The sequence below is a fragment of the Carcharhinus amblyrhynchos genome, chromosome 6 (genome assembly GCF_965287045.1).
Source record: "Carcharhinus amblyrhynchos chromosome 6, sCarAmb.v2.hapA, whole genome shotgun sequence".
NCBI classification, from domain to species: domain Eukaryota; kingdom Metazoa; phylum Chordata; class Chondrichthyes; order Carcharhiniformes; family Carcharhinidae; genus Carcharhinus; species Carcharhinus amblyrhynchos.
The window spans coordinates 46,086,498-46,230,676 of NC_137329.1; the positions used below are offsets into that span (position 1 = coordinate 46,086,498).

General features: G+C 41.5%; 5 protein-coding genes across 10 annotated transcripts in view; 1 reads left to right on the forward strand and 4 right to left on the reverse strand.

Moving 5' to 3' along the window:
* Positions 1–1,884: 1,884 nt before the first annotated feature.
* Positions 1,885–78,882, reverse strand: LOC145343882 (cleavage and polyadenylation specificity factor subunit 7-like). The gene is made up of 9 exons (XM_080190362.1): positions 78,646–78,882; positions 65,323–65,532; positions 54,310–54,413; positions 44,241–44,386; positions 23,439–23,973; positions 10,206–10,321; positions 7,419–7,572; positions 5,991–6,181; positions 1,885–4,226 (listed from the first exon to the last, which is right to left on the reverse strand). Exons 1-8 carry the CDS (start codon positions 78,880–78,882, stop codon positions 5,992–5,994), a joined length of 1,692 nt encoding a protein of 563 aa, XP_080046488.1. The 3' UTR covers positions 1,885–4,226; position 5,991.
* sdhaf2 (succinate dehydrogenase complex assembly factor 2) lies at positions 78,854–86,848 on the forward strand. Its single transcript, XM_080190368.1, has 4 exons — positions 78,854–78,968; positions 81,746–81,966; positions 85,566–85,675; positions 86,632–86,848. The coding sequence occupies exons 1-4, from the start codon at positions 78,951–78,953 to the stop codon at positions 86,760–86,762; spliced, it is 480 nt and encodes a 159-aa protein (XP_080046494.1). The 5' UTR covers positions 78,854–78,950; the 3' UTR covers positions 86,763–86,848.
* A 351-nt stretch (positions 86,849–87,199) lies between these two features.
* Positions 87,200–107,477, reverse strand: LOC145343883 (transmembrane protein 80-like). Of its 5 annotated transcripts, none has more exons than XM_080190365.1 (6): positions 107,412–107,477; positions 104,725–104,741; positions 102,248–102,341; positions 102,060–102,152; positions 93,992–94,193; positions 87,200–89,228 (listed from the first exon to the last, which is right to left on the reverse strand). In XM_080190365.1, exons 1-6 carry the CDS (start codon positions 107,425–107,427, stop codon positions 89,216–89,218), a joined length of 435 nt encoding a protein of 144 aa, XP_080046491.1. In that variant the 5' UTR covers positions 107,428–107,477; the 3' UTR covers positions 87,200–89,215. The 5 variants fall into 5 exon arrangements, with proteins under 5 accessions (XP_080046491.1, XP_080046493.1, XP_080046489.1 ...); XM_080190367.1 differs by having other exon boundaries at positions 107,346–107,412; XM_080190363.1 differs by lacking the exon at positions 107,412–107,477 and adding an exon at positions 106,766–107,252.
* Positions 107,478–114,075: 6,598 nt separating this feature from the next.
* On the reverse strand, positions 114,076–129,751 carry LOC145343886 (transmembrane protein 216-like). Its single transcript, XM_080190369.1, has 6 exons — positions 129,636–129,751; positions 129,012–129,028; positions 128,562–128,655; positions 124,588–124,680; positions 119,733–119,934; positions 114,076–115,415 (listed from the first exon to the last, which is right to left on the reverse strand). Exons 1-6 carry the CDS (start codon positions 129,643–129,645, stop codon positions 115,397–115,399), a joined length of 435 nt encoding a protein of 144 aa, XP_080046495.1. The 5' UTR covers positions 129,646–129,751; the 3' UTR covers positions 114,076–115,396.
* An 11,403-nt stretch (positions 129,752–141,154) lies between these two features.
* Positions 141,155–144,179, reverse strand: part of tmem138 (transmembrane protein 138) — a 21,161-nt gene continuing 18,136 nt past the window's right edge. For both annotated transcript variants that reach the window (XM_080190374.1, XM_080190375.1), the window contains one exon: positions 141,155–143,018. In XM_080190374.1, coding sequence (XP_080046500.1) covers positions 142,906–143,018 — 113 coding nt within the window. In that variant the 3' untranslated portion in view covers positions 141,155–142,905. The remainder of the gene's footprint in view (positions 143,019–144,179) is intronic.

Here is a 144,179-nt window from a genome sequence, read left to right on the forward strand (position 1 = left end):
ATACAAAAGTATACAAAAGTCTGTGATCATATACCAACAACTCAAGAACAGCTTCTTCCCTGCTGCTGTTAGACTCCTGAATGGACCTACCTTATATTAAATAAAAATAAATTACTGCAGATGCTGGAATCTGAAAGCAAAAGAGAAAATTCTGGAAAATCTCAACAGGTCTGGCAGCATCTGTAAGGAGAGAAAAGAGCTGATGTTTTGAGTCCAGATGACCCTTTGTGAAAGCTAAAAGGCTTAAAAAGTGGGAAGTATTTATACAGCAGGGTGAGGGAATGAAAGATGAGTCATAGCCACAAAACCAAGGGGAAAGCCTGCTGATGGCAGTCCATAGAGAGAATAAAAGGTGTGAATGGCCAAATGGCAGGGGAGCTGAAATCAGAGGGTAAGCTGTGACAGGTGAAGATGTGGGGGAGAGGTGGGAGGGATGAGATGTGGGGGAGAGAGATAAAATGGAGAAAAAGGAGAAACAAAGGGAAGGAAAGTGGGGATAAAATGGGGGGAAGAGTGGGGGCGAGGCAAAATAAAGATAATAAAGAAGTAAAAGATAGAGAACATTTAAAAGTGAAATGAAAACAAAAGGGTGGAGCTAATTATCTAAAGTTGTTGAATTTGATGTAAGGGGTGGAAGACTGCACTGTGCCTCGCTGGAAGATAAGGTGCTATTCATCCAGTTTGCATTGAGCTTCACTGGAACTTCTCTTTTGACACTTTATATTAAGCTGATCTTTCTCTTCGCCCTGTGACTGTAACACTACATTCTGCACGCTCTCCTCTATGAACTCTATAAATGGTATGCTTTGTCTGCATAGCATGCCAAGAAACAATACATTTCACTGTATACTAATACATGTGACAATAATAAATCAAACTAAGGGAGTGCAGAGGAGGTTTACTAGGCTGATACCGGAGTTGAGGGGGTTGAGCTATGAGGAGAGGCTGAATAAGCTAGGCTTGTACTCGCTAGAGTTTAGAAGAATGAGGGGAGATCTCATTGAGACGTATAAGATGATGAATGGGATGGATAGGATAGAGGTGGAGAGACTCTTCCCGCTCAAAAAAGACAGTAGGACTAGGGGGCACAGCCTCAAGATAAAGGGGAGGCGGTTTAGAACGGAGTTGAGGAGGAACTTCTTCACTCAAAGGGTGGTGAATCTCTGGAATTCTCTGCCCGTTGAAGTGGTGGAGGCTGCCTCGCTAAATATTTTTAAGAAGCGGGTTGATGGGTTTTTGATAAGAGAGGGGATTAAGGGTTATGGGGAGAGGGCGGGAAAGTGGAACTGAGCCGCAACAGATCAGCCATGATCTTATTGAATGGCGGGGCAGGCTCGAGGGGCTAGATGGCCTACTCCTGCTCCTATTTCTTATGTTCTTATGTAAGGTTAATTTGCATTTCTGCTTGAACAATCCAAATCATATGCAATCCATTTCCTGCAATTATGTTCAAAGTCCAGTCTTTTACTTGAATTTCCAAAACCTAAAAACTTCCCTCTCCCTCAACTCTCACATTAATTTTCCCTCCCTACCACCGATCATTAAATCGTAATGTCTTGGTTGAACAAATCTTGAACCTGGTTAGTCCATGCCAGGTCTCCATTACACACGGCTTTACAACCATTTTCATCTGTTCTTCTCTCAGCTGGGTATGAATCCAGGCTGAAAAATTTAAGTGTTTGCGATCCACTGGGCTATGAAAGTAGTAAAGATCAGATTTATTAGCACACTGTACAGTAAAACAGAGTGCATGGCACAGAAATGCAAGGCAATGTGTCAGTCTCATATCCACCTTCAATCCAGTACATTCGGTTCACGTTTGGCAAATGGGTCCCAACATTTCTCTATATAGCAAGTAGCGTTCTTAAAAAATACACCAAGGCATCAGGAATTTACATTTTAATGCATTGGAGCATATTTTGTCACTAAAATATACATAGTAACAAGCTACAAAGAAACACATTTTGTTTAAATTTCACAGTAAATGCACAAGCACAATACAAAGTCACAAACAAATCATCCTTTTTTCCTTAAATTGGTACGACTAAAAAAAATTACATTTTTCCATTTTTAAAAAACAGAAAACTGCCCCAAGTGAAGAAAGATTCAAATTCTGCATGGAATGCTGAAGCTTGTCCATCATTTTTCCTGTGTTTCCCCCAATTCCCCAATGGTGTTGGCACCAACTGCAGTAGCACCAAGCCAGCAGGTGCCAACATAGCTGCAAATCGCACAGTAGTTATGCTATTCCCGTTTCCAGCTATCCAAAATAAAAGACTTAAATCGAAAACTTGAAAGAGGGGTATGGCTTGCTTCAGGAACTGAAAGAAAGTTGAACCGCAGAGTTCACTGCCAAACTTAAGGAGTTTCTCCCCATTGGCTTTGCATGTGCAATACAATGTCATCAAGGTAGAGTTTGAAGTGAATCACTTGATCGGTCAGTAACATTTATGCAGAAATCAGTTAAGTCTCAATTGCTCTTCATAAATCCTTCATGGTCTGCGCTGCATAAGTGCCCATACAACAACTTCCATTCAAGTACCTAAAAACTAAGGTTCCAGTCAAAATGGCCATCACACACCACCCCCATTATGTCACCATTAAAGCCATTATTGCGTAATGTGCTATTCAATCTTATTGTACTTAGAGCTGCAAAAAGCGTGTCAGTCTAAAGCTGGACATATGCAGGTGACACTTGCAAACAACTCAACACAACCACTAGTCTGGGGACTAGAAGAGCCAGGAGCAAGCAAATGCGAATGCTGCATGCAGTATTCATTTCCCACCACCAGATGTTACCAACATTCACAATTTATATTCGGAATATAATAAGGACATCAGTCCGCAAAGTTGTTGCCACAGGTTCCCTGTAATTCTTAACAATTTATTCCCGCATTTCAGACCAGTTAAACTGATCATCGTAAACATGGCTCCTTACTGCTACTTATTTTTACAAATGTTACATCCAGTGAGATTTTCAGTAATGTAGTAGGGAATTTGGAGCAGCTGAGTAAATGTTCAGTGTACTCAGGCCACACTTTGAGGAAAACTGCCCAGCGAGACAGGATGTAAAGTACATTTCTATTACTCAAATAAATCTAAGATAGCTAACACACTTCAATCCTTTTTTTTAAAAAAAGCTCAACAAATGAGAGATTTTGCAGATGGCACCAAGTTGTCAGGGTCTCTCTTGCATTGTTTTGACTACAAAACATATTACCTCATAAAAGATATTAAAAAACTTCATTTTTCTATTTTAAATTTACAACCAAAATACTTTTGCAACTTTAGCATTACAAAGCAAAAAGCATTCTGCTGACTGGATGTGATCCAAGCTGACACTATGATGCACAAAGAATGATTTGGACAACATCAGCCACTGTTCTCACACATGAGAAAAAATGTCTTTGTCAGGTTCCTAAACATTTGCAAGTCATGGCATATAGATGCAAAAAAAAATGATTTCTTTCATCCAAATACAAAACAATTAAAAATGCGTTTACTCCATGTCGGAGTGATGATGGTCACTATCCACTTGTACATTTGCAGCATGGAAAGTGTAAAAACATTGAGTAGGAAGATATCCCATGGCTGTTATATCCAGTGAAATCAAAAATCAGTTTACTTAGAACCTAGGAACATGGAGTGACCGGAGGAAATATTCCAATGTTATCCACAGAAAACAAAACAAGTATCATTAGTTACAGGGTTTTATTCAAGATGATGCAACCAACTGATGACATTTACCCCCTATAAGTTTTATCAGTGATTTTCAACTGGTAATATATGTTAGGGCTCAGGCTGGTGTACTCAGTGGGCAATGAAAAGATTGGCACGGACAATTACTGCAACCAGTCAAACATACGGCCTCCTTCTGAAAACTGTCTCCAAGTCATCTGCAGCTCATAATAAAAAAGATCTTCCCAGCCAGCAACTTTTAAAGAAACTGTGGATGTAAAAAAATGTTTAATATATAATTGTTGAACAAAAACAAGTTGCTCGACATAATAGCAGGCTTATGTTCCAGAACGCCACTCCCAACTGGAGAAATTTTTCAAGTTGCAGCTCTGTGTGTATTAACACTTCACTTTTTACAGCCCATGGTGCACACACATCTCTCCCAAGAATTCAGCTCCTTTCTTCACTCATTTCAAAATGTCTTCCTGATTTATTGTTATTTAATTTTTCTCCTGATCCAGGATCTGTACAAAGGTGAAAATTGTTCTCTACAGATTGAGGGGTTAGAGAGGAAGAGAGAAAGAGAGAATAATGCATATTAATTTATCTGGATTAAGAGCTTTAGATATCAACGCCACAGCAGTGATTTCAACCATATTTATGCCCACACTTCCCCTACAGTCAGAATGATCTTTTATTTCCCTCTCTGCCAATCTCCTCTTATGAAGGCACTGACTTTTGTTGGACTGCAGTCTCACAGGCATCAGTACCTCTGGTATGTTACCCAAATGATCATATAACAAGTATAAGCCCAGACAGTTAATGTCAGGTGCTTTTTCCACTAGAGGAGGAAATCACGACTGAGTCTAAGCCTGATTTCATCTAATGTCCAGGGATTTGCACTTTCCCACAGCGGGTCATTGAATTGTGACCAGGAACAGGGAAAATGGGAGATTTTTCTACTCCCTGTTGTGGAGTTAAAGAGGTCAAATGTGGTGTCTATGTTGCTGTTCTGAATAGCAAACATAAACTGTCGTTTAATTTTGAAATGTTCTGACAGACTTCTACAAAGTTCTATTCCGCTACCTTCTATTGCTCTTGCCAGTTTAAGCTTGCCAGTTCATAGACTCATGTTTACCATGTGCAAACATAAAATTAATTTCCTGGCAATAGTCGAACTGGCATAAATGTTAAATAACTTCTTATAAACTCAGTACACAACTGGAAGGCTATCTCATTTTTATTCAAACAATTTGAGTTTACAATCCAGAATCACTTTCCATGGAGGATGCAGGGAGCATGGCAGAGGTATGTCCCTCAGAATTGACATTAGATCAAAGTTCAGTCCATTCCTAAGAATAGATGTTAATGATTCCGTAAATCTTTGAAGAAATCAGGAAATGACTAAACTTCCCCCCTCATTCAACACCATAGCATCACTGCTCTTTACTGGACACTACTGGATACAGCAGTTACTTTTTGTCCACAGAACAAGGGTAGATTTTCCCTGTGGGCTTCAGGATCTTACTACCTGGATTAAATGTGGGTCAGAAGCTGTACTTTATGATCCAGAATGGAGGACAGTGATTAATCTATGATTTATCCTAGATTTGGCCAATTATTAGCCATAAGATGGGCTAGCTGTTCATTAAAAGACAGTATGCCTGTTCTCAAAAATGGAAGACCAGCAGGAAGTCCTCTACCTTGGAAGCAGCAGCAAGACGCCATGCAGATAAGTGAGGGAGAGGGTGTTTCAAGATGGAAGTACACAGTCTCCAATTTATTAAAATTCAAACTAAAAAACAGATCAAGCAGCTGGGCCTTTGGTGTGTTATGGCGTGCGATGGAGGAGATCTAGCATAAGACAGCATGTGATTGCAGCTGAACCCAGACATAGATAGAGGGCTCCTTAGCCAGCTTGGTGTGCTGCTTCTCCCCCACCCACAGTCTGCCATGGGTGAGGTCCTGTCCAAGCAGCTACACAATGTCCTGCATATGGACCTGGAGACACTGGAAAATTCCAGCTGACCTCTGACAACTGGCATAAGTGACAATTAACATACCTGCTAGTCCCAGCTTCTGGGTAAATAGCCAGAAACGGGATTGAGTTGGGGAACTAGCACCCAGGTTAGTGGTACAATTTTTAGTGCCATTCCATCTCCCTGTCCACCCCAACAGAGCCTAAAAGTTTGGCCTCAAGAATCTCATACTGCTTGCAGAATTCATTGTGCAAATTGCTTGAAAACATTGAAATGTCATAAAGCAATTTTAATTAGGCAATTTTTGTAACGAGCTTTGTTTTCCAAGCATACCTTAGCGGTGCCTATACTCTCTCTCCCGATCTCTTTCCCTGTCACGGTCCCGGTCTCTATGCCGATCCCGTTCTCTGCTTCGCTCACGATAATTATCTTCATGTCGATCCTCACTGTGAGAGCGCTCCCTGTGCCGACGGCTTCTGTCGTGAGAACGGCTATACTCTCGGTCTCGTGATCGATCTCTCTTTCTGTAAATGGAATCAAACAAGCCAATAAGTTCTGCAGCTTCTATTCAGGATGCACGTTTGAATGTTCCTTCAGCAAAAGTGTGTTAATCACTTAAAGGAGAAATATTAACTGATTACTTTGCCTCAATATTTACCATGGAGAGCAACATGGTGAGCAAGACAGTAGAAGAACATAAAAGCACAAAAAGAGGAATGGCAGTAGGCTGTACGGCCCCTCAAGGATGCTCTGCCACTTTTAATGATCATGGCTGATGCTCAGCCTCAATTCCACTCTCCTGTCTGATTTCCATATTCCCCGATTCCCTTTGAGTCCAAAAATCGATTGATTATGCTCAGTAACTGAACATCCACAGCTCATTCTGTCAGCTCCCCCAAACAATAATAATTGGGCCGCACGGTAGCACAGTGATTAGTGCTGTTGGCTCACAGAGAGGCAACAGGGACCCAAGTTCGGTTCCCGGCCTGGGTCACTGTATGTGTGGAATCTGCACGTTCTCTCCGTGTTTGCGTGGGGTCCTCCAGGTGCTCCACTTTCCTCCCATAGTTCGTAAGATGTGCTGGTTAGGTGCATTGGCCATGCTAAATTCTCCCTCAGTGCACCCAAACAGGCGCCAGAGTGTGGCAACTAGGGGATTTTCACAGTAACTTAATTGCAGTGTTAATGTAAACACATTTATGATTAATAAATAAACTTATAAACACAATAACAGTGCCAATACGAGCTTGTGACACAATAAATTATTTGGGAACACAGGAACAGGTGTTGGCCATTTAGCCCCTGAGCCTGTTCATTAGTATGATCACAGCTAATCTGCGACTTAACTCTAAATGACAGATGCTCATCTTTCCCTATATCCCTTAATATCTTTGACTAACAAAAATCTTTCAATCTCAGTTTTAACGTTAATAATTGATCCAACATCAATTGCTATTTTCAGGAATGTATCCTGAACTTTGACCCCCCTTTGTGCGAAGAAGTGTTTCTTCATTTTGCTCATAAGATTTCTGGTTTTAATTTTTAGACTATTCCCCCCGTGTTCTAAACTGACAGAAATAATTCGTTTTGCCCGTAATATCTTAAAATTGTGAATCAAATTACCCTATAACTTTCTAAAGTGTTGAATGTTTTGCTGAGCAAGAATAGCAGCAATTTTCCTGCCCATATTAGTGGCATTGCATGGATAAGTGACAGCAGTTTCAACGAAGACAATTGAGCTGATGCTTATTATCTGCTTACCTGGATCCTGACCCATATGACTTGGATTCAATCCCGTGGAGGCAGTCCTGTAGAGAGCTGACCAGAACCTTGCAGCGGTCATCTGCTGCGACTTTTGACTGTCTAATCAGGGCAATGGCCGTTAGCAGTGTCTCAATTGCATTCCCATAGTCACCTACATAACACAAATATTGAGAAAATGATCCTACTTCAAAACTCTACACCGGTGCACAAATTAATGCATCTATAGTATTACCCTGCAGGAATCTAAATTGCAGGAATTGGGCCAGATGTGGCCACTGAGAGCTGGCAGTACAATCACAAGGCTCAGATAGTTCAGTCTTATTTTCGTTTAAGCATTATTTCCTGATCCAAAGGTGTGCAGATTAGGTAGATTGGCTACGTCAAATTGCCCCTTAGTGTCTAAAGGTGTGTAAATTAGGGGGATTAGCAGGTTATGGGGATAAGATGGGGGAGTGGGCCTGATTAAAATGCTCTGTAGGAGAGTTGGTGCAGATTCGATGGGCCGAATGGCTTCCTTCCGCACTGTAGGGATTCGATGATAATTTTCTATTTGAATGTTGCAATTCAGGAAGTTTGAAAGGACTATTCTTCATATTGTTGCCTCATTGTTGATTAAATTGTAAACTGGAATATTGAAGTCTGTTAGTAATCTGAAATATATGGGAATTAACTGGAACACAAACTGTCCTCATTCAAAGATTCTCCTCTACTATCCAGTTTGGTGGTATTGCCTTCACCTTGTTTCGCAGCTCATATGGTGGTTTCTCTTCTTGCCCTGGATGGTTGCCCATAGAGTTTCCCAACAACCCATCCTTAGCCACCTCCTCTTCCTCATCTCTTGGTGAAATTACCCATAGATAAGAAACAGCATGCACATATATGTGGGTGGCACGACGGTACAGCACCAGAGACCCAGGTTCAATTCTGGTCATCGGTAACCGCACAGAATTTGCACATTCTCTTCGTGCCTGCTTGGGATTTTTCCAGGTGCTCCGGTTTCCTCCCACAGTCCAAAAACATGTGCCGGTTAGATGGATTGGCCATGTTAAATTGTCCCTTAGTGTCTCTGATGTGTAGGTTAGGAGGATTAGCAGGGAAAATACATGGGGGTTGCAGGAAAAGAGCCTGGGCAGGATGCTTTGTCAGGGAATTAGTGCAGACTCAATGGGCTGAATGGTCTCCTTCTGCACTGTAGGCATTCTATGATATGCTGTTGCCAATTCTACCTCTCCACTACCTTTTCAAACCTTCCTTTACTGTTCAGTACTCGTCCAGAATGCAGTCTTGGGTAAACCGTAATTTTGTTCAGCTAAACATTGGGAAGATTCAAGCTGTAATTTTCAGCCCTCTTCTACTCTGTAATCTCACCAATTGCATTGCCCTTCTTAGCAACCATTTCAGGCAGACGTAGACTGCTCATAACCATAGCTTTCTGATAAAAGCTGACCTGAACATTCTACCTCATATCCTCTCCATCACTAAGACGGGCAACTTCCAGTTCCTATATCAACCCATCTGCTGCAACTCTCATGAAGGCTTTTGTCACCACCAGATTCAATTGCTCGGCTCCCTTTTTTCACTTTATATAAGCAGCCGATCTAAAACTCAACTGGAAATATGTTACCAACATTGCTCCTTTCCAACTGACTTACACTGGCTCCTGGTTTCGCTGCACCTCTAATTCAAAGTTTCCATCCTCATTATTAAATTCTTCCATGTCTCACCCACCCTATCTTTGTAATTTCCTCCAGCATTATAATAAGCACCCACCCATGGCTAAAGCTGTATGCACCCCTCTTTGCTACATCATTAGCCTTCAGTTGCCTGGACTAGCATACTCTCTCCAAACTTTTCTGACTCTTTTCCTTTAAGGCCCTCTTAAATAAACTGTCAAGTTTCTTTGTCAACTCTGCTCAATTTCTGCTTGTCTGGATCTGTGTCTATTTTTAAGTTATGTCATTGTGAAATAACTTGAGACACCATCCAATCATGAAATTGCTAAATAAATGTGCACTGGTGTGTACTCAAAGCTTTATGTGGTCCACTTTCGCTTTGTAGCCTTCTGGCTAAGATCAAGTGTCAGATCAAGCCCAAGATGGGGTACAGTGCCTTATCTTGTCAGCTCGGATCTTGTTTGTCCCTTTTATGGGGACCTTGAATTGGATTCAATTGGAGTTTGAATTTGGCTTTTGGAGCAAGCAAGGAATGGATGGGTTTGCCTGGTCCATTTTGAGCTTTGGTTCAGTAACTTTAAGGATGGAGTAAAAATTTAAAGATAGAGATTTGGACATCTCTATGTTGGCCAATCCATAATCTTTCAGAAGCTGCAACATTCTTGGTACTTTGTTGTTCTATCTGGGCTTATTCACAAACTGACAAAACATAACTATGCCCTCATTTACATTGCACATGGAACTCGCCTGCAGATTGGGTATATATAGGACCTCAGGAAGCATTGGAATGGCACTGGCACACAATGGGTAGCTTTGATAGATAATATTCAATAAAACTTTCCTTTTTTGTTCCTCCTAAGCTCAGATATATCATCATCTTCTCTCTACCTTGTCACTTTGTTGAAATGAAGGCTCATCACAATGTGCCCACTGAGTTCTGAAGATGCCCAACTCTACATGTATCACCACCTGAGGTGGGCAGGGTGAGAGCACAGGACAGTGAGCATTTTACTGATACTTCTGCTCTAAACTCCTCACAGATGAGTACAGTTTTGTAGCTTTTAGTGCACTGGAACTGGGTGGAAAAGCCTGCAGCAACTGAATCACCAACCTGTGCTGGCTCCAGCCACAGCTTTGGAGATGGCACTGCTAGATATCGCTCGGTTCTTGTTCATCATTTCTTCAAACTCTTCTTCACTCAGAGGAGGACTGCTGGGATCAGGATCTCTGCAAGAACAAGGCATCTCATTGTTGACATTTAAATCAAAATAAAACAGCAGTCACCTCAGCCATTATGCTACACAACCGTCACATCCAGGAAGTTTGACTGACACGTGGACAGAAAATGAGGACTTGGCCATTAACGACTCAGTGGCCTGGCTCTTCAGCTTATATTTAAAACATCACCCCGCTGGCTCAGTGCTCCACATGCATATCGGCCTCCATTCATAGCTTGTCTCACCAGCTGATATAGAGATGATCCCTCTCTTTCCTTGCCCTCCAGCAGAAGAAAGTGAGAAAACTCTATTATGAGGGAAGACTATCCCAGCTTCCACACTGCAGATGAAAGCATCCGATTAAAATATTTGATAGATCTATTGGTCTTGTTGTTTTAATCTCCAATCCCTGTAGAACATTTGGACTCCACAGTTGTATGACAATTGTTTAGAGAAATTGCAGGCTTGGGCCTGAGTCTATAATGCACCATAGAGCTGGTTGGGTCAAATAACCTATTTCCTTGCTGCAACATACCTTGATTTGTTGTTCAGTGTGCCTGTCAAGAAGAGCAACCTTATAAACATAGACACACACAGAAAGAAAGTTCATTATTCCCTGTTATTTTTTCTGAACGAGATAACCTTAACACTCAAACAACTGCCATGCGCAAGAAACACGAACAACATCATCAATTAGCCATTAATTAACCATAAGATGCTTATTTAGACCATTTTCCCCACAGTGACAGGGCAGGTTAGTTCAGAAACGTAAAAACTAGGAAGCAAGAGTAGGTAATTCAGCCTGCTCCGCCATTCAGTACAATCATGGCTGATCTTGTCTCAGCCTCAACTGCACTTTTCCTGCCCATTCTCTATAATCCTTCAACTCATTATTAAATAAAGATCTGTCTATTTCTTCCTTACATTTATCATAGAATCCCCACAGTGCAGAAAAAGGCAATTCGGCCAAGTCTGCAGCGACTCTCCAACAGAGCATCTTAATCAGGCTCTATCCCTTTAACCCCACACATTTACCCTTCTAATTCCCCTAACCTAGACATCTTGGGATATCAAGATGTAATTTAGCATGGCCAATCTACCTAATCTGCACTTCTTGGGACTGCGGGAAGAAACTGGAAGATCTGGTGGAAGCCTATGCAGGCACGAAGAGAATGTGCAAATTCCACATAGGCAGTCACCCTAGGCCAGAATTGAACCTGGGTCCCTGGCACTATGAGGCAGCAGTGCTAATCACCATGCTGGTGCCATTGTCCCAGCATCCACCATATTATGTGATTGTGAATTCCACAGATTCACGACCGTTTGAGAGAAGCAATTTCTCCTCATCTCTGTTTTAAATCTGCTACCCTTTATCCTAAAATGATGCCCTCTCATTGTAAATTGCCTCACAAGAGGAAATATTCTCTTGATGTCTATCCTTCAATCAACTTGAGCATTTCATGTACCTCAAAATATGTCTCCCCTCATTCTTCTAAACTCCAGAGAGCGTATAGGCCTAAACTGCTCAGCCTTTCTTCAAAGATAAGCCCCTCATAAGAACATAAGAAATAGGAGCAGGAGTAGGCCATCCAGCCCTTCGAGCCTGCCCCGCCATTCAATAAGATCATGGCTGATCTGTCGCTGCTCAGTTCCACATTCCCGCCCTCTCCCCATAACCCTTAATCCCCTCTCTTATCAAAAACCCATCAACCCGCGTCTTAAAAATATTTAGCGAGGCAGCCTCCACCACTTCAACGGGCAGAGAATTCCAGAGATTCACCACCCTTTGAGTGAAGAAGTTCCTCCTCAACTCCGTTCTAAACCGCCCCCCTTTTATCTTGAGGCTGTGCCCCCTAGTCCTATTGTCTTTTTTGAGCGGGAAGAGTCTTTCCACCTCTATCCTATCCATCCCATTCATCATCTTATACGTCTCAATGAGATCTCCTCTCATTCTTCTAAACTCTAACGAGTACAAGCCCAGTTTATTCAGCCTCTCCTCATAGCTCAACCCCCTCAACTCCGGTATCAGCCTAGTAAACCTCCTCTGCACTCCCTCCAAGGCCAAAATATCTTTGCACAGGTGCGGCGCCCAAAAATGCACACAGTACTCCAGCTGCGGCCTCACCAATGCCCTATACAGCTGCAGCAAGACCTCCCTACTTTTATATTCAATCCCCCTCGCTATGAAGGCCAGCATCCCATTCGCCTTCCTGACCACCTGCTGCACCTGCAATGAATCTTCCCTTCTTTTGCTTTCGCGGTTATTTTGCTTTTATTCCATCTTCCTTTTTTTCCTCTTTCTGTATCTAATTTGATTCTAATTTGCATTATTTCCTCTGTTGTTCATTCTGCTTTTCTCCCTGTCTTTAAATGTCATTGATTAATGTAATTGTATTCCACTAATTTCACTTGCTGTTATCAGTTTATACTCCCAGCAATTTGCAGTGCAGAAATATAGTTGGAGCTGAAGGGTGAAGATTGAACTCCCAGTGTACCCTACATGATGCCCCACCCCAACAAATATCGGAGTATTACACTGTTCATACTGGACTAACAGCTTTTATCATCCATCAAAGTAGTAACACCTCTGTTGTTACCTCTATATTGCATCTGTGGTATTCATGCTAAACACAGTAAAAAGTCTCACAACACCAGGTTAAAGTCCAACCAACCTATTTGATCGTAAATTGGTTGGACTTTAACTTGGTGTTGTGAGACCTTTCACTGTGCCTACCCCAGTCCAATGCCGGCATCTCCACATCATATTCATGCTATGCAGGGATCTTTAGGACAGCTGCCAAAACAATATTACACAGCGAGGGAGTCAATACTAGAAAAAGCCAGAACAACTCCCAGTTGAAGGAATCTAATAAACAACACCTATCAAAGGACAAAGAAAAGTACAGCACAGGAACAGGCCCTTCAGCCCTCCAAGTCTGTGCCAATCATGATGCCTACCTAAACTAAAACCGTACGCACTAAGGGAGTTCATACCCTTTTATTCCCATCCTATTCATGTATTCGTCTAGTTGCCCCTTAAATGCCACTTTCGTACCTGCTCCCACCACCTCCCCAGGCAGCACATTCTAGACATTCACCATCCTCTGTGTAAAAAAACTTGCCTCGCACATCTCCTCTGTGCTTGAGAAAGGCGAAACAAATCTTACTCAATTGATCATTGCTCTTTGCTCATCTGGTCTGCACTGCTCAAGCTCAGAAAATAAAGGTTCTACCCAGGAAAAGATCTTTCATGATTGCAACTTGAGACGGTGCCAATTGAATCTGCTATGAAACTGCTCCCTTGTGTCTAAGTGGTTAGCTTAATTTCACTTGTAATTGGGACATGGCATTTCTTCCCAGTACTTTCCCATGAACAGCTTAATTTCTTTAAAAAAAACAAATGCCATCACATAATTCCACCTAACGGGGAGAAACAATTGTAGTAATCCTCACACCATTGACACAGCAACATGTTTGTTAAGTAATAATAAAACAAAATGTGGTGGACACATTGACACTATCAAAATGCATAATGAACACCAACACGAATGATCCTCATAACAATATTTTTGGGCGAGTAGTTTGGGGCTAAACAGTATGAATTAGGCAGTGTGAAATGTGTGGTAAAATTGAAACAGGCTCATTCGTCACTCGTGTTACAATGTCCCTCTTCTCCCTTTTTCTCTGTCACCTCCCTGCAATTGATCTTCTTCCTCATTAGTTTTTGCCTTTCCAGTTGTTCCTGCTTCCAGCTTCGGGGATTTCAGTGAGTTGATAGACTTTACACCAACCCTTGTCTGCCCCCCACTTACTCCAACATCACAGCTGAACTATCTTACTGGGGAAACATTTTAAGTTTGTTGTCTCTGTAACGATTCAATGTTGGGAGAATATGGCCAACGTGATGAACGAAATACAGCAAGATTCACTCCAATGATGGTTATTCCAATACAGCACTGTGCCAAATTACATTACTTTAAATACAGCACATACTGGTTACTTTTATCAAATCCACATGGTGGCTCTGGTAAGATATGAAGCGGATTCACATTAACTCCTATTTACTACACTGCTGAGTTAGCTTTCGCGATCTATTCATTCAAACTTACCTCGGGAAAGTCTCCTTTGGCGAACACCATAAGGAGCGACGTCTTGCCACAGCCACCATCTCCCACGATCACAACTTTCAGCTCTTTCCTATCCGCGCCGCTGACATTGTGACCATTTGACATCTTAGTTACTGTCTGTTTTTTTTTAAAAATCTCGAGCATTAATCTAGTGAACCGTCTCTGAACTGTCTTCAATACAACTATATCCCTCCTCAAGTAAGAGAACCAAAACTGTGCACAATACTCCAGATGTGGTCTAATGCCTTGCACACAAATGTACAAATCCCAGATCATACGTGAACAATGTCAAAGGAAAATAGTTAGTCTATCTTCCTCTCTGGGTATCATATTAATAAAAGTTTAAAGTTTATTTATTAGTCTCACAAGTAGGCTTACATTAACTGCAATTGAAGTTACTGTGAAAATTCCTTAGTCGCCACACTCCGTCACCTGTTCAGGTACACTGAGGGAGAATTTAGCATTGCCAATGCACCTAACCAGCGTATCTTTCGCAGTGTGGGAGGAAACTGGAGCACCTAGAGGAAAGCCACACAGACACGGGGAAAACGAGCAGACTCCGCACAGTGATCCAAACCTCGAATTGAACCCAGGTCTCAGGCATTATGAGGAAACAGTGCTAGCCACTGTGCCACTCAAAGTACAAGAGAAAAATAAACTCCCCCAGTAACATTGACTTCAAGAAGTGTCGAAGAGCAAATGTAATCAAATCATGCAACTTTAAAGCGTCCAGCCAAATTATCTCTGGATCTTCCCGAATTAGAGAGCATTACATTAATGGGAAAAAATAATGTAAGCTCTGAAGTGCACAAGAAAAGCCACATAAAAAGTATTTCTTCATGTCACCATTGATTCCTTGTCAGTCGCTTTAGATCTCCATTTCTTGACCCTTTGCCAGAACACCTCCATCATCTTCTTTCAACCTTCTGTCCTCTAAGGAAAACCAGTATCTTCAATTTATCTTGGTACTTGAAATTCTTCAAACCTGGAACCATTTATGCAAATCTTTTCTGTACTATTTCGAAAGCCTTGACATCCTTCTTAAAATGCAATGCCTAAACTTGGACATAATACTTCAGCTGAGGTCAAACCGAAGTTTTATAAAGGTTCATATTAACTTCCTTGCTTTCATACTCTGTGCCTCTATTTATAAAATACAGGATCCCATTAGCCTCATTAACCGCTTTCTAAGCCTGCCTGGATATCTTCAGTGACTTGTGCACAGATACCCAAGGTCCCTCTGCTCCTTTAACTTTGCACTTGTAATAATTCCACCAAGGCCTTTATCAAAAGCCCTTTAAAGATAACACAAGAAAGAGCTGCACCGGCTGCTTACAGCATGCAAGTCAATACCTGAGAACCTACAGAATACTGATCTGGGTTGAAGCAATGGGCTTTAGCCACCCCCCACCCTCACCCCGCTACTCATTTTCCCATTGGGCAAGCCTTCGCTCACTCAAAAAGAGAGTTCCTACTCCACGAAGCCCACAGGGAGATCTATTGACGATCCCATGAGCCCTTTGTGGTCATCATAACATCCCTCTCCCTGTTAGATCCGTTTGTCCCCCTGGCATGAGAAGGTTCTTTCTGCTGCTTGGAGGTTGGTCCGAGGTCTGAAGGCGGGGTTGGGTCTGGCAGTGTGAATTGAATGGGGACCTTTGTTTTCCGAGAGAGCACTGTAATTTTTCTATCATGTCATGAAAGATTGTGGAGTCCACGCAATGTATCTCTAACTCCTTGGAGTGTGCTTCTATAATAATTAAAAACATGGAACCCATAAAGGGCCCAGCAAGGCCCACATTTTTGCATACCCATGGCCTACCAGCCTACTTCCATGGATGTAGGGAGGCTGAGGGAGGGAATTTTTGATTCTCTTGGCATAAGGCCCACCACTTCAAGTTGAGGCAGGGCCACTAGACGTAGCTCCATCTAGCATCTTCTTTTTTGACACTCCAGGGTGGCCATTACCTAACTCATTACTGATTCAAAAATGGCTTCTTCCCTTGCTGCCATCAGACTTTTATTAAACTGATCTTTCTATCATGTATTAAACTGATCTTTCTCTTCACCAATCAGTAACTGTAACACTACATCCTTTCCTTCTCCCCTATTTAGTCTATGAGCAGTATGTTTTGTCTGTATACCTCACAAGAAACAGTACTTATCACTGTATCCCAATATATGTGACAATAATAAATCATTTCAATCAGTTATCTAGGTCCATTAGTATCGGACGCCACCCTCAGTGAGGGATAACTACTTGGGAACCGCAAAGAACGATCCTGTCCTCAACACTGAGCTTGTCTTTCTTAGCCATTTCTTCTTAGGGTTATCTTGGAATCCACAACTCAGGATCAAATGTTTCATTTTAGACAAGATTGGGTCCTTTTTTGTTCAGGCCTTAGTTTGCCTTACGGACACCAGCAGAGTCTCCAAAGAATTTCGGATCATCACAACCTCTTCAAATGCTGGTGAAGGAGTCAGGCTTGTGCGCCATGGGAGGCAACTCAGCATGTCAGTGTTGGCTATTCAGGTTCCAGGGCAATGCTCCAGAAGGTATTCATAGCATGCAAATAAGAAGGCCCAATGCAGTTTCTGGGTGGAAGCATTAGTGGGAGATTGCCTTCTCTTCCTTGAAAAGCCCCAATAAGTGTTTGTGGTCAACTAACTAATACAAAACCTTTGCCATTGACATACTGATCGAAGCTTTTCACTCCAAATACAGCAACAAAACTCTCTCAATTTGAAACTTTGCCACCTACCTGATAGTCTAAATAGGTCACTTCAGTTGCTTGGAAGATTCATTTTTCCCTCTTCAAGCATACTCTGGCTCATGAGATTCACTGCAATGCCTTTTCCAAGTTTGTCAGGTGCTCTTGTTCCAAAGCCCCAGTGAGCAGGACATCATCCAAGTACACCACCATTCTGGGTAGCCCTGAGAGTATGTTCTACATAACTCATTGGAATATGGCACGCGCTGCCAAAACCCCAAAAGATAAGTGAGTATTATCTTGTAGTCCTTTTTGTGTGTTAATTGTCATATATTTTTGGGAAGACTCATTCAATTCAAGCTGAAGATGGACATGACTCATGTCCAGCGTGGAGAACATCAGGCTACCTGCAAACTTAACATACAGATCTTCAAGGTATGGAGTACCTATCAAGTTTGGAAATCTGAGTGACTGTTAGTTTATAGTCTCCAAAGAGACGGAATGACTTGTGTGGCTTAACAACAGAGACTACAGCGCAGCCGATTCTGCAAATTGCACAGGCCTTTCATCTAATCTTTCAAGATGCTCTATTTCAGTTCCCACCTTCTCCAACAGGGAGTATGGGACTGCTCTTCCTCTGAAATATTCAGGTGTGGCATCAGGATTGATGTAGATCTTGGCTTTGGCTGCTTTTACGGTGCAGAGGGACCTCGGGGTCCTTGTGCATGAGTCGCAAAAACCCAACTTGCAGGTGCAGCAGGTGGTCAGGAAGGCGAATGGGATGCTGGCCTTCATAGCGAGGGGGATTGAATATAAAAGTAGGGAGGTCTTGCTGCAGCTGTATAGGGCATTGGTGAGGCCGCAGCTGGAGTACTGTGTGCAGTTTTGGGCGCCGCACCTGCGCAAGGATATTTTAGCCCTGGAGGGAGTGCAGAGGAGGTTTACTAGGCTGATACCGGAGTTGAGGGGATTGAGCTATGAGGAGAGGCTGAATAAACTAGGCTTGTACTCGTTAGAGTTTAGAAGAATGAGGGGAGATCTCATTGAGACGTATAAGATGATGAATGGGATGGATAGGATAGAGGTGGAGAGACTCTTCCCGCTCAAAAAAGACAGTAGGACTAGGGGGCACAGCCTCAAGATAAAGGGGAGGCGGTTTAGAACGGAGTTGAGGAGGAACTTCTTCACTCAAAGGGTGGTGAATCTCTGGAATTCTCTGCCCGTTGAAGTGGTGGAGGCTGCCTCGCTAAATATTTTTAAGAAGCGGGTTGATGGGTTCTTGATAAGAGAGGGGATTAAGGGTTATGGGGAGAGGGCGGGAAAGTGAACTGAGCCACGACAGATCAGCCATGATCTTATTAAATGGCGGGGCAGGCTCGAAGGGCTAGATGGCCTACTCCTGCTCCTATTTCTTATGTTCTTATGTAACTTTGTACAGTCCCCCATACTTAACCTGAATATCTCCATTCTGTTCAGTCTGATCTGCTGGAGCCAATCTCTGCCCAGAAGGCTTGGTCCTTGCCCCCATACAACAATGAATGGTAGATGAGCTGATTTCTGCGTATAATTAAATGGAGCCATTATGATGGCTTTTATTTGTAAGGGTGGCTACTCTGGCCTCCATGCCTTCTAAGCTGTGTTGCTAAGCATAGTGGGCGGCACAGTGGTTAGCACTACTGCTTCACAGCTCCAGGAACCTGGTTCGATTCCCGGCTTAGGTCACTGTCTGTGTAGAGTTTGCACGTTTTCCATGTCTGTGTGGGTTTCCTCCGGGTGCTCCGGTTTCCTCCCACAGTCCAAATTTGTGCGGGTCAGGTAGATTGGCCATGAGGTAGATGGCCGATAGTGTTCTGGGATATGCAGTTTAGAGGGATTAGAGGGTAAATGTGTGGGGTCGTGGGGATAGAACTTGGGGTGGGATTGTTGTCAGTACAGACTCGATGAGCCGAATGGCCTCCTTCTGCATTGTAGAGTTTCTATGAAGCTCAGAAGTTCAATGCCAGTTTGGAGGTGCTTGTTCTCTGACAACAGAGACTCCAGCCTCTGTCTCCACCTTCATTTTTGAAAAATAATCATTCACTATTAGTTCCACTGTTGTAGGGGTGGCCTTTGTCATGACGGTGCAATTCAGTTGTGAGGTTCCTGTTCCTGGAAGTAGCTTTACCTGATGGTACAGTCAGGCACTGGCCTTGGCTTCTTCACTGAACAGCATGCATATTGCCTGTCCCTAAATTTTCACTTTGGCTGTGCCCTTTGGTATTGCTTACAATAGTCCACTGTCTGACATCTTTACCCCTCTGGAATATATTCCCTCACATTTTTGGGGCCATCACTGCCTTCCCTTGACTGCCTGGTGGTGTTATTAGAGTTCCAATCTTTCCAACATTTTATTTACAAACACACTCTCCATTAAGGGCTGATAACATGAAGCCACTCACCCTAACTGGAAGACATTGATGCCTGATACTCCCTGTAGCTCTTGAATCTCTTTCTGCATTTTCCAGCAATAGAATTATTTCAATGGCTTTTCTTAAAATCCAGGTTGGCTTCTGCCAATCGTTTCTTTTGGGTAGTCAGGTCATTTATGCTGATACCAATCTGTCTTGCAACATTTCGTTTAGCGGCAGTATGAATTCACAATGTTCTGCTAATTTTCATAACCTAGCCAGAAATTCGGTGACAGGTTCCCCAGGAATTCTCCTGCAGTGGTAAAGTGGTATCTCTGGAGTATAACTGAAGACTTCAGGTCATTGTGATTTTTCACCAAGTCTACCAGCTCATTAGAAGTTTTCGAGTCGGACTTCTGGGTAGGTCAGACTTTTTAATCATGTTGAATGTTAGGGTCCCACATTCCATCAACAAAATTTCTTTTTTTTTCTCTCCTTCGATGTTATAAGCATGAAAGAAATAATGCATGTGCTCTGTATATTGAGCCAGCTGGTATCATAGGGTTCAAGTTTCCTGGAGAGAGGCATAACTTATTTTTCTTACCAGAAAACAGTTGCTTGTTCTTGATTACTGAGGTTGTCCAGAGAGAAAAAAAAATTGTTTTTAACTCTTCATTGCCAACACAACAATCCCGCCAAGGCCAGCCTTCCATCACCAAAAATCCTCTAATAACACAAGAAAAAGTCGCACCACAGCTTACAGCAAGTCAATACCCAGGGGCCTACAGACTACTGGTCCAAGTTGAAGCAGTGGGTTACAAATTCCCCCCACCCACTGCTCATTTCACATTGGGCGAACCTCTCTTGCTCAATATGGGAGTTCGAACTCAACAAAGCCAACAGGGAGATCTATTGACAATTCCCCGTGCCTTTCATGGCCATCATAAAAGTACTCTTTATGTTACATTTTCTCACTGAACTTTTCCTATCAAAATGAATAACTTCACACTTGTTAGCATTAAATTCTCTTTGCCGTTTGTCCATCTAGTCCACCACCTTGTCTCCTCTTGAAGTTTATAATAAATTTCCTCACAGTTCAGAATATTTCCAAGTTTTTTCATCAGCATATTTTGAAATTGTATCCTATAGATCCCAGTCTAGATCATTAACATATTAAGAAAAGTAGCAATCCTCGTTCCAACCCATTGGGAACACCACTGTAAACCTCTCTCCAATACTAAAAACAACTGTTCACCATGACTCTCTCCTGTTGCTCAGCCAATTTTGTATTCATGCTGCCACTGTCCCTTTTATTCCATAGGTTTCAACTTTGCTGGCAAGTATGTTATATTGCACTTTATTAACCATCTTTTGGAAGAGCGTATACACCACATCAACCTCATTGCCCCCATCAACCATGTATTATTTCATCAAAAAAAACTTAATAAAGTCAATTAAACATAATCTGCCTTTAACAAATCTGTGCTGGTTTTCCTTAATTAATCTCCAATTGTCCAACTGGTCATTCATTTTGTCCCAAATCATCATTTCTAAAAGCTTTCTCATTGCTGAGGTTAAAGTGACCAACCTGTAGGTTTTGGGCTTATCCTTACATCCTGTTTTGAACAAAAGGTATAATATTCGTGTCTGACAAATTTATTGGAGTTCTATGAGGATGTGTCTAGGGCGGTGGATAGAGGAGAGCCGGTGGATGTGGTCTTTCTTGATTTTCAGAAGGCGTTTGACAAGGTACCTCACAAGAGGTTATTGCAGAAGGTAAGGGGGCATGAAGTTGGGGGTAGGGTGTTAGCGTGGATAGAGGATTGGTTGTCAAATAGGAGGCAGAGAGTGGGGGTTAAAGGGTGCTATTTGGATTGGCGGTTGGTGACTAGTGGAGTGCCCCAGGGGTCGGTGCTGGGGCCTCAGCTATTTACCATTTATGTAGATGATCTGGAGGAGGGAACCGAGTGTATGGTGTCAAAATTTGCTGATGACACCAAGATTGGTGGAACGGCAAATTGTGCGGAGGGTGTGGAGAGTCTGCAGAAGGATCTAGATAGGCTGGGCGAATGGGCCAGGAAATGGCAAATGGAATTTAATGTTGGCGAGTGTGAGGTGGTCCACTTTGGTAGGAATAATGGTAGGAAGGACTATTACTTACGTGGCAAAAAACTGCAGCAGGCGACAGTGCAGAGGGACCTCGGGGTCCTTGTGCATGAATCGCAAAAACCCAGCTTGCAGGTGCAGCAGGTGGTCAGGAAGGCTAATGGGATGCTGGCCTTCATAGCGAGGGGGATTGAATATAAAAGTAGGGAGGTCATGCTGCAGCTGTATAGGGCATTGGTGAGGCCGCAGCTGGAGTACTGTGTGCAGTTTTGGTCGCCGCACTTACGCAAGGATATTTTAGCCTTGGAGGGAGTGCAGAGGAGGTTTACGAGGCTGATACCGGAGTTGAGGGGGTTGAGCTATGAGGAGAGGCTGAATAAACTAGGCTTGTACTCGTTAGAGTTTAGAAGAATGAGGGGAGATCTCATTGAGACGTATAAGATGATGAATGGGATGGATAGGATAGAGGTGGAGAGACTCTTCCCGCTCAGAAAGGACAGTAGGACTAGGGGGCACAGCCTCAAGATAAAAGGGGGGCGGTTTAGAACGGAGTTGAGGAGGAACTTCTTCACTCAAAGGGTGGTGAATCTCTGGAATTCTCTGCCCGTTGAAGTGGTGGAGGCTGCCTCGCTAAATATTTTTAAGACGCGGGTTGATGGGTTTTTGATAAGCGAGGGGATTAAGGGTTATGGGAAGAGGGCAGGAATGTGGAACTGAGCCACGACAGATCAGCCATGATCTTACTGAATGGCGGGGCAGGCTCAAAGGGCTAGATGGCCTACTCCTGCTCCTATTTCTTGTGTTCTTATTAGCCATTCTTCAGTCCTCTGGGACTACTCCCGTATTTAGGGAGGATGGGCGGCCCAATGGCACAGAAACCTGGGTTCAATTCCAGCCTCGGATCACTGTCTGTGTGGAGTTTGCGCATTCTCTCCATGTCTGCATGGGTTTCCTCCAGGTGCTCCGGTTTCCCCCCCACTGCAGCCCAAAGATGTGCAGGTCAGGTTGAATTGTTAAATTGATCGTAGTGTCAGGAGGACTAACAGGGCAAATATGTGGGGTTACAGGAATAGGGCCTGGGTGGGATTGTGATTGGTGCAGACTCAAATTGCCTCCTTCAGCACTGTAGGGATTCTATGATTGGAACATTAGAAGCAATATCTCCACATTTTTCTCCCACTACCCTCAGTATCAATACAATGGGGCTTCCATAACCAGTACTCCTGGATATTAATTAAATTAATTCATTTTGGAGAAAATACTAAGTAATCCTTGGAGATTTTGCCCCTTTCACTCACTGTGTACAAACTGTAAACTGCAGCATGTAAAGAGAGAATGAAAAGCAGCATGCAGTTAGGCAGTGAAACTTGCAGTGGGAGAAACATGTACTTTTGAGACAAGAACTAATCTCCTGTGGTATTGGTCACATGAATTGGGAATCTGGCACACATTTATGGGGTTTAGAATATAACCCATCCTGTCCTTTGTCAGAAAACAAGGCCTGCTTTTTATATGCAAATCTCATCAACCCCCAAAATTAGTCTTGCAGCTCACGCCACAGCCAAGCCAATCTTACCCACACACTTATCCAAATGATCCAATAAGTGTCCCTGAACAGGAATCAGGGCACTTGCTTATCATTCCCTTCAATCGCAATTGTAATGATCAAATCAGTACAAAAGTGTGCAAACCTGGGTGGTTCTTTCACTGCCATCTCTGTTTACTAATTGAGCTAGAAAAATAGTTAAAATATAATGTAGCTTCGCTGAACAGAACTTAATAATGCTCAATCATACCTTCCACGTTTGAATTCCTCTCTGTTGTACTGAGATGGTGACGGTCTGCCATAGACATCCGTTGGTGGCATTGGGAGTCCTCTATTATCAACTGGAGGCGGCAAGCCGGCATTTGGAGGTATAAAGAAGGCTGGGTTAATGTGAGGCGCAGGTGGAACTGCACCAGGAGGTGGCACAACCAAGTGAGGAGGGAGTCCTGGTGGCAACGGAGGTACAATAGATCCTGGAGGGCCAGGTCGGGCTAAGAATGCACCTGGTGGGGGCAGCGGCCCTGGCTGCACCTGAAGTGGTGGTATGTATCCAGAGTTGAGAGCAAGTGACATTGGAGGAGGAAGAAGACCTGGAGGTGGAATTCCATGTGGAATTTCACCATATGGTGGCCGACCAGGCATCTGAAAGGAAGGTGGTAACTTATCCCTCCTGGGAGGTGCTACTGCATTTTCGGCTGGTGATGGCCCTCTCCGTGGCAATGGGGAATCTCGATGGTCTGGAGAATTCATCGAGTCATGTGATTGGCTTCGCTGAGGATTCTGTCCTGTGGAAACATTTACAGAGCAATGTTAGCAGTTAAATTATGAAGAAGTGCTCATTTGGTAAATATGCTCCCAAAAGTGAGGCTACTCGCACACTGGAAAATAAGAATATTCAACTTAAGTTGCAATGTCAATCTTTCGTTTTCAAAACAGCACTGCCTGCTGGCCCAATAACTGCTTTCCTTCATTGTTTGAGATTTGGTGCCAAAATTGAAGCAAATTGTACAGACTGTGAGGTATATTTCACTCTGTTAGCTCTTGGGATCGAGGTAAACATTCCCCGACACTCAAATTTTAACTTATCAGACTGTGGAAAGATCTATCACCTTAGTCTTGGCTAGGTGCAGACTCCAGTCACAGGATGAAAGAATAGAAATTAAGCCTCTGTCTCTATTTTCCCAACAAAACACCCTGAGTGAAATTTTTCATCAAGAATGGGGGAATGCTCTGTAATTAATGACCCACAAACAAAATGACCTCAATTCAAAGCCACATTTTCAACGCATTATTTTGTATTTTTTCATAAAGAAGAATTTCACACTACAAGTGTAGCTAAAGAGTTATATTTGTTTCTAGAAGTTTTGACTCCAGAATCCATTTGCACCAAGATTGAAAAAAATTCCAATACTAAAACAAAGTGCTGGAATGTGCAGTCATGGTTGGTCATCTTTATTTCCACTGCTAGAATTTATCCCATGTTCTACCAGTTAGACAAAAAAGAAACCTGCTTTCTACTTGTTTTATTAACTAATCAGCAAACCCACTGATTTTCAGTTTTCATGGAAAATTGGAAAATACACTTCACAAAAACACCGGCAAAACTGCAGTAAAACAAAATCTGACTTGCTTAGTTTTAAACCAGTGAAGCTGAGAATCAATAATTCATAGTACAGTAGATTAGTAACAACCTGTGACTGTACTATTACTTCAATATTAAACTGTAATGAGACACCGTCCAAAATGGAACGTGCTTTGTACGATTATGTATGAAGTACAATATGTAACAAAAATGGAGAGAATCTATAATGAAGGACAAAGTCGCTTTACACAAATAAATATCAGCTCTTTAGAGAAGGCCAACAGGGATTTGTAATGGTTGGTCAAGTTTAATGAACTTAATTGAATTTTTGAGTAAATAACTAAAGTAATATACAGGGGAATATGTATGGCTCTAGCTTAGATGGAATGCAGAGGCATTGGAAAAGGTTTCACTTATAAGACTTTTATCTCAAATTAAAACTCATGAAATTGAAAGCAAATTATCGACCTGGTTAATCGATTGGTTAGATGGTAGAAGATATAAGAAGGGATATGGCAAATGTATTGCAATTGGAAGGAAATGACTAGTGCTATTCCATAGAATCTGTGTCAGCTATTGACTAAAATTATTAATTTTAATTTTTAAAATTATTAATGATTTAGGTAATAGAGATCCACATATCCAGGTTTGCTGATGTAGGTGGCATTGTAAGCACTATAGACAAGAGTATAAAATTACAGAGATATTGACTTGACTTAGTGGGGGAAAATATGGCAGATGGATTTCAGTGGGGGTAATTGTGAGGTTATCCATTTTGGTTCAAAAGTAGACATATCAGAGTATTTTTGAAATGGTGAAAAGTTAGGAATAGTGGAGGGATCAAGGTGCATGAGTCACTAAAATGTAGTCAGAAACAAAAAAGGATGTAAAAGGCTAATGAAAAGTTAGTCTTTATATCTGGAAGACTAGAATATAAAGGGAAGGATGATTGAGTTTTTTGAAGGAGTAACCAAGAAGGTAGATGAGGGCAGTGCAGTTGATGCTGCCTACATGGACTTTAACAATGCCTTTGACAAGGTACCGCATGGTAGGTTGTTGCATAAGGTTAAATCTCATGGGATCAAGATGAGGTAGCTAAATGGATACAAAATTGGCTGGATGACAAAAGATGAAAGGTGGTTGTAGAGGGTGTTTTTCAAACTGGAAGCCAGTGACAGCCATGTGCCTCAAGGATCAGTGCTGAGTCCGTTGTTATTTGTCATTTATATTAATGATTTGGATGAGAATATAGAAGGCATGATTAGTAAGTTTGCAGATGACACCAAGATTGATGCATAGTGGACAGTGAAGAAGGTTATCTCGGATTGCAACAGGATCTTGATCAATTGGGCTAGTGGGCTGATGAATGCCAGATCGAGACTAATTTAGATAAATGTAGGTGTTGCATTTTGGTAGATTGAACCAGGGCAGGACTTACTCAGCTAATGGTAGGGCGTTGGGGAGAGTTACAGAACAAAGAGATCTAGGCGTACAGGTTCATAGCTCCTTGAAAGTGGAGTCACAGGTGGACACAGTGGTGAAGAAGGCATTCAGCATGCTTGGTTTCATTGGTCAGAACATTGAATACAGGAGTTGGGACATCTTGTTGAAGTTGTACAAGACATTGGTATGGCCGCACTTGGAATACTGCGTGCAATTCTGGTCACCGTCTTATATAAAGAATATTATTAAACCAGAAAGAGTGCAGAAAAGATTTACTAGGATGCTACCAGGACTTGATGTTTCAAGTTATAAGGAGAGGCTGGATAGACTGGGACTTTTTTCTCTGAAGCCTAGGAGGCTGAGGAGCGATCTTATAGAGGTCTATGAAATAATGAGGGTATAAATCAGCTAGATAGCCAATATCTTTTCCCAAAGGTAGGGGAGTCTAAAACTAGAGGGCATAGGTGTAAGGTGAGAGGGGAGAGATACAAAAGGATCCAGAGGGTAGTGAGTGTCTGGAACAAGCTGTCAAAGGTAGCAGTAGAGGCGGGTATAATTTTGTCTTTTAAAAAGCATTTAGACGGTTACATGGGTAAGATGGGCCAAATGCGGGCAATTAGGACTACCTTAGGGGTTTAAAAAAAAGGGCATCATGAACAAGTTGGGCCGAAGTAGCTGTTTCCATGCTGTAAACTTCTATGACTCTATATTTTGCTACACCTGTACAAAGGCACATCTGGAATACCTTGTACAGTTCTGCCAGTACTGCATCTTTGAAAGATTATACTAGCCTGTAGCACAGATTCATCAGAATATCATTAAGGTTTCAACTGTTAAATTATGAGATTACACAAATTAGGCTTGTACTGCCTGGAATATAGAAGTTTAAGAGATAGTTGATTGAAGTTTTTTGAAAGGAATTGATGGTGTTGACAGAAATGTTTGCCACTGGTAGATGAATCTAGGACAAGAGGACATGACTTTAAAATCGCAACATTCAAGAATTCATCACACTAAGTTAGTGTCTCACATAAAGAGTCATAAAAGTGTGGCATTCTTTCCCACAAAAAAAACAGAAGATGCAAACTCAATTAATCAATTCAAAACTGAGATTGATTTATTTTTGCCAGCCAAGGGTATTAAGGGATCATGCAGCCAAAGCATGTAGATGGGGTTAGGAAACAGTTCAGCCATGATCTCATGAAATGATGGAACAGACTTGAGGAATAAACAGTCTACTCCTTTTCTTATCTTTCTAAGGGTCCTTTCAAACTAAATTATTCTCAAAATTTTCTGTCTGGCAGGACAATCGACTTTGACACTTTCGCTCACAGTGCAGTATTCTGTTGAATACTGAACAATGTTAAAAAGAGTGGAAAAAGGTGAACAAAATCAGGAAGTAGTAACTGATGAAAGCTCAGGGTTTGAAACTTCAGACAATGATGAAGTGAAGAATGAGAGAGTTAAGCAGTGCCAGTTTTGAGGTGCTGGTCAAATAAGTTTAGGATAGGCTACTATTCAATAACTCAAGAGTTAAACGCTAAGTTGTTCCCACTCCTACTGCAACAGTAACTGCTGATCATTCTTTGACAAGTAGAACGGTTTCAGAAACTTTTAAACTCAACTATTAATAAGACAACTTAATGGGGGGGAGTGGAATGAACAGTCAATGTCCTTTCTCCTTCTTTCCCAATCTCCAAGGAAGTAGAGAGGTCAACCCTCATAACATATATTCAACTGGCTGACCAAGCATCACCAATATTTTGTCCCAGATGAGACACTACAGAGCAGCTTTGCTGGCCTCAAAGAAAAAACAGATTATCCAAGAAAGAATGCATCAATTTTTAAGTTAATACTGGTCAAGCATGCAGCTTGGGCTGCAAGGGTAGAAGTAAATTTATTTTTTGTACCTCATTACTGTTGACCTCTCAATGAGAGATCAGATGGAACAGTCAATCTCAGCCTCTTTATCAAACTGCTATTATTGTTTATAAAGCATTATCAGCATGTGTCCTTCTATTGGAGCAGAAGCCTTGGCTGATAAAAGGCTGAAATAGCTGCTGCATTGGGTGGAAAATTAACACTGCAAGAGCTGAAAAAATAAAGTATAGTTTTCATTGACATCATTTATACAAAGGAATCATTTTTGAATAAGTACATGAGGATAAAATTCTAGGGCCTTACTCTGGCATTATAGGGAGGGCATCACAGAAGGCTCAAATTTCATGTAATACAACAACATGCACTTATTTTGCACCTTTAAAGAAGATAATAAGTTCCATTGTGTCTTACAGCAGCATTATCAGATAAAATGTGACATCAACTCACAAAAGGAGCTATGAGACAGGTGATCAAAAGCTTGGTGAAAGAGGTAGGTTCTAAGAAGAGCTAGTAAAGGTAATGTCGCTATAGTCCCAGATGGCCATTGGTTGCTCTCCTCTTTGAGGGGGAGTGCTGACTGGTGATGATTTAACCTGAGGATCACCACACCTCCAGTGAACAGCAAGGCTGAGAAGGGGGGCTTTCATGAATAACCTCAGCCAGTATGGAAACTGAACCCGTATGTTGATGTTGTTCTGCATCATGAACCAGCCGTCTAACCAACAGAGCTAACCAACTCCTCCTAGTACGTGATATGAAAATTCTGGAGAAATTGAAACAATTAAAAGAGATTTGTTTGATCTATAAAAATGTTACTCTTTGTCACTGAAATTGAGCTGCTAGAGTTAAAATGTCTACTAGCTACCAATGTTCCATCTAATGTTTCTCTCAGCAACCTGTTTATGGTACTGCATAGTACATTGACAATTGCTGCATAGTTGTGCACTTACACAACTTAGATGGAAGAGTACAAATCACAGAGCAGCAACAAATAGAAAATTTCTTCCAGTTACTTAGCAGGAAAAGACAGTGAGACAGTATGCACCAGTTCCCATAAATGTATTTTATAATAGCTACTAAAATCATGATAAGTTATAAAACACTTTATAATGACTCTAAATAAATGTTAAAGGTTAGAAAATTTCCATGATAAAGGATAGAAGACATATAGAATAAACTTCCAAAGAAATTAATTCATGTCTAAATTCATATCTGCAGGGAAGCAGTTTTGAAGATTTTAGCAAATGGAAGAAAGTTATTGTTCCTTAATGTAGGGAATCAATAGTTGTGGTGGTAGAATAATCATATCAGGACATTAAAGGAGCCAATCTCGACGGGTTAAATATTCTTTTCTCATTCCAGATTTATATTCTAAGATCATAAACCTCAAAAAGTTCAATACAACAAAACTAGTAAAGTTTTGTAATATAAAGTTTTATATGAAAATATGATAGTGTTGAGACTGACAAAAGGTGTTTCTAAATTTAACTTCATCCAGCTAATCCCTCCAAGTCTTCATGTCGTAGTGAAGGATGCATACGCAGTCTAGTACCACTGATACCAGGAGTACCACTACTCTACCACTACTAGATAATACTCTCCACTGAGAATGGACACCCTCGAACATTATACTGTCAAAGTTATATGACTATGGGAGTATGTGGGAGTGAACTTGCTTGCTAATTGGGGTAAGCAGCGTCACATCAGTGCATAAAAAGTAGTTTCTATTAGACTTCTGCATTGTATATCGGTGCTCCACCTGGAGACTGATCCTCCTCCCACTGTTTGCTTTCAGATGCAGTCGTGAATGCTGTGTAATTGGTACAGAAAATATGAATGAGAAAGCACAGCGTTATAAAATATATAGGATGCTGGAAGGTGACGTGTGATCATGTATTGATGATGTTGCTAAAATTTCAGACCAGGAGAAGCAGCACAAGAATCAGACAAGAGGGAGAATGAGTTATATATTGTCTCATGTTGGACTGTTTATCTCCCCCATTTCTGATTACAGCCAAGCTACTTACACTGAGACTACATAATATAGTAATAGTAGTTAATAAAGCTGGGGTGATTGTAGGTTGAGACCATGTGATATGGAAATTACTATGACTGCACATTTACTGACACCAACGCAGATATGAGAGAAGACCAAAAGCTCAGTTAAAGATTTTTGGATTTTTCTGTTCATAAACATTTTCAAAAGTGGCAATAGAAGTAGCAGAAGAGGAAAACTGGAAAGGAGTTTAGAAAAATTCAAAAGTGAAGCACTTTGCCACCACTGGTGAAATACTCAAGGGTCAGAGGGATGAAGCGTAGAACCCTACAGTGCAGAAACAGGCCCTTCGGCCCATCGAGTCTGCACCGACTACAATCCCACCCAGGCCCTATCCCCACACATTTACCCGCTAATCCCTCTAATTTACACATCCCAGGACACTAAGGGGCAATTTTAGCATGGCCAATCAACCTAACCCACACATCTTTGGACTGTGGGAGGAAACCGGAGCACCCAGAGGAAACCAACGCAGACATGAGGAGAATGTGCAAACTCCACACAGACAGTGACCCGAGCTGGGAATCGTTTTTAGATTTTAAACATTGATGGAAAGCATACCATGAATTCTCCTTCCTCCCCCAATCCACCATCTAGTAATTATCAGGGTCAAATTTCTCAGTCAATCCATAGTTCAGTAAATTAAATTTAAAACTTACAAGGTGGAAAAAAACATTTAGTACAATTATCTACAATGCGCTAACATGTTACTATTTTGGCAATTTTATTATTTACTATCTTATTATTTTACCATCTTGTCCTTCGCGACAATTTAAAACTCTTCCCCCATACACAAAAGTGAAAGTATAATTATGGGGGTGGGTGGTCAAGGATTTTTTGTAAAACTATTGAACTTCTCAGTGAAACACTGTTTAATACAAGATAACCTTACTTAAGACATTGAATGTTATTACTAGGTTTAATGAACCGGTGAATCTTTCAGCCTTTGTAAAGCACCTGCTCAACATGGGTGTAATATATTCTTGTGCTGAGCCTAGCATAAAAACAGCAGCAATTTTTCCACGTTGTTCCTTCAATTCAGCCATTTCCTGCAGTTGAATGTTTTTTAGTGAGGGACGGATTAGTTACCACAATTGCAGGCTTAAAAGAAGTAGTACTCCCACTGCAATAGGTTTGTCACCTCAATTAACTGAACTCAAGTTCTACTATAAACTAAACCAAAGAAAACCAACTGGACAAATAAATGTTTTTTAAAAAATCCATGTGTAGTAAATATTACACCTTCGCCCTCCCACTTCACCCCAACCATCAAAATGAATGAAAAAAAGACAAGAGTAATCAGCTGTTTATTCTTCATCCCATCGCAACAGAACAGAATGAATCTCATTTGTTCTTAGTGGGAGAAAATACTATTCAAAATTGGTCAAAGTCATGTTGACCAAAAAGCCTCTTGCTCAATTCATGGTCTGCATTTAGTAAAGTTTAGCCAAGGCATATTTGCAGGCAATACAATTTGTGTTAGCACCATGGGATTAAAAAAGGTTCAGTGTGGCAGGGGCTGCACTCAGGAAAATCAGCCAGTATTTCTGCTACTGATTACTAACCTGTGACTCTATCTGGAAAGTGAGTAAGTATGTATTCATATCTGCATGAATATCCAATGAAAACAGGATCAGACCTCATAGTGGATGCTCACACAGTGGAGAAACCTGCTGGTACTCACCATAAAGATTCTCACAAGAGGAGGTACTTGAGGGCAGCCCCAAAGAGAGTCAGCACTTTCAGGATGGGCAGGTAAAGCTGACAAAACAAAGGACTCTGTTGTGAAGGTAGGTTGTTAAATTCAAAAGACTTTTTTAAAAAACAATCCATGTCTTCAATGAAACATTTCAATTTAATAACATGGGTTGATCCAGATTTGAATACTGAAAGGGTATAGTCACCTTTAGTATAACATTTAAAGTCACCGGGAAATACAGAGACTTAAAAATACCTAGGAGAGATGGGATTTAATCTGCAATATCCAGAAATTTATGGGTACAGAATCTGGTTTCAGTGTCTTCTTACTTCATTTCAATTTTTCTTTTTTCACAACATGATTCAACTTTTCCTCACCATAATTCCAAAAGAGGGTTTAACTAGTCTTCTGTTAATTTTTTTCGTCTTTTCTACTCTCAGATTTCTTTCCAATCTCATTTGCCTACCTTCTTTGCGATTCACAATGGAAGTTTTTTTTTGGCTTTCGAAACCCAAGGATGAGATTTTAGTTCACTCAAAACCCAACTTGCATACTTAAAATCAAAGCTCAAGTATTTAAGTAGAAAATGACAAGCCAGGAATTCTAGTTTTACTAGATGCAGACTTTACAAAACCACACTGATAATGGTATGAAGGTTCTCTAAACCTGGCTACATATCCCAAGTGACTGAGCTTTCTACAGGTTTAATTTCCTTCAGCAGCTCTCCCTTCCTTTGGTTACGAGCACAGGAATAACATATAATTCTAGTCTCTATAAGCTTGTACCAAACTCAGTGACTTCGTTGCACTTTATTAAATGAAATTGTATGGCCAGCTATCACATGCCTGCACAAAATTAAAACAAACATTAACTCACACTCCTGTAAGATAAATTAAGTTCTTGGAAGGGCTGTTCCCCTGCCTAATCTTGACTGCCATTTTGTAAGCAAATTTTCATCTCTCCTAACTACGCACTCCTCCAAGGTCTGACCAAGACTTTAAAACTGCTTCAATATCTGGCGAGCCTTCCAAAACATTTTTATACTCCTGAGCAAGTTACAAACTTCAAACATGACAGGAAATCCTTTACTCATCTCTAATCTGTTTTTCTTTATCTCATTGATAGTACTATAGCTATTACAGTTAGAATCATAAAATCCCTACAGTGCAGAAAGAGGCTATTTGGCCCTTTGAGTTGTCTGTCTTTGCCTTCTTTCTTGTAAACTACAAATACACAATTGCCTCCCTCCACTTCCTTTGTGTTGTAAAGATCATTTAATTGTACTGTATATTATTTTCATAGAATCCCTACAGTGCAGGTGGTCATTTGGCCCATTGAGTCTGCACCAACCACAATCCCACTCAGGCCCTATCCTCTTTACCCCATCTATTTACTCTGCTAGCGCCCCCCCCCCCACAACACTAAGGGGCAATTTAGCATGGCCAATCAACCTAAACTGCACGTTTTTGGAGTGTGGGAGGAAACCAAAATACCTGGAGGAAACCCATGCAGATACAGGGAGAACATGCAAACTCCACACAGACAGTCACCCGAGGCCAGAATTGGGTCCTTGGCGCTAAGGCAGCAGTGCTAACCACTCTGCCATCTGATTATTTTCTAGAACTTCAAAACTTATCTTGAGATAGGCTTCTCAAACCCAAACTTAGCAACCCATTTGGATTTGAACAAATTTGAAGAATTAGGAGATGGACAAGGGCTTAAGTTTTGAGGAAGCTACTGAAAATGGATTGAGATATAGCCCACCCTGAACACCGGTACCCCACAAGGCTGTGTTCTCAGCCCCCTACTATACTCCTTATACACCTATGAATGTGTGGCCAAATTCCCTTCCAATTCAGTTTTCAAGTTTGCTGACGATACCACCGTAGTGGGTCAGATCTCAGACAACCACGAGACAGAGTACAGGAATCTGGTGAACTGGTACAGCGACAATAATCTCTCCCTCAATGTCAACAAAACGAAGGAGATTGTCATCGACTTCAGGAAGCATCATGGAGAACAAGCCCCTCTCTACATCAACGGGGACGAAGTAGAAATAGTCACAAGCTTCACGTTTTTAGGTGTCCAGATTACCAACAGCCTGATATGGTTCCCCCCATACTGACACTATAGTTAAGAAAGCTCACCAAAGCCTCTAATTTCTCTGAACACGAAGGAAATTTAGCATGTCCACTACAGCTTTCACCAGCTTTTACAGATGCACCAAAGAAAGCAATCTCTCTGGTCATATCACAGCCTAGTATGGCTCCTGCTCTGTCCAAAATCACAAGAAACTACAAAAAGGCGTGAACGTAGCCCAATCCATCACACAAATCAGCCTCCCATCCATTGACTGCCTACACTTCCCACTGTCTCGGCAAAGTAGCCAGCATAATTAAAGACTCCATGCACCCTGGACATTCCCTCTTCCAACTTCTTCTGTCAGGAAAAAGATACAAAAGTCTAAGGTCACATACCAACCGACTCAAGAACAGCTTCTTCCCTGTTGCCATCAGACTTTTGAATGGATCTACCTTGCATTAAGTTGATCTTTTTCTACACCCTAGCTATGATTGTAACACTACATCCTGCACTCTCTTGTTTCCTTCTCCTATGAATGGTATGCTTTGTCTGTAAAGCATGCAAGAAACAATAATGTGCACTGTATACTAATACATGTGACAATAATAAATCAAATCAAAGATAAAGAGATTTAACAGGCATAAAAGGTCTGCCTTCATGCTGAAGATGCAAAGAAAGGATGTGCAAATGAGGACAAAGATTTTGTGAATGTACGAAAGAGGGGATAGAAATCACTTGGAGAAATTTGATAGATAAACAATGTAACGTATTTCCTAATACTGTATAAAATAGAATATGCGCAGCAAAACATGGATGTTAAAATTAGTCACAGGAAGCCAGCATGAGGGAAACCAAGCCTTGATGTAATGAAGACATTGGATGCACATTTCATAGCAGACAGAAGGTGGCGCTATGACATGGGTGAAACTAGTCACTCTTAATGCTGGACTGAATGAAGGGGTTTGAAGTTCAATTCAGAGGACACTGAAAAAATCCTCCATTAGATTCAACCTGAGAGAACATTGGGATGGGAGAAGTTGTTGAAGGCCTGGATCTAATGTTTCTGTTGGAAGACAAACAGGATGCTTACGCTCAAGGCAGCTTTGGTTTATTCATGGTATAATGTTGTCAGATTGCACAACAATCATGGAGGCATTGGTGCTGGCAAAGAGCTAAGACTGGGTATTGTTGGTGTTGGACTAGGAAACTGATTTGATGTTTAAGAGCAGGGAAGGTTTATACTCCTGTCATCTTCTATCTGATTTACCTCATCTCTAGCTCTACTTCGGACACCTGTACCATAACCCTTTGACATCACTGCTGAGACAATTCATCGCAGCCAAGGCAGCAACAAGGTTGTAATACTTCTGGGTTAGTGAGGGGATAATTGAGCCAGGGCACTACACCATGTTGCCAACTAGCGACTTTTGTTGGAAATGCATGCACAGCTGTCAGGACTGTTTCAAGATTCCAATATGACACTCATAATCAAATGGCTGGTATATGCGCAGGGCTTGTACTATCCAAAAGAACATAATTCATATATCAAAAACTGCCCATATCCTTGGAATTGGACCCTAGCATTAACGTGTGCCTTTATAAGGAGAGCAGGAAAAAAAAAAGCCATTTTGCATATATGACAGCACAGCCCAAAAATATCTTTTATGAGACAAAAATCTATGATTTAAAATTATAGTAATTACAAAATTAATGTTGGTTGGGAGGAAACAAAATCAGAGAAAGCCTTGAATTAAATGCTGATTGTTTCTGAAAGGATGGATTGTAAAAATTTCAATAGAAAAGTTAAAAGTATACAGATTTGCAAGCTGGATGACTTCCACCAAATGTGGCTATATCCGATATACTGATATCCATTTATCAAACTGACAAATTTCTGCTCTCCACCAAGTTCAGATTCATATGTTACAGGTTACTTTCATTCAAGTGCTAACATCCACTGAGCTTTATTTCTTCTGGTACCATGATGTTGGATTACTGATGAGGATAAAAGATAGGCATGTCTAGCATACAGCCATAATAACCTTTCTGCTCTCTGTTTATGGTTTATTCATTTTTTAAAAAACTCTTTATGGTCAACTGAGAATCAAGAGATTCTGAATAAAAAATGGTTGAAATAGATCATTTAATTCTATAAGGATAAACATACTGTGTGGTAGTGTGGAGAAAAGTTCCAGGTTCAATTCCAGATTTGGTCTTGGCTGTTTTATTGCAGCCATTGAAACAGCTGGAGAATTATAATATCTCTGCTCATCACAATCTAAGTGAGGCCTGTCACAAGTACAAATGTGAACATCGACTGAGGACATAATTGGGCTCGGTTGCAATGTTTACAGACACCCAATGTCTTGGATCCAATCTAGTTCTTAAGGTCATCAACCTTCTGTTCATACATAATCAGTTTCTGTACTTAAACAGGTGCAGTAGCATAGTGACTGTGTTAGTAGTCCACTAATCCAGTAGCTTGGACAAATGATCAAATTCCAGCAAGACAGCTGGGGGGAATTTGAATCCAGTTAAATAAATCTGAAATAAAAAGCTAGTATCAGAAATGGTGACCACAAAGTTATAACATTTCCATACTCAGCTGGTTCATGTATCTTTTTTTCAATGATAGAACTACTTTTCTCTGGGAAGCTGTCAGTATCACTGAATTTTTAGGCAATTACCCAATTTGTGGTGGTAAAGTCACTGCACTAGCAATCCAAACGTCCAGTCTAATGGTATGGGGATACAGGTTCAAGTACCATCAGAGCAGCTGATGGAAATTAATTCATAAAATAAATTTGGAATATGAAGCTAATCTCAATAATGGTAACAATGCCATTATTGATTGTTACAAAAGCTCATTTCGTTCACTGAAGCCTTTTAGGGAAGGAAATCTTTGATCCCTACCCAGTCTGTCCTCCATGTGATTCCAGACCTACAGCAATAGAGATGGACAACAAATGCTGGTTTTACAAATGATGTCCACATTCCATAAAATAATAAAAACAAGTTTTGAAAAGCTCAGGCTTAGGCTTATTGTTATATTGTAGGACTGTCACTTGGATGAGATATCAGAAGCTTACTGATGTCCATGGAACCTTCTGTCATTGTGAGCGAGTTCCTTCAGTTTAGGGCAGCAGCAGAACACAAAATACTTAAACTGACAAAAATCAATTTTCCAAGCAATAACCAACCGTCAGGATGATAGATTTTTAAAGAGCCCCTTTTAATTGTATAAATTTTGTGTTTATGTAGTTCAGAACATTTTTGAGTCACAGAAACTCTGTTCTTCCATATACTACAAATTTGCAAATATTTCCTTCCTCCTCCCCAACTTCTTAATTTAATTGTCATCACTTATTTTTCGACAAATTGGGTCTGGTTAGTTCATGATTTCAAACCAGGTAGTGTTATGATAACAGCTGTGCAATTCATTCAAGTCATAAAGACCAGAATTCATCAAACTCTGCCTGATCTAATGGGCTACAATTAGGATGCAGACATTTACAGTGCCCTGTTCTAAAGGCAAGTTCCCTGTGCTCAGGGCATTAACCCTAAAGACTCACGCAAAGAATGAACCAGTCTGTAGGTGGCTACAGGAACGCATCCCCAAAAAAATGGTAACTTCACAGAGGAGAAGTTCATATGAGAAGAATGGTGCAAGAAAGGGGAGGAGCCCCAGGGGGGGTGTGTCCCGAGGGGACTGGGGGGCACAGGGGGCCCAAGGGGTGGGTGGGGGGGCCAAGGGAAGTTGTGGGTCAGTGAGGGAAGAGGTCGAGGGCCCTGAGGGGAAGTGGTAGAGGACCAAGGGAGGAGCGGGGCTGACGAGAAAGGGGTGGGATGACAGGGCGGGGCAGGGCTGAGGCAGGACAAGGCTAAAGGGGCGTGGCTCCAGAAGGGTGTGGCTAAGGGAGAAGGGGTGTGGCTCCAGGAGAAGGGCGGAGCTAAGGAAGAAGGTGAGGGGAGGAGAAGACAAAAAGAGGGAGAAGCCGGAAAGGGGGAATACCAGTAGGTGGAAAATCCAGAACAGGAAAAGGTTACATTAGGAGGGCAAAGGTCAAACAGAGGGGGGGAAACGGAGGGGAAGGGGGGACAATGGAGGGGAGGGGGGAAAACGGAGGGGAAGGGGGGACAATGGAGGGGAGGGGGGAAAACGGAGGGGGGAGGGGGAAAACAGAGGGGAGGGGGGAAAACAGAGAGGGGAGGGGGGAACGGGGGGGAGGGGGAATGGAGGGGGGAGGGGGGAAAGGGGAATGGAGGAGGAGGAGGAGGGGGAGGGAGGAGGAGGGGGGGAGGGAGGAGGAGGAGGAGGGGGAGGGAGGAGGAGGAGGAGGGGGGGGAACGGACAGGGAGGGAGGGGGAGGGGGAACAGAGGGGGGGAGGGGGGAAGGAAATGGGGGGAAGGGGGCAACAGAGGGGGGGACGGGGGAACGGGGGGGGAGGAAATGGGGGGGAGAGGAAATGGGGGGAAGGGAGGAAATGGGGGGAGGGGGAATGGAGAGGGGAGAGGGGGGAATGGGGAGGGGAGAGGGGGGAATGGGGAGGGGAGAGGGGGGAATGGGGAGGGGAGAGGGGGGAACAGAGAGGGGAGGCGATGATGGAGGGGGAGGGGGGAGAGGGGCGAGGGGGGAACGGAGGGGGCGAGGGGGGAACGGAGGGGGCGAGGGGGGAACGGAGGGGGCGAGGGGGGAACGGAGGGGGCGAGGGGGGAACGGAGGGGGCGAGGGGGGAACGGAGGGGGCGAGGGGGGAACGGAGGGGGCGAGGGGGGAACGGAGGGGGCGAGGGGGGAACGGAGGGGGCGAGGGGGGAACGGAGGGGGCGAGGGGGGAACGGAGGGGGCGAGGGGGGAACGGAGGGGGCGAGGGGGGAACGGAGGGGGCGAGGGGGGAACGGAGGGGGCGAGGGGGGAACGGAGGGGGCGAGGGGGGAACGGAGGGGGCGAGGGGGGAACGGAGGGGGCGAGGGGGGAACGGAGGGGGCGAGGGGGGAACGGAGGGGGCGAGGGGGGAACGGAGGGGGCGAGGGGGGAACGGAGGGGGCGAGGGGGGAACGGAGGGGGCGAGGGGGGAACGGAGGGGGCGAGGGGGGAACGGAGGGGGCGAGGGGGGAACGGAGGGGGCGAGGGGGGAACGGAGGGGGCGAGGGGGGAACGGAGGGGGCGAGGGGGGAACGGAGGGGGCGAGGGGGGAACGGAGGGGGCGAGGGGGGAACGGAGGGGGCGAGGGGGGAACGGAGGGGGGGGAAACGGAGGGGTGGGTGGGAAGGGAGGGAGGGGGGTACGGAGGGAGGGGGTACGGGGGGGGGAACAGTAATAAGGTGAGGAGGGGATGGTAGAGCGAGTAGAAGGACAGTAGGGAGGGATAGAGGCCACAGTAAGGAGGGCGGGGGACAGTAGGGAGAGGGTGGTAAGAATGGGAGGACAGCCAAGAAGGGAGGAGGGGGTCGAGGAGGATGGGGACAGTTGGGAGACAGTGGAAGACTGGAGGGGAGGGAGAGTAGTGAGGCAAGACCATAAGACATGGGAACAAAAATACTCCGACATTCAATGAGATCTTGAATGATCTGATAGGAAAAGCCTCATGTCCACTTTTCCAACTTAACCCCATGGTCCCTGATATCCTGACTGATTAACACTCGGTCTATCTCCACCTTGAACACACTTAATGACCCAGCCTCTGCAGTAAAAAATTCCAGATTCACTAACCTCTGAGAAGAAATTCCTCCTCACGTCCATCTTAAATGGGTGATCCTTTACTCTGAGATTATGCTCTCTGTTCCTGACCTCCCGCAAAGGGAAACAACCTCTCAGCATCTACCCTGTCAAGCTCCGTGAGAATCCTTTAAATCTCAATAAGGCCACCTCTCATTTTTTTAAACATCTATAAGTAGAGGTCAAGCTATTCAATCTTTCCTCATGAGAAAATCTCAGGATCAACCTAGTGAACCTTTCCTGGACTGCCTTCAATGCCAGTATACCTTTCCTTGGATAAGGGGACCAAAACTGTTCACAGTATTTCAGGTGTGGTCTACACAAGGTGTGCCATGAATAGTTTTAGCAAGAATTCTCTATTTTTACATTCCATTCCCTTTGAAATAAAGGCCAACATTCTACTTGCCTTCTCTATTACCTGCTGAACTTACATGCTAGCTTTTTGTGATGTGTGCACGAGTACCCCCAAATTCCTATGCTGCAGCTTTCTGCACTCTTTCTGCATTTAAGTATTAATTTCCTTTATTCTTCCTCCCAAACTGCATAATTTCACATTTCCATTACATTTAAGCTATCTATATCCCTCTGTAGACTCTGTCATCCACACCACTTGCCTTCCCACCTATTTTTGTGTTATCCGCACTTTCCAATAGTACATTCACTTCCTTCATCCGTGTTATTAATATATGTTGTAAATAACAGTGGCCCCAGCACTGACACCTATGGCACTCCACAGTTGCAGATTGGCATCCTGCAAAAGCCCCTTATCCCAACTCTACATCTTCTATTCATTAGCCAATCCTTTATCCCTATACGACCCCCAACACATGGGCGCTTATCTTATTAAGTAACCTTTTGTGTGGTACCTTATCAAATGCTTTTTGGAAATCCAAATATATTACATTTACTGGTTTCTCTTTACCTATCCTGCTCGTTAAGCCTTAAAAATTCTAAGAAATTTGTCAGGCATGATAACCCCTTCACAATCTGACTTTGATTACATTATGTATTTCTAAATGTTCTGCTAATATATCCTTTATAATGGGGGTGGGGAAGAGAAGGAGGGGGGATATAGAGGGAAGAAGGAAAGGTGAAGTAGGAAAGGACAACATAGAAGGGGGTGAAGTAGGAGAGGAAGGAATGAGGTGGGGTGGGAGGGGAAGAAGAGAATTATATGAAAGATGAAATAGATAAGTAGGGGAAGTGGTTGAAGCAGGGAAAGGCAAGAGGCAGCAAGCACTCAGGAAAGCAGGGAGCAGGCACGCAGGAGAGGGGGGGGCAGGCACGCAGGCAGGCAGGAGAGGGGGGGCAGGCACGCAGGCAGGCAGGAGAGGGGGGAGCAGGCAGGAGGGGGGGGAAGCAGGTGGGCAGCAGAGGGGGAGCAGGCGGGCAGCAGAGGGGGAGCAGGCTGGAAAGGAGGCAACCAGAATGGGAGGAGGCAGCAGGAGGTGAAGAGGCAGGAGGCGTAAAGATATGGGTAAGTGGGTGGGTTGTAGAAGGTGGGGGGGGTGGGGTGGTGGTGGTGGAATAGGCTGTGAGGTGGGGAGCGGGTATGGGGTTAGGGGATACTGGGGCAGTGGGAGGGTTCCTCAACGGGGAAAGGGAGCAGGCAAGTGCAGAGGGGCAGGAGACAAACGGCATGTGTTGGTTGTGAGGGGGCGGGTTGTGGAGAGAAGAAATAGGATGGGGGATGCAGTGAAGTGAGTAGGACTCGAATAAAGGGATTTCTTGAAAGAACCAGGAAGAGCAAGATTGCTTGGAGTAGAGGGGAGATAGTCTTGGGATGGAAGTATGGTTGGTTTTGTTTGTGGGCACATTGGGTTTGAGAAAGGGAATATCTAGGGGTGGGGGACAGCATGCTGTGGGGCGCCTGGCAAGAGGCAGGAGGAGGGGCAGGTGGGTGGGGGGCGGCGGAGGGAAACAACCCTGGTGGGGCAGAAGGAATCCAGATCCAGACGGGGCAGTCGGCAGGGGCTGGGGTGGGAAGCATGTGGGGTCCCAGGCAGGGGCAGCAAGGGGGGAACCTGGGCTGGGCTGTCAGCAAGATGGAAGGTAAAAAGAAGGAAGCTGAAGCAGGACAAAAACCAGAAGGTTTAGGGGAAATAGAAAGTGGTAAACAAAGAAGAGAGGCTGTGAAGGAGTGGGGTTATAAGGTGAGGACATTAAATAAATGACTGACGGGTAAATCCATTGTTCAATTTCAATTACACACAGGCAGTGACAGATAAGAAAAGATCAGTACCACAAGCAGGCAGATAAGCAACATCCCAATCCAGATTATTTTCAGGAAGAGGACCAAAAGAATATCCAACCCCAGTAAAACGAATCCGAATGGATCCCACTCAGGTCACTTTCTGCTGGTTGGCACAATGAAAGCAAGCAAAACGTCCTCACAATGACAGGACATGTTAGGATCTCATTCCCAACAATAAAAATTAGAAACTTCTGCTGGTTTTGTCAGCTGATAATTTTGTCCTAAGCCCTTCTGATATTAAGTGACTGTGGTACATGATGCAGAATTTTGATAATATGAAATTTTCATTGATAATTTTTAACAGCTGTAGATGGTTTTTCAACTTACCAGAAATTCCTGAATCACAGAGGAAATTGCAAAGTAAAATCAAAGAGGGTGTCTTTATGACATTCGTGTATCATCAGGCCTCATTATAGATTGGTGTGATCAATGTGTTTTATTTTAAAGATACAATAGTTATCACACACGGGTACAAACACAGTCTAAAAGATAAGTACGATATTGGTGCTTGGGGGGGAAATACTAATATTTGTTCAGTACTCCAAAACTGACAGAGACTGAGCCTGACAGTGTGAGGGAGCTGAATTAACATAATGATAGATATCATCAGTACTTTCATCTGAAGTAACTTTGTAAAAGGTGACAGGGTGAAGCAAGGGGCTGCTGCAAACTGAACTTGTTAAAAAGTGTTCCATTGAGAAACTGGGCAAAGGTTTATGTTACTGGACAAAAGTTTGAAGAAAGTGGGAATCAGGAAATAGCAGTTAAATACCATTGAGTTTGGATTTTAAAAACCTGTAAATTTCTGACAAAAGACCGAAGGAGATGAGGAGTTCTGTGTTTTGGAAGTACCAAGAAAGAACAAGTTGGAACTGAAAACCATACAATAACCTTGAATTAGACACAGTAAAGATGCAGTGAGCGGTTATATACAGAATAGAAGGTGGCAGCTTAGTGGAGCAAAAGGGAAATTCAGAGAAGCACTGGTCTAGGTATCACTGACAATATAAAATTAACTGAATGCTAATTTAGTGTCCTCACACCGTTAGATCCAGTAACTGTAACCAATTTGTAAAATGTTAACAGCATTTGCCATTCAAAAGTATTACAAAAATTTACAGAAACTTAATAAAAGTGAGCAAGATTAATAAATAAGGGGGATCCAATTTGGATTCTGCCCCTTGAAGGGGTTATATTTACGAAGTGGCATTATCTTTTAAAGTGTGTTAAGAAAGACAGAGCTAACCCTGCAAGCATTAGGAATGTGGCAGACATTGAAGTGGAATAGACAAATAAAGCCATTGGACTGATATGCAGCTCTGGCATCTGTGGGTTGATTCACAGAAATGTAAAGTCAGCATGTTTTGTAGTGGTACAAAAGATGTTTCTATCCCATGGGTAAGAACATAACCCTAAACCCTTGAAGGGGTAAAGAGAAATTATGCACATTATGCAAGAAGTCACCCAATCAGTTTGAAGTCTCAACAATTGTCATAATGAGGTGCTTTGTTTCTCTTCCCCCTCAAATGCACAGCACAGGCAGATCTTATTGTGCAGTGAACTGCACAAATACAAGGTTTTATTGCAACATAACATGCAGGAGATTGTGGAGTCTGGGAACACTGATGGCAATGGGCAACATGGTCACATCACAACAAGAAATCTCTTGAAAAAATATATGATATTACGCACTGTTCCTTCCATCATATTTTCAATAAGATCCATTTAAAAACATATTTACAGTTCACAAATATGAAAATAGAAACATTTGTCATATTAAACCATAGGGGAGGAGGCAGGAAGGGAATAAAAAAGTTAACACTCCCAATCATATTCCCTCTGAACATAAACTGTTGCCCAGTTGTGTAATTTACCCCACAACTGAAGTACCTCGAACCCACCAGATAGCATTTGCACTTTGTATTCCACTGTTGCTATTTAGTGGAAACAAGTTTTCTCAAAAAATTTGGCCTTTTGCTTTCTCATTGGTTAATAGCTGCATCAGAATAATATGTTTTCCTGCCTCAGTAAAACTTAATATGACAAAGGCATGAAGCTGAATTTAGTATCCATTCAACTAGTTCAATTCGCCTAATGACAATACTTCCATTTAATTTTGCATTTGCTAGAATAACCAAATGGAAACATATTGTGCCACATAAAGCCAGTGTTAGTAACTGGCTTATTATCATGTGACCAGAGTAATTCCTGACATAACTGAACATGAAATAGTTTTCCACCATTCCACTTGACAGGTATTACTCTGGCTCATAAACATACAGGTCTGCAAAGAGGTTAATGAAGATCTAATGTAGTGTAGAATTTCCAAAGATTTACTTTTCTTGGATTGCGCTTCAAACTGGTTGAGGTTCTGTTTGTTGTAAGGCATGACCTCCAGTCTCTGTCCATGAACTTCTCTTTGTGGAAGTTGCTCCATGAGGCGCAGAATGGAACTTTTAGAGCCCACATATACTTCAGCAAACCTGGTCAATAAGTAGAGGGAAACAAAAAGATAAAGATCTCTATTATTCGTCACACTATACTGGTAAGCAGCAATTTCTAGTTTTCTCCCCATTTCTCTTAAAGGCCCTTGCTAGCCATTGTTCCATGGGTTCCAACATTTGTGTGTTATCTTGGCCCAATGTCCTTTTGTTCATGTATAAGTCCAGACAGTGGGTGAACCTTGGAGAGATGAATTTGATCCTTTTTTGACACAACATCTGCATTTATGCACTTTCTGGGTGAAGGTACTGGATAGTAATCAACAGTTGTGACCCACACTGATTTATCCTTCCCTAATCCCCTTCCCTTCCCAGTCAGTTCATCAAAAAAAAACAGATCAAAAACAAACCAGGGAGTGAATCTAGGACCCTTCAAGTCTGATTCTTTCAATTGTAGCATGTGCCATCTCTACCCACCAAACTCTTACAAAACCATCACTAACCTAAGGAGGATGATAAGGAGGGAAAATAAATAATTAGATAATGTTCCTGCTTCTGATTGCCATCTAATGAGGTGTTGGTGGAATATGTACAGAGACAGTATTCAAGCTTGCTATGGCATGCAACTATTTTTACCTTCCTAACAGCATTATAGGTGTACTTACACTGATGGCTGGCAGCAATTAAAGAAGACAACTCACGACCACCTTCTCAAGGGCAATTAGGGCCCAGTTCACTTCCACTGATTCTTATTTCTATTTACAGCAAGATGTCACAGATTCTAGGTAACTTAATTTTACATCTAATTCTGAACAAACATAACAACATAAGAAATAGTAGCAGAATAATTGTAGACCATACAGCCCATCAAACCTGCTCTGTCATTCAATATGATCATAGCTGTTCTTGAGCTTCTACTTCACTATTCTGCTAAGTCTCCACTTCCAAAATGTTTCAGTTAGTACAAGTTCCATGTCAACAAAGTGTTTACAAAAGTTTGCATCTTAAACTCATATAGAAAGAACAAAACATGCTGTACTCAATACATATTTCATTCTCACTTTTTGCTGTAGCACTCATTTTCACTCCTCGTGCTGGGCAACCTCTACATCCTCACCAAATTTTACAATTCTGCAGGCATCATAACCAAGTCCAATTCTGTCTTCTAGATTGCAGAACTGTCTTTATAGACCATAGAATCCCTACAGTGCGGAAACAGGCCATTCAGTCCATTGAGTATGCACCAACTCTCCAACGAAGCATCTCACCCAGGCCCTATCCCCATACCTCCATGTATTAACCCTGCTAATCCCCCAAACTACACATCTTGGGATACTAAGGGACACTTTAGCATGGCTAGTCCACCTAACCTGCACATCTTTGGACAACTGAAGCACCCAGAAGAAACACATACAGACACAGGGAGAACATGCAAATGCCACACAGCCAGTTACCCTGGCTGGCATCAAATCCGGGTCCTGGCACTGCGAGGCAGCAATGCTAATCACTGTGCCACCATGCTGCCCAAAGTCAACCAAGGCTGGAATTGAACCCGCATCCCTGGTGGTGTGAGGCAGCAGTGCTAACCACAGTGCCGCTGAGCCACTCTTCTATTGCCCTGGCACAGATTAGCTAACTGAGACACAGCAAGCTGGGCCTTCTGTTGTGCATGACTTTGTACTCCAACTGGTGGTCCAGTTATCAACTCAGTGACTTGGGGCTTCATTTTCTCCACTTTCCATCGTGGCAATGTCAACCCTTTGGTTTGCTTCACAGAATCTCTCTGGCCTGATGTGTCATCTGGCATTTTTTGCTTTTATTTTATAAAAACTTGGTTAATCTCATGGTACCATTCTCACAGGTTAAACATTAATTTATTTACTGCACTGTAATTCTCAGTTCAAAGTGTAATTGGCATCTTGCTCAGCAACATAATCACAGAGGCCTGGTTGTCTCATGTTAAAATTGATTCAGGCCTTTTTTTTTAAACTGACAAGAGTCTAGATCCTTTTTAAAACTCTTCTCATGCTATTTGGCACTTCATTAACTGAGCCAAGATTTGGTAAATGCCATTTCAAGTGGCAGACGTCCTGACTTTCAGAGAGATTAATACCCATGCCACACTGCTGCCTTTATTAAATTACAGATAAATAAGTAAAATACCTGCTAACATTGGGAATAAAAAATAAAACTGAAAATGCACAGCTGGAGTGCAGGTCCTAAAGCGTCTGGGTAGAGAAGAAAGGTTTATTTTCTGATAAACAAGTTCTATACAAAACATTAACTGTTCTTTTCTCTTTACAAAAGTTACTGAACCTGATATGAAATCCCAATTTTGTAATGCCTAGTAAACTAATTGCACTTCAATATCCCAATCATAAATGCCAATTTGGAGACCTATTTTATAAGAGCATGTAAGCTGTGGTAATGAGTTGACAGCTTTGCTTTTTTTAAACGATAATCTACAAACAGATTTGTGCAGAACTGAATACATGAGCTGCTAGTTTCTGACACAACATTCCATGTTAACACCATGTTAAGTTCACACAGAGCTGAACTGCATCTTCCCTTATAAGCACTAATGGTGTTTCCCATGGTAAACATGTGGGGGTTACTGGGTTAGGGAAGATGTTCTTTCAGGGAGTTGGTGCAGACTTGATGGGTGGAATGGCCTCCTTCTGCACTGTAGGGAATCTATGAAATTAGACAGTAATATGTTGGGCCTTATTTGTATTCATGCAATGAAAGAATGAACCATGTTAATTTAGAATCAAAGAATCCCTACAGTGCAGAAAGAGGCAATTCAGCCTATCAAGCTTGCACTGACAACAATCCCATCCAGATCCTATTCCCATAATCCTACATATTTATCCCATTACTCTCCCTGACATTAAGGGCAATTTAGCATGGTAATCAAACTAACCTGTACATCTTTGGACTATGGGAGGAAACCCACGGAGACGCGAAGAATGTGCAAACTCCACACAGTTAGTCACCCATGGCCGGAATTCAACCTGGGTCCCTGGCTCTGTGAGGTAATAGTGCTAGCCACTGTGCCACCATGCCACACACATCATATTAATAAGATGTAAAGCACAACAGAAATTCTGTGTTCCGATCCCCAATCAGCACAAAGAGGAAAAAAAAAACACAAGCTTAATTATTGCTTTGTTATAATAATATGACGCAACGCAAGGATGATTCAACTGAATGGCATTGTACTAAAAAGGTCAGAGTGTGCTCTGGCTCATTAAAATAATTGTACAAACTTTCTCAACCAAACAGTGCAATTCTTATGACAAATTATAAAGTAATATGCTATTTAAGTAATCTGTGGCTGATGTTGAATGGAATATTAATGAAAAAAGTCTCCATTTTCTTGCTGTGGTGTAATTCCACGAGTTCCTGCAGTCTGTTTTACGACATCTGTGACCATCTTTGTACGTGACTTCAGAGGGAGCAGATTTCTTGCTGTGGCACAGCAGACTATTCATTCACAATGCTCATCACAGCTAAATCTGATCCTGTCCTTATTTGATGTCCACAGATCTATTTTCAGGAGTACACACAGTTTAGCAATCAAAAATAGGAACGCCAGTCAATTTTTTTCTTTTTTCAGTTTAAAGGTATTTGAGAAAGTTACTAACTATTGACATGGTAATCTTGAGTGTTTGTTGGGCAAGTCACACTGGAAGTAACAGTGAACTAATTTTTCTTTTCCCATATAATCACTCTTGTTTGCTAGCTTCACAAGACTGTGCTTGTGATTTTGAGCCACAATGATTATTTTCACAAACCTCAAGCTCTACACAAAATGACTACCAGCCCTATCTATCCCACACAAAGATCATTTGAAAATGGGCTGCAGATTTACCTACCCCACACAGAGATAATCTCAAAATGGTCACCAGCCCCCAATCACACCAAACTGGAATTACCTGAATTTTCAAAACAAATCTGTATGACTACAGAATCAAATAGTCATCTAGAGTAATTAGAAATTTAAACGAGAGGCAATGTATTATTTAATAATCCATCAGGGCCACAACAAACTATTTCTGAAAGTCATTCTAACTATGAAAATACCATTAAAGTCACTTCCGAAAGAATATTAAAAACATAATCAGGCCAATGCTTCTACATTATTGCCCAATTGTCTTTTAATTAATGTTTCCTATTTTCTTTGATGAGAAAACATTGGGCAATTCTCATAACTGACTCTACAGGGGATTTTTTTTATTATGAATAAGGATTAAATTTGTTGTAATTTGTGAAGGGACGGCAACAACTACCAGAAAAAAATACACAGTAACACAGTGTGAGACACTCCATGTTTAATCATATTAATTCTTCCATCTAAAGTTAAGGACCAGCAATTACATAATAACATGGTAATGTTTCAGACAGAACCATCATTGATTCTTCTCCATTATGACTCTACAATTTCCTGAAATTCACATCAGTTTTCTTAATGTGGGTCTAGAACTTGTTGCAATATTCATGATTGGAATTATCCAGATCTTCTAAAAAACGTTTTCCACTATTATTCCCACCACAAATCTATTCCATTATCTGATAATTATTTTAAAAATTACCTAACTTTCCTATTTCCTTTTAATTCCAGGGCGTGTCCCTAGTCCTTAAACTTTATGCTAACAGAAAAACATTGCTCAATCTAATTTCTCCACATCAGGTCTTCACTAAGTCTCCCTTCAATCTCCTTTTCCTACAAGATAAGTCTGCAGTAGACATCATCTCTCTATTTGGGAATCAGTCCTGCAGTCCTCCCTAGGACTCCCTCCAATAATCTTGCACTTTTCCTGTAACATGGAAACCACAACTGAACACAACATCCCAACACAACATGTGTGTCATCCAGGCCTAAATTGGTAGAACCCTTGCCTCTGAATCACAAGGTTTCGGGTTCAAATCCCACTCCAAAGCAAAAAATCAAGATTGACATTCGGAGACCTGAGGAAATACTGCACTGCAGGAGGCGCCACTTTGAAACAAGATGTTAAACCAAGGTTCCTAATTGTCCCTTCAGGTGAATGTAAAAGCTCCATGACACTATTTCTATGAGGAGCAGGTAGTTAACAATCAACACTATAAAAACAATTTTATAGCTGCCATGCTTCCTACATTACAACAGTGGCTACACTTCAAATATACTCAGTTTGCTGAAAATCGCTGAGACATCTGGTGGTTGTGAAAAGCACAATATAAATTCAAATATTTTTCTCATATACCGCTTTGATTTACAAATCACACTCAAATATATCTAACATTTTATCTGCTTTCTTGATATTATATGAGCACAGGACAATAATTTTAATGATCTGTCCACCAAAGCCCCAATTTCTCTTCCGCTGTTATCTCAAGCACAATGGCATTTAAGCATAATTCATATGCTTGTTCCTTCTACCCAATTTTGTCTATATCAAAGTGACAGCATTTCAAAAGAAGTAATTAAGGACCAAGATGTGGTTTGGGTTATCCTGAGGATGCAAGTGATGCTCTGTAAATCACTTTGATATTTGTTGAATTTACCATTTCTCTGCCCACTGTTTTGGCTTATCCATATTCTTTTGGATTAGTTAACACACCTGTTACTATCATTGACCTCTGAACCCAATCTGGTGTAATATGCAAACTTAAACACAAAGACACCTACGTCAAACTATTGACTATAGCTCAACCTTTAACATCATTATTCCCACGAAACTCATTTCCAAACTCCATGGCCTGAGCCTCGGCACTTCCCTCTGCGATTGGTTCCTGAACTTCCTAACTCTCAGACTACAATCAGTAAGGACAGGCAACAACACCTCCTCCACGATCATCCTCAACGCTGGTGCCCCGAAAGGCTGTGTTCGCAGCCTTGTATACTCTTACACACCTATGACTGTGTGGCCAAATTCCCCTCCAATTCGATTTTCAAGTTTGCTGACAACACCATCGTAGTGGGTTGGATCTCAAACAATGACAAGGCAGAATAAAGGAAAGAGATAGGGAATCTGGTGAACTGGTGCGGCAACAATAATCTCTCCCTCAATGTTAGCAAAACGAAAGAGATTGTCACAGACTTCAGGAACATGCCCGTCTACATCAATGGGGACGAAGTAGAAAGGGTCGAGAGCTTCAAGTTTTTAAGTGTCCATAAGAACATAAGAAATAGGAGCAGGAGTAGGCCATCTGGCCCTTCGAGCCTGCCCCGCCATTCAATAAGATCATGGCTGATCTGTCGTGGCTCAGTTCCACTTTCCCGCCCTCTCCCCATAACCCTTAATCCCCTCTCTTATCAAAAACCCATCAACCCGCTTCTTAAAAATATTTAGCGAGGCAGCCTCCACCACTTCAACGGGCAGAGAATTCCAGAGATTCACCACCCTTTGAGTGAAGAAGTTCCTCCTCAACTCCGTTCTAAACCGCCCCCCCCTTTATCTTGAGGCTGTGCCCCCTAGTCCTACTGTCTTTTTTGAGCGGGAAGAGTCTCTCCACCTCTATCCTATCCATCCCATTCATCATCTTATACGTCTCAATGAGATCTCCCCTCATTCTTCTAAACTCTAACGAGTACAAGCCTAGTTTATTCAGCCTCTCCTCATAGCTCAACCCCCTCAACTCCGGTATCAGCCTAGTAAACCTCCTCTGCACTCCCTCCAAGGCCAAAACATCCTTGCGCAGGTGCGGCGCCCAAAACTGCACACAGTACTCCAGCTGCGGCCTCACCAATGCCCTATACAGCTGCAGCAAGACGTCCCTACTTTTATATTCAATCCCCCTCGCGATGAAGGCCAGCATCCCATTCGCCTTCCTGACCACCTGCTGCACCTGCAGGCTGGGTTTTTGCGACTCATGCACAAGGACCCCGAGGTCCCTCTGCACCGTCGCCTGCTGCAGTTTTTCGCCACGTAAGTAATAGTCCTTCCTACCATTCTTCCTACCAAAGTGGACCACCTCACACTTGCCAACATTAAATTCCATTTGCCATTTCCTGGCCCATTCGCCCAGCCTATCTAGATCCTTCTGCAGACTCTCCACACCCTCCGCACAATTTGCCTTTCCACCAATCTTGGTGTCATCAGCAAATTTCAACACCCTACACTCGGTTCCCTCCTCCAGATCATCTATATAAATGGTAAATAGCTAGATCGCCAACAACCTGTCCTGGTCTCCCCATGTCGATACTATAGTTAAGAAAGCCCACCAATGCCTCTTTCTCAGAGATGCCATTCTGGAGGTGGGGGTCTGTTTGAACGGACAAGAGTCATAGGGTCAGAGAGATTTACAACATGGAAACAGGCCCTTCAACCCAGCTTGTCCACGCCACCCTTTTTTTTTAAAACCCCTAAACTAATCCCAATTGCCTGCTATACCCATCGTACCCATGTAACTATCTAAATGCTTTTTAGAAGACAAAATTGTACCCGTCTCTACTACTATCTCTGGCAGCTTGTTCCAGACACTCACCAAGGGAATTTGGCATGTTACCTACAATTCTCATCAACTTTTACAGATGCACCACAGAAAGCATTCTTTCTGGTTGTATCACAGCTTGGTATGGCTCCTGCTCGGACTGCAAGGAACTACAAAAGGTCTTGAATGTAGCCTAACCCATCATACAAACCAGCTTCCCATCCATTAGCTCTGTCTACCGTTCCTGCTGCCTCGGTAAAGCAGCCAGCATAATTAAGGACCCCGTGCACCCTGGACATTCTCACTTCCACTGGGAAAAAGATACAAAAGTTTGAGGTCTCATATCAACCGATTCAAGAACAGCTTCTTCCCTGCTGCTGTCAGTCTTTTGAATGGACTTACCTTGCATTAAGTTGATCTTTCTCTACACCTATGTTAGGACTCCAATCTGTCTCTCTCCCCTAAAATCTGATTTCTCCTTGTTTAACATTAACACCGTAACACTACATTCTGCACCTTCTCGTTTCCTTCTCTATGAACGATATGTTTTGTCTGTGTAGCGCGCAAGAAATAATACTTTTCACTGTATGTTAATACATGTGACAATAATAAATCAAATCAATTAAATGGACAGTATTGTGCTCCAAGTGATTATAAGTGTTATATATACCTTTTGTGGTCGATTTAGCTCAGTTGGCTGGTTAGTGATACAGAGTGACGCCAACAGCATAGATTCAATTTCCATACTGGCTGAGGTTATTCATGAAGGCTCTGCCTTCTCAACCTTTTTCCTCGCCTGAGGTATGGTGATCCTCAGGTTAAATCACCACCAGTCTCAGCCTATGGTCATCTGGGACTATGGTGACTTTACCTTTATACATCTTCTGCTGCTGAAACTATGCTTCAAGGATCGAACATTATAATTGTACCAGCAGATGTTTTTGTAGTTTAACAAAACACAGGATGAAATTTTCCCACACACATCATTACAGTTGTCTGAGCTTTAGTATCAGCACCAAAGACTGTTATCCTTGTTTTTGCACATATCTTAAACAGAGTATGAATAAGAACTCTTAGTTGGGAGAAGATAGCAAGCCCAACAATAGTTGGAAACAATCATCATAAAGTTGAAAAGGATGGATTTTCAACCTGCTGATGGAAGGGAAATAAAAGTAATTTAGTCAGAAACCCAGGACTCCTGAGATACAGTACAATTAGTGGGATTTAATTTAACCTAGCTGCCTTCTGTCCAAGTTTTAGGGTTTTTTCAGCCAGCTTCCTATATCCCTAGCACCTGATTTAAATTGATCAGGAAGACTAAATTAAACAAAAGAATGTTAAACCATATTCCACGTCCATAGCCATCCTAACACAAAAGTAAATTTGTATTTCTTTGCCTGGTTTGAATAACTCAAAAGTGGTATATCTAGTGCTATACCTGGAGGACTCAGATGCTGATATGGTGCACGTGCCAGCCTTCCAAAGAACTGACTCAGGTTTGATTTCAAGCCATCATTCAGAAATATTTATTCTAGTATCACCTTGACTTAACAGTCAAAATTTCAGGAGTTCAGTACATAGATAACACTGATGTACACTGCAGCTGGCATTCAACCTCAATGTTGCTGCATTGCCCCAAGGTGCTGTCTGTTTGTGATTGCACTGTACTATTTAAGTTAGCAAGAGCAATTTGTGTACCCGGAGCAATGTCTCCCTTTTAAACAAGGCAAAATTAACTCCCTGTTTATTTTATCAGTCACGTGGAAAATTGCTGCTACATTAGTTTACATCATAACAGTCTTGTGTTTCAAATTTGGTTCGCTGTATTTGAAGCACTGAGCCATTCTGAGAAAAATAATTTGATTTTTATAATTCTTTCAAAGGATGTGGGTGTCGCTGACAAGGCTAGCATTTATTGCCCATCCCTAAGTGCCCTTGAACTGAGTGGCTAGACCATTTCAGAGGAGATTTTTAAGAATCAAGCACATTGCTGTGGGTCTGGAGTCACACGTAGGCAAGACCGAGTAAGGGTGAGAGATTTTCTTCCCTAAAGGACATTAATGAACCAGATGGGTTTTTATGATAATCAACAATGGTTTAATCGTCATCATGAGACTTTTAATTCTAGATATTTTATTGAATTCAGATTTCACCAGCTGCTGTGTTGGGATTCAAACCTGGATTTGTGGATTACTTGTGGATTTGCGGGTTAGGTGGATTGGCCATGCTAAATTGCACCTTAGTGTCCAAAGATGTGCACGTTAGATGGATTGGCCATGCTAAATTGCCCCTTAGTGTCAGGGGGACTAGCTGGGGTAAATGCATGGGGTTAAGAGGATAGGGTCTGGGTGGGATTGTGGTCAGTGCAGACTCGATGGGCCGAATGGCCGCCTCCTGCACTGTAGGAATTCTATGATAATCCAGTGACAATCCTACTTTGCCACTGCTATATAAATGAAAGGCTTTATTTTTAGCACCTCAAGGTGCAGTTAATATGGGAGCTAATTGTATTTCTTTAGCTCAATTGAATTTTCATATGTACTCACCCTTTAGACTGTCCATTGACTCTGTTTTCATAGAACTTGATTTCCAACAGGTCCTGCACACCAACTGAATGGACAGCATCAGCCACGTCCTGATCTGTTGTCCACTGAATGAAACAAATCAGAAGGGGTAAAAAGTCACTAGCAAATTTAGATCAGACTTTTAATTCCCCCACAATAGCTTTCAAAGCTAGAAGCGGTGCCATTTTTATTGACTATTTGAAATGCAAACTTTTGTATTTTTTGTATAAATTAGAATTGGAAGGGTGGCTCTTGTAGGCAATCCTAGGGGTCATCAATATCATCAGCAGATTTCAGTATTTGTTGGCTTACTAGCATATCATTATTGTTACGCTCACAATACATGTCTTAGCAGTATTCCATATGTTCATCAAGCTCTTGTATTGTTAGTAATAAACTTGCCTTTTATCGTCCTGCTGTGGAATCAGTAGAAAATGTAATGGCGCTATCCCTTGTTTAGCATTCTAATGTGTTCTCAAAAAGCTGTGGGCTAAACAAAATCATTCTAAACAGAAATCCCCTTCTCATAAGAAAGTATGTAAGAATGGTAGGTTGCATTCCTGACCGGTAATTTTTAGATTAAAAGGCTATTTTTATGTATTAATGTATTTATGCAGAATACTTGCTCACAATGCACAATTTTCAAAAAATGTTAAATAAGTGAAAATAATGCACCAACAATGCACAATCTTCCACAAAACAATGTTTCCATCTAGAGTTTTCATTGAATGTAGTATTAGCACTCTTCTTGACGCACGCATAGTAATGACTGACTAACATGTGCAGTAATAACTTACCAAAGCAGTCTTGACGCACGTGCTATAACTGCGCTAAAATGAAAATGGAGAATACGGCTGACATCACTATTTGGGAAGGTTCTTTATTTATAAAACGACTGAGATAAAAATGTGTTAATAGAACTAGCCCTAAATAGGGGATATTTGTATATTGATAATGATCCTGACCACACCCTTTAATTCTTGATTACATCTTGATCCTTTATTCCTCCAGTGTAAATGTTTCCAAGATTGTCATAATCCCATTGATTATTTTGGTTTCAGGCTGGAAAATGTGAAGTTAGGCATCTTGGTCGAAAGACTGGAAAGCAGAATATTTTTAAAAGCAGTTGGTACATGTTGGTATTGAGGGCATTTATGGGTTCTTAGACATGAATCACAGGAAGTTAACATGTGAAGCAAGAATTAGTAAGGATAATGTAGTGTAACCTTTATTGCAAGGGGGTTGGAGTAAAAGAGTAAGGAAGTCTTGCAGCGATTGATCAATATCACACCTGCAGTACCATGTAAAGTTTTGGTCTCCTTGCCCAAGGAAAGATTCACTTGTTTGAAAGGGTATACAACAAATTTCACTAGATTGATTTCTGGGGTCTCACCTGTCCTATAAAGAGACATTGACATTGAGCCTATATTCTTTGGAGTTTCAAAGGAGTAAAATTGATTCCACTGAAATATATAAAGGCCTCAAAAGAATAGTTGCTGATTTGTTACTCTGGAGAGTATAGACTCAGAATCCCCTCAATGCAGAAAGAGTCCATTTAGCCATTGAGTCTGCATTGATTCTCTGATAGAGTATGTCACTCAGGCCCACCACCTCACTGTATCTCATAGCCAATCCAACTAACCTGCATATCTTGGGAAACTAAGGGACAATTTAGCATGGCCAATCAATCTAACCTGCACTTCTTTGGATTGTGGGAGGAAACCAAGCACTGGAGAAAACCCATGTAGACACGAGGAGAACATGCAAACTCCACATAGTCAGTCACCCAAGGCCAGAATTGAACTTGGGTCCCTGGCACTGTGAGGCAGCAGTGCTAACCACTGTGCCATCATGCTGCCCATAACCACTGTGCCACCATGTTGCCTATAGATTAGGGACCACAGTCTCAGGATAAGGGGTTAGCCATTTAGGACTAAGATGAGACAAAGTTCCTTCACTCAGATGATTGTGAATCTTTGGAATTCTCTACCCCAACAGACTATGGATGCTCAGTCATTGAATATATTCAGGATTAAGATCAACAAATTGATGGGCACAAAAGGAATCAAAGGATATGGGAGAGAATGGGAAAAATAGAGCTGATATAAAATTTTAGCCATGACCTACTGACTGTCAGAGCAGACTCAAGGTGGCTTATTCCATGGCTTATTCCTGCTCTCACTACTTCTTTTAAAACCCTGGTGCAGAACAAGACACCCAAAGGGCAACACTAATTATGATTTCCCACATAGAGAGTAGTTAGAGGGAAAATTGGTCCTCTTAGGGACAAAAGTGGGGAATTATGTATTGAGTCAGAGGGAATGGGGGAACTCCTGAATGAATACTTTGCGTCGGTGTTCACGAAGGAGAGGGGTTCAGTGTCGTGCGGTGTCTTGGAGGGAGCTGTGGGTCAGTTGCAGGAAATATCTATTACGAGGGAGGAATTGCTAGGGCTTTTAGGTAGCGTAAGGACGGATAAAGCTCCGGGGCCTGATGGTATTTATCCCAGGCTGCTTAGGGAGGGGAAAGATGAAATTGACGGACCTCTGGCGCAAATCTTTGTCTCTTCTTTGGACACAGGTGAGGTCCCAGAAGACTGGAGGGTAGCAAATGTGGTACCGCTGTTTAAAAAAGGTAGTAGGGATAACCCTGGAAATTATAGGCCGGTGAGTTTGACATCGGTGGTAGGGAAATTAATGGAAAAAATACTTAGGGGTAGGATGTATGAGCATTTGGAGCGTTGCGATCTGATTAGGGATACGCAACATGGCTTTGTTAGGGGGAGGTCTTGCCTTACGAATCCGGTAGAATTCTTTGAGGAGGTGACAAAAACGGTTGACGATGGGAGAGCCGTTGATGTCATCTATATGGATTTCAGTAAGGCGTTTGACAAAGTCCCTCATGGTCGGCTGGTAGAAAAGGTTAAGGCGCATGGGATACGAGGTCAGGTAGCTAGATGGATTGAGAACTGGCTGGGCAATAGGAGACAGAGGGTAGTTGTTGAGGGGACCTTTTCGGGCTGGAGGCCAGTGACCAGTGGTGTGCCGCAGGGCTCAGTACTGGGACCTCTCCTCTTTGTAGTATACATAAACGACTTGGAAAAGAGCGTAAGTGGTGTGATCAGCAAGTTTGCGGATGACACCAAGATGGCAGGGTTGGCGGATACTGAAGTGGAATGTCAGGTGATACAACAGGATATAGATAGGTTGGTACATTGGGCAGATAGGTGGCAGATGGAATTTAATCCTGACAAATGTGAGGTGATGCATTTTGGAAGGAATAATGCAGAGAGGAGCTACGTGATAAAAGGTAGACCGATTAGGAGTATAGAAATACAGAGGGACCTGGGAGTGCAGGTTCACAAGTCCATGAAGGTTGCGACACAAGTGGAGAAGGTTGTGAGGAAAGCTTATGGAATGCTAGCTTTTATAGGAAGGGGTATAGAGTATAAGAGCTGCCGTCTAATGCTTCAGTTGTACAGAACGTTGGTTAGACCGCATTTGGAGTACTGCGTCCAGTTCTGGTCACCTTACTACCGGAAGGACGTGGAGACTCTGGAGAGGGTGCAGAGGAGGTTTACCAGAATGTTGCCTGGCATGGAGGGACTGGGTTACGAGGAAAGGTTGGAGAAACTGGGACTTTTCTCCTTGGAAAGACGGAGATTGAGGGGGGACAGGATAGAGGTATATAAGATACTGAAGGGAATACATAGAGTCAACAGTGAGAGACTGCTCCCTAGACTGAGTACAATTACGAGAGGTCATGATCTAAGGGTGAGGGGGGAGAGGTATAATTTGGATGTGAGAGGAAGGTTCTTCACGCAGAGGGTCGTGGGGGTATGGAACGCGCTACCGAGTAGGGTGGTGGAGGCAGGAACGTTGGACTCGTTTAAGGTTCACTTAGACAGACACATGAACGAAACGAGGATGGAGGGTTATAGTAGGGGGTATTAAATAAGGTCAGAGCCTCGGGAGACACCGGAAGTGCAGATTTGTATGTTAACGTTTTTGTCTTTTATTCCGCAGGTGGAGGTCCACCTTGTTGTCAAAGAAGGGGCATGCACACGGTGGGTCGTGCGTAGGCTGCTCTTGCAGGTTCCGGGAGTGGCCTAGTACTTTGTGTCGGTGTATGTGCTTGATCCTGGACCGGTAGACGGGCGCCGCAACAGCTCAGTGACTAGCATTGCTAGCTGTGCAGATACATGGATTTGGGCCTGTGTCTGTGGGAGTTTGCGCATTCTCTCTGTGGTTGTGTGGGTTTCCTCCGGGCGCTCTGGTTTCCTCCCACACCCCAAAGATGTGCTCTTAGGCTGATTGGTTTACCAAATTGACACTATTCTCCCCTGAATCTGGCTAAGTTAGGGGTTCCATTCATAGACACGCAGGGTAGAATAGGTGTAGGATGATGCGGCGGCGCAGGCTTGTTGGGCCGAAGGGCCTGTTTCCCGTGCTGGGTTGTTCTTTGTTCTATAAGTGTTCACCAGTCCATGAATTTTCTGTTCATTGAACAAATGAGGCCAATTGCACAAGGCGAAAATCCCAAAAATATCTTTTTACTCACTGGTTTTAATTTTGCCTTGATCACAATTCTTACAGCTTCATATAAAACATTTTCTTTTCGTTTTTCTTCCTCCCTCAGTTTCCAAAACTATTTTCCTGATATTCATGCGAGTTTTCCTTGTACACCAAGCCTCAGTGCACGTACCACCCACACAATCCCATTACCATTTAGGTATGCCACATTTATCTCAGTCAAAATCATGGTTTGGCCAGGACTACTTCCTCAAACACAGATTTTGAATGAGACATTAAACTGAAGCCCTCTCTGCTCTCTCAGATGGATATTTCCATTCCACTATTTGAGAACGTCCATGAGATTTCTCTTAGTTATCTGGCTAGTATTTATTCCTAAAGGAAAAGATTCACCAGTAATATGCCTCACTGCTGTTTGTAAAGCCTTGCTGTGTGAGAAATGACATCACCTCACAAACTGGAGTCAAAAAACAAAATGTAATCCAGGAGACACAAGTAAACAAGGCCATTTAAAAATGCAGCAGAGTCAGCTGGCAATCTCACCTAGGATGGGAGCACCCAGGGTAGAAAGACTTTCATTATATTCATTCATGAGCATCCTTCCCTAATTGTCCTTGAGAAAATGATGGTCAGCTGCCTCTTGAACCACTGCAGTCCATGTGGTGCAAATATATCCATAGTGCTACTAGGGAGGGAATTTCAGAACTGTGACATAGGAACAATGAAGCAACAGGGACAAAGTTCCATGTCAGGATGGTGTGTGACCTAGAGGGGAACTTGCAAGTGGTCATGTTCTAGTCCACCAGCTGCCCTTGATTCTCTAAATGGCACAGGTCAAGGTTTTGGAAAATGCTGTCAAAGGTACCTTGGCAAGTTACTGCCGTACATTTTGTAGATGATACACACTGCTGCCTAGGTGCAATGGTGATCAAAGGAGTGGCTACTTCAGATGGTAGGGATTGCTGAACGTGAAGGGAAGGTTGTTACATTGCCTTTTGTTGGAGATGGTTATTGCTGATACTCATGGCACAAATATTACCTATCATTTATCAGCCCAAGCCAGAATGTTTTCCAGGTCTTGCAGCATAAAATGTTGGAAAGTAGGGCATTCAGCCCATTGAATCTGCTCTACCATTTAATGAGATCATGATTGATCTAATAATCCTCAACTCCACTTCTGAATTTAGGACAGAGGGGAGGGCATTGGTGAAAAACACTGGGTCTGACAGCACCCTGTGGAACTTTTGTAGCAATGTCCTGGGACTAAAAGATTGGCCTCCATCAACAACAACCATCTTCATTTGTGCTAAATATAAGAATATAAAAAATAGGTGTAGGATGATCATAGCTGATCTTCTGCTTCAATTACATCGCCCCATGCTATCCCCATATCCGTAAACTCCCTTAGTACCCCAATATCTACCCATCTCAGTCTTAAATATACTTGGTGACTGAGCACCCACAGCTCTCTGAAGCTGGATAATTCCAAAGCTTCACAATCCATTCAGTGAAGAATCTTCTCCTCAATGCAGTCCTAAATGGCTGACCTCTCATTCTGAGACTTATACCTTGGTTTAAGATTCCCCAGCCAGAGGAAACATTTTGTCAACATTTACTTTGTTAAGCCCCTTAATAATAGTATGCGTTTCAATTGTATCATCTTTCAATCTTCTAAACTCCAGGAAATAGAGACCTAGTCTACATAATCTCTTCTCATCTCATGACACAGTCTAGTGAACCTTTGTTGCAATCCCTCTAGCATAAATATATCCTTCCTTTGATAAGGAGACCAAATTTGCAAAGACAGTACTTTATTCTTATACTCAAATCCATCTGTAACAAAAGCTAACATATAATTTACCTTCCTAATTGCTTGCTGTATCTGCATGTTAATTATGAGGTTTGTGTATAATGACACCCAAGTCCCTCTGAATGCAAACATCTCTCAGTCTTTTACTATTCAAAAAATACTTGCTTTTTACAATTTTTCTACTCACGTGGACACTTTATACTTCATCACATTGAATTCCATCTGCCATGTTCTTGCCCACACATCCAACACTCTACAGCCTTTGTGTGTCCTTTTCACGACTTCATTTCCCATCCAACTTAGTATTGTCAGCAAACGTAGTTCTTATTACTAATGTAATTACCAGTATTATTAATGTAATTACCAGTAATGTTTTTCTGTTTTCAATTTACCAGAGTGCCTTGATGCCACATGCATTCAAAAGCTGCCTAGATGTCAACGGCGGCTAATCACACCTCAGCTCTGGAATTAAGATCTATTGCCATGTTTGGAAATAGGTTGTAATGAGGTCCAAAACCAAGAGATCCTGGTGGAACCCAAACTAAGTATACTTAAGCATGTTACTGATGTGAGATGCTGGTGTTGGACTGGGATAGGCACAGTAAGAAATCTCACAACACCAAGTTAAAGCCTAACAGGTTTATTTGGTAGCTTGAGCTTTCGGAGCACTGCCCCTTCATTAACTGACTTCATCACTTGATGTAGGGGCAGCGCTCCAAAAGCTCATGCTATCAAATAAAAGTGTTGGACTTTAACCTGATGTTTTGTGACTTCTTACTGTGCATGTTATTGATGATCCTGTACCACTTGATAGCTCTACTGATTACACCTTCCATCACTTTGCAGATGATTGACAGTGGACTGATAGTAGATTAATTGGTTGGGTTGGATTAGTGCTACTTTTTATGGACTGGGCAATTTCTCACTTGGTCAGGTACTACCTGTATTGTAGTGGTACAGCATGGTTATAGGCACAGCTAATTTTGTAGCACAAGTCTTCAGCCCTACATCTAGAGTGCTATCAGAACTTAGTCATTGTTATATCCAGTGCACACAGCCATTTCTTGAAATCTTTTGGCGTGAATCAAAATGGCTGAAGACTGGTTGCAAACTCTACAATGGGAAGCACGTCCACTCATCTCATTGTTTTAAGAAAACAGTCTTTAAATGCAGCACCTTCATATTATAAGTATTATATAGTATCAAAATTTGGATGGGGTTCATGATGACTAATCCATTTGCAAAGGGGGTCCTTCGACCATGTTCAAGAACCACTGTGACAACATTTCAATTAGTACATTACTGGCCACTGAAATACTGAGACACTGAAACCCATGAAAGACACTTCATAAAATGTCTGAGATAAGGGAGATGGTGGCATAGTGGTATTGTCACTAGACTAATAATCCAGGGTTCCAGGATCCAGGTTCAAATCCCACCATGGAAAATGGTGAGATTTGAAGGAAATAAAAAAATTCTGGAATAAAAATCTAATGATTACCATGGAAACCCATCTAGTTCAGTAATGTCCCTTTAGGGAAGGAAATCTGCCATCCTTACCCAGTCATACATATGACTTTAGATAAGCAATGTGGTTGACTTTTAAATGTTCTCTGAAATGACCTCAGTTCAAGGGCAATTAGGGATGGACAATAAATGCTGGCCCAGACAACAATGCTGACATCCCATGAGTGAATTGAAAACAAATGCAAGTCCTTTTAAGAATATCAAAAATGGGACTTTATCATATCTCCTGACAAAATTACAGCACAACCTGAAATCAGACCTTCCAGTTCTTAATCCAAGGGTGTCTTCTGCAATAAGATATTACAGAATTTTTCTATGAGCATCTAGGCAGAGAAGGAACTTTAAGGGACCATCAGAAAGCAATATAATTTCAATTTAGTTGAAGTTGGGAACAAGTTACTAGATTGGTGGAAGTAGATAGCTTGTTTGGACACAGTATACATTGATTTTTTAGAAGATTTTGTTAAGATGCCACACAATAACCTACTAAAAATATTAATTCTCTGGAATAGTGATTAGATTAGAAAAGCTCAAACACTGGATGGATATTAGTAGGAAGAAAATTGCCATTAATAGCAGATTCTATAGGGCACTAGGGTTCAATTCCAGCCTTGGGTGACTGTGCGAAGTTTACACGTTCTTCCTGTGTCTGTGTGGGTGTCCTCCAGGTGCTCCAGTTTCCTCCCACTGTCCAAAAATGAGCAGGTTAGGTGGATTGGCCATGTTAAATTACCCCTTATTGGCTTGAGATATGTAGGTTACCTGGATTAACCATGGTAAAATGAGCGGGGCTACAAGGATAGGCAGGGGTTTGGGCCTGAGTAAGATGCTCTTTCAGAGAGTTGGGGCAGACTAAATGGACCAAATGGCCTCCCACTGCACTGTAGGGATTCAATGGCTGGTAAAATGTTTCAGAAATTGAGTTAGACCCACTCATTTTCATCTTACCATTGGTGTGGAAGGAAGTGCTGGTGGGTGGCATGGTAGCACAGTGGTTAGCACTGCTGCTTCACAGCTCCAGGGACCTGGGTTCGATTCCTGGCTTGGGTCACTGTCAGTATGGAGTTTGCACATTCTCCTCATGTCTGTGTGGGTTTCCTCCAGGTGCTCTGGTTTCCTCCCACAGTCCAAAGATGTGCAGGTTAGGTTGATTGGCCATGCAAAAATTGCCCCTTAGTGTCCTGAGATGCGTAGGTTAGAGGGGTTAGTGGATAAAATATGTAGGTAGGGCCTGAGTGGGATTCTAGTCAGTGCGGACTCGATGGGCTGAATGGCCTCTTTCTGTACTGTTGGGTTTCCACGATTCTATGATAAAGATCCACTTGTGATTCAATTGGCAATTTTGGTCTTAGGATCTTAGATGAGAAAAGCATACCTAGGTGTGATGAGGGCACAGACCCACAAATGTCAGATGCCATTAAGAATAAAAACATAGGAAGATACTTAGATAAATGTAGTTTTGTGCACATAGATAGGGGTAATGGCAAACAAGTGCAAACAATGTGAGGTTAAGAACTTAAGAGTGTTCAATCAGAAAAAGATCTAAGTGTTACAATATCTCTTAAGATTCATTATAGGTCTGGATGAATGTAGCTCCAGTAACAATATCCAAAGCAGCCCACCAGATTGGCATGTTATCCACTGCCTTTAACATCCATTCTCTCCACCACTGACACAGTGGTAGCAGTGTGTACTGTCTACAAGATCCAGTGCAGCAACTCAGCAAGGATCTTTTGACAGCACCTTCTAAGCCCACAATGTCTACAACCTCGAAGGACAAGGGCAGCAGATGTTTGGGAACACCACCACCCCCCAAGCTACATACCATCCTGACTTTGAACGATATTGCCACTCCTTCACTGTCGCTGGGTCAAAATCCTGGAACTCCGTAGCAGCACAGAGGGTGCATCTACACCACATGGATTGCACCAGTTCAAGAAGGTGGCTCACCACTATCTTCTCAAGGCAATTAGGAATAGGCAATAAATGCTAGCGTATCCGGCATGAAAGAATACATTTTCAAAAGGTAAAGTTATAGAAAAAAAAGATTGGATTACCAGGTTGTATTGTGAAGACAAATCCAATACCAAACAAAAAATAAAGCTTAATTTAGAATACTATGCCTGGTTTTGCTCCCTGTACATGTTCAGTGAATTAGATCTCGAAATGGATCACAGAATTTCTACAGTATAGAAGGAGACCATTCAGCCCATTGATCAGAGGAGGACCACTAGATTGGTTGAGTTTAGTTTCCTTCAATTACTAAGATAGGCTTAAAGAGCAGGCTATTTTTACTCTAAAGCACATACTTTGAGGAGATTGCTTAGGTTATTTTAAAGAGATGGAAGGATTAGATCTGGTCATTGTGGGTCTGCTATTTGAGTTAGGTAGGTTAAGGAGTACATGTGGATATTTGTATAAGTTGGACATCAGAAAGATTTTATTTGCAGAGTCACTGAACTTTGAAATGACTTGCCAACTCATGCCGTGTAAGCATTTACTGTGATTTCTTGGAAGGTGTTTGATTACCTTTGGGGTTGGAGTTTCTCTGGATTTCTTGCTCCAGGGTTATTTTCTGTGTTTCTTGCCTATCCAAGCAGATTACAATGGTGTTGGTGGAGAGTGGCAATAGGGATCATGGTGTTAAGTTGCACAATGATTCCTGATAGCGTTAATGAATCATTTGGTCTTTTCCTGTCCATTATCTTTGTTTGTTTATAAGCACTTGGCAGACTCAATTCTGTCAAAAGCAGAATTTACCTCGAGTTCTCAATAAGTGAATCTCTTGTAACGTGAGAATGAACGAGCAACTTCACTTGTAATTAGCACAAAACAGATACATAATCAATGGAGGCAATACTGGCCCAGTTCATTCCTCTCCAACAAGAAGGAGAACTGACAAACATACATTTCGACCATTTCCCAAAGAAGGCCAAACACACTGAAGTTGAATTGTCCAAGGCAGTTTAGCCAACATGCTCGGGAAAGGAGAGACCAAAGCAGAAAAATAATATGACAGGATGTCGCATTCAGGCCCCTTGGAAATTTGTCCAAATACAGTTGTCAGCCATTGGACTTAGGGCTTTGTGCATCAGAGTAACGCTAACCAGATATAAGTTCACTCACCCATGTCAGGTTTCCCACATATACTGCTTGCCTTTTGCCTCCATATGTGTAGACAATGGTTGGCCTGGCACTATTGTCAGTTTTCTGTGGCTCACCAGGAGTCCGTGGTAATATCTCATCAAAACTTTGATCTTCTTGGTTATTACCATCAGCAGCCGCTATTACATCATCATAAAGGTCAACTTGATCGTTTGGAGTGTAATCAGTCTCCTGAAAGAGAATCCACACATTTCATTTAGGACTATGAAAAATGGAATTGGTGGGTTAGCTGTTATTGTAATTATGATGCATTATAAAACTATATGCTATTGTAACCATATAATCCTCAGCACCTAGGACGTACTTTTGCAAAGCTTGCCATATCCCCACCATGCTGTTTTATCCTTTCTTGAAGGTGCCAGTTCATACTGAGGCACATTTCTAAGGGCACAGAGGGTCCTCTGAAGCCAAACCCAAGAAATCATTTTTGTGAGCACATCACAACTAACCACACTTGACGGTCACAGACAATGGATAGCAAAAAATAACTGATTCCCCACCTTCCCTCAGGCTACTGAATCTCTTTGTACTATTCTAATAGTCTCCCAAAGTGAAATCAGCTAATTGATCAAGGATTAAATCTAGAACTTTAAGAATTAGCAGGGAAGCAGAACCAACTACACTGCTCTTTGAATAGCTGGCACAGATTCAATGAGATGAATAGCTGCTTTCTGTACTGTTTATCAATTCCCTGACCGTATGGTGTATTTATCCACTAAAACAAAGGTGTTTCGCATGGATTTAGGAGGGAAAGCCCTACTCGACAATTACTGTCAATTTCTTTGAAGATATTATATATTTAAAAATTGTTCCTAGAGTTATAGTGTTAAAGCACAGAAGTCGTCATTCTGCAGATCATACCTTTGAATTCCCTAAAATGGATGTGATTTGAACTTTAATCGATCGATGAAGGCATTGCCACCAATAGTGCAGAAAAGTGAGGGAGTAAAGCCATGAAGCTATTTGAAAACAAGGGTGAGAATTTTAAATTCTGAAGTGGAAGGACCTCGAGCTAATGTCAGTTGGCAAGGGCAGGGTGATGGGTGAATGGTGAAAGACATGGGCAAGAGATTTTTGGATGAGCTGAAGTTTACAAGGATTGAGAAGGTGGCCAGGAGACCACTGGACCTCAGGAGGAAGAGATGGACTATCCACTCACCATTCCGGGTTGAAAATGGCTGTGATGTCTTTTGCATTCTTTGCTAGGCCCCACCATCATTGAGGATTGGAACATTCATGAAATCTCTTCTTTCTATTAGTTTTTAATCACCAATCATGACTGAAAGTGGCAGCTTTGTAGAGCTTTGATCTGATCAATTAGTTACAGGATCACTTAGTTCTGTATATATTAAGCTGCTTTCCTCTTTAGCATGCATGTAATCCTGCTGTAGCTTCACCAGGTGGGTGCCTCATTTTTAGGTATGCTTAGTGCTGCCCCTGGCATTCTTTCTACACTTCACTTTGAAACAGGAATTGATTCCCTGGCTTGATGATGTTTGATAAGAATGAGGAATATGGTAGGGCATGAAGTTCTTTATTGGCCAAGTGTAAATTCATTTTGGGTATATTGCTCATTCATTAAATTCAAAATGAATATAGCAATAAAAAGAAAAATACTGTATCTTCCCTGAATGGTTTGCTGAGGTCCACAAGGCCTCAAGCAGTTTAAAACGAACAAAGATTAGCTCATCAAACTCAGGAATATAACACTCCTCTTGTTGTATAAACAATCCAGCCAAGCCAATATAAAGGATAATTGCAAGATGTCTGCACCAACCAGCTCTGGGCAAAAGGCACTGGGATTCCTCATCTCTAACACTGTGATAATGATTCTATAATTACCTGCTCAAAACACAATGGATTTTAACAAGGGAGCTTCAGTAACTGAAAGACTCAACCTAAAACCATCCTGTCACATGACCAAGACTTGCGCTGTTTGAATTGCTTTAGTTATAGAGCTTTTAAATTCTGTCTTCAGTCATTGTTTCAACCTCAGAAGAGAATCAGGAATTCAGGTTAGCTGCCTGCTTCTGTCTGCCACCTTCCATCAAAAGCAGCAGCAGAGACAGAGCTCTCGCTAAGTTTAAATGGCCTGGCCCTCAACCACTGTTTTCTACTGAAACAACTGCACCCCAGTGCCTACTGAAAACTGCATTCATCTCTACATGCTCCTCCCATCATGGAAGACAGGGCTACTGGAAAGATGGATCACCCTGTACTAGTTTTAGCCAGCTAACCTCTCTGGAGGAATACATTATTGGACTCTGGACTCACATGAAACTATTTTGTCTACAGTCTTGGCAATAACCCCTTTCTTTCCCTTATCTCTCTTTTATTGCATGAATGCAAAGGCGGGGGATGTTACGATCCCACTTCCCACATTTTTGAGGGTATGTAAAATAAACACATCCTTTTTTTAACCTTATTTTGCTGTGGGATTATTAATTGAGAATTAGATCACTCCAAAACTGAAGGGCTGGAGAAAATACACCATCACTTATAATGATAGGAATTAAAAATCATAGAACCCCTACAGTGCAGAAGAAGCCAATCATTCCACCGAGTCTGCACTGACTCTCTAACAGATTATCTTACCCATGCCCTCTCCCCTACGCTATCCCTGTAACCCCACACATTTACCATGGCCAACCATTCTAACCTACACATCTTGGGACACTAAGGGGCAATTTAGCATAGGCAATCCACTTAACTTGCACATTTTTGGACTGTGGGAGCAATCGCAGGAAATCTACGAAGACTTTTGATTTATTAATATTGTCACATGTATACAGTGAGAAGTATTGTTTCTTGCATGCATGGGAGAATGTGCAAACTTCACACCGACAGCCACTTAAGGCCAGAATTGAACCCAAGTCCTGGAGCTGTGAGGTAGCAGTGCCAATCACTGTACCCTCAAAATTAAAAACACCTTTATATTTACAGACAGATAGTGAGTAGAGAAATCAGGGCTGTTCTAAATTAATGCCCCTCCTGTCATAACACTTGTGTTGTTCTCTCAACACCTGCCACAGACCCAATCTTGCAGACCTGTCCCTCAAAGCTCAATCGGGGTGATCCTACTGAGCTTCTTGGTGAGACATTGAAATACCCTATCCAGGCTTTATTCTATGCCTTCACTGCCACTTAAAAGTGATGTTCAACATGGAGAAGTATTGACTGGTCAGCTGAGGAAGGGCTGTAGGAGGAAATCAACAGGAGATTCCTTGTCTATGTTTGACCTGATACCACGAAACTTCATGGGATCTGGAATGCTACAAACTCCCAGGCCAATCACTCCCAAATGTATACCAGTGCTGCCACTTCAGGTGGATCAAATCTAGGAATGATGATAGAGGAACCTGGGACAATGACTGCAAGCTCTGATTTGGCAAGTGTGATTATACCAGCTATTTCTTGTCTAGGCTATGGGACAGCTCTTTCAAATTTGGCACATCTGCAAATGTTAGTGAGAGGTTTGCAGGGTCAATTGAGCTGGCTGCATAATTATCATACCTGGTGCATTCATTAATACCTGATGGTCAGGCCAGGGTTTAGGGGCAAATGGCAAAGCCCGACTGCAAAATGGGCCAAGGCAAAATGACACAAGAGAGAGGAAGAACACATAGGAGAGCAAGGGAATGGAACAATTGCTTATAGTCATGTCATGGTTCCCATGCCTGATAGAGATGATGAGGTAATTCCCTTGTTATTCGCACCTGGAGCTTATTGTGGGTGGCACAGTGGTTAGCACTGCTACCTCATAGTGCCAGGGACCCGGGTTTGATTCCTGGCTTCGATTCCCAACTCCTGTGTGGAGTCTGCATGCTTTCCCTGTGTCTGCGTGGGTTTCCTCCAGGTGCTTCAGTTACCTCCCAGTCTGAAAGGCGTGCTGGTTAGGTGCACTGGCTGTGCTAAATTCTCCCTCAGCATACCCAAACAGGTGCCAGAGTGTGGCGACTAGGGGATTTTCACAGTAACTTTGTTAATGCGTTAATGTAAGTGTACTTGTGACAGTAATAAAAAAGCTAGTTGTTTCATTTCTTTCATTTCATGGACACTCTTATTAGATAGATTCTGCTGAGTTAATACATGCTCTAGTGCACAATTTCCTCACTGAGAAATAAAGTTTGCTTGTTGTAAAATGCACTGTTTTCTGTGGTTTTAGAGTAACTCAAGTTCTGCCTCCAATGTATTGGTGGACAGTGCAGCTCATTAACGGATGATGGTTTTGACAGATGGTCTTGACATGATAATTCTGCAACTGAAGCATTTGCCTCCACAAGCAGCATGAATCCAGAAACCTCAGGGACTGCATATGAAGTTTAAATTCATGCTCTCAATAATTTACATATAGCCAAGATTACTGAAACTAACAGGCCTTAGTGTCTTTGTTTTGAATTTATTGATCAGAAAGGTCTCAACAAAGAATGGCCCATTCCAAACCTTCAGACTCAAAAAATTAAAGCAAACCCACAAATATGAGTTCCCAAAGTTCAGGGAACAAATTATGAGGATTTCGGGGCTACCACTAACTTCAGACTGCAATTGGCACTGATGATACAACGAAGGAAAATAAAGATCCAAAGGGCTAGAAAGAGTTAGTTTATTTCAAAAAAAGGATTGAAGTAAATTTGTGTTTCCTGGCTTACAAAGAGATACAAGCCCACATCAGCATGTGGATGTTTAACAACTGATATCATTAATGGTCATGAAATACATATTTTAAATTCTCTTGTTTCTGTTTAAAGAGGGGTGCCAGAGGGAGGCAGAATCCTTCTACTTCATGAGTTCAATTGTTCCTATTCTACCACTTCCTGAAATCTGAGAAATCATGACGGGATCCATGTCCAATTCTGTAAGCTAAAGTTTTAAAGTTTATTTATTACTGTCACAAGTAGGCTTACATTAACACTGAAATGAAGCTTCTGTGAAAATCCAAAAGAGAAAATGCTAGAAAGTCTCAGCAGGTCTGGCAGCATCTGTAAGGAGAGAAAAGAGCTGATGTTTCGCATCCAGATGATCCTTTGTCAAAGCCCTGTGAAAATCCCCTAGTCACCACATGCCGGCACCTGTTTGGATACATTGAGGAAGAATTTAGCACCGTCAGTGCATCTAACCAGCACATCTTTTGGACTGTGGAAGGAAACCGGAGCACCCAGAGGAAACCCACACAGACATGGGAAGAATGTGCAAACTCCACACAAACAATGACCCAAGCCGGCAGCAGTGCTAACCACTGTGCCATCGTGCTGCCCTAGATATAGTAAGATGGATTTCCGTTCAATACTATGCTATGTCACATTAGCAGTTACTGAAGATATAAAAACACTATTTTACAGAAAGTAAGGCCTAGCTTACTACAATGTTATGGTGCAAAGGTTCAGCCCAACAACACAAGAAGAACTGACTTACACTTATATGTCAGCTTTCACCACCTCAGGATGCCCCAAAACATTCTGACAATTAAGTACCTTCCAAGTGCTATTACTTTTGTACCCAGTAGACACACAACATTGCTGTTAGTGGGAGCTTATCATCTGTTTTAGTGATGTTGGTAGAGAGATAAATATTGGTTAGGGCATCAGGGACAACCTAGACATAGGTGCTCAAGTCTGGAGTGAAGTTTGAACCAATAACCTTCTGACTCAAGAGTGTTCTACCAAGGAGCTGACCAATGGGATTGTTACAGAAGGTTGTTGAACAAAGTACAAGTCTGATGCTCAATTCAACATGTCAGAGTAAAAATCCACCATCAGGGTTAACTTTTGGGTTGGGGGGGGGGGTGGTAGGGTGAAGAAGCAGAAATGAACAGACAACTTGTGGCTATGGAAACAATATATGGTTCTGAATTATTAGTTTCACAGAAAATGTAGCTAATGACACAAATAAAACCACAACCAAGAAATGATTTAAGCATTACAGACTGACTTGCCGCAAGATGGTTCAACCTGGCTGCAAATTTTAGCCACACTAACTAGTTTGGGTCTAACTTCACTGTTCACCTCTAAAGACTAGAAAAAGATACTCTGATGTACGTTGTGGTTATTTCATATATACCAACAATACACTTCTTGTCAGGAAAGGCAAGGTTTTCCCTTTCTTTATAACATTGTACAAAGAGGCTACCCAGTAAAGTCACAAAAATTAAGAACTTTAACACTCAGGTTCCCTCTTCAGTTTTGCATAGTCAAGTTGTTACTCCAGAGGGCAAAGATCCTTCAGCTTCACAGAATTTCCTTCTAAATAAAATAATCACTTCCCTATCTTATTTCATTTTTTTCTCCTGCTGTACACAACAAAATTTAAAGGCATCCTACAAACACTTAAATGGGCACAGGCCCAGAATGTTTTGGTTCTTGGTAGTATATCAGGTGGCACTTTTATCCTCTTGAGCCTTTCAGACAGCTAAAAATACATATTTGGAGTCTGTTAAATTTCAGTATACCTCACATTTCCATTCTGTCTGCAGGTGTTACCCTGGCCCCCTTTGGCTTGATGTGGGTATGCCGGCGTTGGACTGGCGTAAACACAGCAAAAAGTCTGACAACACCAGGTTTTAGTCCAACCGATTTATTTGATAATAGACTCACAAGCTTTTGAGGTTTCCCTCTTCGTCTCCATTCACCTGACGAAGAGGGAAACCTCGAAAGCTTGTGAGTCTATTATCAAATAAATCGGTTGGACTAAAACCTGGTGTTGTCAGACTTTTTACTGTGTTTACCCCCTTTGGCTTGCCATTTCAATTTCCACTCTGACACCTCAATCTTTAGTCTCCAACGTTCGAATGACGGTCAGTACAAGTTTCAGCACCTCACTCATCTGGGAACCTTTTACATCATTTAACAATTTACTATTCAGCAACTTGCAAATTCAGTCACTCATTCTGCATGTCAGTGTAACTTCTGATTCTCTCTTCTCATGTGCTTTCCAAACCTTAATAAAATGCTGTGGGGGAGGGAGTTCCAGAATTTAACCTACAGACAGTGAAGGAGTGGCAATATAGTTTCAAATCAGGATGGTGTGTGGCTTGGAGAGCAACAAGTTCCCACTCTCTGTGAATTGAGTTCAGGGAACTCAGCCTTCTTGTAGATTCAAAATAGCAGAATGGAATTGCCTTCATTCAGTATTAATTTGGAATTTCACTTTAAAAAACCATAGATAGTATGTGTTGGAAAATGGACAAATGTCACATTGGAGCAGTACAAGTTAGAATTTCAGCAGCGTAGAATGTCTTCTACTCTGCATGCAACTGGAAATGCTCCAAACTACTAGGTATGTTAACATCACTTATGAGCACAAAATCTGTGCGAAATACTTCATTTTTCATCAGCTGACTGCAACTTCCCCTAACCTTATTAACAAGGTTATTATATGAGTTTCCAACTTAAAGTAAAATATGGAATTTTGAGAGCAGGATGATTTTAGGTAAGCAAAATCATGTTACCTAACATTACCTAACATTACCTAATGTTAGGTAAAGACTCAGTGAAGGAGGGGAAAATTAATTCACATTAACACAACCAGTCTCAGAATATCAAAGTTTATATTACTCTGCTTACAATGCCAAACAAAAGCTGGCATTTCCCCCATCTCACCCAAGTGAAATTAGTAAATGCACATTCAAAATGTTCAATGCTGTCACCAAGTTAATTTAGTATACTCAAACTTCTATGCTAAAAAGGGTAAATAACTCTAAGCCAACAAACACTTTTTAGTGCTGCAAGTTGTGTGTCATATTTTTGACAATACTTCAAACTGCTCCCAACACCAATAATAAGCAAGGAGCCAACAGTATTTACACCCTAGCATTGCACAGCTCTTAAATCTCTCTGGAGGAATATTCAATTGTACTGGTGGGAATTTTAAATTCAAATTGATATAGCACAAAAGTTTCCGCAACAGATCATGTTACACTTTGCTGAAGACGTGGGAAACATAGGACTGTTCTGCTGTAGATCAGACTAGCTCCATTAACCCAGTTAGGTCAACGTGATTATTGAGGTCATGGAATTAAGCACCAAAGCACCATTAAGGCTGGGATGATGCAAAAGGAGAAACTGAGTTGCATAGAAAATGTAAACTCTTAAGTAAGGAACAATGCAGTTTCTGTCTCAGTATAATCTGTACACTTTTCACAATGATGGAAATTTCTTTTTCCTTTTAAAGGAAAGCTTTGTCCAAATATTTCTTGCATCTAAATTTCAGTGGTACATTAAGTCATCAGCAAGGCCAACGTGACAAAAGACAAATGGTGAATCTACAAGCACATGATCAAATGTACAATCTACACACCTGAAGTTGTATAACAGCAGACACTCTTGCCACATAACAGGGAAATCCCAAACAACATCAGATACAAAAATATAATCAAGAATCTTCGATATTAGCTAACACTGCTTCCTGTACAAACCACAAACAAATACTTACCTCAGCCACAGATTTTACAAAAACACTACTGAAAATGTAAAAATAAATCCAATAATTTCATCACATCTCTTTCGGGGCTCTCCCTAAAGCTCAGTGAGTAAATCCAATTACTGCATGATTATAAGAGAAAATCCTGGAAAATCTCAGCAGATCTGGCAGCATCTGTACGGAGAGAAAAGAGCTGACAGATGATCCTTTGTCAAAGCACATGATCACCCTCTGCTTTGACAAAGGGGTATCTGGACTCAAAACGTCAGCTCTTTTCTCTCCTTACAGATGCTGCCAGACCTGTTGGGATGTTTCGGCATTTTCTTTTTTGATTTCAGATTCCAGCATCCACAGTAATTTGCTTTTATATTGCATGATTATGATGTGAAGCCATATAAGAACATAAGAAATAGGAGCAGGAGTAGACCATCTAGCCCCTCGAGCCTGCCCCACCATTCAATAAGATCATGGCTGATCTGTCGTGTCTCAGTTCCACATTCCCGCCCTCTCCCCATAACCCTTAATCCCCTTGCCTATCAAAAACCCATCAACCCGCGTCTTAAACATATTTAGCGAGGCAGCCTCCACCACTTCAACGGGCAGAGAATTCCAGAGATTCACCACCCTTTGAGTGGAGAGGTTCCTCCTCAACTCTGTTCTAAACCGCCCCCCCCTTTATCATGAGGCTGTGCCCTCTAGTCCTACTGTCCTTTCTGAGCGAGAAGAGCCTCTCCACCTCTATCCTATCCATCCCATTCATCATCTTATACGTCTCAATGAGATCTCCCCTCATTCTTCTAAACTCTAACGAGTACAAGCCTAGTTTATTCAGCCTCTCCTCATAGTTCAACCCCCTCAACTCCGGTATCAGCCTAGTAAACCTCCTCTGCACTCCCTCCAGGGCCGAAATATCCTTGCGTAAGTGCGGCGACCAAAACTGCACACAGTACTCCAGCTGCGGCCTCACCAGTGCCCTATACAGTTGCAGCAAGACCTCCCTACTTTTACATTCAATCCCCCTCGCTATGAAGGCCAGCATCCCATTAGCCTTCCTGACCACCTGCTGCACCTGCAGGCTGGGTTTTTGCGACTCATGCACAAGGACCCCGAGGTCCCGCTGCACCGTCGCATGCTGCAGTTTTTCGCCATGTAAGTAATAGTCCTTCCTACCATTATTCCTACCAAAGTGGACAACCTCCATTTGCCAACATTAAATATATATATCTTGCATTCAACCTCTGTTCTACTACAGATTAAGCAACTGGCAGGCATAATTGGCCTCAGTCATTCTTGGGCTTGCGAAGGAAAATGAGCCAGAGTTCCCAAGCGGGACTGTTATCTAGTTACTCCTGCTAAAACGTGCAATGTCACCATGATGGGTCCAAGTCATGACCAAACTGCCCAAGGTTCTCAAGATCACTTAATAAATGGCAGAAATCATGTTTAACCATTAATTCACACGGGGAATCAGTATTCCTGCACCAGTACCAGATATCTAATTCTAGTCCACAATGCTTGCAAGGCCACTGCCCTAACTGGGTTATTCTGCATTTACTTCAAACTAAATACTCAAAAATAATTTCAGTTATTCAAGAATAACTTAAAATATTGATTATATAGTTCATAAAGTTCCAGGATTAAATAGTGGCATTAAAATTTAAGCATTTTGGAAGATAAAGCCAAATTATGTGGAATTTAAACCTATAACAGACAGCAAAGCACAACATATTATCAGACAGCAGTAATCAGAATGCTACAGTCCTTCCTCCAGCTATGTCATTCAAAAAAGAGGATATTCGAAAGATTTTCACAAAATGTAGTATGTATCTCCTGTAACATTGCCCAGATTTTACTATAACATCAACAGAGTGTGACTTTGTTAAATTATAAGAATAAGAGTTAAAAATACATCTGAAATTATTTTGCAAAATCTATTTAAAACTCATGAGTTAACTTATTTACCAGTTTTTACATTTTAAAATGACTTTCTAAACCAGTTTATAATAATCAGCAGATTAAGCTTAACACGGTCAGTTATAATACCTTATTTTCTGGTATAATACATAAATAAATAGCATAAGTACATTTAACAGCCAAGTATGCGAGGGAGAAAGGAATAGAAGAATGTATTAATGTAACTAGATGAAATAGGGAGAGATGAGCATGCATGCCAGTACAGGCCATTCAGCCAAATGGTCTATTTCGGTGCTTTAAATTGCATGCGATTTACCATGGAACACACGTACAGCTTTTACAGGAGGGTGTGCATCTAGCCTGTCGCTTTAAGGGCAAGGTCTAATTGCTGTAAATAGATCTACCTGATGACATAAACTAGAATTTAATTCCTATTAGTGAGGAACATTTGCGGATCTCCAGATGTCTGTAAATTTCCAGCTCAATCTGCAAACTCACTTCACCAACAGAAATGAACCTATAATGGACCCAGTCTGAAAAACCCTTTATTTTCCAACACTGATGTATGGCACATTCTTTACAGATGAAATTAATTGATGAAAGAGCTACCAAATTTAAAAAGGTCTTCACTTCAGCCTTCACTTGGGTTATTAAGCAGAGCTCACCACACACAGTAAAAGCACTTCACAAAGTCAATACAACTGCATACAAGTGATGTACAACCTGCAGCCACACCACTCCCCAACAAAGCTCAGTTAGACAAGTCCTACTTGTCATGATATTTATAATTTGGTTCATCCTGGTTGAATTTTGACAAGTTGGAAGACTGGAACATCCTGCTGCTAATTGGTGAACAAATCCTAAATCTGAACATCAAGATGTGTTTGAATCAACAACTTTAAGTATTTACAAATTAATTGCAACAGGAGTTCAAATTTGAAATGATTCCTGAGGCACCAAGATGTATCTTTATAGGCTGCAGAAAAATGTACATTAGGGTGGTCCTATTATGGGAACTGAAAGTATGTAATAAATGAGCTTCATCTTAAAATAAGTACGAAGATCTGTTCACATTCTCTAATCAGTTCACGACTCAAGTACCTACTGCATATCCAGATTTAGATTTCCAGCTGAGAAAACAGCAGAAGGACTATAGAAATATTTAAAGGAATGGGAAAATGGAGGTCCCAGATCATCTACTGTACTTAAGAATGTTCATATTTCAATTACTGCAAATCTTTGAAGCATAGGAATATATAGAACTGGAAAAAAAAACATTCTGGCCCATTTGGTTGATACCAAAGTTCAAATATTACCAATAATTATTCACTTTCATAACCTTCATTTTTTTCATTGTAGGGTCATGCAACTGCTGTACTCCCATTGTCTAAAAACAAAAATGATTTGATTTTTAAATAATCTTTATGAATGGAACCATTTTTTCATTCACTACTCCTTGTCACATTTTCCTATCACCCATTTGTTTCACTGACAATCTTACCTTCAAGTAATGCAATATACTTTAGTAACAATATAGCCTAAAAGGCAAAGATGAAAAGGAGTTTCTTCTCTCATTGGATTGTGAATCTATGTAATTCTTTCCCATGGAGGGCTGTAGAAGCTGGGTTGTTAAGTATAGTCCAGGCTGAGATAGACAGATTTTTAATCAATAAGGGAATCAAAGGCAAGGGGGTAAATTGGAAAAGTGGAGTTGAGAATTATCAAATCAATCATGATTTCACTGAACAGCAGAGCAGACTCAATGGGCCAAACAGCCTACTTCTGCTCCTATAAGTTATGGTCTAACCTCTCCATTGCCAAATGGCAGTCAATGTTGATATGGGTACAATGGGTCTTTGAGCAAAGAACAGAAAAGTCAGAGATAACAAAATGCATCAGAGGGTATAAAGGTTAATTAGCATACTTCAAACCTGCAAACAGGCAAAATGAATGTGAACGAGAGAATCTGGCATGGAAATATAGAAGTTGCTGAGAGGATATTCAGCATTGCAGACACGAGAGGAAATGTTCTTTGGCGTATACGTAAACTTTAATTGGAATAATGTCATTTGACTTTGTTTTGCATTCTGACAAAAGGTTTCCATCCAAATCAGTAACTTTCTTTTCTCTTCTCAATACTACTTGAATATGTAAATTTTTAATTTTGTTGCATTTTCTGACTGTTGTTAATTTGCAATTTTCACGTTTTCACCTTTTTAGCTCTAGATTTCCTCCCCCAAAACTACACGAAATGTTTGAATTCATTGCTCCGGGGCGATCGTTTGCTACACTGAAAACATGCTGCCAGAAACATGGGGAAACTAAGAAATTATATAAACACTCACGAAACACATCAGCAAATCAATCAGAACTGAAAGGTAAAATCCAAACTATGAACCTGCCTTGATCGATCCCAAGATGTCGGCGTACTAACTGTAGATGCCATCATTTCATGTTCAATTTCATTTTTCTGGTATGTCACTTTATTTTTAAATCGGCTTTCAGTAAGCTGCACTCATCAATATGTCATTTCGAACCTCAACTCAAGAGTTTTTATTTCACACAGATATAACCAGTATTTCTTTTATAAATATTTGAAAACTTCAACATAAAAAGAACCAGGCCAACGTACACTCATCAGTTTTAAGTTCTGTAAAAGTGTGTTTCGCGTATTTATTTCAACATGTGAAGATTTATTTCCCCCGCTGAGAGGTCCCAGGCCAGACTCGGGTAAGGGCTGATTTTAAGCTGCCGATTCTCCTGCAGCGGTTCGCTCAGCTCATGGGCCGGGGGAAGGGAAGTCACCCGGTTCCTCCAACTCGAGCCAAGACCCAAGGCCTGCCAGCAGATACCAGCCACTCTCTGCTTCCCAAGTCCTTAGCTCAGTCTCTCCACTCCTCCCCCCGCCAAACAACTCGGCACAACTCTTATACCCACAAACTCCCACTCACCCACCTGATTAAACTCTTCATCCGCGTAAATGTCGATCAGATCGGCTCCTTCGGCCATTCCTCCAGCCGCGCCGTGCGCACACGGACAATCAAACGCCCGGACACCTTTCAGGGACGGGCTAGGCCGAATCGGAGAGACGGACCCTCCAGTCGGCGGACACAGGCGCACTTCCGCCCCGCTGTTGACACAGAGCTGACTTCCGCCCCGCTCGCCGAACACAACAGCAACTGGCTGTAACATTGCAAAGGCAAGTGGGATACTTTCCAGTAAAACCAGAATACCGTCTGTTACCTTGAAGAAGGTGGAAGATGTCGATGGTGCGGAACGTGAGTAAAAGCGGCAGACAACCGGGGAGCTGGGTTTAATTTCCAGCAAAGATATGCAGACAGGCCTCGGAAAGGTGCTGCTCAGATTCACCAGAACCATAGTGGGGCTAAAAGGGTTAAAGTTAAAAATCACAGAATTGTTATTGCACAGGAGGAGGCCATTCGGTCCATCGCATTTGCACTGGCTCCCAAAATGAGCACCATCACTTGGTGCTATTCCCCTGCCTTTGGGCTCCTGTTCCTATACGTAATATGAAAGGGAAAAAACTGCAGTCCCGCTTTAATTGTGCCTTCAATAACATCGAAAATAGGGGCAGGAGTAGGCCCTTTGGACCTGCCCCACCATTCAATATAATCATAGCCTGATCCCACTTTCCCCTTGTATCCTTTGATCCCTTTTGCCCCAAGAACTTTACTTAATTCCTTCTTGAAAACATACAATTTTTTGGCCTCGATTACTTTTTGTGATGGAGAATTCCACAGGCTAAGCACTCTTCATTTTAGTCCTAAAATGTTTACCCCTTATCCCTTAGCCTATGTTCTCTGGTTCTGGATTTCCCCCACCATTAGGAACATCCTTTCTGCATCTACCTAGTCCTGTTAGAATTTTTTTACAGATTTTTATGAGGTCATTATCCCTGCAATGCAGAGGGAGACCACCTTGAGACTGCACCGACAACAATCACACCTAGGCCCTGTCCCACTAACCACATGTATTTACCCTGTTATTTCCCCTGACACTAAGGGACAATTTAGCATAGCCAACCATCCTAATGCCACATCATTGGAATGTGGGAGAAAATCCGAGCACCAGAGGAAACGCATGCAGACACTGGGAGAATGTGCAAACTCCAGTCAAATGAGGCCATAATTGAACCTGGTTCCCTGATGCTGAGAGGCAACAGTGCTAACTACTGTGCCACCGTGCTGCCTACATTCCCCTCGTTCTTCTGAACTCTAACCAATTCAATCTCTCCTCGTACATCATTCCCACCATCCCAGAATCAGTCTGGTAAACTTTTGCTGCATTCTCTCTATAGCAAGAATATTCTTTTTCAGATAGGGAGACGAAAACTGCACGCAATCTCACAATGACGAGACAAAGGACAGGAAAGATTGAAAATCTGGTGAAATGACAATAATCTCTCCCTCAATGTCAGTGAAATGAAAGAGGCGCACTGGAGAACATACCCCTACATCAATGGTGATGAAGTGGAAATGGTCAAGAGCTTCAAGTTTCTAGGTGTTCAGATCACCAAACTGTCTTGGTCCTTTCACATTGGCCTTACAGTTAAGAATGCCCACCAATGCCTCTACTTCCTCAGGAGGCTAAGGAAATTTGCATATGGACTACGACTCTCACCAGTATTACAGGTGCACCATTGAAAGCATCCTTTCTGGATGTATCATAGCTTGGTATGGCTCCTACTTTGACCAAGACCGCAAGAAACTATAAAGGATTGTGAACGTAGCCCAGTCCATCACACAAACCAGCCTCCCAGCCATTGACTCAGTGTACATTTCCTGCTGCCTCGGGAAACCAGCCAGCATAATCAAAGACCCCACACACCTGGGCATACTTTCTTCCATCAGGAAAAATATACAAAAGTCTGAGGCCATGTGTCAACCTTCTCAGGAACAGCTTCTTCTCTGCTGCCATCAGACTTTTGAATGGACCTATCTTATATTAAGTTGATCTTTCTCTGCATCCTAGCTATGACTGTAACATTATATTCTGCATCCTTTCCTTTCCTTCTCCCCTACGTATTCTATGAATGGTAAGTTTTGTCTATAGCATGCAAGAAACAATACTTTTCTCTGTATCCCAATATGTGTGACAATAAATCAAATCAAAATTCTAAGTGTAGCCTTACTAAGACATCTCTGCTGTATTTGAATCCTCTTGCTATGAAGGCCAACATACCATTTACCTACTTTACTGCCTGCTACATCTGCATGCTTAACTTCAGCGTCTAGTGTACAAGAATACCTAGGTCTCGTGGCACATTCCCCTCTCTCAACATGTGCAACTCTTGAGATTTTTCACCAGTATTTTGGGATTATATTCCACAATCTGGTTGATCTTCTGTGAAATCTGTAAGATGGTTGCCTTGAACTTATCACAGTATTAAGAAAATAATGAAAAATTGAAAAATAATAAATCTGAAATGAGAAAAAATGTTGGTAATGCACAATGCATCATTTATGAAAAGAATTTCAATTTTAATCAGAGCTCTGGATATTAAAAGTGGGTAATGATCGGAATGCATTGCCTGAAAGTTTAGTTAAAGCAGATTTAATAGAAACTTTTAAATGGGAATTGGATAATTAGCTATACGGGAGAAAATTGCAGGGCTAAGGAGAAAAAGTAGGTGAGTGGGTTTGATTAGATAATGCTTTCAAAGCATTCACACAGGCATAATAGACTGAATGGTCTCCTTCAGAAAAATTATATACTCTAAAGCTACATACTTGTCCAGCTTTGATCTACAATCTCCACTCTACGGATGGTGACAGAAACTTCAGCTGTCGTATCTTAGTACACTGTATCACCATTTGTAAATAACTAATTGAGCCCAGGTAATACAGTCAGTCAGACTATGCAGTGCCTCATTGTAATGTGTACAAAAATAATCATAATGAGGGAATCTTTGTAACTGATAATAGACCCCAGTTTGTGTATTTGACACTCAGTTGATAATCAAGAGATATTCAACTGCTCTGGAAGTGATTAATATGCTGAGGATTGACAGAATCTCTATCTTGTCCCTTTGCAGGTTCTGAGCCTGTCCAGACAAAGCATCATACGTTCTGTACTTGGTGCTTGCTCTGTCCGAGCGTATCGTGGAGATACTCCTGATGATGAAATGAGAGACATCTTTCAAATACTGCTGCCTCCATGGGAAGAGCGAACCCATGAGCCATTGGATACAAAGCGAGCACGTCTGCTGTATGAGAGCCGCAAGCGGGGAATGCTAGAAAACTGCATCCTACTGAGGTAAAAAAGTGGGCTTTGAATTTGAAGATCTGAATTATCATCTGCTTTGGTGTTTAACTAACTGGCAAAGGCATTGTTTCATGGTTGTACTGCTTTTTCCTGTTGTAATGTTTCTCGAGGTACTTTGCTGAATGCTATTTGAGACAATGTAGAAGAAGCTTTTTTCATTCTTCATAGGAATGAGGGCGTTGCTGGCTAGACCAGCATTTATTCTCAATCCCTAATTGCCAGTGAGAAGATGGTAGTGAGTTTCTTCCTTGAACCACTGCAATCCACATGATGTAGTACACCTACAGTGCAGTTAGGGAGTGAGTTCCAGGATGTTGACCAAGTGACACTGAAGGAACAGCAATTTCTATTCAGGTTAGGATGGTGTGTGTAGGTGGCGGTATTCTCATGTAGCTGCTACCCCTATCCTTTTAGATGGCAGCAGTCTTGAATTTGGAAGAAGCTAAGGAGGCATCTTGTGGACAGTTCACACTGTTGCCACTGTGCGTAGGTAGTGGAGGAAGTGAATATTTGTTGAGGGGATACCAATCAAACAGACTGCTCTGTCCTGGATGGGTGTTGAGCTTCGAGTATTTTTGAAGCTGCGCTCATCCAAGCAAGTGGACTGCATATCATGCAATTGACTTGTGCCCTGTAGACGATGGGCAGACTTTGAAGAGTCAGGAGGTGGAGTTACTCATCACAGGGTTCCTAGCCTGTAACCTGCTCTTTTAGCCACAGTATTCATATCGCAAAGCCAGTTCAATTTCCAGTCAATGGTAATCCCCCAGGATGTTGATAGTGTGCAATTTAGCAATGATAATGCTATTGATTGTCAAGTGGGTGATTGTGAGATTCTAGCTTGTTTGAGATGGCCATTGCCTAGCATTTGCATGGTGCAAATGTTACTTACCAATTGTCTGCCCGAGCCTGGATATGGTACTGGCTTTGCTGTATTAAGAGATGGGCTGCTTCAATATCTGAATCATCGTGAATGGGGTTGAACATTGTAAAATCATCAGCGAACATCCCCATTTCTGACCTTATGATGGAAGGAAGATCATTAATGAAGCAGCTGAAAATGGTTGAGCCTAAGGACACTATCCTGAGAAACTCCTACATTAATGTCCTGAGACTGAGATGATTGACTTCCAACATCCACAACCATTTTTCTTTGCACTGAGTATGACTCCAACCAACAGAGAAATTTCACTCTACAGTCATTGACTGTAGTCTTGCTAGGGCTCGTTGATGGCACACTCAGTCAAATGCTACCTTGATGTTAAGGACAGTCACTCTTGCCTTACCTCTGGAGTTCAGCTGTTTTATTCATAAGAAATAGGAGCAGGAGTAGGCCATCTAGCCCCTCGAGCCTGCCCCGCCATTCAATAAGATCATGGCTGATCTGTCGTGTCTCAGTTCCACATTCCCGCCCTCTCCCCATAACCCTTAATCCCCTTGCCTATCAAAAACCTATCAACCCGCGTCTCAAATATATTTAGCGAGACAGCCCTCCACCACTTCAACGGGCAGAGAATTCCAGAGATTCACCACCCTTTGAGTGAAGAAGTTCCTCCTCAACTCTGTTCTAAACCGCCCCCCCTTTATCTTGAGGCTGTGCCCTCCAGTCCTACTGTCCTTTCTGAGCGGGAAGAGCCTCTCCACCTCTATCCTATCCATCCCATTCATCATCTTATATGTCTCAATGAGATCTCCCCTCATTCTTCTAAACTCTAATGAGTACAAGCCTAGTTTATTCAGCCTCTCCTCATAGTTCAACCCCCTCAACTCCGGTATCAGCCTAGTAAACCTCCTCTGCACTCCCTCCAAGGCCAAAATATCCTTGCGTAAGTACAGCGACCAAAACTGCACACAGCATTGCAGCTGCGGCCTCACCAGTGCCCTGTACAGTTGCAGCAAGACCTCCCTACTTTTATATTTAATCCCCCTTGTTATGAAGGCCAGCATCCCATTTGCCTTCCTGACCACCTGCAGGCTGGGTTTTTGCGACTCATGCACAAGGACCCCGAGGTCCCTCTGCACCGTCGCATGCTGCAGTTTTTCGCCATGTAAGTAATAGTCCTTCCTACTATTATTCCTACCAAAGTGGACAACTTCACACTTGCCAACATTAAATTCCATTTGCCAGTTCCTGGCCCATTCGCCCAGCCTATCTAGATCCTTCTGCAGACTTTCCACACCCTCCGCACAATTTGCCGTTCCACCAATCTTGGCGTCATCAGCAAATTTCAACACCATACACTCGGTTCCCTCCTCCAGATCATCTACATAAATGGTAAATAGCTGAGGCCCCAGCACCGACCCCTGGGGCACTCCACTAGTCACCAACTGCCAATCCGAATAGCACCCATTGACCCCCACTCTCTGCCTCCTATTTGACAGCCAATCCCCTATCCAAGCTAACACCCTACCCCCAACTCCATGCCCCCGACCTTCTGTAATAACCTCTTGTGCGGCACCTTATCAAACGCCTTCTGAAAATCAAGAAACACCACATCCACCGGCTCTCCTCTATCCACCGCCCTAGACACATCCTCATAGAACTCCAATAAATTCGTCAGACATGACTTCCCCTTAACGAAACCGTGCTGCGTCTGCTCTATCAAACCATTCTCCTCAAGATGTCTCGCTGTTTTCTCCTTGATCACGGATTCTAACATTTTACCTACAACAGACATTAAACTAACCGGCCTATAATTCCTTGCCTTTTGCCTGCCACCCTTCTTAAACAACGGCGTAACATTAGCCGTTTTCCAATCATGTTTGAACCAAGGCTGTCATGAGCTCAGGAACTGGGTGACCCTGTCAGGATCCAACCGAAGCGTCAGTGAATATATGCAGTCAGTTAAGCAAATGCAGCTTGATAGTACTTTTGACCCCTTTCATCACTTTAATGATTGAAAGTAGACTGATGGTGTGATAATTGGCCAGACTAGATTTGTCTTGCCTTTTGTGCACAGGACATACATAAGCAAATTTCCACATTGTCTGGTTCATGACAATGTTGCAGCCATGCTGGAACAGCTTGGTTAGGGGCATGGCAAGTTCAGGAGCACAAGTCTTCAGTACTATTGCCGTAATATTGTCAGGGCCCATAGCCTTTGTAGAATACTGTGCGTTTGGCCACTTCTTGATATCACATGGAGTGTGAAGATTGGTATCTGTGATGCTGGGGACCTCTGCAGCGTTTCACCTAACTTGTGAATATTTAGTATAAAAACAGAAAATAATGGAGATACTCAGCAAGTCTGGCAACATCTATGGAGAAACAATTAATGTTTCAAATCTCAACCATTCATCAGAATACTTACTACTAGTACTGGTGCTAATACCCAAAATTCAAAATAGTCCCTACTGCTGACAAAATAAAATTAATCACATATCTCTGACACTGAATAAGAACAAAACTGCCTAAATGCAAGGAAAAACAGAAAATGCTAGAAATATTCAGCAGGTCAGGCAATATCTATGGAAAGAAACAGAGTTAACATTACAGGTCAATAACTGATGATGATTCATAAACTAGAGCTAGAAATTAAAAATAATATTTTGATTATAATGGGTTATGCTTGATACCTTTCTTATTTCAGTTTCTTTGCCAAACAATATCTAAATAAAATGACAGCGAAGCAGCTGAGCTTGTACGATAAACTGATAAATCAACCAACCAATGACTGGGACATTTACTACTGGATAACAGGTATGTACAGACAAAACAATGCTCCCTCTTCGCTTGCCTTATTCCCCAACCTCAAAATTAGAAAGTAATTAGTTATTGTATAGTAAATAGTTGATTTATGAATTGTTTTTACGTTTTAACTTCATCCAAAATAGTAATTCCCAACCTCCAATGATTCAATGGATAAATGTGGCATGTTGTGGTGCTAACCTTTTGGAGAACAGAAACATCTGTCAGTATTACACAGTTAGCTGATAACTGAGGCATAAATGAGAGCAGTATAATTAATCTCATTGTCTCAGTCCTCAGGAGGGAAAAACTATTTAAGAATATCGTTGTTGATATGCACCCTTAGAAACATGACATCGTGCCAAGGAGTGAAACTCCTTCCTGGCACTGAAGCAGATTGCTTTACCACTACACCAGTTCAGATTAGCTAACTCAGGCAATGCTGTAGATAAAACTGTTCCCTTTGGGTTTTACACAGAAGTCAGCATTAAGGAAATTGAGGTAGGAAAGCAGCCCTTAGAATTGCAGTATTTTGTGCTTGAACCAACAGCTTGTTTAAGAAATTTTTTCCAGGTCCTTGTATTAGCAATTTACATTTATTATCCATTAATTCCTGAAGGTGCTGATGGTCCTCAGTAAGCTTGGCTGTAATATCCTTAATAGTCAAGTAGATACCCATTGTGTAAATTCACACAAGAAATATAAGACATTTTCTCATGCTGAAGGGCTGTTGTATATTGTAAAGTTGTAACCCAAAAGACAAGCCATCAGAAAAGGGAGGAAATCTGCCATTCACCCATTATCCAACTTAAATTTTTCAAAATGTGATCATTAGGTAGTAATTGTGCTGTTTGTGGGTTGAATAGAGTATTGGGATCAGTCTGCAGTCTCATCGTCAATCTGGAGCTTCAACACATTATATAGGTTGTGATTTTTGTGACTTTTTTTTATCTTCTTCACCTGAACAGAAACCAAGCCAACTCCTCCAGAATTTGATAATGAAGTAATGACCTTGCTGAAGGAGTTCACCAAAAATCGCAACATGGAGCACAGGATAGGGCAGCCTGCTCTTGATTATCTCTTTGAGAACAAAAATTAATATCTGATTACTTGTTCATAAATGGACTGCTGAAAATTGTTTTATTTAAGATCTGCAATTAAAATAAACACATTCAGAAGTTTAAATATTAATGAGTTTAATACTTTTAAAAATGAGTGCAGTATCACTGCCTACTTTTGAGGTGTGAGTCACTACCTGTTTATATGAGCTCAATGGGATCTTATTCAACAAAGTTCTAGCCCCTGAAATATCAATAGTTTTGTTTCAGAACTGATTGGCTTCTGTCAAAATCTTTGGCCAAAATTGAACTATTTATGGCATTATGCAAAAAAGATTGAAGTTGATCCTTTGAAAATAAATAAGCCGGTTTTCTGAAAGATGGCCTGATCTCTTTTATACAATCATAGAATAATTACAGCACAAGAGAAGGCCATTTGGCCAGTCAAGTCCACACCAGCTTTCTGCAAAAACAATCCACCTAATCGCACTCCACCTATCCAAAATAGCTCGATAGTCAGGTGTAGCATATGGATGGTATTGGACTGAGTTACTCAAGGTCAACCTAAGTGAGTTAGCTTATCTAAGAGATCCTCTGCTACTAATTCAAAAATTACTTATATGAAGTTACAGCATGCAGGGAGGTCATTCAGATCATCATTGTCTGTTCTAGCCAATAAAAAGCTATCCAGTCTGATGCTACTTTCCATAACTTTGGTCTCTAAGATTGTGGGTTACAATACTTCAAGCGCATACCCAAGTACTTTTTAAATTTCATGAGGGTGAACAACGCAATCTAGTGTTTAGATCCCTTGCATCTGATCACTTCTAAAATTCAGAGAGCAAAGAGGATCAAGTTGACCAAACAGTAGGTCTTCAACTAAAGTCGTTGCATTTCTGAAATTTGTGACTTTAAATGAAATAATGTCAAGTAAATCAAAGGTCCCTGCAGGAATCTATGTTAAAACCGAAGTTAAATTCCTTTGGCTAATTCTCACCCCACATACAAATTGGAAAAACTGCACAACAAATGTGTAGTACTGTTTATTCCTAGTAAAATATTATATAAATTCAAATTAATTAACAGTGATAAGGTGCACCAGCTCTCCAGATGAGCATTTAGTGCCATTCTCCTGCCTATTCCCAATACCCTTTCACATTGGTTCCCTTCAAATAATTATTCAAATCCTCTAAATTGATCAGTCTCTCTTTCTTCTTGGGCAGTATCTTGGGTTTGGGGATGACTTAACTTTGGTTCATTGGGTTCAGAAATATCTTCAAAGTTAATGTGGGATCTGCAAACTGCGACATGCAGAGCAGCTGTTTCTTGGACGGTAAGTTCAAGGAGTTGTTTGGAGGTTTTTTTGCATTCTCGCTGCCATCTTGACCTCTCTTCCATATGTTCCTGACAAATCTGTGTTCGGTGTCTTCCCCAAATGAAGATTCTCCCAATTTGGTCTGGCACCATGAGTCAGTAATGTTTGACTTCTTCAGCACATCTCTAAAGCATTATACTGGCTTTAAAATAGCCTTTAAAATGGTGTGCAAAGATGATGAATAATGATACTAAATCACAATTTAAGATGTAAATCGAGGCTACTGGCCCTAAAAGCAGCACAATTTTAAAGTAAACAGGACCTCTAAAAATGGGACTTTGCTGTAGTTGAATAGCCTGCCAGATGTGTGTCCAGGTGCTTACACAGACCTGTTCAAGGTCCCAAAAGGCCTTTGTCACCAACAGACTGCATAACTGAAATATGGAGTGGAAAAAATGCCCGTCTGTAAAAGTTGACAGTAGACAGTGATCATTGACTGTTAAGTTGAGCCTACCTGAAATCCACTTGATGTTTGTCCACAGTTGAAGTGGGAATTAGCACAAAATTTCCATGTATCCATTACAATACCCCACCAATTGGTTAATAGCTGGAAAAAGTACATTTTACTTTAGAACAACCAGAATTTAATCCAGATTTCTTTTCATTATAAATGCTTTTATTGTGATACAAATATTATAAAGTTGTTACAACTTATGATCTGAAACATCCTTGGAACTTGTATTCTCTTCAGGAAATTCCATTTCCCTCCAAATAGGCTAAAATTAAGAATAATCATGATCTCAGTGAATTGACAACAAGATGACATCATTCATTGCAGAGGGCAAAGCTTAGGTGGATGCAAGTTCAACGCCACTACCGCAGCCCAGCTCCCAATCTGAGGAATGTTTGAGTGCAAGATAGTATCTGGTATATCTTGATACTGGACTGCAGGGAACAATACCAGCAACATGAGGGCAACCAGTGGATCCTCTTGGCTGCAGGTATCAGATAAAATGGAGATCAGAAATACGTAGGAGAAACTTACCCAAAAATCCCCTACAAAAATAAAATTTAAATTTAAAAAATGTAGTTTTGATCCCATTGACGCAAACTGCAAATAACTCCAGATGGTGGGAATGTCTTGGCAGCCTAAGCAAATGATGCATCATTCCAGTCACATCACGCGTAGAACCTGGGCAAAATACAAGATATACTATAAATGTCTTTGAACAGCACTACTGAAATCAAATTGAAAAGATAGACCAGTAAATTCAAGACACTGAAGAATACTTCCCGCTTGCTTAAAGTGAAATCGTTATGCACAATGAAGAGTTTACGTGAAAGCCATTTTATATATCTGAGCTGGATTCAACTCCACATCCAGCACTGAAAGAATAGCATCTAACACTGTATCACTTCCACAGTAACATTTCAAAATCTATCCAATGTTTCTTTTGCTAATTTCTGTTGGATAATCATCTAGTAGCTCATCCAAGACAGGAATTGTTGGCTAATTGAGTACAAGGTGAATCAGTGAGTCAGACTATGTAGTTACTCTCATGATTGAGTTGTAAGCACAGTAAGAAGTCCCACAACACCAGGGTAAAGTCCAACAGGTTTACTGGGTAGCACAAGTTTTCAGAGCACTGCTTCTTCATCAGATGACTTGACTCACCTGATGAAGGAGCAATGCTCCAAAAGCTTGTGCTACCAAATAAACTTGTTGGACTTTACCCTGGTGTTGTGGGACTTCTTACTGTGCTTCCCCAGTCCAACGCCGGCATCTTTACATCATTGAAGTAAGAATAAACCAAGATTGACAAAGAAGTTGATAAAGAAGGGTAGGAGAAACTATGAAGCTGGGCTAGCGCTTAATATAAAAAAGGATAGCAAGAGTTTTTATAAATATATAAAAAGGAAGAGGCTGGCTAGGGTGAACGTTGGTCCCTTAGAGGATGAGAAGGGGGACTTAGTGGTAGGGGATGGGGATATGGCGGAGGTCTTGAATAACTTTTTTGTTTCAGTCTTCACGGAGGAGGACGTGAATAATTTGCCGGATGTTAGAGATGGAAAGGTGGTAGGACTGGAGGGTCTCGATGACATTACTGTTACTAGAGAGGTGGTGCTCGACAGACTGGAGGGGCTGATTGTTGACAAGTCCCCAGGACCGGATGGAATGCATCCGAGGGTCCTGAAAGAAATGGCGGAGGTGATGGTGGATGCCTTGGTGGTTATTTTCCAGATGTCGCTGGATTCCAGGGAAGTGCCGGAAGATTGGAAAACGGCTAATGTTACGCCGTTGTTTAAGAAGGGTGCCAGGCAAAAGGCGGGGAATTATAGGCCTGTTAGTTTAACGTCTGTTGTAGGTAAAATGTTAGAATCCGTCATCAAGGAGGAAATAGCGAGGCATAAGAACATAAGAACATAAGAAATAGGAGCAGGAGTAGGCCATCTAGCCCTTCGAGCCTGCCCCGCCATTCAATAAGATCATGGCTGATCTGTCGTGGCTCAGTTCCACTTTCCCGCCCTCTCCCCATAACCCTTAATCCCCTCTCTTATCAAGAACCCATCAACCCGCTTCTTAAAAATATTTAGCGAGGCAGCCTCCACCACTTCAACGGGCAGAGAATTCCAGAGATTCACCACCCTTTGAGTGAAGAAGTTCCTCCTCAACTCCGTTCTAAACCGCCTCCCCTTTATCTTGAGGCTGTGCCCCCTAGTCCTACTGTCTTTTTTGAGCGGGAAGAGTCTCTCCACCTCTACCCTATCCATCCCATTCATCATCTTATACGTCTCAATGAGATCTCCCCTCATTCTTCTAAACTCTAACGAGTACAAGCCTAGTTTATTCAGCCTCTCCTCATAGCTCAATCCCCTCAACTCCGGTATCAGCCTAGTAAACCTCCTCTGCACTCCCTCCAGGGCCAAAATATCCTTGCGCAGGTGCGGCGCCCAAAACTGCACACAGTACTCCAGCTGCGGCCTCACCAATGCCCTATACAGCTGCAGCAAGACCTCCCTACTTTTATATTCAATCCCCCTCGCTATGAAGGCCAGCATCCCATTCGCCTTCCTGACCACCTGCTGCACCTGCAAGCTGGGTTTTTGCGATTCATGCACAAGGACCCCGAGGTCCCTCTGCACCGTCGCCTGCTGCAGTTTTTCGCCACGTAAGTAATAGTCCTTCCTACCATTCTTCCTACCAAAGTGGACCACCTCACACTTGCCAACATTAAATTCCATTTGCCATTTCCTGGCCCATTCGCCCAGCCTATCTAGATCCTTCTGCAGACTCTCCACACCCTCCGCACAATTTGCCGTTCCCCCAATCTTGGTGTCATCAGCAAATTTCGACACCCTGCACTCGGTTCCCTCCTCCAGATCATCTATATAAATGGTAAATAGCTGATGCCCCAGCACCGACCCCTGGGGCACTCCACTAGTCACCATCCGCCAATCCGAATAGCACCCATTGACCCCCACTCTCTGCCTCCTATTTGACAACCAATCCTCTATCCACGCTAACACCCTACCCCCAACTCCATGTCCCCTGACCTTCTGCAATAACCTCTTGTGAGGTACCTTGTCAAACGCCTTCTGAAAATCCAGAAAGACCACATCCACCGGCTCTCCTCTATCCACTGCCCTAGACACATCCTCATAGAACTCCAGTAAATTTGTCAGACACGACTTCCCTTTAATGAAACCGTGTTGCGTCCGCCCTATCAAGCAATTCCCTTCAAGATGCCTCGCAATTTCCTGCTTAATGATGGATTCTAACATTTTACCTACCACAGACGTTAAACTAACCATCTTGAGGGATCTTGAGGGGAATCTTGAGGGGAACTGCTTGATAGAGCAGACGCAGCACGGTTTCCTTAAAGGGAAGTCGTGTCTGACAAATTTACTGGAGTTCTATGAGGATGTGTCTAGGGCGGTGGATAGAGGAGAGCCGGTGGATGTGGTCTTTCTGGATTTTCAGAAGGCGTTTGACAAGGTACCTCACAAGAGGTTATTACAGAAGGTCAGGGGGCATGGAGTTGGGGGTAGGGTGTTAGCGTGGATAGAGGATTGGTTGTCAAATAGGAGGCAGAGAGTGGGGGTCAATGGGTGCTATTCGGATTGGCGGATGGTGACTAGTGGAGTGCCCCAGGGGTCGGTGCTGGGGCATCAGCTATTTACCATTTATATAGATGATCTGGAGGAGGGAACCGAGTGTAGGGTGTCAAAATTTGCTAATGACACCAAAATTGGTGGAAAGGCAAATTGTGCGGAGGGTGGGGAGAGTCTACAGAAGGATCTAGATAGGCTGGGCGAATGGGCCAGGAACTGGCAAATGGAATTTAATGTTGGCAAGTGCGAGGTGGTCCACTTTGGTAGGAATAATGGTAGGAAGGATTATTACTTACGTGGAGAAAAACTGCAGCAGGCGATGGTGCAGAGGGACCTCGGGGTCCTTGTGCATGAGTCGCAAAAACCCAGCTTGCACGTGCAGCAGGTGGTCAGGAAGGCAAATGGGATGCTGGCCTTCATCGCGAGGGGGATTGAATATAAAAGTAGGGAGGTCTTGCTGCGGCTGTATAGGGCATTGGTGAGGCCGCAGCTGGAGTACTGTGTGCAGTTTTGGGCGCCGTACTTACGCAAGGATATTTTAGCCTTGGAGGGAGTGCAGAGGAGGTTTACTAGGCTGATGCCGGAGTTGAGGGGGTTGAGCTATAAGGAGAGGCTGAATAGATTAGGCTTGTACTCGTTGGAGTTTAGAAGAATGAGGGGAGATCTCATTGAGACGTATTAGATGATGAATGGGATGGATAGGATAGAAGTGGAGAGACTCTTCCCGCTCAGAAAGGATAGTAGGACTAGGGGGCATAGCCTCAAGATAAAGGGGGGGCGGTTTAGAACGGAGTTGAGGAGGAACTTCTTCACTCAAAGGGTGGTGAATCTCTGGAATTCTCTGCCCATTGAAGTGGTGGAGGCTGCCTCGCTAAATATTTTTAAGACGCGGGTTGATGGGTTTTTGTTGAGAGAGGGGATTAAGGGTTATGGGGAGAGGGCGGGAATGTGGAACTGAGCCACGACAGATCAGCCATGATCTTATTGAATGGCGGAGCAGGCTCGAAGGGCTAGTTGGCCTACTCCTGCTCCTATTTCTTATGTTCTTATGTTAATAAGTTCCTCAGATATCCAAATGCTTTTCAGGGTTCTGTGTAAATTTGGGTCACAATCCAAGTCTTGTAAATTTTTGTCCAGAATGCATAACTACATATAATTAAATACAAATTGGTACTTTCACTTCAATAGGCTAATAGATTGTTGGTGTGAGAAATGGGAATTTTTTACAAGAGGGAATACTTACTTCTGAGGCTGAAGCACATTTCTATCCTGAAGCCGAGGTTTTATTTTGTATCTAACCCATTTAAAAGCCAACCTAGAAGTGTTCCATGAATCATTCAGGAAGATATGCTCTGCATCTAACCATCCTGTCGACAACTTGGGAGTATTACATCTTACCATTCTATATGCAACCTTGGATTGTGTATGATACAGTTTTGATGGTATTTTCCTGTAACAACGCTATCTGAAATGGAAGCTTTCTATTCACCACCCTCACCTAAAGCATGAAAAAAACTATTTCAAAAATGTTTGTAAAATATTAAGCCACATGTACTGTTCCACCAGGAATCAGAGGATTGTGATCAGGAATGGAAACCCTGACTGGTGTCAATTTTTAATACTCATAAGATCCTTACTGAAATAAACATATGAGAGGGATTGAACCTAATCTGTTTGGTTCAATCACACATTCCCTTTACTAATTGAGCCAGTTACAGGATTCCATTGGGCACATGATGATGATTTCTTTGTGGGAAAAAAAGGTGACAGTTAGCAGCTATCAATGCTGTATTAATGTCATTGACTTCAGAACTTAAAATTAGATCCAATTGATCAAATTACCTGGCAAAAGCTGAAATGGCAATTATATCCAATACGCCCTCCAGTCCATAGGTTACGAGGAGGATTGCATTGATTATTACATCTGCTTTCAACACATAGGTCTGCCAGAACAAGAAGTACAGACAAAGCAACAGATTTCCAATTGTCAGGGCCAGGCTAGTAACAATTGGAACCGCCTCTTCTGTCAGGTTACCTTTTAAACCTAGGGAAAGAAGAGAGCTTCAACACATCAACACCTTTGGAGACTCATTACATTCAAAGTCACACACATATACAATTTTACTGTATGCAGACCTAAAGCAACCATATAGCTTAATGTAGCACTAAGCCATACAGACCAGAAGACCTCAGGCTCAAGCTATGTCTGTGCCAACTTAGTTGGTTTCGTATTTGGAACACAATTCATGTTAGCACAGGTAAGCTAGGAAAGGGAAATATGCCTGCTCCAGATCACTATCTAATGATTCCTGCTGCGAAAGGTGACTGTATAGATATTGGCTTGACAGATCGATTACTTGTTCTTGGTTTTCACATGCTTCTAAAGAACTATAAAAATTCAAAATCTTTTCATGATACTTTATCAAAAATGGTGTGGTTAACAGCCTGCTTGACACCCTCGTGGACCAAGCAGCCTGCTTCAGTTACACCCCTTCCACAAACTCCGTCCCTAACAGCATTTTGGGTGTAGCTACACCACAGGACTGCAGCAGTTCATGAAGACAACTCACCACTACTTTCTCAAAAGGGAAATAAGGATGGGCAATAAACACTGGCCTAGCCAACAAAGCCTATATCCCTTGAACTTTTTTTTAATTGCTGTCACTGAGGCCCCCTGCTTACTGAACTGCAGCTTATTTACATAAGAGGATGACTGACTGTTGTTAACTCTAACTTGTCTCACATTCTGCCATGTCCATGACAAAGCTGTCTGGCAAGTTATATTGAAAATGAACTTTGGCAATGTCATAAAGTTACTGTGAATGTGTTGACTTTTTAAACCAAATGAAACCTGTCTTGTAACATGTTCCCTTGAAATTCTCCAAAATCACAATGAAGACCAACTTTTTCAAAAACATGATAAACTCTCCAAAGTCTTCACTGGGCAACTCATTCCCTCCTCCGAAACAATAACTTTCTGCAACCTCCAATCACTATGGACTGCAGTGCCATTCGCCAGTGGCTTGGACTTTATCTTTGATGTTGCAAGCAAATTCTTGAGCAGCTCAAGAATCTCTAAATACACCAGACACAGAGGCATGACTGTACTTCCCAATCTCTCAATAATACCTGCTGAAGCAGCCACCTTTGGTCAATCCATCCATCTCAAAAACCAGATTATGAAACCTATTCTCATAAAGAATTCTCAGTTGGTTCGCTGGAAGCTTTTCCAACCCAAATTAGCTTGGCTAGGGAATCAGTATCCCATCATGTTGCCAAACTGTGATATCCTCCCAGAATAGAAGCACTAAACTGTACGACGTGGAATCTGCTAAAAAAAAGTGAAATTAGTTTAATCCAGTTTTACATACATGCATACATACACAAGTGGCCTGATAGGAGGGCACTATTTCACATAAGAAGAATAACAATGAGCTATTGATCTATCAATGCAATAGCTACAAAGTCACATTCCAGCAGGAGTTATTAGATGGTGATCAGGACCTTGAACTTTTCCCTTTCCAAGGTCACCTGAACAGAAGTGAAATACTTCCCTAGTTGAATCAATAAGCTGACAGAAATTAGAAATGGAGATACACTCATGTCAAGAAACTTGAATATTTCATCACCTGCTGATACTGTGCAATCAAGCAATCAAATGTACAACAACTTCACAAAAGATTAATTTGAAAGTATACTTTTGAGAATTCAATTAAGATTTTTTTGAAAAAGACAAATATCTTTTTACTGTTGAGTGTTAAATTCTTGATTGTTTTCCTGTTTGAATTTACAATAATAAAACTAGCTACCTGAAATAAAGTTTATTTTGTGGGAAAAAAATTGTGTCCTTAGTGAAGACATATATAATGATGATCAAAGCCATTGATTTACAGTTTCCACAGAAAATTGGGCAAAGATATGGAACTCGATCCCCAAAACAGGAGCAAAAATCCCAATGCAACATGTAACAAAAACACAAATTGATTAATCCAGCTGTAGCCAAACAGGCCAACTAAAATGGCGTTTTGTAAAGCACTCTGGGATAACTGGGCAAGAAACTAAACCGACAGGCTGCAGTTTAAAGACAGACAAACAGGCTGCAACCCTGATGAGTGAATACACAGGATATGGGCCATCTCCAGGATGAAAGAGACTTTCTGATCACACTGGGTTGTGTGCCAGACGTAAAGGCACCGTGAATCCTTATTTAGGAGGAAGGTATGTGACCTATGTGCCTACAACACATACAGGCATGGCCGCCGGGGACACACCCAGAGATCGGTGTGGTAGCACCTGATTGGACTCTTATCGATCAGGGTGATCAAGTCCTGATCGATTGATTGGCAATGGCCAAAAAAAGGGCGTGAAACCAAACGGGGCATAAAGGATGCTGCACAACCAGGAATCTCTCTCTCTCTCTGATCCCACGAATGAGCTACAACAATGGTGAACATCGCCAGCAAGAGGAGAGCCAGCACACCCAAGAAGGAAGAAAGAGAGACTACAGCCAGAATGCCAGACCAGAGCAAAGGACCAAACTACACAGACAACTACCAAGACCAGCACACAGATAAAGGCCAGTATCTGTTTGGGTATTTGTCAGTCACACACAGTTAAGTCAAGGTCTTGTATTGTACTTGAATTCTAGTATTTTCTGTAAGATAACTTATGGTTGGTCAGGTGGGTGATTATTGATTGTGTGGGTTTAAATAAATATTGTTTGTACTAATAAGATGTCTACTCAAAGTTATTTGTCCACCGTATAAGGGTTAAAACAGGCTGATTTTTTTACAACATTTGGCGTCCCTGGGTGGGCATCGATAAGAAGTAACTTTGTTGCTCCGATATCGAACCCCACAGACTTTAAATTGAATGGTTATTTAAAACTCAGAGCCAACAGGTGTGAACTCCTTATTGGACAAATAACTGCTTTCGGGAAATTGTTTATTGTGCATGTATTGTTACTAACAAGGAGGATAGGGTAAACTCTGTAGGTTTGTATTAGAACCCAGAGGGATTAGGACCGGAACATAGCATAAAGCCGTACCCGCAGTCCGATCGCCTCCCTACCCCTTGTCATTAAATATAGAATGGCAGGAAACAGTATAGAGCCAGAGAAGTGTCCCATATGGGAAAAAAAATCAGGGAATATATTAAGAAGAAAGGGTGGCCCCTATGGGCAGAATCTTGTGCCAATACTGAGACGGGACCGGGATTCCTAGGGCAGAAGTATTGGGATGATCTAAGGAAAGTTCAGGGAAAGCAGGCAAACAAATATGAGAAACAGATTGCTATTGTGAGCTGCTTCGGACAGCTGCTAGGTACAGAAAAGGAGTTAAACACAGTTCGTAAGGAATTGGAGGAGATAAAAGCCGAAAAGGACAGAGAGATACGTAAGGCACTGGAGGAATCAAAACAGGCACAGGTGGAAAAGGAGGAGGAGATCAAGAGACTAAAGGAACAGCAGCAGGAGAGGATAGAACAGATAAAAGCCGAAAAGGACAGAGAGATAGATGAATTAAGGCGAACTAACCAGGCAAATTTATTACATCTGGGCAATTTCCAAACCCAGTATGAGAGAGCCTACCAAGATGCCCAGCGTGCTGTGTTGGCCAGAGACGAAGCTGAGCAGGCAGTAGCACGATTGGAAGCTAAGTGCACTGATCTGCAGGCTGCTATAAAAGCTCTACATCAAGCCAGTAAAGAACAGAGACAGGCATCTGCTGACCACTCAAAATGCCAACGAGAAATCTCAAGGCTGGAATCCCTATTATCAGTTCAAAATGGATTTATGTGTGCCTTCGGGACAGAAGAGGAAAAGGGGATAGAGAGTGCAGACTGGGGAGAGTTAAAGGAAAATGCTAGACTTTATGTTATGCAAACCGAGGGTTGGGGTCCACCACCATCTTTCCCAGGGGAGGTCATACCCACGGCACCCCCAGATTCACCTCCAGTACCAATGTACCCTGTGACGACTGAACGTCGGACAGGAGGGGGTCAGGACTCAGCTGTTACATACACGACTCCATTTACAGTGGCACAATTGGCTGAGATTGCAAATAAAATCACAACTTTTGAGCCATCGGCTGACCCATACAGTTTCTTTGAGGATGTTAGGCAGCAAAAGATAATGCATGGGCTGGATGAGAGAGAGGTGAAGCTGATAGTCATGTGCTTAAGTAAGTCTGTACGGTCTGCCCTGCCAGCCCCTCAAAATGTTGGGGAAGGAACATTAAACGAAATTAAGGAAGCGATATTGACTGCGATAGGATTTAATAAAGGGGATCCTGTAGATGGGTTAAATAAATGCAGACAGAGGAAAGGGGAACATCCGACTGCCTTTGCCAGTCGTTTGTGGATCCACTTCACAGGAGTATATGGGGAATTAGATCGGGCTAGATTAAATGAAACTGATTCATCCAAATGTAAATAGCTTTATCCATCCACTCCACGCATCACCCAATTGACATTTTATTTTCACGTTCTGCAAATTCCTCACCCTACTCAACCCCATTAAACACTGATTGCCAACCAACCCTTCGTATGACACTATTGGGCCTTTATTATTCATTTACTTATTTCTTTGTTTTTTTTGGAAAAAGTTGGGGGGGGAGTCATACGACATTCTTGTAATGAAATTGGAAAGAGAATCAGATATTAATAAGAATTAACAGGTGCTACCTTGATCTCCCCTAGAATAAACAACATACTTCTCTGCTATCTGGGATTCCTCGTCTCAGACCGAACCACAGACACCACCTCAACCAAAGACCAGAAGAGCAGCCTACGATACCCTGGATATATGCAGTTCATCCCACCAGAAGCAGGCAAATGTGAGGATGGCATCCTATGGGTACACCCCAATAAGAGTATCACCGGTGGATGTAATATCCAAGGAGTGGTGTACAGGAAAGATAATAGGAGCTCTGATTACTGCTTCCTAAGGATGACCCTCACTAGTGACTGGTGGGCATACACTAACCATGGGTGCATGGAGCTAGCCTGTCTAGCCTATGGTCCAGAAAAGGGCTGGAATTAGGAAAGAAGGTTGTTCAGAACGAGTATAACTACTATGCAACGACGACTGCAAGGGGACTCCAGGGAAAGCCCTGGGAATGATATTAGGGCTCCCCATAATCACTGACGACCAGGTTGGACTGAGGGTCTTTGAAGTGGAAAATATAGGAACTATCCATGAAGATATCTGGATAGGGTATGATGGCACTTTACCATACGCAGTGGAAAAAGGGAGACTCATAGGCACTACTCTGGACAGATGTCAGCAAACTGATGAAATAATTGCATGTCCGTACCCAGTTTATTTAAATGAGCATGCACTGTGTGGCTTCAGAACAAACACTAGTCTAAATTGCTCAGTAGAAGCTCGTAACCTGGACACAGACATAACTTGGGTAGCTTACAAAGGAGCAGGGAGATACTGTCTTACCACATCCCTGAAACAATATCAGTATGGCACAACCCATTGTAACATTACTAACACTACATTCTGCATCAAACCAGACATACCAGCTAGAGTGGGCTTCATTCAACTAACAGACATTCATAAGAGGGAGAGGATAGATGTGAACGCCACTGACGAGCTCCGACAGACTCTAGGGGAGTACCATGAGAAACATGATACAAGCTTAAACCTCCTGCCGGAGGAATTGAACCTGATTCGGGCAAAATTGGCTACAGCCCACAGAACCTTCACCAAAGTAGTACAGCAGACCCAAGAGGTAAAAAAAGAGGATTAAGGAAATCAAAGTCACCACTTGGTGGGATGACCTTTGGAACTGGGGCTCAAACATCCAAATCCATCCATTTGTTCGCTTAATGTCACACCTGGCTGTAGTATTAATTTTGTTTACCCTAGTATATCTGATCATCCTCACAGTCCAATTCAGCCGATGGAAAAAGAGGATGACACGGAGGCAGAATGTAGGGTTCGCCCTTGAATCATGGCCTCCTCTAATTCAGTAGAACAATGTTTATAGGAAGGCTGCCATTTTACCATTTATATTAATGAGCCATTTGAAATTCTACTACCAAAATGTGTCTCAGATATACTTTATTCTAATGTTTGTTTAAATGTTGGTTTATAATTAATTTATTTGTTTGGTGTTTGGAATATCTGATTGTCTGTATTTGTGGGTAACTAGCTTATTGTAATAATGGGGTTTAGAATATGTGGTTGTTTATATTTGTATTGTAGACTTGTTGTCTGTAGCCTCCGGAATATGTTGTAGGGATGCATTATTACTGTACATGTCAATACCTGGGCCTTGCTTGACTGTTGAGTGACTGGGGAATTCCTGACAGATATTGGTCCTGAATTTGTGATCCATCACGCTTTGCGTTCAGGATCAAAGGGGGGAATGTAGCCAAACAGGCCAACTAAAATGGCGTTTTGTAAAGCACTCTGGGATAACTGGGCAAGAAACTAAACCGACAGGCTGCAGTTTAAAGACAGACAAACAGGCTGCAACCCTGATGAGTGAATACACAGGATATGGGCCATCTCCAGGATGAAAGAGACTTTCTGATCACACTGGGTTGTGTGCCAGACGTAAAGGCACCGTGAATCCTTATTTAGGAGGAAGGTATGTGACCTATGTGCCTACAACACATACAGGCATGGCCACCGGGGACACACCCAGAGATCAGTGTGGTAGCACCTGATTGGACTCTTATCGATCAGGGTGATCAAGTCCTGATCGATTGATTGGCAATGGCCAAAAAAAGGGCGTGAAACCAAACGGGGCATGAAGGATGTTGCACAACCAGGAATCTCTCTCTCTCTCTCTGATCCCACGAACAAGCTACAACAATGGTGAACATCGCCAGCAAGAGGAGAGCCAGCACACCCAAGAAGGAAGAAAGAGAGACTACAGCCAGAATGCCAGACCAGAGCAAAGGACCAAACTACACAGACAACTACCAAGACCAGCACACAGATAAAGGCCAGTATCTGTTTGGGTATTTGTCAGTCACACACAGTTAAGTCAAGGTCTTGTATTGTACTTGAATTCTAGTATTTTCTGTAAGATAACTTATGGTTGGTCAGGTGGGTGATTATTGATTGTGTGGGTTTAAATAAATATTGTTTGTACTAATAAGACGTCTACTCAAAGTTATTTGTCCACCGTATAAGGGTTAAAACAGGCTGATTTTTTACAACACAGCCCTGATAATCCACTGTGTTAAATGGCATGACGGCACTCGTTAGAAAAGCAATGGATAACGTAATAGTATAATTGGTATAGTAATTCAGCCAAGGCCAGTTCCCCATCACCAGAAACCTTTGTTGGAAATCAAAAGAAGAACTGCACTACCGGCTTACAGCAAGCAAGTCTGTACCTGGGAGCCTACAACAACAGTCTGGGTTAGAGCAACAGATATTAATCACACGTTGTTCATTTCCCATTGGATTCGCTCAATAAGGGAGTTCATACTTCACAAAGCCAATGGGGAGATCTGTTGATGACCCCCCCCCGTGTCCTTCATGGATATCATAACATCTGGTATTTAGTACATATCTATCACACCTTAAAGCATCAGATTTGCAATCACTGTCACACAAAAACATGTTTCAAACTGTACCCAACTGGCAGAAAATAATCTTTATAAATTAATTTATTATTTAAGAAAGAGTGAAAAAAGAAATTCAATCCTGCTGTCTTTCAAACATAGATAACCTACCTAAGGGAAGGAACAAATCAAGGAAAACTTCAAACTAACAATTAGCACCAAAATGACCAGATTTCTGAGCACTAGCCTTTGAAAAGACAAACGGGGCTGAACACAATTACAACTAAGTAGGAAAACTGCGCTCAAACTCCAGGCTACCAGTAGTAATACCACAGAGCATCAATTGGGTAATACAACATAATTTAAAGCAACATCTTACCAAGATATAGCCTTATCACTTCCAGAATTACCATGAGAATCAGAAGAATCAGATCCAAGGCCAGATTACCATCTGGGAAACTGAAAGCTTGACCTAAAACGCGAAAAGAAAATAATTCCTTGACTCAATGCTTTAAATACCATGATTATAAATAGTTACAGCAAAACAGTTACAAGTGTAAAACTTACTTTTGTAGATAACCATTAGCAAAGTAGCAAGAAAATAAAATGAATAATAAAACATGTTGAAATAATAAACTATCTGTAGAGGGATGGAGGAGAGCTGTTGTGATCTGGTTAAGGAATATTGCTACAATGAAAACTAGGAATATTATAAATTAGACAATTTTACAGGACCAAGTGTACTGAGTTTTCATCCAGGATTTCTGACCTGGTATCTGGAAATTATGGAGAGAAACCAGATAACAAAAATCTAATTTTTAAATCAGAAGTCCACTTTTTCCAACTAATTTCTGTGTTTTATAACAAAGGAAAACATTTCTGCTACGCAATGCAATGAAATCATAAATACGAGGCGTACAAAAAAAATTTATGATTTTACAGTACATAGCAAAAGAAATCATCCACAGCAGAATTCAGTTATTGATGTCTTTGGACTTCTGACTTTTTAAACACCAAAAGGCAAAAGCAGAAGTCAGGTAAAGCCATGATTCTACAATAAACTCTGTCTGTGTTCCACTGTCAGCCCACATTTTGAACTGGCTAGATTTTCTAGATTCCTAGATCAAAATCACAGAGCTCCCCTTCCTTGAGGCAATTAGGAGTACCTTCACCAAATTGACAGCAATGGTTCAAGAAGGCAGCCTATCATCACCTTCTTAAAGGCAACTAGAAATGGGCAATAAATGCTGGCCTTGCAAATGTCTCATGTTAAGCAAAAATTAATTAAGAAAATTGGTAAAACATGGCAACCGAACTTGCTAAAAATTACAAACTACTATAAGTACAGTAAGCAGCGCTTGTTCCATGCAGGAAACAGATGGAAACTACCAGTCATTGATTCTTTTTGTTTTTGTAACTAAATTACAGAGGTAAAATCTCATACTTACCCCTCAAGTTTAGTCTAAAACAGCTGAGAATTCATTTCCTCATTCCTGAAAATGAGATTTAAAATAGAAAATGCTGATTCCCAGAAAGGGGATTGCTCAATCAATCTATTGAGGCGCACTGAAAAGATATCCTGCTTAATACCTAATATCAGATTTTTCTTAAATTCTGAGAGGTGACTTAATTTAGTACATCTTCTAATGTGGCCACCACATGCAGGACATAGGTTCAAGTCTGTGCTTTGTTAAATGTTATCAACTCAGTTGACAGCAGTGCTGATACAATTGATCATTTTCTTCTTTTGGGAGGCAAAAATTAGCCACGATTCCCACTGCCAACACATCCAATGCCCACTGCTGGAAAGGACAGCACTGAGTTTGACTCTCCATAGTTAAACAATCTGCTGCCACTCACCACAAAGGATCAATAATTTGTATTTATATACTTCTTTTAAGTAAATGTCCCAAGGCCATTCCCAAACTTTAAGCAAATGGCAGGCTGCAGAATAGTTAGATAACAAAAGGAATGAGCAAAAAGATTGATGTTGAGGAAAATCAAACTGCAGTTGCTCACAACTAAAAATAATCTACTTGAGCAGGATGTTGGAGTTATTCCATTAGCTTTGGATCCAACAGAATTATCATAGCTGAATACCCCACCATCAACATCCTGGGGATCATCTTTAACCAAAAACTTAACTAGACCAGCCATATAAATACTATGGCAACAAGAGGAGATCAGAGGCTAAGAATTCTGCAGTGCATACTTACCTGATTCCACAAAGCCTATCCATCACTGACAGGGCACAATTCAGGAATATGATGGAATATTCACCAAGTGCCTCGATGAGTGCAACTCTCCAACAATACTGAAGAAACTCGCGTTATCCAGGGCAAAACATCCCAGTTGATCGATATCCACCTATTATCTTAAACATTAACACTCTCTACTACTGGCTCATAGTGGCAGCAGCGCATACCATCTACAAAATGCACTCACCAAGACTCCAAAACATCTTCCAAACCTTCCATTTCTACCATCCAGATGAACAAGGGCAGCAGACACATGGAAACATTACCAACTGCAAGTTCTCTCCATGCTACACCTCACCCTGACTTGGAACTATATCACTGTTTCTTGAAAGCCACCACGTCAAAATCTTATATCTCCCTCTCTAATAGCACTGCGAATTTATCTAGACCAGATGGATTGCAGTGGTTCATCATCACTGACTCAAGGGGAGTTAGGAATGCTAACCTTGCCAGAGAGACTCACTTCCCAGGAACATATCATAAAATGCAACAGTCAGCAATAACTGACAGAAACGTTTCTGAATTACTTAAAAATGTGAAACCAAAAACACAAAACAGAAGACTGGAAGACAGAATGCATCTTCTCTGAAGAAGAACTTCTCCTTCATAGACTCACAAGGAGATTCCTCAATCACCGCACCAACCCCAAATGTTAACTGTCATTGGTACATTGTGGAATACATCTTGTATTAGAATTCGTGCCTTTGGGAGAGCTGAGCTGGACTGGACTGCAAGACACCAGCTCCTAAAACTGGGTGGCACACTTCATTTTATTTCAAAGGATACAACAGCAGCAGATTTCACTGTAAAGAAAAATAGACAATTAATAATACAAATGTAAACAAGTATTTAACATCAATTAGTATCAATATACTAAAGGAAAAATAATTTAAGCTAATACACTTTAATATCATCCAGTGCACTTATGTTTTTAAATTTATCATCTCAAATTGTTTGCACTCTACCAGCACAAATGGCAAAACTTTTAACCATTAGACTTAACTCTAATGTTGTTCAACTCAAAATGCTCTCTCTAGGCACAGCCTAAGTTGACAAAAAGGCTGAGACACTGATCTAAGATGATTAGCAAAAGAACTGGAAGCACAATAACTGAATCTTTAAATAAAATTTAGCTTTTTTAATTTGAAAATTGTCATAGAAATATAAAATATCTTATTTGAATCAGCCAAGAAGGCTAGTAATTTTCATGATAAACAGTGGCACTTATTAATAAGCTAACTGAGAGGAAGAAAATCCACATACGAATCCCTAGATTCCATGATTGATTTGCATTTTCATATTATCTCAACCACAGTGAAAACACTCCAAACAGTATTAGACCCCTGGATTAAAGAGGAAAACAAGCAAACTAAAGAAAACTTGTTTATGTTGTTAGTGGCTGTGATCTGGAGGCAGATTCTATTATGCCTTTGAAAGGAGGCATTATCTGAAGAGAAAAGGTTGGCAGGAATAAGAGGAAAGGTGGGATAGTAAGACTAGCAGAGTTCCATTTGCAGACAGGCAGCACATTCATGACAAGTGAAGTGGTCTCCTCATGTGCTGTAACCGTTTTATGATTTTTCTACAATAACTATTTCTTGGAGGTGGTTGAGCCAGTAGAGCCATACACCAATTTCATCATTGTGATTTTGCAATATATAACTTCCAAATTAATTTATTCTAGCTGTTTGGCAAATAGGGCTTATTTTGATTTCATTTCATTTATTATTGTCACATGTACTGGTATACAGTGAAAAATATTGTTTCTTGCATGCTATACAAAGTATACTGTACATAGAGAAGGAAAGGAGATAGTGCACAATGTAGTGTTACAGTCATAGCTAGGACGTAGAGAAAGATCAACTTAATGCTAGGTAGATCCATTCAGAAGTCTGATGGCAGCAGGGAAAAAGTTGTTCTTGAATCGGTTGGTATGTGTCCTCAGACTTTTGTATCTTTTTCCCAATTAAAGAAGATGGAATAGAGAATGTCCAGGTTGCATGGGGTCCTTCATTATATTCAGAATATTCATTTTCTGCAGCAACAAGAAGTGTAGAAATATTAATGATGGGAGGCTGGTTTGAGTGAAGGTCTGGGCTTCGTTCATGACCCTTTGTAGTTTCCTGCGCTCCTGGACAGAGCAGGAGCCGTACCAAGCTGTGAAACAACCAGAAACAATACTGTCTATGGTGCATCTGTAAAAGTTGGTGACAGTCATAGCGGACATGCCAAATTTCCCTAGTCTTCTGAGAAAGTAGAGGCGTTGATGGGCTTTCTTCATTACAGTGTCGACACTGGGAGACCAGGACAGGCTGTTGGTGACTGGGCACTTTAAAACCTGAAGCTCTCGAGCATCTCTACTTCGTCCCCATTGATGTAGAGGGGCATATCCTCCACTACACTTGCTGAAGTTGATGACTATCTCCTTTGTTTTGTTGATATTGAGGGAAAGATTATTGTCCTCGCACATGTGGATACCTTTTCCATGATATGCCAATAATGCCAAGTTTGCAATCAGTATTGTCATCCACTGGCTGCTAACGCAGCAAGTGAAATTTAATGAGTAAAATAAAGAAGCTAAAATATTGCACACTTGGCTCAGCTGGAAAAGGCAACAAGTAACTAAGCATTTAATTTCAAAACATCCCAAATTTGATTCCCAGTCTGTAGAGTCAGCTGATCTAAATTGAGATACTGCATTCTCAGCATCCTAGGTTATTAAAAAAGTGAAGAAATATTTGTCAGGATTCCCATTCCAGATCGCTATCCTATTATTCTTGTTGCTAAAATACAGATATTGGGAAAACATGATTGAACTTCCACAGACCTCTGGCGTCCAGAATTCCAAATTCCAAAGATTCTCGACCCTCTTGAGTGATGAAATTTCTCTTCATCTGTGTCCTAAATTATTTTGAGACTTATTTTGAGACTGTGTCCTCTGATTCCAGACTCACCACTCAGGAGAAACTACCTATCTGCATCTACCTTTTTGCATCCTGTAAGAACTTTTTAAGTTTCAATGAGATCAGCCTCTCATTCTTTGAAACGCTATAGAATATCAACCCAATTTCTAGCCGCAGTTTGGGGAAAATTCATAATCTCAGCTTAAACACAATGATAACAAGAGCATTACTAATACTCGTAAAACTAGACCCAACAAGTATAGGATCTTTAGGATAGGATTGGGATGCTTGAGGTAGAAATAAACATTATTCTGCATGTCTCCATTAAAAATTAAGTGAAATCCCCAATGCATTTGTAATACGCCATAAAGTGTTTTCAGCAAATCATTTTACAACGTGTAACAAAGAGGAACGTTCATCTCCTTAAAATCAAGGCAAATTTCTCAGTCGGTACAGCTCCGACTGCGATCTCTCACAAACCCCAATCTTTAAACTCAATCGTACTAGAGTTATTTAGGGCGACCAAGAGCACTTTGGTTGCGATAGCAACGCTTCCACTGCTAACCCCACCTTTTCGCAGCACCATCTCTTCAACCACGAGTCCTCCAGTATCCCATCATTCCGTGCAAATGGTCGTGTCAAGGCATCACTAACCCAGACAGGCGAGCGCCCTCTAAGGTCGGGGAGGTCGAATGTCTTTATTTAGCCAAGGTCAGGAAAGTGCTTCAGGAAGCTGTTTGCTGATTCAAACAATTAGATGTCTAGTCATCATAAAAGGAAAGCTGGAAATGTGCAAAAAAAATACAATCTGCTGCAGATATACCTAAGCACAAAAATGAACGCTGATGCACCAGTGCACTACTGGGGGAGTGCTGCACTAAGGTGGTTTGTCGGATGAAACATTAAATTGAAGCTCCATCTGCAATTACTTGGTGCATCCACCTAAAACTTTGATCTCTCGTACAATCAACCTTTTCAACAACAAAAACGGAAAATACTGGAAAATCTCAGCAGGTCTGACTGACAACATTTATGGAGAGAGAATAGACGTTTTCCACAGATGCTGTCAGTCAGACCTGTTAAGATTTTGCAGCATTTTCTGTTTTCATTTCAGATTCCAGCATCCACAGTATTTTGCTTTTGTCTGGCTATTCCTTTTATTAAGTCACTTTGTTTTTGATTGACCACAGAGGGACGACTCAGCTGGTTTAAGGCTCCACACAATCTATTAAAGCCTAACAATATATCTTACTTTCTTCCTCAGGAACTTCCAGACATTTTCAACATTGATTTCGGAATCAACAAACTTAAAGCAAATAATAGCGATGAAGAAAATAAAAATGGCTTGCATTTATAAAGTACCGTTCATGGCCAGACGTCCCAAAGCACTTTATGTCTAATGAAGTACTTTTAAAAGTGCAGTCAATGTAATTGGGGACACAACAGCCAAAAAACTCCGACAATCAGTAAGGTGATAATTACTACATAATCTGTAAATGTGATGTTAGTTAAGGGATAAAGATTAGTCAGGACATTGGGGATAACCCCTCTGCTCTTCAAAACAGTGCTTGGAATAGTTTACATCCATCAGAAATTGCAGATGGGACTTAAATTTAATGTCTCATCCAAAAATCTAGAACTTAGTACAGCATTCTCTCAGTAGTGCACTGGAGCATGTGTTGATTTTTGTGTATAAGCACTAGAATATGTTGATTCAGGGTAGCCAGGATATTGATTTATTAATTCATTGATGTCTGCTTAGCTCCGTTGTAATATTCATCAGTAACCTTTTACTATTGTTCGCAAAGTGATGCATGTGCTTCACACATTACAAATTTAATTTTCTTGCTATAATTGCAATTAATATAAAAGTTAGGGTGATTTGGCTATGCTAAATTGTACCTTGAGTCAGGGAGATTGGCAGAGTAAATACATGGGGTTATGGGGATAGAATCACAGAATCACAGAATCACAGAACCCTACAGTGCAGAAAGAGGCCCTTCGGCCCATCGAGTCTGCACCGGCCACAATCCCACCCAGGCCCTACCCCCATACCCCTATATCTTTTGCCTGCTAATCCCTCTAACCTAAGCAACCTAGTATACTAAGGGGCAATTTTAGCACGGCCAATCAACCTAACCCGCACATCTTTGGAATGTGGGAGGAAACTGGAGCACCTGGAGGAAATCTGTCATCCCTCCAAACTCCCCTGTGGTACTATGCTGCCTATCCCTTAATGGTCTCATTTCTATCCCAGCTTTCCTTTTTTTAAATTGATGTGCTCACAAAATATTTTACTTTTTATGTACATTGCTTCATTTTCTCTCTTATTATGCACTCCTCTACCGTCTGTAATTAATGTATGTTGCTTGACCAACCCTCATTATTCCCTTATAACTTTATTCATCCATTGAACCTCACTAGTGTTTAGTAAGCCCCACTTGACCAAATGCAGCATCAAGGAGCAAAACTGGAGTCAATGGGGATCGGGGGAAAACTCTCCACTTGTTGGAAAATTCCTGGATCCTCACTGATTGTTCACTGATTCAAATTTCACCAGTCATTTTTGAAAAGCTTGTGTGAGGTTGTGGTGGTTGGCGGTCAATCTTCTCACTCCAGGACATCACTGCAGGGGTTCCTCAGGGTACCGTCCTTCATCAATGATCTTCAGCTGCTTCAATGATCTCCCTTCTATCATAAAGGAATGTTCGCCGATGACTGCACAATGTTCAATGCCATTCACATAGGGACTGGGTGGGATTGTTGTCAGTGCAGGCTCTATAGGCCGAATGGCCTCTTTCTGCACCATAGGGATTTTATGAAAAATAAAATATTTTGATGTAAATATTTTCAGTTTATTCTTTCCATTAATTTACAATCTCTATTATTATAGCCACAGCTTCGACTTTTTTATTCATGGGATGAGAGTGTCACTGGATGGGCCAGTATTTATTGCCCATCCCTAATTGCCTTTGAACTGTGTGGCTTGCGAGGCTATTTCAGAGGGCACCTGAGAGTCAATGACATTGTTGTGGGTCTGGAGTCACATATAGTCAGGGCAGGTAAGGATGGCAGATTTCTTTCCAGCAAGTATATTAGTGAACCAGATGGGTTTTCATGGCAATCAACAATGGGTTGCATTGCCATTATTAGATATTTAATTCCAGGTTTTTTTCTAAAAATGAATTCAAATTTCATCATGTGCCATGGTGGTATTCAAACCCAGATTCCCACAGCATTATTCCATGTATCAGGATCACTACGTCAGTGAAAGCAACAAGTTCATAAACATGATGAATTGACATGACGATTAATAATCGTAGGCAGGATTCAATTATTAAGAAAAGAAAATGCAGGAAGCTAAGCAATGTCTAGTGTGAGATGTTGAAAGATATTTTTACTTGAAGAGAAAGCAGAAGCTGGATAATACAAAGGATATAATTAGGGTCATTCCTTTGAAGTTCTATGTCATACCATCAAACTTGTAGCTCCCTTTTCCAATATGAAGTAAAGTTAAACTTTATTTATTAGTCACAGGTAAGGCTTACCTTAATATTGCAATGAAGTTACTGTGAAATTCCCCTAGTTGCCACAGTCTGGCACTTGTTCGGGTCAATGCACCTAACTAGCATGTCTTTCAGAATGTGGGAGGAAACCCACACAAGCAGTGACCCAAGCCGGGAATCGAACCCAGGTCCTTGGCACTGTGCAGTAGCAGTGCTAACCACTGTGCTACCGTGCCACCCCGTATGCTTGTGTTTTGTTTTTTTAGAAGCACGTGTAAGATCTCTGGATGATAGATTACTCAATCACAACTGTGACTCGAATCTGCAGACTCTGCCACATGTGGTATGGCTGTAGTACAGCTTTAAAGCACGCTGTTCAACAATTATTGGCACAGTGCAAACTACTGTGTAGCCCATTTGAAAAGTGTCTTTGAGGTTTTCTATAATAAAAACGTAGATAAGGAAAAAGGTTGCCTCCACCACACCATAAACATATTTTTGAGGGTATAATAGAAAAATTCTATCAAATCTGTTAATTCCTTTGTATATCTCGATAGAGGCTGGTTGTGAAGTTGAGGACTGGGACCTATAATCTCCAAAAATTAGAGTGAGAACTTTCAGGAGTGAAATTAGGAAATATTCGGCAGGATTCTCAGCCTCCTTGCGGCATGTTTCTCAGTGGTGGGAGGCAGCCCACTGTTAGCAGGGCCAGAAGTTCTTGCCAGCATGAACAGCTAGAAGATCTCACCCACAATGCATAATTGTGAATAATTGCATGAAAGCTTTCGTTCATTGATATTTGACCTATCAATAGTTGTTCATTTTAAACCTAAGCTTGATAAGATTTGGGAAATATGAAACAGGTCACAGGCCAGCCATGATATCAGTGAATGGCAAAACAGACTTGTGGGGCTAATTGGCATAAAGGAGGCTCCAAACAGCAGTATTTCCAGCTAGGGTGCCCAGGTTATATTACCCAGACTGTTTTCCCGATGTATTTAAAAAAACCTGAGATTTTATAAAAATGCTTTAATTTCACTGAGAAGGTGATTTAAATGACAGTTTAAAAAAACTGATACAAATACATAATATGTAAATCACACAAATTAAAGTTTCAAGATAATCTGCTAATAGATATAACATTACACTTCTTTCCATAAATACAATGAGGATGTTGCTGTGATTAAGCAAATTAGCACAGTTAAAAAGGTATGTATTATACACATAAGTAAACTATTCAAAGATGTTTCTAATGATACATAAAAATTTATATCACTTTTTAAAAAGCATAAAAAATAATTTCTTGGTTTATAAAGCTTCCCTTTAAACTATCTCAGAACGTACCCAAGTGATTTCCCATAACCACACAATGTGCCTGTGACAAGAATTTCTGTAATATATTTTTAATGTGACTGTACTTAAAAGGACAAATCTGTATCTGCATATTTACTGCATTTCATTTGATACTGCAATTAGAACAGTAATTCTTTTATAGACCCACCAGTTCCGCTGTAAATGTGCTGATTCAATGTATGAACACTTGTTTTTATTCCCACTTGCCACAAACACAAGTTAAACTACTGAGAGTAACCAAACCCTATCTACTGAAGGCAACTAAAGTAGCATAAATATCATCCATAATCCAAACAGGATATATAAATTTTAAGGTGAAATTATCATAAGCAAATAGAAGTTACTCAGGGCACAAAAGTTCAAAATTATATCATTGGTGGAGTTGAACTATTGGTAGCATAACATTGAAATACGTAGGCTAACAGAGGAAAATTAATGGCACAGCTACAAGGAGAATTTGACAATGATTGAAATAAATATCAGCATTGGCAAAAACATGAAGAAAAGGAAAAACAACATCAGCGTGTGCTTCAGTTAACACAGTGAGCCTCAACAACCAATGAATGGGAGTTCAGTTGATATAGCCCACAACTTTTATCTAAATTGTTTCACTGTCTAGCCTTAACCCAAATTTTAAGGAAGGGTACAATAACTGATTAGAAGCATTTGATTATTAGCAAACCAACATGGGTGGCAAAAGGAACTTGGGCAAGTATGATAACAGAAGTGTTTTCACAAGTATTTCTGATTGAAAGTAAGGACTATTTTGTTGTAAAATGATTATCATTCCTTCTGTGAGTCTGATGCTGATTCTAGATCAACTGATAGTTTTAAAATTGAAATTGATATATTCAGTCAAAGACATTGAGAAATATAGGACAAAGGCAGTTAGGATGCATATCAAGCATGATCTTACTGAATGGCAAAACAGGCTTGAGGGACTTAGTTTTGATGTTTCTATGATCAGTTTCTAAGTACCCACGTTCACATTTTGGAAGGAAAATAAATACTTGAAGTGTGGTCTGTTTTTGGATAGGTGTAAAAGAAGTTGGAGTTTTAGTGTCATGGCAGTGCAAAGAGCTGCCTGTCAAAGATTTAAATATTAAAATATTGTTAGCTTGTACAGTTATTAGTGTTCAAGATGGAACTGGAAAGCAGAGCTAAACCTCAAAGATCAGCACAGCTATTCCACTGAATGACAACAGCATTGTACAAAGACAGCAGTCATCACCAACTTCTGAATTAGATCTAGAACCCAGGTAATTCAGAAGCAGGAAACACGTATAATTAATTCAGAAAGCAACAGAGGCACAGAGAAGTAGAAAGTCATTGGATGATAATAAAGTCTCAAGGACCTTTCCATTGTCCATTTTCTGATAGAATATTCAAACATTATATACTCAGATTTACTATGAGCAATGGTAAGAAAGATCCACTAGTGTATTAAATAAAACATATTAGATGGAATCCCTCATCATTCAGAGGGTAAAACACATTTTATGATACAATATCAAGCCACTGAAATCAGCAAGATCTGATCTCTGGTCTGTATCTCAGCAGGCACCTGTATTATATACCTATGCTGCTCCTGGCAGGAGATCTACTGTCATGCTCATCTGTAACTTTTCACACTTGCCCACTGTAATTTTTCTGCACCACTCTGACATGTCATTCAACTGCACCTAGGTCAACTCCTCCTTCTGATGCCCTCTGCTTTTCCCTCAAGGGGAGATATCTGTAACTTTTCAGTTCTGATCAAATGGCCAAAAGCTGACATTTTCTTTTCTCAATGTCACTTTTTAGAGTTCTTTTCGCTTTTCACATTTCAAATACCTCTTCATTTATCTTAAGGGATGTATGTGGCGTATGTCTTAACATCAACTTCAACGCAGATAAATGTGTAGTGGTCCATTTTGGCAGGACCAATGGGATGAAGGAATACAATATCAAGGGTAGGAGTCTTAGCTGTGTTGAAGAGCAGAGGGATCTTGGAGTCCGGGTCCATAGGACTCTTAAATCGGCCTCACAGGTGGAGGATGTGGTCAAGAAGGCGTATGGTGTACTGGCCTTCATTAATCGAGGGATTGAGTTTAGGAGTCGGGAGGTAATGCTGCAACTTTATAAGACCCTTGTCAGACCCCACTTGGAGTACTGTGCGCAGTTCTGGTCACCTCACTACAGGAAGTATGTGGAAGCTATTGAAAGGGTGCAGAGGAGATTTATAAGGATGTTGCCTGGATTGGGAGGCATGCCTTATGAAGATAGGTTGAGGGAGCTGGGACTGTTCTCCCTGGAGAGACGAAGGTTGAGAGACGACCTGATAGAGGTTTATAAGATGTTGAGAGGAATAGATAGGGTGGATTCTCGGAGGCTACTTCCCAGGGCTGAAATGGTCGCTACGAGAGGACACAGATTTAAGGTGCAGAGAAGCAAGTACAGAGGAGATGTTAGGGGTAAGTTTTTCACTCAGAGGGTGGTGAGTGAATGGAATCGGCTGCCGTCGGTGGTGGAGGCGAACTCGCTGGGGTCTTTTAAAAGACTTCTGGATGAGTATATGGGATCTAATGGGATTGCGGGTTATAGATAGGTCCATGGCTTAGTAGGTATAGAAGTGATTGGCGCAACTAGTGGGCCAAAGGGCCTGTTAGTGCTGTAGTGTTCTATGTTCTATCCACACCTCAAAAGACTCCTCACAGATCTTATTGTCCAGGTTTCTGAAGTATACAGAAAAGTGGATAGAATTTCACATCTTATGAGTTTTTTTTTATTTGTTACAAGCTTGAGTTTTCTTATTATGAACACATACTTCATCTTCACATCCTCCATTTTCTATCCTTGTTCTAATTTTGATATCACATCTGCCATCTTCTGTTATAATTTGTCCTAAAGAAACAAACCTATCTACTTATTCAGTGTGACACCATCCACTTCAATCTAATTTCTTCTAATATATTCCTTCTAATACCATTGTTTTTGTCTTTTTGTGTTCATACTCAATCCATAGTCTTAAACTTCTAGATTGGGCTTGATCTGCAATATTGTGTAGATCCTATACATGTAAAGCCTTTACATACTTTTATTGACACCAATATCCTCAGAATAGTGAGGAGGAATCAAGCAGGTTATTCTCAATGACCATCTTTTGACACTCAAGAAAGTATGCATGTATATGGATTTGTCTGTGGGTCAAATCAGACTTTGCTTTGATGCCTTCCACAGCTGACACTCCACTTGGACTTACTGACATTCATTGTCTAGGTTTACAAATGAAATTTGGCCATAAGCCCACATGAGTTAAAGCTTTCAAAAACCATGAGAGAAAGGGAGCAAATAAGTGCATGTGCAGAGATACTTCAGTAAAGATCACATTGCTTCACAAGGAGGAAATAAACTAGAGTGAAAGATGGCTCCAGGTTGCCCTCATACACCCAAATAGGGCTGACTCAAGAGTGGATTTAACATCTAAATCATCTTTCCACACCTCATGTTGGGAAAAGAAAAAAGAAAGGGAACGCAACATACAAAATAAATTGAGCAAAAGAAATCCAGTGAATATATAACTGTACAGAATATGGGAAATGTTTTCCTTAAAGACAACCACTTACAAAAACAACATAAAATATGTTACAATTAATTTGAAGTCAGGATAGAAAAACATTTCATCGGTTAAGGACCCCATTGCATCTCTTCAGATTCTCAGTCATTGATGATTACACTAAGAAAACAAAATAAAATTAAAAATTAGAATAGTCTTTCAGCTACCATAGATACTTACTCATGGAAATTACATTAATATTTTAAATAGAGAGCAGTAAGACTAGAGGGAGTAACCCATTAAACACATAGGCAAAGAGTTAGGTTTGATTTTCAGTCAGTGTTTTCTTGCAAGAATTTCCACAACACATGGTGAGCAACACAATCATCAGATCTTTACAGCTTCTTTTAAAGAACACTTGATAAGTTCCTGAGAGAAGAAAACATTGCCGGAAGTTTGTTTAATTTAAACTATGAATCATAATGAACAATTCTAGATTCCTGGAGCCTGTTTGACTGTAGTAGCAAAGAATGCAATACTTTTACAAGAAGTAAGGTAGATGGGCTTCACGTTGGTAGGAAATACTTCTAAATTTCAATGTTATTTTCAAACCTTTATCAAGATTTATAATAGTGAGATTTACAGAATCAAATGCAAACAATGCACAGCCATTTAAGAATGTAGGATATTCAGTATTTAGAGAAAAAGGTTTGCATTGCTGGTTAAAGAGGAAATTAATGCAATAGTGAGTAAGGGTATAATGTCCACGATGTGAAATCTGTATGGGTAGAGCTGAGAAACCACAAGGGGTAAAAACCATTAGTGGGGTCGTGTATAGACGCCATACTGGAGTGTTGATGTTGGGGATGACATTAAACAGGAAATTAGAGATGCATGTGATAAAGGAACATACATAATTATGGATGGCTTTAATCTGCATTTAGATTGAGCTAATGAACTTTGTGAAAATACATTGAAAAGGAATTCCAGAAATGTGCATGGGATGGATTTCTGGACCAACATGTTGAGGAACCAAGTCAAAGAACAGACCATCTTAGACTGGGGTACTGCATAATGAGAAAGTAATAATCTGGTTGTGTGAGGCCCCTTTGGGCAGGTGGGATGAGCAATCATAATATGATCGAACTTTTCATTAAGATGGAGAGTAATGTAGTTGATTCTGAGACTAACGTGTTGAATCTAAATAAAGAAAACAGCGATGGTATGAGGTGCTATGATGTATTAGGTAATATTACTTCAAGATATAATGGTGGACAGGCAATGGCAAACATTCAAAGAACGCATAAGCGAACTGCAAAAGTTCTCCATTCCTGTCTAGTGCAAATATAAAATGGGAAAGGTGGCCAAACTATGACTTAGAGGGGAACTCAGGAAGAGGCTTGCAAATCAGCCAGAAAAAAATCAGCAGGCCTGAGGATTGGAAGCAGTTTAGAATTTAACATAGGAGGACAAAGGGAATGATTAAAAAGGGGAAAATACAGTACAAGAATAAGCTTGCAGGGAACAAAACAAACTGACTGCAAAAGCTTCTATAGATATGTGAAAAATAAAAGATTGGTGAAGACAAACGTAGGTCCTTTACAGGGAAATTTATAATGGGGAACAAGGAAATTGGTGACTCACTAAATACAAACTTTGGTTCTGTCTTCACAAAGGAGCACACAAACATATCAAAAATGTTGGGAACACCACGTTTAGTGAGAGGGAGCAACTGTAGGAAATCAGTATGAGGAAGCCTGACTGGAAAGGAACACTATTTATTGCTAAACATAAAGTAAAGCCATTACCCACATAGCATACATACACAAATCCCAGTGGGGATAATAGTCCTGCAGATCCTTCCTGATGGTTATGTTATAAAGCGTTCAGATGACGAGTTCCACCTGAGCAGGCCTGTTATCAAGGGAAATCATATTTAATAAGTTCCGCAGGAAGGTCAATTAGAGATTTCCCCATGGAACTCATGGAAGTTACTACAGTTGAGGCATGTGGGGAAATTGATGGGACTGAAGGTTGATAAACCCCCAGGGCCTGATAATCTACATTCTAGAGAACTGAAAGAAATGGCCTTAAGAAATAGTGGATGCATTGGTAGTCATCTTCCAAGATACTATAGACTCTAGAACAATTCCCATGGACTGAAAGGTAGCTAATGTAGCCCCATTATTTAAAAGGAGGTTCACTGATCACAGAATCCCTACAGTGCAGAAGACGACCATTCGGCCCATCGAATCTGCACCGACACTAATCCACCCTGTTCCTATCCCCACTTAGCTATCCTAGTAATCCCACTAACCTTTCACATCCCGGGACACTAAGGGTTAATTTAGCATGTCCATTCAACCTAACCCACACATCTTTGGACTATGGGAGGAAACTGGAGCACCCAGAGGAAACCATGCAAAAATGGAGAGAATGTGCAATGAAACTTGGGTGTCCTTGCACACAAGTCACTGAAAGTAAGCATGCAGGTACAGTAGATAGTGAAGAAGGTAAATGGTGTGCTGGCTTTCAGAGCAAGAGGATTTGAGTACAGGAGTGGGGATGTCTTGCTGCAGACCACATCAGGAATATTGTGTGTAGTTTTTTTTTCTGAAGTAGGATGTTCTTGCAATGGAGGAAGTGCAGTGAAAGTGTACCAGACTGATCCCTGGGATGGTGAGACTGATGTATGAGGAGTGACTGAATCAGCTAGGATAATATGCAGTGGAGTTTAGAAGACTAAGGGGGGATTTCACTGAAACCTATAAAATTCTAACAGGGCTAGATAAGACAGGTACAGGATGGATCTTCCCAGTGGCAGGTGAGTTCAGAAGCAAGCGTCACAGTCTGAGGAAATGGAGTAAACCATAGAATCCCTGCAGTGCATAACGTGGTCATTCAGCCCATCAAATCTGCACCAACTCTCTGAAAGAGCAGCTTACCCAAACCCTATACCTGTAACCCCACATATTTACTTCACTAATCCCCCAATCTAAATAATTTGGGGCACTAAAGAGGCAATTTAGCACGGCCAATCTGCTTAACCTGCATGCCTTTGGGCTGTGGAAAGAAACCGGAGCACTTGGAGGAAACAAATGCAGACTTGGGGAGAACGTGCAAATACACAATCAGTCACCCAAGGCTCGAAATGGACCCAGACCTCTGGCACTGTCAGAACTGAGATGAAGAGAACTTTCTTCACCCATAGTGTGAAATTCTTTACCACAGAAAGCAGTTGAGGATAAAATTGCATGTTTTCAAGAATGAGCTATAAATATCTCTTGGGGCTGAAGAGATGAAAGTATATGGGGTGGTGGGAGAGGAAACAGGTTATTTAGTTAGATGATCAGCCAAGATTACAATAAATAGTGGAGCAGATTCATAGGGCTGAATGGCCTACTCCTGTTCCTAGTTTCTGCATAGAGCAAAAAATCCCAAAAATCCCAAAATTTAATGGGAATTGGGTTTTGTTTCTTTTGCTTTTTCCTGGAGGTGACATTACTTGAGGATAACGTTCAGTGTACAAGTTTACACTGCCCACTATCTAGAACTAGTTTAAGATAGTCTGATAGCCTTGTTCTTTTCTTACTTTCGTAGAGTACAATCAATTTTTCTCACTCTGCCTCTACTCTATCTGTTAGAGCAGTTTTGTGGTAGTATCCTTTTCACTTGATTCAGGCTATTCTAACTCAAAGTTTAAAAAAAAACTTTCACTATTCCTTTTTCTTGCATTCTCTATTTTGAAATCGAAATGTTTTCCTGTGTCCTAATATACCTCACTTTTCTCAGGACAGAGAATTCCAGAATGGTTTGCCTCCTTCAGTCTTTCTTTCCTCACAAAACCAAATGTCACCCAATTACCATTTGATGTAATCCGTCTTCTCTCATATTGTCAGTCTTGGTGTTATGTGGAATAGTGACTTGTACCCCTTTACATAGCTTTCTCCACAACTGAAGAATAGGATAACTTTCATTGTGATGATTCTATGCACAATATGATTTTGAATTAAACATGTGTTGAAGGGCCTAAATTCAAACTTCCTCAGTGTTGAGTTAGTTTATCACAACTGGGAAGTAGAAGGGCCTCATGACGAGAAGTGGAAAAACCATTAGCCAAGGTTCCCACTCCTGATAACTATCTGTTATTCCCTAATGAATACTGGATTAGGAATTGGCTCAATTTCAATGCTGTCAAAGAAAAATAGCCTGCTGACATCAACCGATCAGTCTCTCATAAGAAAACTGGTCACTGACCAAGTTGTGTGAGGCATGCTACTGCTCAAAACTGTAATGCAGCAAGAATCAATATTTCTATAAGGAGGAAGGGTGGATTGGGTTCATACAGGCAGGAAATACTTCAAAATTTCAATGTCACTTTCAAACCAGTAACAACATTAATATTAGTGAGATTTACACAACTAAATGCAGACAATGCACAACGATTTAAGAAAAACTAACATCCAGAAATTGACAAGAACATATTGTTCAACTCACCTTGAGAAGCTTATCAAACCCACACTGTACAGAAACAATTCAAAGACGTAAAATACTAATAGTATTGCATTGATAGTCACTTCCAGCCTCAGAACATAAGTCTGGAGCAGCATATAATAAATAGCCATTATTGTTGATGGTCCAAGTAGCACCAGGCTAATAGCGAAAGGCACTTTACGCTGGGACAGGTTCCCCTTAGAACCTAAGAAAGAATTACAGTAAGTTAATTACGGAATTCATTATATATTCACTCCTCCCACCAAAGTGGTGACTTCTTGCTATAATACAGTTCTATCACCTCTGGTGCTTCAAACTTCATTTATGATCCTAGAAACTCTTGAGCCACAAAAGGCATCAGTCCTCACCTAATCAACACTCAATCAGCAGTTACTGCCCATGTCACCTTACTTCGCCAGGCCATTTACTGCTTTCCCATTCATTGTGTTCCACAGAAGTTAACATCTGGAATCTTTAACCCAGTCTCTAACAGTGAATTACTTCCTTCTCATCAAGGCAAGTTGTTCACTTCATAACTGATCATGTTCCAGTTCTATTCCACATTGAAACTCCTTCTATTCTTCGATTCCCATCCTCTTTCGATCCTCTTGTCTCTCCTAAGATTCTTTTAATTTTAGTTACAGGCATCTTGCCTTGGTCTCTAACTACAAGACATTTTTGGAGTTTTCAACCACAGAATTTCTATATGTTTAGGGTCTTTTATAGAGACTTTTTCAGGTTCAGTAATGTCAAATACTTTCATAAAAGTATTTGACATACTGTGGGGCGGCATGGTAGCACAGTGGTTTGCACTGATGCGTCACAGCTCCAGGGACCTGGGTTCAATTCCCTGCTTGGGTCACTGTCTGTGTGGAATTTGCACATTCTCCTCATTTCTGCATGGGTTTCCTCTGGGTGCTCTGCTTTCCTCCCACTGTCCAAAGATGTGCGGGTTAGGTGGATTGGCCATGCTAAAATTACCTCTTAATGTTCTGAGATGTATAGGTTAGAGGCATTAGCAGGTAAATATGACAGGGTATGGGGTTAGGGAACGTGTGAGATTGTGGTCAGTGCAGACTCAATGGGCCAAACGGCTTCTTTCTGCACTGTAGGGTTTCTTTCTACGAAATACTCAGTTCTGATGAAAGACCATCCACCTGAAATGTTAATTCTGTCTGTCTCTCTCTCTCGCCACAGATGCTACCTACCCTTTTGGGTATTTCCAGCATTTTCTGTTTTTATTTGTGGTATATTTTAACTTCTGTGTATGCTTTATCACAAATTTTATTAGACCCACAGACCCCAAACATGAATGTTTCCTTTAGTTTTATTAATTCTAATCCCAGGATATGGAATCCTGTCAGATAATCCTGGTAACTATTGTTACTGATTCTCAAATGAACTAAGACATCTCAACAAGTATAGGTATGAAAGAGCACAGCAAGGTCCAAAATAACTTCTACTGTCAGAAGCATGTGACTGCATTAGGGATGCCACGAGGGGTATTTCAAGATCTCAGCTTGTTCAGGTAGGGCAGCAGGGTGACACAGTGGTTAACACTGCTGCTTCACAGCACTAGGGACCCAGGTTCAATTCCTGGTATGGGTCACTGTGCAGTTTCCACAGAGACATTCTCCCCGTATCTGCATGGGTTTCCTTTGGATACTCCAGTTTCCTCCCACAGTTGAAAGATGTACTGGTTAGGTACATTGGTCATGCTAAATTTGCCCTCAGTGTCCTTGAACAGGTGCCAGAGTGTGGCGACTAGAGGATTTTCACAGTAACTTCAATGCACTGTTAATGTAAGCCTACTTGCGACACTAACAAATAAAAAGCTTTTTAAAAAATCTGGTCTTGGGAAGTTAAAACAGGAAAGCTTGCATTTTACTAGCACCTTTTATAACTTCACTACACCTCAGAGCAATTTATAACCAATGGAGTACTATATAAAAGTGCATTCATTATTGTAATGTAGGAAACAATTTGCTCACAGTAAGAATCCATAACAATGTGATAACACCCAGATTATTTTTAGTGATCTCGATTGAGAAGGGAAGGACTTTTCTGTTCATCTTTGAACAATGAACATAAGAAATAGGAGCAGGAGTAGGCCATCTAGCACTTTGAGCCTGCCCCACCATTTAATAAGATCATGGCTGATCTGAAGTGGATCAGTTCCACTTACCCGCCTGCTCCCCATAACCCTTAGTTCCCTTATTGATCAGAAATCTATCTACCTGTGACTTAAACATATTCAACGAGGTAACGCTGCAGCATTTTTTATATCCACCTAATGGGACAGACATAGTTGAGTTAATGTCTCACTCAAGAGGTAATCTCTGACAGCACAGCACTCCATCAGAGTTGCACTGAAGTGTCAAACTGGATTAAATGGCTCATGTCTCTGGAATAGCACTTGAACCATTAACCTTCTGAATCGGGATACGAATGCTAACACAAAGCTGTGGCTGTACTGGGAAGAGTAGTACCTCAGGGTTAACATGATCTTTAGCTCAATTAGAGGTAAACCAAACCTAGGTATACAACATTATACAGGTCAGTGCTCAATGTTGAGGAATGAGATAAAGAACCAAATATGATGCTGAGGGATGATGCAGGGACATGGGTAGTTAGGAAGGGAATTATATCTAATTGTCACTGGATGCCCAAACTCAAGTTGATTTTAAGATGTAGGGTCCCAGCTTCAAACTCGTTCATGGCCTTACTATGCTTTATCTCAGCTTTCTTCTCTAGCTGCAAGCCCATGTTCGTACCCTTCACTCTAAAACCAGTGTCCTCATTTTCCTTTTGCTATGCTCCTTCAAAGCCAGCAGTCGCCAGTATTTCAACCACGACAGCCCCTGCATTTAGGAAACCTTGTCCTCAATAACTCCAACATTTCCAGCTTTCAAAAGCCTTTGCAACCTTTGACTAAGCTTTTGTCCTCCCAACCCTGCTCTTTTCTTTTTCCTTTATGCTTGCTGTTTACTCTTTTTGCTTAGTGCTGTGTATAGTGCTCCGCAATGTTTCTGTCACAGAAGGAGAGTGGCTGCTGCAGCTTGCATCATCCCCGCTGGGTTATCAGGTGAGCTGCAAGTACTTCAAAATATAAACATATATATTTTCATTCTAAAGTGTTCCACTCAGAGCAGAAATATCTGGGGAAACTGCAACACTATATGTGAGCCCACAATAATAAAAAAAGCAATAGAGTATTTTTCCTTCATGGAACTGCCCTACAGTTTATTGTTTGATACCTTTGATGATGACATCCAGCTCAACCTTACCAACAACTCTTTTGACTTCACAGAACCCAACAATACAGGAGGCTATTCTTCCCATCAAATCTGTACCAACTCTCTGAGACAGCACCTTACCTAGACCCATCCCTGCCCTATCTCCATAATTCTGCACATTTATTATGACTAATCCACCTAACCTATATATATCTTTTCGACACTAAAGGGTAACATGTTCAAGCACTTTGGAAAGGGAAGGAGGATTGGAGATGGAAGACAGCGAAATCAAGGGGTTTTTTTTGTGGAGAGGAGTGATAATAACAGATTTGAAGGAGGAAGGAGCAGAACCTGAGAAGAAAGGTAACAGTTAACAACATCCTCCAACATAGGGACCAAGAAGGGAAGTTGGGTGGTTAGCAGTTGAGTGGGAATAGGGTCGGGAGAGCAGGAGATGTGTTACACAGAAAAGATGAGCTCCAAAAGGAAAGAAACTATAAGGAGATTTCTGTTCAGGACTAGAGTGGGAAGAACCCCCAAAAAAGTTGGGTCCATGGGCTAGGGAAAGGGCAGAGGCAGCTGATTGAATGGTCTCAATTTTAGTGACAAAGTAGTCCATGAGCTTATCACACATGTTATTGGAGATGAGTATGAAGGAGACAAGTTTAAGAAAATGGTTTGCAGTAAAAAGAAGAAGCCAGGAAAGGCCAGCAATGTTTTTGAGAACAACGGCATCAAAAGTTGGACGAGATGGGGCTGAGAAGATTGGTATCCACGGAAATGCTACATTGGACAGAGAGCCAAAGGCTGGGCAGTGAGTTGTTGAAACTGCAGTTGAAAGTGAATTGGGAGAGTTTTTTTCCCCAGGAGCAGACACAGAAGGAAGTAGGGTTGGATGGGGAAAGTGAGTACAACTTTTTTTAATTCATTCGTGGGACACGGGTGTCACTGCTAACCAGCATTTATTGCCCATTCCTAGTTGCCCTTGTTCAGTCAACCACTCTGGAGTCACATGTAGGCCAGACCTGGTAAGGGCGGCAGATTTCCTTCCCTAAAAGACATTCATGAAAAATTTTCTGACAATCAACAATGGTTTCATGGTCATCAGTAGATTCTTAATTCCAGATATTTTTTACTGAATTCAAGTTCCACCATCTGCCATGGCAGGATTTGAACCCAAGTCTCCAGAGCATTAGCTGAGTTTCTGGATTAACAGTCCAGTGATAATACCAAAAGGCCATTGCCTCCTTTAATGTGATATTAAAGAGGTGATCAGAGATGGCCTTTACTTTGATTGGCACAGGAGTAGCAAAGCCATATGTGATGGCAAGGTCAAGGGGATTGTTACAAACTCCCTCCTGTTGCAGAGAGTGATTAAGGAAGGATAGACGGTCAGTGAATTCGAGACAGAGTTAAAGAATTGAGATGGACTCACCAAGAGGTAATATAGAGGTGGAGGAGATGGTACTTGGATAAGCAGTAGAAATTGAATATCTTGAATGAGAGATGAGGGGTGAGAAAAAGGTGATATGGTCTCAAGGAGGAGAAAATGCCAGAGGAATAATAAAAAGAGGGGTAACTTGGTGAGGATAAACATAATGTCCATTGTGACAATCACTTACCAAAAAATATTCTGATTACTTCAACTCCAAGGTAGAGGAAGAGCATTACTAGATCCAAGATCAGATTTGCAGGGGTGTATGGCAAGACCAGACCTACAATATAACAAAGCAGAAAAATATTACAGGTAGGGCCAAAGCAAACTTATATACAGAAGCAAGAGTAGATCCTGCCTCAAGGGAAGCATATTGGTGATGGACAGTGAAATCAAGCAAGGACCAGCCGTTAACAGTATTTTATTTATTCATTTTAGTCATTCATGGGACATGGGTGTCGCTGGGTGGCCAGCATTTTATTACCCAGCCCTACGAGTAGTCAGTTGGCCAAGAGAAGTAGCAATCTAGGAAAACATTTCCAGGGCAAGCAATAGACCAGTTATTCATCTCTGGATTCATGCTTGGATTTCTAATAAGTGTAAAAGTAATTTCAAAAGAAGATGGGGCAGTTTTATAAGCAAATAAGGTTTATTCGTCAACTAAGTTGTAAGCCAGTTTTGAAATCAGTAGACATAAAGCAGTTTTAAACCAGTTGGGGCAGCACAGTAGTTCACACTGCTGCCTCACAATGCCAGGAACCTAGGTTCAGTTGCAGACTTGGGTCACTGTCTATGTGAAGTTTGCAAGTTCTCCTAGTGTCTGCGTGGGTTTCCTTTGGGTGCTCTGGTTTCCTTCCACAGTCCAAAAATGTGCAAGTTGGGTGGATTGACCCTGATAAATGCACAGGATTGCAGGAATAGGGCAGGAAGGTGAGCCTGAGTAAGATGCTCTTTTGGAGAGTTGGTGCAGACTCGATGGGCTAAATGGTTTCCTGCTCCACTGTAGGGACTCTATGGTTTGAATGGAATGTTTAAATAAACAAATAAATCACTTCTGTTTGTTCCTTTGAATGGCTTTCTTTTCAGGACATACAAATAAACAACAAACACTTCTCAGAAGGGACTAACTATCTAATCCTAACTGGTCAGTCTTTCTTGAAATTACTTGAACAAAGAGCTGTATTTTGCCACAACATCTGTTGTCACTAGGTTAAAACTAAAACTAACCAATATACCAACAATTTTGTCAACCACTTCTACCTCACTATTGCTTCTATTGACTCCTCCACGGCACATGATTCATCACAGCTATCTGACACAAACATTGGATGGGCAGAAATTTTCTCCAATTAAATATCAGGAAAATTGAGGCCCTTACTGTTGATCTGTGAAAATCTCCATTTCCTAAGTACTGACTCCAGCCATCTCTCCTAGGCTAAACCAGATTGGCTGAAACCTTGGTGTGCTATTTGGATTATTCCAAGTCCCTATTTTATCACAATGACTGCTTACTTCCATCCCTGTGGCGTTGCCTATTTCTGCACTTACCTCAGCCTATCCATGTTTTTGATACCTCCTACCTGTTCTAATGCATTTCTTGCAAGCCTCCCATCTTCCACCCTTTGCAATCATGAACAAATCAAAAAATTTACTCCCCACAGTCTAACTTACACCAAGTTTTGTTCACCTATCACCATGTGCTCACTGACCTACATTGGTCTCAGTCCAACACTGTCTCGATTTTAAAATTCTCATCCTGGATTTCAAATTCCTCCATGCTCTTAGGCCCTCCCAAATCACTGTAACCTCTTCCAACCCCACAACTGTGAGAACTCAATGTTCCTCTAATGCTTGTGCATTCCCATCTTTACTTGACCATCACTGGCAGGTAATTCTTTAGATGTCCACGCCCTAATATCTAGTATCTCCATCTTTCTCCCCTTCTTGAAAACACTCCCTTCCATTGAAATTAATATCTACTTATGTACTTCAGTGTTAATTATTTTTGATAATATTGTGAAACAGCTTAGAACATTTTATTATATTAAAGCTCTTTATTAATGCAAGTTTTATACCCTATGGAATACATTTTTGCTACAAGGTTCTAACATTTTACTTAGACAATGAGCAACCAGCCCTATAACACATGCACAGAAGTACAGTGATGGTCACTTGGTGCTGAATCTGGTGGAGCTATGCTGACAGATAATGGCTTTAATTTATTGCCTGGTGACACATTAGTTAGCCAGGTACTTGGGTGAGACACAATTTGTCTTGCACTTTTTCTACTACTTTGCACTAAATTTTCTCTCCTAAAGTTCTTTGACAGGTTCAGTACCATGTATACTATCCCCTATGGACATTTATTCACATCAGATTTTTACTCCTGGGAATCAATGTTCAGTTCAAGTCAGTTCCAAGACATACGTATTCTATAGGGATTTTTAGATAATAATCAGAAATAGGAATGTTAACCATTGTGGCTAAGATGAACAATTTTGGAACATCGTAGATATCAAACCTGAAATCTATATTATAGTTCAGTATAAACTTGATGAGCCATCAGATTCGATGTTGTTAATTTTAGGAGAAAGTGGCGAAACAATCAACAAAACAGCATGAATCTCTAGGTTTGACTTTAAGTATTTCGAAGATTTTGTTCTTTGGGTTTATGTAAGCCATGATGTACTATCAAGTTGTGCAGCTACTAGAGTTTGAGATTTTACAGTCCACATATGCTGAGAAAGCATGATTAGCCAGATAAGCAGTTGCGTGGGGCTGAAGCCTCAGCAGCCTTACCATGATATAAGACATATAAGCTATTTCCAATTGTTATGCTGCTGGAAAATGTAAGTTAATAGAATAGATTGATCTGAGCTGTGATGACCTCTGAAAATTATCTATGAATTCGTATGACAAAGTATATAACATCTTTACACAGAAAGATACTCCAATATGTAAAGAATGGCCAGTTAAAAAAAGGCATGGAAGGCACTGATGGTATCATACCCCATCAATTATCACTGGCAACATCTATTGTTGCAAAAATGTTGCAATCAATTATTAAGGAAGTACATTTGGAAAATCATAATCTAATGAAGCAGAGTCAGTGTGGCTTCACGAAAGGCAAATCATGTCTAATTTATTAGAGATTTTTGCAGAGCCTTAACAGAGTGCTTAAAGGGGAACCAGTAGATATGCTGTATTTGGACTTCCAGAAGGCATTCAACAAGGTACAACAAAAAGATTAAGTCATAAGATTAAATCCATGGTGTTGGAGATAGTACAGGCACAGCAGAGAATTGGCTAATGGGCAGGAAACAGTGAGTGGGGATAAGAGACTCTTTTTCAGGTTGGGGACCTGTAACAGTGGGGTTCGTGATGATAGTGTGTTATTCCTAAAATTTTTTTTATTATGTTTAAGGAAACTGTTTTAGTGTTCAGTTTTTTTTTCTACAGGCAGTCAACATGTCTGGAATATATAAAAATCTTAAAGGGTTTGGCAGGGTAAATGCTGAGAAGATGTTTCCCCTCATGGGGCAGTCTAGGACCAGAGGACAGTTTCAGAATAAAGGGCGCCAATTTAAGATGGAGATGAAGAGAAATTTCCTCTTTCACAGAGTTGTAAGTCTTTGGAACTCCACGCATAAGAGAATTGCAGGAGCAGAGTCATTGCACATATTTAAGGCTGAGATAGACATTTGATCAGCAAGGGAATCAAGGGTTATGGGAAAGGCAGGAAAGTGGAAATGAAGAATGTTGGATCAGCCATAGTTGTGCTGAATGGCAGAGCAGGCTCTAGGGGATGAACAGCCTTTTCCGATTCCCATTCTTTATGATCTTAAGAACAAAAAAACCACAAGAAAAAAACTTTAACGAGTTTTCAGTCTTGAATTAACAGGTTTGTTTTTTGACTGAATTTTTCATTTTACTGCTAGGAATATAATTTAGAAAAATTGTAAGCATTGCATTTTCCTCTATTTAAAAATTGCTGCAAAAAGTATGGACATAAAATACATTTTTTCAATAAAATGATCAAAGAGCAACATATAAACACTTTTTCACTAATTACAAAGTAATATGATCAACATTGTTCTGTTGGCATTAATTAAAAAGAGAAAACATATTTAAAATACGCTCACACCAGGACTCAAAACTTACTTTTGTATATGAAAAGAAGGATCTCTGCCACAAAGTAAGCTGCATAGTACCAGGTATTGAGGAAAAACAGAACTTCCATTGAAGGCAAGGAGAGCTGATGAAAAACATTAAGGAAACACCACATACAAATTTTATGACTGCAGCTTATGTTATTTCAAAAGAACTTCAATGTTGTCTAATCTCCTACTGATCACAGCTCATACAATTTCTCAATAAGGCAGTCAATTCAGTACAAGTTGCTTTGTCCTGTTGGCTCGTATCAACGTAAAAAAACCTAGAGTTAATTTCATGTAGAAATGTCAGCAGAAGGGAAACTTTGAAGCTAGGTCTCAGAAGTGAAGAACAACACTTTAATTCTCATTTGTTGTTCTATTCCAATCCACGATTCTTCTTGTGCTTGCAGCTCCAAAAGAGTAAATTTTGCACCAATCTTAAATTACAAAAGGATACAACTGGAGGAGGTTTTGCTGCAAATGAAGACAAAAGACATTAAAATTGTTGCAATTTCTGGAAGCGCTCAATTTGAAGATACATCATGTGGCCTGGTACATCATTAGACAGACGAGGAACGACAAGACTTAATCCTTGCGGTGTCCGCTGATCTTACATGGCAGGATGTTATAATTCAGCACTGAAATATACGCAAGTGGAAAAATTCAGGCAGAGCTATGTTTCCAACCAATACTGGTTGATTAGGTTTCCATTGCAAGGTTACCAGTTTCTAGACATTTTAGTGTGGAATTTATAATTAGGTGGGTGGAATTCATAAATCTCTTTTCGGTACCGGCTGGCTGTAGGACCGTGCAAAATTGTGAGCGCGTAAAATGTACTCTTGGGCGCTCGGACACTTCAAATTTTAAAACTGGATACCCACTGATTCACCTACTATACAATCAGACAGACACATACATACATAGAATCTTCAACACGCACAAAGATCCTATCCTACCAGGCACATGGACACCCATTACCCCCCACACGCACACCGACAGCCACCGCAACAAACACAACCAAACCCCCCCACCCTCGCCATCAACCAAATAGCCTCATCCTCACCTCCACTGTTTCACTCACCTCGCGCCATTTTGCGTTACCTCAGCAACAGTTTACAGCGTCGCTCCGTCACTTCCTGGTAACCGGGCCCAGGTTCGATTCGTTGATGTGCGATTTCCCGCAGAACTGGGTTTGGGAAATTTAGTAAAAAGTCTGACAACACCAGGTTTTAGTCCAACCTATTTATTTGATAATATTCTCACAAGCTTTGTGAGAATATTATCAAATAAATAGGTTGGACTAAAACCTGGTGTTGTCAGACTTTTTACTGTGTTTACGCCAGTCCAACGCCGGCATACCCACATCATGACTACTTTGGGAAATTTCCCAGCACCGAGAGTCATACCTACTCCCCGGGCTCTCCTGAGCCCCGCCTCCCGGGCCCCTGATCTCCACCCCGGCCCCCCCCCACCCAGCAGCCGAGCCCCGCCCCCATCCACCCCCGCCGAGCCCCGCCCCCATCCACCCCCGCCGAGCCCCACCCACATCCACCGTGCCCCGCCCCCGCCGGGCCCCGCCCTCCGGGCCCCCTGAGCCCCGCCCCCGGTGACAAAGGCCTTCAGCAGCAGGAAGCTGTGCGCTGCTCTGATTGGTTTACCGTTCAGTCGCCTGATTGGTCATTCTGTCTGAGTGCTCTGATTGGATGACAGGGCTAAGAAGAACGCACTTCTGCGCGCTTGCGCGGGTCGGGGTGATCAGAAATAGCTGGAAGATGAACTCTAAGGGAAACAGAGCCTCCGAAAGGGAATAAGTGTTTATGAAATTACGAGGGAGGAAGTGTTAGGGCTTTTAGGTAGCATTAAAACTAATAAATCTCCGGGGCCTGATGGCATTTATCCTAGGCTGCTGAGGAAGGTGAGGGATGAAATTGCTGGGCCTCTTTGTCTCTTCTTTGGACACAGGTGAAGTCCCAGAGGACTGGAGGCTCGCGAATGTGGTACTGTTGTTTGAAAAGGGTAGTGGGGATAACTCTGGTAATTATAGGCTAGTGAGTTTGATGTCAGTGGTAGGGAAGTTGATGGAGAGGCTTCTTAGGGATAGGATGTATGAGCATTGTGATCTGATTAGGGATATGCAGCATAGTGTTGGCAAGGGGAAGTCTTGCCTTATGAATCTGGTAGAATTTTTTGAGGAGGTGACAAAAATGGTTGATGAAGGACAAGCTGTTGATGTTGTCTATATGGATTTCAGTAAGGTGTTTGACAAAGTCCCTCATGGTAGGTTGGTTGAAAAGGTTATGGCTCATGGAGTACAAGGACAGGTATCTAGATGGATTGATAACTGGCTTGGTAATAGGAGACAGAGTAGTAGTGGAAGGGTCTTTTTCTAGCTGGAGGTCTGTCACTAGTGGTGTGTCTCAGGGCTCAGTACTGGGACCTCTTCTATTTGTAATATACATAAATGACTTGGAAGAGGGAGTATGTGGTGTGATCAGCAAGTTTGCAGATGACACTAAGATGGCTGGACTGGCAGTCAGTGAGGAGCAGTGTCAAACAATACAACAGGATATAAATAGGCTGGTATATTGGGCAGATAAATGGTAGATGGAATTTAATCCTGATAAATGTGAGGTGATGCATTTTGGGAGAAATAATGTAGGGGGGAGTTATATGATGAAGGGTAGACCTACTCAGAGTATAGAAATGCAGAGGGACCTGGGGGTGCAAGTGCACAGATCTTTGAAGGTGGCAGTACAAGTCAAGAAGGTTGTTAAGAAAGCTTAGGCTATGTTAGCCTTTATAGGAAGGGGTATAGAGTACAAGAGCTGGAGTCTAATGTGCAGTTGTATAGAATGTTGGTTAGGCTGCATTTGGAGTACTGCATCCAGCTCTGGTCGCCTTACTACCGGAAAGACATGGAGACCCTGGAGAGAGTGCAGAGGAGGTTTACCAGGATGCTGCCTGGTATGGACGGACTGGGTTATGAGGAAAGATTGGGCAAATTGGGGCTGTTTTCCCTAGAAAGATGGAGACTGAGGGGAGATCTAATAGAGGTATATAAGATTATGAAGGGTATGGATAGAGTAAACAGTGGTAAGCTTTCTCCTAGATTGGAAACGCATATTACGAGGGACCACGGGCCTGGGGTGGGGTGGGGTGGGGTGGGGTGGTGGGTGGTGGGTGGAGGTATAATTCGGATGTTAGAGGGAGGTATTTCACACAGAGGGTAATGGGGGTATGGAATGCTTTGCCAAGCAAGGTGGTGGAGGCAGGCACTAAGAAGTTGATAAAGAAAGGAAAGAGATTATGAAGCTAAACTAGCACTAAACATAAAAAAGGACAGTAAAAGTTTTTACAAATATATAAAGAAGAGGAGGCTGGCTAGAGTCCCCCTTAGAGGATGAGAGGGGGGATTTAGTGGTGGGTGGTGAGGAAATGGCTGAGGCCTTAAGTTTTTTGCCTCGGTCTTCACGGAGGAGGACATGAATAGTTTGCCGGATATTAAAGATAGAAGGATGGTAGGAGTTGAGGGCCTCAATGTGATTACTGTCACTAGAGAGGTAGTGCTTGATAGACTAATGGGACTGAAGGTGGACAAGCCCTCAGGACCAGATGGAATGCATCCCAGGGTTCTGAAGGAAATGGCAGAGATGATAGTGGATGCCTTAGTAATTATTTACCAAAATTCGCTGGATTCCAGGGAAGTGCCGGAACATTGGAAAATGGCTAATGTTACGCCGTTGTTTAAAATCGGTAGCAGGCAAAAGGCAGGGAATTATAGGCCGGTTAGTTTAATGTCTGTAGTTGGAAAAATGCTTGAATCTGTCATCAAAGAAGAAATAACAAGGCACCTAGAAAAGAATGGTTTGATAGAGCAGATGCAGCACGGATTCGTTAAGGGGAAGTCGTGTTTGACGAATTTATTGGATTTCTATGAGGATGTGACTAGTGCGGTAGGCAGAGGGGAACTGGTGCATGTGGTGTTTTTAGATTTTCAAAAGGCGTTTGATAAGGTGCCTCAAAAGGTTGCTACAGAAGGTTAGGGTGCATGGCGTTGGGGGTAAGGTGTTAGTGTGGATAGAGGATTGGTTGCCTAATAGGAAGCAGAGTTGGAATCAATGGGTGCTATTCTGATTGGCGGTTGGTGACTAGTGGAGTGCCGCAGGGATCGGTGCTGGGGCCTCAGCTATTTACCACTTATATAGATGATCTGGAGGAGGGGGCTGAGTGTAGGGTGACAAAATTTGCTGATGACATGAAGATGAGTGGAAAAGCAAATTGCGTGGAGGGTGTGGAAAGTCTGCAGAGGGATCTGGATAGGCTAAGCGAGTGGGTGAGGACCTGGTAGATGGAGTACAATGTTAGCAAGTGTGAGGTTATCCACTTGGCAGAAATAATAGTAGGAGGGATTACTATTTAAAGGGCGAAAAGCTGCAGCATGCTATGGTGCAGAGGGACCTGGGGGTCCTTGTGCACGAGTTGCAAAAACCCAGTCTGCAGATGCAGCAGGTGATCAAGAAGGCAAATGGTACGCTAGCCTTTATAGCGAGGGGGATAGAATATAAAAGTAGGGAGGTCTTGCTGCAACTGTACAGGGTACTGGTGAGGCTGCAGCTGGAGTACTGTGTGCAGTTTTGGTTGCTGCACTTGCGCAAGGATATATTGGCTTTGGAGAGAGTGCAGAGGAGGTTCACTAGGCTGATACCGGAGATGAGAGGGTTGGCCGATGAAGAGAGACTAAATAGACTGGGTCTGTACTCGTTGGAGTTTAGAAGGATGAGGGGGGATCTTGTACAGACATATAAGATAATGAAAGGGATGGATAGGATAGAGGTAGAGAGATTCTTCCTGCTTAGAAAGGATAGCAGGACTAGAGGGCACAGCCTCAAGATAAGGCGGGGGGGGTGCAGTTTAGATCGGAGTTGAGGACGAACTTCTTCACACAAAGGGTGGTGAATCTCTGGAATTCTCTGCCTGTTGAAGTGGTGAAGGCTACCTCGCTAAATATATTTAAGTCACGGATAGTTAGGTTTTTGACAGACAAGGGAATTAAGGGTTATGGGCAGAAAGCGGGAAAGTGGAACTGATCCACTTCAGATCAGCCATGACCTTATTGAATGGCAGGGCAGGCTTGAAGGGCTAGATGGCCTACTGCTCCTGTTTCTTATGTTCTTAAGGCATGCTGGAGTTGTTTGAGTTACTTAGATAGGCACATGAGCAGGATGGAGATGGAGGGATGTAGGAGACTGTTTTAAATAAGGTTCAGGAGCCTTGGGATGTCTGGGGGGCGGGGGCGGGGGCGGGGGCGGGGGCGGGGGGGATCTTTCAGGTCGTTCTTTTGGGCGGGTCAAACCAAGTAAACAAACTTAAATTACGTTCGGACAAAGAAAAAGGGGGCAGCTCCCCAAAAGGAGGGGGAACGACCCGACATCCCTGGGAATCAATTGATTCCTATGGACCTTCCAACATATTTTTTGGCTCACTTGTTTTACTTTTGAGCTTCTGGGGATTCCCTTGAATGTTTGTATAAGGATGTGCTTGGTATTGATGTTTTCCCTTTTAGTCCACAGGTGCTTTGGTCTGCCTTGTTGCCCAACAAGGGGCATACACGCGATGGGTTGTGCTGGGGCTACTCTTGGGTGTTTCGAGAATGGCCTAGTACTTCACCTCGTTAGTGTACGCTTAAACTGGACCAGATGCTGGGCGACACGACAGCACAGTAACTATCACTGTTTGCTGTGCAGATACATGGATTTGGGCCAGTGTTTGCGGGAGTTTGTGTAATCTCCCCGTGCTTGTGTGGGTTTTCTCCGAGTGCTCTGGTTTCCTCCCACACCCCAAAGATGTGCTGTTAGGTCCCTAAATTAGTCTTCCCTCAATGTGGAATGCCATAAGCATAGACAAGGGTCATGGGTGGAGAGGGGACTCATAATGTTAAAATGGCGGCGCAGGCTCGTTGGGCCGAAGGGCCTGTTTCCTGTGCTGTGTTGTTCTTTGTTCTTTGAAATGATCGAGGGTAATTTTTGTAAATCACATGGGTTAACTTTTTTGGCACCTGCTGGAGCTGTTAATTTATAAGAGTTATTGGTGGTGATCTGTGTGGGACACGGAATAGTGTTCTCCAAAAAAACTCTTAATATCACATCTGCTGTATATTAATGTCCTCAAGTAATATTTGATTCAATTCATATTGGGGTACTAGGAATGGCTATTAATTGGTAAGCTTGTTATATGGGTTGGAGCTGTGAATTAAATTACGTTCTTAGCTTTTTTATCTTTCTTACCCTATCCTTAAAGTTACAAAGCCAATGCTCAGAATGGACCTGGCAAACCCAAATAGACTTCTTGCTTGCTCCAAAAACCAAATTCAAATTGAATCCAACTCATGGTTCCCACAAGAGAGACAAACAAGATCCAAGCTGACAAGATAAGCCATTACACTCCATCTTGGGCTTGATCTGATGCTTGATCTTAGCGAAAAGGCTTTCAGATATCCAAGTCCTTTGCTACTCCAGCAAACTGGACACTTGATAAAGATGAAAATGCATTCTTGAAATGTTGCAATGGGGTTTGAATTGGGAAGCAGTTTGCTCTGATCTTTTTCAGATATTTGACCGTCACTCCATGTGGACCTTGTGTTGAACATCCTAGCCTGAAGGTACTGAACCTTCTTCACAGTCCAGAACCACTTCAAGCATAGGGAACATTCCTGTACTTAATTTTCAGGTTTCAGATTGTCCTACTTAAATGAAGGGACCATAACCATGCACAACTACTGAGTCTTGTTACCTCAACTACTTCAAAAGGGTTTCAGTTGAACAATAATATTGTTTGTAGTTTTTCCAGTCTCCTGTCTTTTCTGCTGAATTCAAAATGCTACGATGGACAGTATTTGGCAGGTGCCAAGTGATAAAATAAAGATTTAATGGGATATTCTGGGGTGGGCAAATTGTTTTTCAGATCCCTGAGGTGCAGCTCCAGCCACATGACTAATTTGTCATGAACTCAAGTTTCTTTGTACAGCATTGCATTTATAAACTAATCATGTAAGCATTTTATGTATGATGAGGAGAGGCTGAATAAACTAGGCTTGTACTCGTTAGAGTTTAGAAGAATGAGGGGCGATCTCATTGAGACGTATAAGATGATGAATGGGATGGATAGGATAGAGGTGGAGAGACTCTTCCCGCTCAGAAAGGATAGTAGGACTAGGGGGCACAGCCTCAAGATGAAGGGGGTGCGGTTTAGAACGGAGTTGAGGAGGAACTTCTTCACTCAAAGGGTGGTGAATCTCTGGAATTCTCTGCCTATTGAAGTGGTGAAGGCTACCTCACTAAATATTTTTAAGACGTGGGTTGATGGGTTTTTGATGAGAGGGGATTAAGGGTTATGGGGAGAGGGCGGGAATGTGGAACTGAGCCACGACATATCAGCCATGATCTTATTGAATGGCGGGGCAGGCTCGAAGGGCTAGATGGCTTACTCCTGCTCCTATTTCTTATGTTCTTATAAGGCAGCAATGTAGTAAGTGTATATAAGCTGATAGTGACAGCATTTTGTACATTGTATTTAGAGCCTTATTAATTTAGTTTTCATTTCTGGATTCAAGTTATTAGGCATTTAGTACTGCACTGGACTACATTGCAAAAAAGTAAGACTGCTCTTTGATAATGTTTTAATTTGATCTGGAAAAATCTAGATATAAATTGTCTTTCAAATTTGGCTTTAAAATACTGGACTCCTGGACATCAAGAAGATATTTCTGTTCTGGACTATATGTTACACCATAAATTCACTAACTTGCTGCTCTTTTGTAATAGCTGAAGTATCTTTGATCGGTTTATTGCTGATGTGGGACATGACATATACACAACTGGGTTGCAGCAGGCCCTCTTTGCAGTGGGGTGTTGGGATATGCAGCAGCACATAATCATGCACATTCCATAGCAGAGCATGACCTTCATTGTCTTGGTTGGACGAGACCCTGTTATGTCAAGGCCATTGGTGGTCAGTGCAAAATGATCACTGAGTGAAAACAAAACCCAAGCAAAGTCCACTCATCAAAATTAAATTTTGGCCTGAAACACCCAGACTCTCCTGGACAACCCCAATAGGGACAGACCTCCTGACACCAATCGCATGCAAGGTTCTTTAGCACTGTCAACATATCCTAGGGTACAAACACTCAAGAACCCTTTCCAGTGAGAACAAAGCATGGTGGAGACTCATCAAGCACAGAGAGGACTAGAGAGAACATTTTGAAGATCTTTTCAACCAAAACTCTGTTTTTGACTTGAATGCCCTCAACTTTGTTCCTCATTACCCCAGTACCGCTCTGGCCATACAACAGCAGCATTCTCTCCCAAGACAACATGTCCAGCATCGAGGTGCTAATCATTCAAAAGTAGCTCTGCTGGGCAGGATATATAATCCCTACAGTGCAGAAGGAGGCTATTTGGCCCACTGAGTCTGCACCAACTCTGACAGTATCTTACCTAGGCCCTCACCATATTTACCCCACTAATCTACATATTTTGGGACACTACGGGAGAATTTAGTGTGGCCAATCCACTAACCTGCCCATCTTTGAACTGTGGAAGAAAATTGGAGCACCTGAAAGAAACCCACAGAGACATGGAGAGAATGTGCAAACTCCAAAATATCAGTCACTCAAGGGCAGAATTGAATCTGGTTTCCTGGCGCTGAGGCAACAATGCTAACCATGTTGCCACTGTGCCACTCTGCCATGCATATGCCTGACACCTGACTTCTGAAGCAACTGCCTCCTTGGAAATGCTTTAGGAATGTCATCAAAGCATTCCTGAAGAGATTAGGCATCCCTGTTGACTCATGAGGCTTCCTGGCTTTTGACTCGCCAAAATAGAAAAGGTTAATTCAGGAAGACAGCAAACAAATCAAGCGACGGAGGCAAAGTAGAACATAGAACATTATAGTACAGTACAGGCCCTTGATGTTGCGCCGACCAGTGGAACCAATCTAATGACCCTCTAACCTAAACTATTCCAATATTATCCATATGCCTATACAATGACCATTTGAATGCCCTTAAAGTTGGCGAGTCCATTATGACAGGCAGGGCATTTCACACCCTTACTACCCTCTGAGTAAAGAACCTACCTCTGACATCCGTCCTATATTTATCACCCCTCAATTTAAAGCTATGTCCCCTCGTGTTGGCCATCACCATCCGAGGAAAAAGGCTTTCACTGTCCACCCTATCTAATCCTCTGATCATCTTGTTTGCCTCAAGTCACCTCTTAACCTTCTCTCTAACAAAAACAACCTCAAGTCCCTCAGCCTTTCCTCATAAGACCTTCCCACCATACTAGGCAACATCCTGGTAAATCTCCTCTGCACCCTTTCCAATGCTTCCACATCTTTCTTATAATGCAGTGACCAGAACTGTACGCAATACTCCAAATGCGGCCGCACCAGAGTTTTGTACAGTTGCAACATGATCTTACGGTTCCAAAACTCAATCCCTCTACCAATAAAAGCTAACACACCATATGCCTTCTTAACAACCCTATCAACCCGGGTGCCAACTTTCAGGGATCTATGCATATGTACGCCGAGATCTCTCTGCTCCTCCACACTACCAAGAGTCTTTCCATTAGCCCAGTACTCTGTAATCCTGTTACTCCAAGAGTGTCCGACAGAGAACAGAAACCCTAATCTACCCAATCCTGCAAACATCACTTGCCCTGCATGCAGTAGAGCCTGCAAGTTCTCATTCATCTTGTCAGACTGCTTAAGAAGACAAGCTCCCTCAGAATCTTATGTTTTAATAAGATTACCCCCGCATTCTTCTAAATTCTAATGAGTATTGGCCCAATTTGCTCAACACCTAAGATAACCCCTTCATCTCAGGAATCAACCTAATTAACTTTTCTGAATATTTTGCAAATATACTACTACATAAGATCAAAATTATATGCAGTACTCCAGGTGTGGTCTCACCAGTGCCTTATAGTTTTAACTACACTTCCCTTCTTTATATGCCATTTCACTTGCAACAAAGGCTAATATTTTATTTGCCTTCCTAAATACTTATACCTACATGCTTTTTTTGTGTTTCATGTACAAGAACACTCAGATCTATTAGCACTATAGTATTCTCATCTCTAATCTTTTGCTTTTCTATTCTTAAAGTGGAAATCTTATTTTGCCACACCATATATTCATCAGCTAAATTTCTGCCTACTCTCTCATCCTATCTATATCCCTTTGCAATATTGGGAGCCAATGGCATAAGAACCATATCCTTACTGCTATTTTTAAAATTGGACTTTTTCCCCTTAACTAAAAAAAATGACTGCTACAAATTACCCGATCATAGGCTTGGCTTTTTGTCTGTGAACCACCACCACCACCAGTTTCAAGAACAAAATAATTATTTTCTCAGCTTCTGGAGTCTCCTACCTCATTGTACAAACCCTATCATCACAAATACCAGGAGGCTTGCACACCCAACCTTGGTGTGCCGAGAGAGCTGCTAACAGACTCAAATTACATCTACAACTGTCCAGATTCACTTCAAAAGGGAAGCACAGGGATGTTGTTTGCATCTGATAAGCAGAGTTGGATCTGCATGGACAATGATTTCCCAAATACCACACCTTAACGGCAGGTGGTATTTCTTTCAACAAATAATAGGTGCTTTGGCTATGATAAATTCTCCTTCAATGTACCCAAACAGGTGCCGGATTTTCACAGTAACTTCACTGCAGCGTGAATGTAAGCCTACTTGTGACTAATAAATAACCTTTAAACTTTTATTTTAACTGAGATATTATCAGCCCTGAAATCAAAGCCAATTCCAGACACTGGATAAACATCCCTTTTTAAAGTCATTGTGGAGATGGTCACTTGACTCTAGGCACCATTCCTACGTGCCTTTGGGAAATAATCCGCCTGCTCTAACATACAGCTGGAAACTACCAAGAAGCAGATGCTCCAGCAGGACAACAGCTGGTACCTAGAAAACTATCTTCCAGAAAGTTTTGTACCTACTTCATCTTGCAGTGCTGAAACCCCAGTCTTCAGCCAGCAGAACCTGAAGTTTTACGTAACAGAGTGCCTCATTGGATTCTGGAATTTATGTAAACTACTATTCATTTGTGGTTCTTATATTGTAAACTCCTCTTTCCTATCCTCCCTTTATGCGTGCACATGTTTGAGGTGGAATTTTGCAGATACTGTTGCCCTGATTTTGAATGTGAAAATAAACTACCTCTAGTTTTCTGAAGATTAATAAACTGGATCACAAAAACAGACAGATTTAAAAACTAAATTTAAAACGCCAAGTCTCTGTCCGTAACAACTTGCTTTTTGAACTTTAACGCCAAATTTGGCTACAATATATTCTTGTCCCTTTATCCAAGTCAATAATATAGATTGTAAATAGTTCGGACCCAACTCTGATCCCCTTTCTCTGTCCGTATTGGCACTCTAGTTAAAGCACTGCTGCATCACAGACAGTGCCAAGGATCCAGGTTCAATTCCAGTCTTGGGTGATTGTGTGAAATTTGCACATTCTCCCCATGTCTGCATGGGTTTCCTCTGGGTGTTGTTTCCTGCCACAGTCCAAAGATGTGCAGTTAGGTTGATTGGCTTTGGTAAATTGCCTCTTAGTTTGACAAGATTAATTAGCCATGGTAAATGTGTAGGGTGATGGGGATATGGCAGGATGGTGGGACTAGTTAAGATACTATCAGAGAACCAGTGCAGACTCAATGGGCCGAATGGCCTCTTTCGGCACTCTAGGGATTCTATTAATTAGCCAATCCTCTTTCTGTATACATAGTACTCCCAACACTATAGATTTTTGTGCAATAATTGTGGCACCTTATCAAAATTCCTTTTGGAAATCCAAATGCACAGCACCTACTGATTCCCCTATAACCACCCACTTCTAACATCCTCAAATTCTATATATCTGTGAATCATTAATCCCTTTCCACGAGACTATGTTGACTGTTTGTACTATGATTTTTTTAAATTCCTTACTACTACTTCCTAATGATTTGCAGAATTTTTCCTAATAATAGATATTTGACTAATTGATCTATAGTTTCCTAATTTGTCTCCCTCCTTTCTTGCTGTTCTTCAATCCTCTTGGATTATTCCAGATTATAGGGAATTTTGTAAGAGTATGAAACAATTGATCCACAGTCTCTTCAGGTATTTTCTTTAAAGCCTGAGTTTGCAGGCCATCAGGTCCATGGAACCAGACAAAGTTATGGGATTAAGTCCCTTGTGGACTACTTCCAAATCCTTTTGCTGTAACTTGCATTTGCTTAATATATTTCCCTCTGTAAATCATCTAATTATAAATTAAAGCAATTGTTTTAGTTTAAGATCTAATGTTTGATAGTGGTTCCTTGCCAAATAAGATATCAAATGAAAACTTCAGATTCCAGTATGCAGCACTAGGGCAACAAATCCTCAGTCAAGTAACCTAAAATATACATTCTCAGATTGAAGCTCACTTGGAGAAAGAAGTGTACTTTGGTCTTCTGTCATTATTTAAAAAGCCCGAACTGTAATGATTAAATCTGCCAATGAAATGAGACAAAATACGAACAAGAGAACAATGTCTCATTTATTGGACAGGATAAATAAAAAGCTGAACAGAAAATTCACTACACTGACACCACATAAAACTTTTGAACATTTCCTTTACATAGGCAACAGAAAAACAACCATCTTACACACATTTTCTGGAAAAAAATATCTATTAGAAAAGTTTTCAAAGTGCAAAGTCACCGACAGATTACATAAAGTAGCCATGCGTGTGTTCTAATAGAATGGCAAGTAAGAAATATGGATACAATTACTACAAAATATCCTTTTCAATTATAAAACGCAGTCAGAATTGGAATTGTATATTTGAGCAAATCCAAGTATCACTTCTTTCATGATTTTAAAAAAGTAAAAATATTTTTAAAAATTTTAAGTACATAAATACAATGAAAATAGTAAAAACTCAAAACAATACAGATTACTCTGCTAATTCAGAGACTTGGCCTTCTTTGTCACATAAATTGATCTTTGGTACCTCGCCTTTCTTGTCAGACTGTTGGTGGAAACAGTCCAAAAGTAAAACTCATTAAGCCAGTACTGAATCAATAGTGTGCACTGTGCCTCCCATCCATTGGCTGCTGTTCTGAGATATCTTACAAAATGCATGTGTTATTTCCTCCCAGACTCCTTTAAAAATGGCCCTCCTAATACTTAAAAATCATGCAGGAGAATTGATAGGTATATACTCATCATGTCCCAAATGAAGTTTTTTTTAAAAAGAGTTGCGTTAAGTAACTATATTATTTCCCCTTTCCCTCAAGCAATACTGTACAGTTACCCATTAGCAAAAGCATTGACACTTAGTGGGAAACTTTGAGCAGTATTGAAGCTTTACAATGATCATAATTAGTGTCTATTCATTTTGAACACTTACTGGGTATTAATACATTTAAACACTAATTAAAAGACAAACATCTCAACCTTCACCACAGTGCAGCATTAAGCTAGACAAGTTGAGTTGCAGGATAAACTCCATTTATACTGAGTTAATTCATTATAGACTGCTTTCATTGGTCTATGGAAATAGAAAGATCTATGTTCTCCTCCTGATCACTATTTGGAACTGCTGTTGAAAGGTAAATGTATGGGCATCAAGGGATGTCATTAGTAATTACCCTAATAAGTAAATGTAAAAACCTCAGGGTGAAGACACAAATAACACGTACAATGATACCATCAATAGCCAAACAATGCTGACATTCAGTAACCTAAATCTCTCGAAAAAAAAATCACATATACCAGTACCACAGAACTGTACCCCAGCAAGAGGAAGTGTCTTCAGGGAAAAGTAGTACAAAAGGGGAAAAAAACTGACAACAAAATTTGCACACTAAAAAAGTTTAATTGACTGAGTTCTGAGTCAGTGATCTGAAACATTGTCTGTTTCTGTCTCCAGAGATGCTGCCAGACCTCCTGAGTATTTTCTGATGTTTTAGATTTGCAACGTCCACGGTATTTTGCTTTTGTAAAGAAAATCAGTCCGTTTGGTGAGATTTCAGAAAAATTAATACCCATTTGACATAAACTAATGGCAACCGCATGATTTAGCGGCGAAGTACTTAGAGTTTCCAACTTTTACTACTCGAGTTCAGAAACAGTATGCACTTTAGTGTACAGCAGTTCCCAAAGTATATTTTTTCAAAAATATAGCTAGAAAATTGATACAAATTTAGAAGCATAGTTTTATTCAGATAAAAAAAGTGTAACAGTTTTTAGTGTTATGCATCACTGCATTTGTCACACTTTTATTTTCGGACACGAAAGAATTCATTTCGAAGCCATTCTGAGTCTTCATATAATCGAGGGTCTCCAAGGCAGAGGATAGTTCTTTTGTAGAAGTAATAATATAAAACAGCAGCTAGAGGGTGGTAAAATCAAAGTTTCAGGTCACTACTTGTTGGAATTATAATCTGAAACTTTCTACAGTAACAGGCTCAAGGAATCTGCAGAAATAAATCAAAAGTTTTTCTCAGACCACGTGTAACACAGTTTTACATACCAGGAAGCCCCAGGTTCAGTTCCTGATCCACGCCAAGTTAATTCATCAGGCTACTGCACATAGCCTCAACACACTCTCCACTTAGCATGGAAGTGCTTAGGCTGAATCAATGCCGATTGTTGTTACAAAGTGCAAAGGGCAGGACCAAATTCATGTTCAGCAATGGTGTCCTCCAAAGTCAAAGAATTTGAAATACTCACTGTCCAGACTCAAGACTACTATGATGAGGTACTGGAGGATGCTTGGCGCTTTAAAAGCTGTACCAAAGCAGGAGTCAAACTTTTGAGTAGAGGAAAGAAATATCAAGGCAGACAGAGTGGAAGTAATACAATCTGTCAAAGTACATGTGTCATTAGTGACAATGTATTATGAAAGGATTTCAAATTTTTGACCATAACTTAATCATATCCTTTTGGGAATTTGCTGTGTATAGGCCAACTGCTGAAAGCAGATTCAATCGAGGCATTCAAGAGGCCATTTGATGATTATCTGAATAGAAACAATGTGCAGGGTACAGGGAAAAGGCAACGGAATGGCACTAAATGATTGGCCAAATGGCTTCCTTCTGTACCATAACAATTCTGTGCTTCTGGCCTCCTTACAACTTTGGTCCATACATGAACAAAAAAGCTGAACACCAGGAGGTAAAGTGAGTGTGATTGCCCTCAACATCAAGCCAGTATTTGACCGACTGAAGATAGTTGATTTTGTTTACATGGACTTTAGCAAGGCCTTTGACAAGGTACCACGTAGTAGGTTGTTGCATGAGATTAAATCTCACAGGATCCAGGGTGAGGTGGCCAAATGGATACAAAATTGGTTGGATGATAGAAGAGGTTTGTTTTTCAAACTGGAGGCCTGTGACCAGCAGTGTGCCTCAGAAATTGGTGCTAGGTCCACTGTTATTTGTCCTTTACATTAAGTGATTTGGATGAGAATTTAGGAGGCATGGTTAGTAGGTTTGCCGATTACACCGAAATTGGTGGCATTGTGGACAATGAAGGTTATCTAGGATTGCAT

Bases quoted from the DNA above. Each gene is read 5' to 3' on its own strand.
- LOC145343883 (XM_080190363.1), bottom strand. From the start codon at position 106,832: ATGAAGAGAAATTTCATCACTCAAGAGGGTCGAGAATCTTTGGAATTT. The intron at 102,153-102,247 runs GTAAGTTTTACA...TTCGCGTTTTAG, and splicing joins GCTAATGGTTATCTACAAAA to GTCAAGCTTTCAGTTTCCCA. The intron at 94,194-102,059 runs GTAAGATGTTGC...TTCTTTCCCTAG, and splicing joins AGTGATAAGGCTATATCTTG to GTTTAAAAGGTAACCTGACA.
- sdhaf2 (XM_080190368.1), top strand. The intron at 81,967-85,565 runs GTAAAAAAGTGG...TTCTTATTTCAG, and splicing joins GAAAACTGCATCCTACTGAG to TTTCTTTGCCAAACAATATC. The intron at 85,676-86,631 runs GTATGTACAGAC...TCACCTGAACAG, and splicing joins CATTTACTACTGGATAACAG to AAACCAAGCCAACTCCTCCA.
- LOC145343886 (XM_080190369.1), bottom strand. The intron at 124,681-128,561 runs GTAAGTTTTGAG...GTTATATTGTAG, and splicing joins CCTTCTTTTCATATACAAAA to GTCTGGTCTTGCCATACACC. The intron at 119,935-124,587 runs GTAAGTGATTGT...ATTCTTTCTTAG, and splicing joins AGTAATCAGAATATTTTTTG to GTTCTAAGGGGAACCTGTCC.
- LOC145343882 (XM_080190362.1), bottom strand. From the start codon at position 78,882: ATGTTACAGCCAGTTGCTGTTGTGTTCGGCGAGCGGGGCGGAAGTCAG. The intron at 65,533-78,645 runs GTGGGTGAGTGG...ATTCTCTTTCAG, and splicing joins CGGATGAAGAGTTTAATCAG to GAGACTGATTACACTCCAAA. The intron at 6,182-7,418 runs GTAAGCAGATAA...TTCCATTTACAG, and splicing joins TCATATGGGTCAGGATCCAG to AAAGAGAGATCGATCACGAG.